General features: G+C 44.3%; 1 protein-coding gene across 1 annotated transcript; it reads left to right on the top strand.

Annotated features, from left to right (window-relative positions):
* The first annotated feature begins 56,368 nt into the window (after nucleotides 1-56,368).
* IL6ST (interleukin 6 cytokine family signal transducer) lies at nucleotides 56,369-117,192 on the top strand. The gene is made up of 16 exons (XM_027828401.3): nucleotides 56,369-56,516; nucleotides 71,602-71,682; nucleotides 80,799-81,110; nucleotides 82,508-82,640; nucleotides 84,072-84,232; nucleotides 84,968-85,119; nucleotides 90,222-90,381; nucleotides 92,396-92,478; nucleotides 93,755-93,974; nucleotides 100,748-100,924; nucleotides 101,939-102,040; nucleotides 103,746-103,892; nucleotides 105,602-105,742; nucleotides 106,540-106,636; nucleotides 108,606-108,687; nucleotides 109,541-117,192. The coding sequence occupies exons 1-16, from the start codon at nucleotides 56,513-56,515 to the stop codon at nucleotides 110,270-110,272; spliced, it is 2,784 nt and encodes a 927-aa protein (XP_027684202.2). The 5' UTR covers nucleotides 56,369-56,512; the 3' UTR covers nucleotides 110,273-117,192.
* The last annotated feature ends 26,987 nt before the right edge of the window (nucleotides 117,193-144,179 follow it).

Here is a 144,179-nt window from a genome sequence, read left to right as displayed (position 1 = left end):
ACAGACCAACAAGCTGGAGAGCCTGCAGAGGCCTGGGGGAAGGAGGTCACTGTCAGAGTCGGCAAACCCTGGTCCTTCTTGTCTAGTTTGAGGGCCCTGAGCTGGAATCCAGTGGAGTGGGCGGGCCTGGGTTCCCCTACCAACTCCCTGCTGCATAGGCGCTGACTCCATGGGTGCTCTGGGGCTAGAGCACCCATCTCAGCACCCACCGGCAGCCCCGCTGATCAGCTCCTTCCCATCTCCCCCAGCGCCTCCCGCCCGCCGTGATCAGCTGCTCAGTGGTGTGCAGGAGGTGGTAGGGGGAGAAGCAGGGGCAGGAAGAGGCGCAGAAAGGGTGGGGTGCGCTGAGGGGGCGGAACAGGGCAGGAAGAGGTGGGGTGGGGTGGGGCGTTGGGGAACGGGTGGAGTGGGGGCGGGGCCTGGGGTGAAGCGGGGGTTGAGCACTCCCAGGTAAATAAGGAAGTTGGCACCTCTGCTACCAGATACAATATTTGTGTACAAAGCATATACAAATTGAATGCACTTGAAGATTTTATGGAGAAAATGTCAAACACTTAACCTCACCTGAACCTATCATATAGCAACAACAATAGCTTATGGAGAAAATGAACAAAGGATAAAATCAATATGCAGTGACAGTTAGCCACAAGTCGAAGGCACACATTCAGGAAATGCAACAGCCATTGACCCAGCGAATAATTTTATTTCCCAGTCCTTACACATCTTCACAGCCAGACTTCCATTCTCAAAATCAAATTCAAATTCCAAACTAAAACTCTCTTTTCACACTGCCATCCTGCAGACACCAAATCTGACACGGCTCGTCATCACACTGTATATTTGCCACCTCCAACACACTCTCTTATTAAGGACATAGGCATACTGTTTTCATTGATACAGGGTGCCAGATGAACAGCACGGGACAAAGAGATCTTTTATATATAGCTCAGGCAACAGTATAGCAAATTTCCCAGCAATCTGTCTCACCTGACTTGGACTGGATGGACCACCTCTGGGGTAAGATCTTAGTTCAGTTTCCATGTTCTGTTCTTCTGACACTGCCAACAGCAAGGGCGCCAACCCTAATTATGCATACAACTGTCCTCTGAGAATTGAATTGAAATCATCAACTCGGTTCATAGAGGTCACCAAACAGCCATCACATGATGATAACTGTTAGTGACTAGTGGCCAGAGCTGGATTTCAATGCGTGACCTCGACTTAAAAGCTTGTTATCCCATTACCAATACTCGTAGCCATCCAGACCCCAGCTAAAGCACCTAATATTTCTGTAATATTGTTGTGTATTAACCAGAGTCTTAAAACATCAGTTTCAGTTGAGATGCACAAGTAGGGGTTGTTTCCATCTATAAATCAAACTGCCTTTAATAGATATATTTTCATAAAGTACTGGAGAAAGTCCTTATAGTGCTAACCTCTGTGTTGATATGCAGTTCAAGTCTTTGTTGAATTTCCAATTCGATTAAGATAAATCTTAATTTAATTAATTATCTGGGCCCCTCTTCTCAAGTCTCTAGTTCATCAGTGGCTTCTCTGTCTCAATGTTAGCAGAAGAATTTGCTCTAACTTGTAATGTGTGTGTGACAGATTCCCAATTCCATGCGACTTTTTCTGTTTTCTGCTATAGCCTATGTGTAAGTAAGTCATGTTACATTTACAGTCTCTCAAGTCAAGTTGTATTTCAAATTCTTTTTTCTTTGTTTTATTTTATTTTTTTTTAAAAAGGTCACTCTGCAGCTTAACCATATTAGATCTCTGTTCAGTTAAGAGCCTTACACAAGGCAGAGCTACAGGTGAAAACTCGTTCCTTACAAACTCAGTCACTAACAAAATCAATGCTAGATTCAAGATGAGCAACTTACACTGAAAACTCTTTCTGAAATGTCTTCTGCATAGCAGAAATCAGGCCTTGAAATGGGCTCAAGAAGTCATCTTAGGAAAAACATTACAGTGATATCTTTAGGAGAACACATAATTAGCCTAATAGCCTTATGTACTACTCAGGAAAAATTAGAGTTCAATTTTTTTGCCATACACTTGAGAAACTTGGAAGCAGTCAGCACTGATCATCCAGCTATTTGAATTTGTGTACTTGGTGGGAAGGGTGGTGTTAATTCTTTGGTGCTATGAACCAGGAATAATTCATCAGCTGTGTTAATGAAATGTATTGTGAGAACTCACAATCAACCAAACTGCAGCATCAAATAGTTCTAATAATTTAGCACTCATCAAGATTTGGAATACCACCTACAGCCAAACACATCTATTTGTTCAGGCTGTATTTGTACAAATCAAAACTGTTATGCACCAAAGATACAAAGAAAACAAACAAATGGAGACCATTTCCCAATCTTACCCTTGGAAATTTGCCAGTGATCTAAACTTGTTTGTGTGGTTAGCAAGAAACCATTGAACAAGAGCACTTGGTGCTTCTTCTTTTTTCTTTATTGGGAAAAGAACACTAGGTGAGTGTCGAAATGCCCAGAAAACAAAGCCAACTATTACAGAGATGTCAACTCAGTACAGCTTCAGAAATCTAAAATATTCCTTTATAAACTCTTTCATTTTCTTTTCACCTATTTGTATTAAGTTCCCAGTGATCTATGAAGTTTTTTTTCCTTAATGGAACTTGTTCACTAAAGGCATATGACGTTCTCAACATACAGCTAGTAGAAGGGAAACGGAAGGTCTCTAGCTCCAGAAAGGGAGGTTGTGGGTATGTGGTGGAGGGGAAGATGGCTGTGTGTTAAATTCTTCTCCACCATATAGCCATCTCTTTCCCCTCTCACCTGCTATAGAGGCACTCTGCTGAATATGGTCAAGAGGAAGCATGGTCAGGAATAAAGGAATGAGTCAGGGAATAACTGCTGTATGTACTAGCATGTTCCCAGAATGGTAGAACTGATTACACAATTTGACCTAAGTTGTTGCCAGCTTGTTTGCATTCAGGGGAGAAATTTGTAAAAGGAGTAAGGTTTTTCTTTGGTGCAACTCTGTGTTTACAAACAATGTACACAAAGTCCTGTTTCCCTGAACACAGAAAGAAACAGGAGGTAGGTTCCTTGTTCGGAAATCCAAGCCTTGTTTTCCACCCAGTCCTGTGCACTGAAGAGTTGTGTCTCTGCTCCCTCTCATGGTCATAATACCAGTGCTTCTTGGGCCTTCTCTTGGCTTTCTGGTCACTTTCTCCTTGCTTGCTGCTTCTGGCACACACAGACCCACACAGCAACCAATTAGTGCCAGGCATTTACAATCAGTCTCCAGCGAAACCTTTCTTATTCTTTGAGTTAATTCTTGCTCAGGCTTTCCCATGTAGTCTAATGCCTTGGGTGATGGTTTCTATTGTTTCAGCTATCTTAGTCCATAAAGGAGCTTAATTGCTTCTTCCATTTATCCTGAATGAAAAGAGGCAGGCACACCCAATGAGGTCTCTGATTGCCCATAGATCAAAGACTCACTTGTTAGTGACTACTAACACCCTCCAGCACAACACAACTAAGAGGGGGAAGTGAGGAGGAATGTCTCTCATGCACCATTGGAGGATTTGTGCCTACTTCAACTGTTGGAGAGTGAGTGGAAATTCATAAAATGTTACAATCTCACTGTGCTCTCATGCTCCAGATTATGATAGAAAAAGGTATTTAAAAGGGAGAAAGGAAAACTGGAATAGTCTGAACAAAAAGTCTGATGACAGAAGCCAAGGACTGGTGAGATCGTGATTAGCAAACAAGAAAAGAATTTTTTTCAGAGTAGCAGCTGTGTTAGTCTGTATCTGCAAAAAGACAGGAGTACTTGTGGCACCTTGGAGACTAACAAATTTATTCGAGCATAAGCTTTCGTGGGCTACAGCCCCCTTCATCAGATGCATAGATTGGAACATATAGTAAGAAGATATATATGTAAGGGGACTGTTGCCCCCTTACTAACATTCAGTGGGGGTGTTTCAGTTGCTAGCTCTCAGTACTAAAAGGGGGAAGGGTCAATGGGGAATCAGGACCCTGAGACGGACAGCCCCCCGGGAACAATGGGGAGAGGCCAATGCTCTAGGTCAGCCTGAATGACAGGGCGAGCAGGCTAATGAGGGAGTCAGGAGGCCAGGGAGGTCCCGTCCTCCGTGTGAGCTGGAATTGCCTGGGTCAGACAGAGTGGGGTCAAGCTAAGGAGAAAGCAGGGGCCCAAGCTAAGCTGGGGAGCAGAGCTGTGCCAGATCCTGAGGACCAGAAAAGCAGCCCACGAAGCAGGTCAGTGCTGGAAGCAGAGTCACAGAAGCAGCCTGCAGAGCTGTAGCAACCAGAGGCAGAGGAGCCAAAGAAGCAGCCCAGGGAGCTGGAGGCAGAGCAGCAGCAGCAGTGCGGAGACAGTGGTGGAGCTGGGGCTGGAGCAGTCCAGAGCTGGGTGCGGTGAGCAGCTGGGGAGAGCGAGGGGGACCCTGGGCAGTGGGCCCAGCACAGGGAGACACCTCAGCCAAGAGGCTCTGCAGGCCAGGCTTGGATCGTAACCCCGACAGGGCGGGGGCGACACTGGGAAGAAGGGTCCTACCACTTAGAGCCTGAGAGGTGTGGCCACCACCAGAGCAAGTGTCCAACCCACAGCGTCCCTACAGCACAGCCAGGGCCTGAGAAGAAGGCCTGGGACTTATAAGGAACAGACTGTGAACTGTCCTGACATTCCAGAGACACTGTTTGTGATGTTCCCTGCCACAGAGCGGGGTGATGTGTTTCCTTTAACCTTTCCCATTTTTCCTTATTCTTTTTAAAATTAATTGTTGATTAAATAACTTTCATTTGCTTTAAATAGTATGTAATGGTCAGTGGGTCAGAGAAGTGCCCAGTGCAGAGAGAGTACCCCGGAGTGGGGACACCCTAGCCCCTATCCTAGGTGACCACAGCAGGGTTGGGGGTTGAGCCCCCCAGGAATCCTGGGCCCAGCCTTGTTGGGGTTACGAGGACTCTGCCAGACAGGAGAGTGGAAGGGGAGCCCTCAAGGGCAGGGAGGCCACTGGGTAAAGGAAATGGGAGCGAGGACTCAGATCCTTTCACTAGGCCACTTCACCAGGATAGTACAGAAGCCAGGAAAGTTCCCCACAATAGCGGGACTATTCCCTGCTTACATATACACATACAGAGAAGGTGGAAGTTGCCATACAAACTGTAAGAGGCTAATTAATTAAGATGAGCTATTATCATCAGGAGAAAAAAACTTTTGTAGTGATAATCAAGATGGCCCATTTAGACAGTTGACAAGAAGGTGTGAGGATACTTAACTTAAGGAAATAGATTCAATATGTGTAATGACCCAGCCACTCCCAGTCTCTATTCAAACCCAAGTTAATGGTATCTAGTTTGCATATTAATTCAAGCTCATCAGTTTCTCGTTGGAATCTGTTTCTGAAGCTTTTCTGTTGCAAAATTGCCACCCTTAAATCTTTTACTGAGTGGCCAGAGAGGTTGAAGTGTTCTCCTACCGGTTTTTGAATGTTACGATTCCTGATGTCAGATTTGTGTCCTTTTATTCTTTTGCGTAGAGACTGTCAGGTTTGGCCAATGTACATGGCAGAGAGGCATTGCTGGCCCATGATGGCATATATCACATAAAAACCGGTAGGAGAACACTTCAACCTCTCTGGCCACTCAGTAAAAGATTTAAGGCTGGCAGTTTTGCAACAGAAAAGCTTCAGAAACAGACTCCAACAAGAAACTGATGAGCTTGAATTAATATGCAAACTAGATACCATTAACTTGGGTTTGAATAGAGACTGGGAGTGGCTGGGTCATTACACATATTGAATCTATTTCCTTAAGTATCCTCACACCTTCTTGTCAACTGTCTAAATGGGCCATCTTGATTATCACTACAAAAGTTTTTTTTCTCCTGCTGATAAGAGCTCATCTTAATTAATTAGCCTCTTACAGTTTGTATGGCAATTTCCATCTCCTCTGTATGTGTATATATATATCTTCTTACTATACGTTCCATTCTGTGCATCCGATGAAGTGGGCTGTAGCCCACGAAAGCTTATGCTCTAATAAATTTTTTAGTCTCTAAGGTGCCACAAGAAAAGAATTGATCAGGAATTAATGGACCAAAATTGGTCTGTCAAAAACTAGGCCTAACTGGTGGAAAAAATAATGAGGGGATGGGCTATTCTACCCACCAACAACAACCTTTTGGGGTCCTTAGAGAGACTTTGGGTTGGGGACTGAACTCCTGGAGGATTCCCTGGAAAAAGAACCAATCGGCCTCTACTTTGCCCCAGAGACTTTGTCCTATATTGTTGAACCTTGGCCAGTGGGATGTCTAGCCCAGCACGCTTATGAGGATGCCTGACCATCACTGTTAGACCAGCAAGAACCCTAGTCCCATATATGTGAGAGGCTTCTCTGTCTTCCCTTCCCTCGTGTGTTCCTTTCCATCACTCACTGTTCCTCCTGTCCAGCTCTCTTTTGTCTTTTCACCTCATACTGAGACCAACTGCACAACAGGTCACCAACGTAGTGGGATGAGATGGCCATCCATCTCAGTCCAGACTGAGAACGACCAGTGAAGGAGAGGGACCTAACCAGACCAGCCTGATAGTGTCCCAGCCTAGGAAGTAAGCCAGGGTCCAGAACAGCAGCTGTCATGGCCAATCTGCCAGCCTACCCCAACCATCCATGACGCACCAGCTGCCCAAGAGCAATGGCAAAACCCATCTTTCCACCATCTTTACTATCCTATCTCTTCTCCCTTTTTGCCTCTCTGGTTTGTCAAAAGCTGTGCTGGGATCTCAAAGGAAAAAAGTAGTAGAATGCAGGGCAGTGAGAGGCTCAGCAAAGGACAAGGAGCAGCAGATCTAGACTCTAGGCCTGCAGCTTCCCTAGGCCGCAACTACTACCATCTAACAAGGCCTGGTAGCAGAAACTCTTGGCAGGTTGTGAGTCTTAAGGACCCCACACACTGCAGGATGTGCCACCCCCCAGATGGCCCAAATGATAGGCCTTTCCTGATTGGCCCAGACACTATTTAAGCCCAGGGAGGCTACAGGAAGCTTGTCTGTGCACCTAGGTGGAACCTCAGCTAGCTGCTGCTACAGATCCTGCTTCCTTGCATTGCTTCTGATGCCTAGTTCCTGACCTTGTCTCTACTTCCTGGTTCCAATACCTAGTTTCTGATGCAGCTTGTCTTCTGCTTCCGATCCTTGGTTCCTGACCTTGGCTTTCTCTCCTGGCTCCAATGGCTGGTTTCTGACTTGGCTTTGTCCCCTGCTTCTGATTTCTGGCTTCTGACTCTGGTCCTTGGTTCCTGACTAGATTGACCCACGATTCCAATTCCTGACATCTGGTTCCAGCCACTAGGCTGGCCACCTACAACCCAGCCTGACACAGAGCCCATCCCATCCCTACCTCCCTATCTGTGCCTGGCTTCTGCTCCTCTAGGGCGGTTCCACTGTCCAGATGGCCTCACTACCCAGCTCCTGACATTGCCCAGCTCTGCCCCAGGCTCCCAGCAGCTCTAGCCCTCACAGCCCTCTGCTTGGTTCTAGCTGCAGTATCCCCAGGTCCTTCCACACTGACCCACCACTGAGCACTCCTAGTTCAGGGAATGCTCTGCAGCCAGGGAGGGGAAAGGAGCTGCCCGGCCTGGGACAAGCAGAAGTACCAAAAAACAGTGTTGGAATGGTATTCTGGAGTGTTCCACTGTGAGTCAAGCGAGGGTCAAAAGCAGGAAAAGTAATGACCGTTCACAGTGGTCAACTCAAAATTCAACAAAACTAACCCTTTCTACCCCACTAAGAAGGACTGTTTGACAGAATAAGAGACTCTAACTGATATCCTCCCTCTGAAAAAGGGATTTTGATAAGTTTTGATGGCTTTGCATCACCATTCAAAAGCATTTTGAAACTGAAATTGTTTTGTTTTTTATTCTTTTATCCTTGTGTATCTTAATCAATACATTTTCAAACTTTGGCATGAATTTTCTAGTGCATTTGCCATGGGACTAAGCAGGTCAAGGCCTCTGTATTTAAAACCCTGAATCATGTTGAACTGTGTAATGTTGCACAGTGACAAGGTCGTGATAACTTCTTTGACTCTCTGGGCCCACTTATTCCATCAAAATAACACCACAACTCTTATTGGCAGGAGCTCTTCCCTGTATGTAGCAAGGGTCACCAATATATATGTTTATGGGGCTGTGGAATGTACAAGAGCAACAGGACACATAGTAGTAAGTTGCACTTGAGTTTACAGAAGATAAACCATTTAGGGAACAGCTCATGTGACTGGTTTAAACAGTAAAAAGAAATATGCTATAAATTATGCACTATACTTTTCTGTATATTGGTTACTGTTTCCGGAAATAAAGCTTGTGGAAAGAGTTGGCATAGAACCAAACTGTACACATGCCTTCCCATGCTGCAGACTAATATATAGGCCTGTCTACACTTAAAAATTAGATCACCCTAGCCATGGCACTCAGGTTTGTCAAAAATTTTGTGCCGAGCACTGTAGTTAGATCAACCTGACCACTGGTGATGACGTGGCTAGGTTGGCGGAAGGATTATTCCATTGACCTCTCAAAGAGGTGAATTAACTATGTGGCTGGAAAATCACCTTCCAACAATGTAGGAAGCATCTATACTATGGGACTACAGCTGCAGCACCATAGCAGCTGTAATCTAGATATACTGGTAACATATTAGTGCTTGTTCAATTAGATGCTGATTTCAATACTGGCCATATATGTGTATATATATAATGTGAGTGTGTGATACAAAATTATCTATTTATATTACATTAGCACCTGGAAACCCATTGAGATCAAGACATCATTGAGGCAGGCTCTGTATAAGTATATAATAAGAACATAAGAATGGCCATACTGGGTCAGACCAAAGGTCCATCCAGCCCAGTATCCTGTCTACCGACAGTGGCCAATGCCAGGTGCCTCAGGGGGAGTGAACCTAACAGGTAATGATCAAGTGATCTCTCTCCTGCCATCCATCTCCACCCTCTGACAAACAGAGGCTAGGGACACCATTCCTTCGCTAATAGCCATTAATGCTATAAGAGATGCTATAATAAGAGACACTCCCTGTTCCAAAAGACTGACAATCAATAGACAAGACGGATAAGAGGTGGGAAAAGAAACCAAGGTGACGTGCCTTGTTTAAAGTCACACAGCAGATCAGTGGCAGAGCCAGGACTAGACATGACTCCTAGTTCTGTAGCGCACATTACTGATTGGCCTTATATAATTAAAAATGTACTGCCTGCTTGTAACTTGGACTGAAAACAGTGGTGTTCCTGTGTGGTAATCCTTTAATGCTGGTCACATTGTGGGGTTATTGAAATAAGTTAGCTGTTCCATTGAGATACCTGTTCTGCTTATTGCCATTACATTTCTTCATTACATCTGTGAAGTGGCTTATTTGGCCTTTTACCTCCTAACACAAATAGTAAATTGATAGGTAACATCCTACACTGGGAAGGATTTGTCATTTTTCCCTTTTATTGTAATTTGTACTAGTGTCACTCTCCCCTCTTGCCAGTGATCATATTGGTACTTTCCACTTAACATCTTTATTAGCACTTCTTCGTGATTATCCTACCTGCAGTGTGATCAGCTGGAGCAATGATTGCTGACCAGTGTCTCAGTGGGCTAGGACTAAAAATATTGGATGATGATGTTCCCAGTGATTTCTGGGTGTGTTCTAACTGGAGAAGAGATACATAAATGCACTATTTGGCAAAAGGTATGTTTGTTTTTATAACAAGAGTTCTTTGAGTGATTGTTCATGTCGATTCCAATCAGGCGTGCATGAGATGCGTGCACAGACATAGGAAAGTTTTCCCTTAGCAACTCCCGTCAGGTCGGCTGTGGAGCCCCCTGGAGTGCTGTCTTTATGGTGCTCCATATATAACTGCCGACCTGACCCCCCCCATTCAGTTCCTTCTTACCGTCAATGACGGATGTTGGAACTGCGTTCACTTGCCTTGCAAGTGCTTCCCTTAGTTTTCTTCTTTAGCTTGTAGTTTTCTAGTCTAGATTTCAGTTAGTTAGTTTAGTTTAGCATATATAGTAGTTTGGGTTAGGGTGCGGGGTCATCCCATATCCCTTACCTCCCCTCAGCTCCAGGGCATGCTTCAGGGTCAAGGGTTTAAACCGTGTGGGACCTGCGGTAAGCCCATGCCAATGGGCAACCCCACGACATGTGCCTGAAGTGTCTGGGGGAAGAGCACCAAACAGACAGGTGCAAAATCTGCAGGTCTTTCCACGAACGAAGAAAGAAGAAAGAGAGGGATTTCTGTCTGAAATAATTTGTGATGGAGTCTGCTCTCTGTCCACCGCCTGCCACGGAGCACAGGGTGAGCAACATGGTGCCGAGGAAAGACTCTGATTCAAGAGACCCTCGGCACCAGCACTCCCTGGCACCGCAAGTGGTGCAGACGATCAGGCACCGCTTGCACACACTGGTGCCGCACAAACGGCACAAGAAGACAGACAGCGGTCATTCCGTGGTGCCGAAGGCAGTGCCAAGCACAACAGCAGTGCATCCCACGAAGGAGCACTCAGTGCCCAAAGACCAGGTGTCGGCACCATTGACTTCGGTTCCCCGGAGGGGACCATTGAGTCCGGTGCCCAGCGACCCCCCCGGACAGACAGTGCCAGGTGGAGGAGTGGTAGTCCCCCTCCATCCCGGACGCTTTCAAAGCCGCCAGGGACTTGATAGCAATGATGGCCCTTCAACCTCTAGCTATCAGGGACAAGCTCCCAGTACCGCTGTGCCCGGCGCCATTTAGGGGCAAGCTGGCCATGATGTGGCAATCACCTTCCCCAGCACAGCACCATTCACCTCGGCACTGCTCGGCTTCACCATTCCCAAGACACTATACCCCAGCTCAGGACCCCGGTCTCCGGCACCAGCAGAACGGCACCTGTCTCCGGCACCAGCCTCGTGGCACTGGTCCCCGTCAGCAGCTTCGTGGCACCAGTCTCTGGCACTGGTGGAATGGCATCGGTCCCCATTATCGGCCTCTCGGCACCGATCCCCTGTGTGGAAGCATCAGCACCGGTCCCCAGCTCAGTACTGCTCTGCACTGCCATGGTCATCACGATCTAGATCAGTGTCGTCTGATTCAGACGGGGACACATTTTATTCATGCCACAGCAGGCGCAGGTCGCATCAGCACAAAGTTGAGGCACTGGCAGCATGGCCTCCACATTGGCAGCCACAGCCTCAATAGCCCTTTTGGACTCCCTGGGCTTATCACCAGGCCCAGGGCTCGTTCTCCAGGGCACACGGTCAGTAGCCTCTGAGACCCGAGCACCGCGGCCACATAAAGATCGTCCGGCGCCTTGGGGATCAGAATCAACGCCAGCACAGGGCCCTCAGCCTGTCCAGGACACCATCGACACAACCACAACTACAGCCCTGACTGTCAGCCAGACTTCTGCTGCTGCAACAACGGTCAGCGCAGAGCCCACAGGCACTGACCAGGAGAACGCTAGAGAGCTGGATGGTCAGGAGGACCCGGTACCACCTCTAGCCTCCTCATCCTCGTCCCCAGACAAGGCAGTTGCAGGGACTTCGCCCTCAGGACCTCCCCAGATAGACCACCATGCACACCAGGACCGCTTGCACAGAATCACCCGCAACATGCAGGCAGAGGAGGTTATCAAACCAGAGGACCCCATGGTTGATATCCTGACGCTGGAGTGTCCCTCCAGGGTAGCTCTGCCCCAATAAAAACTATACAGAGCAATTCAAAACCCTGTGGCAGATCCCGGCATCGATCCCGCCTACGGCGAGGGGCATGGAGCGCAAGTTCTTTGTCCCATCCAAGGGATATGAGTATTTGTTCTCACACCTGCAGCCCTGCTCCCTAGTAGTGACTGTGGTCAAAGGAGTCTAAAAGATGAGACCTTTTTGGTAGAAAGGTCTACTCAACAGGGGGCCTGCAGCTGAGGATAGCTAACCAACAAGCTGTCCCCAGCAGATACAACTTCATGGAGGCCCACGAGTTGTTGAAGTTCAAGGAGCTTATTCCACTAGACTCCAGGGCTGAATCACGGCCATTGTTGATGGAGGGAAGACGGTGGCACGATCCTCTCTTCAAGCCTCCCTTGATGCAATAGACTCTGCTGCCCGCACCCTCTCATCGGGGTTAGCCTTGAGAAGGGGTTCATGGACAAGTGACCCCTATATAGCCATATGCAAGAGTGATCCCTGTATAGCCATATGCAGGTATGGGACCTGAATGGGGATAGGCAAAGAGAATCTGGTGATGCGCAGGTCTTCCAGTGCTTCTCCACAACTGAATGGGGGGCTAAGGACACAGACTGCTCTAGTTCTTAGAGTGGTGTAGCTTACATAGCGCAATCCCATGGCTGTTCTACAGCCTGAGGATGGAATTCCTGTCAGCTTTCTCCTGCAGACCTTGCCAGCATCTGACCCAGATAATGATCTCTGGGAATGGGAATGTAGAATTGACCTTTAGCTGTCAGCCTCAAGAGTCTAGGTATAAAATGGATATTAGTGTTTCTCTGGGGCCTGACTATGCCTACTAGGCCCTGCCTGACATGGGGCAGGGAGCAGAGCTGCACTACCTGCCTCTGATTACCAGCCAATCAAAAAGTATATTCACTGAGAATCTATTGTAGTATTTGCTCATTTCTTCCTAAAACAAATGAGGAATGGAACTCATGGAGTGCAATAGCTTCTCCAGGACTTTGTTCTCTTTTCTTTGAGCCATGTTCAGAGGTGGCATAATTAGTAGTTTAAATTATATTTTGGTAAATTAGTGTGAGTGTCAGGGACTTCCTTACTCATTCTTACACTTGCCTGTTACTTGTTTTCCCTGCTCCCTTGGGAAGTCTGATCTGAGTCTTACTAACACTAAAGCTCCTTTACAGTGCTCTGTCAGTACACGGGGGGCTTAATATAAATGAAAATCAAACCCTTAGTGTTTAAGATACACACGAATGTACCCTGACTTACACCACCACTCATTTTACCTATGGATGTGGTCTTTTATCTCTGCTACCCACAGAGTCTTTGCTTCCACCCTGTTATGCATCATACACATTGCTATGGTGAACAAGGGTGATGCCCTACCCAGGGCCATCCCTAGCTATTTTGGTGCCCTGTGCAGCCCCAGGCCTTCGCGGGGGCGGGGGGAGGGGGGCTGGGCCCAGGCCTCCGTGGGGGACGAGGGCTGCCCACTTCCTGCGGGAAGTGGAGTGACTCGGCCCCAACCTGCTCTGCTCCACTGGCTCCCAGCAGCGCCGCCGGCGACTGCTGGGGGGCGGTTTCCCCTCCCCCCAAGCCTGGGAGCCAGGGGAGCAGAGCAGGGTGGGGCCGGGTCCCGCAGGAAGTGGCCAGCCCCCGTCCCCCATGGAGGCCTGGGGCCAGCCCCACTCCTGCCCGCGGAGGCCTGGGGCCCCAGGCTGCTCTGCTTCTGCGGGAAGAGGAATGACCCAGCCCCAGCCTGCTCTGCTCCGCTGGTTCCCAGCCGCGCCGCAGAGCCAGGGGAGCGGAGCAGGCTGGGGCCGAGTCGCTCCACTTACCAGGCGGTGAGTGCAGGGTCGGGCCTGGCTGGAATCTTCAGGGGAGTGGGGGCGGGGCTGGGGCAGGAAGAGGTGGGGCCTGGGGCAGAGCGGGGAGGGGGCTGGAGCAGCACGCATCTGCGCAGGGCGCCCTACGGAGCTGTGTGCTTTGCGTATGGGTAAGGACGGCCCTGATCCTACCGATCCTGAATGTAAAACTTTACTAGTATTTGCTTTCTCCCAAAGTCCAGTGGCCTGGAGAGTGAGAGTCCAGAAGCCTTCCTGAATTACACTCTCCTGCACTGAAGCATATGACGTTTGTAGTGCTGATGTGTGCTGTTACACAGCTGCTGTGTTCCGTCCCAGAGGTGGCTGAAATATAAACCTCATATACACCTGAACCTCTCAGGCTTGTTGTAAAGATTAATTATTTTTAAAGTGATGACGCTAATGGATTGAGCACCTCATAAGGAAACTATTGCAGAAGTGAGTGTACACTGGGCAATCAATGTCCCACTTTGCAGGACATGGTTTGTTGCAATGCTTGTCCTTGCAGTGGCTTAGTATGTCTACACAGCTTCACATTTTGACAAAACCATTTTAATCCACCCATGCACAGGATCCCTTGTAATCGCAATTGCACGATTCTTTCAGGAAATTTGTAAAGCTCCTAAAATTCACAGCACTATTTCTAGGAGCAGGGCATTCTGGGTAATCTGCAAAATGGAAGAGACTATATTGTGCGACAGAATAAGAAAGACTGGCTGAATTGATGCAGCTGCAACTCCTGTGGTTTTCTGTCGGCACTGGTTTGAAGCCATTATAGACTGCACTGGTTCAGCCAGACCAGAGCTGAAGACTTTGTCCCAGATGTTGTAAGCAACTTACAATCAATGTTTGTAAAACTCCTGGAAGAGCTGCTGTGTGTGGATCCAAGGCATGGTCAAGATGGTCCGCTACCAGCCTAGTGTGGAGGCAGGGGGTGGAATACTTTTTTGCTAATGTCACCAAGACCTCAAGATGCAGACTAGTATTAATTATTAGTAGTATTATTTATGTGTTCACAAGATATAGATGTTATGCACCCTGTCACTGAGCTGCAGGATATTTAAACTATTTTTTTTATATATAATCTTTCTTGCCACTCCTTTCTTCTGCATTCCTCTGGTGAATAAAAGTACAGTGTTTGCCTTTTGCCAAAGAGATGTCCCCTGCCTCAGTGACAAATTAGGATGAATGAATCACAGATTTTATGGCTGGAAGAGACCTTGCCCATTTAAGCCAGCCTTCCCCCCCACAGTTGCAGGAGCCCTTCCTCTATTCTATTTATCTTGGTGTTGTATCTGTTTCTCACTCGTGCTCTTTAAGAATGACTTCCAAACTTACTGTCCTGGGTAAATGACTCCACTCCCTGCCCGGCTTTGTAGCTAAGAATTTTCTAGAGAGTGATTCTATATCCCTTACTCAAGAAGACTCCTTCTGGCTTCAAATGGGTGCAGGACTAAGAGCGTGATTCAAAGCCCACTGAAATCACTGAGAGTCTTTCCACTGACTTCAAAGGGCTTTAGAATAGGCCCTAAATGTGTGTCTCTAATTTTCCGTCTTTCATTTTCGAGCAACTTTTCCTTGTTTTACCTCCCTCCTTAAGCTACTCTGATTAATTACTCCCTTATCAGTATTAATTCGAGATGTTACTTTAAAATAATAATAATGAATTCTGTGGCTCAGGTCTATCTCTAGCATTGTTATCTGCTATCAAGAAGATGCTTGTCTGTCTTTATATAATTTAGATTGTATCTAGTATTTCTATTGATGGTATTAAATAATCACGAGACGTGACATCAGTTAGGTTCAATTTAGACTATTATTTATACACACATTTAGCAAAGCGCTTACATACATGCTTAACTGCAAGTGTGTGACTTAATCACATATTTAATCACATACTTAAGTGCTTTGAAGAATTGGGCAATAGTAGTCATAGTTTGTTAAGCACTTTACAGACATCTAAGAAAACAAGTGCTTGCCCAAACGAGTTTACAGTAGAAGGCCCTGACTCTACAATCCATCCATACAAGCAGACTTCTGCACCAGTGCAGCGCTCCACTGACTTCCCTGAAAGAGTCTGCCCGTATGGATCAAATTGTAGAATCAAGGCATAAGTAGAGGTGAAAAATAAGGGATTGGGCATGGGATGCAAAGCAACTGAGTGGAGGCTTGGCCTGGGGCTAGTAGGGTCCATGACTTTTGTAGGGTGTTTTGTTTTAATCTCTTCTTTTGCCTTCCCGCCACACCTCTCCTTTTACCTCTCAAGGCACCCTGACCTTTTGCTGTCAAAGGGAGCAAAAAAGAAAAACCTTTCCTGTTTCTACATGTTAGATATGCCTGTGGCAACAATTCTGTGAGCTGTTTGCACTGATGAGCAGGGTTACAAGAAACAAAGAGGAAATACTATAAGCAGAACCCACAAGCTCTGACATTTTTTCACGTAGAAAACGGAGAGAAAAACACCTTGTTCATCAAATAATATTGATTTTTTTTTTCTTTTTAGGACAAACTCCAATTTGGGCCTCACCCAAATCGCCTGCGTAGTTCTAGTATCTATATAAAAGATGCTAAGATATAGATTTTATGCACCCTGATACTTCCAGAAATAAGGTTGCCTGTCAAACCATTTGAGGCTTTAAGTCCAACTAGAAAATGTGGCAGGTGTCCAGGAGCAATGTCAAGTGGACTATACACAGAGGGTACTTTCCTGCACAGAGTGAAATTCACCCCTCCCTCCTCCAAGTCAGAAAAAAAAAAACAGGTTACATGCCAGGAACTAAAGGTGTGTGAAAGAATGGCAGGCAGCCTGAGGAACCGTAACACAGTCCTTCCACACCGACTGCTCCAGAGTATGGGTTGGAATAGCAGCTGCTTTCCCCCCATGAAGGTTGGAAGCCATGAAATATTATCACAGTTCCCATGGGCTGTCCCTTGGCTCGCTCCCCCCCACCCCCCGAATTTTCATGTTGGCCTATCCCAGGGGTCTCAAACTCAAATGACCACAAGGGCTACATGAGGACTAATACATTGACCTGAGGGTTGCACCATTGACCACCTCACACCCCCGCTGCCCCGGCCCCGCCCCCACTCCACCCCTTCTCTGAGGCCCCACCCCTGCCCCACCTCTTCCCACCCCTTCCCTGCCCCCATTCCAACCCCTTCCCTGAAATCCCCACCTCAACTCTGTCCCCTCCCTGCCCCCAGGGGGTGCAGGAGGGGTGCGGGGTGCAGGAGGGGTGCAGGGTGCAGCAGGGGGTTGGGGTGCAGGAGGGGTGTGGGGTACATCAGGGGGCTGAGGGCAGGGGGTCAGGGTGCAGGGTGGGTCAGGGTGCAGCAGGCGGCTCAGGGCAGGGAGTTGGGGTGCAGGAGGGGTGCGGGGTGCATCGGGGGCTCAGGGCAGGGGGTTGGGGTGCAGGAGGGGTGTGGCAGGGCTTAGGGCACGGGGTCGGGGTGCAGGAGGGGTTTGGGGTGGAGCAGGGGGCTCAGGGCAGGGGGTTCGGCTGCAGGAGGGGCTCGGGGGGGCGGGTCTGGCCCGGCGCGCACCGGGGGCAGGGCTGGCTCCTTGCCTGCCTGCCCTGCCCCCGCGCTGCTCCAGGAAGCGGCCGGGACCTGGGGTGGGGGGGCACAGTGGTCTGTGTTTTGCCCTGGCCACTCCTCCAGGTACCTCCCCCAAAGCTCCCATTGGCCGGGAACGGGGCACCGCGGCCACGTGTTTGAGACCCCTGGCCTATCCTGTCTGTCCAGGCCTCCCTTATCTAGAGAGGGTGCAGAAGCCTAATTAGCAGCCACTCTGCCCACAGTCCCTTTTTCTTAGGCTATGTCTATACTACACAGCTTTTAGCAACATCGCTGCATTGCTACAGCCATGCTGCTAAAAGTTGTTCAGTGTAGCCACTGTTTGTCGTCTCTCCTGCTGACAAAACACTTCCACCCACAACGAGCGGCATTTGCATTGTCAGCAGGAGAGCGCTTCTGCAGACAATGTGCTGTTCACACTGCTGCTTGTCACAGCAAAACTTGTTTTTCGGGATGTGTGCAGGGGGTTAACACCTCTGAAAGACAAAAGTTTTGTCGTTCAATTGCCAGTGTAGACATAACCTTAAAATTGCTATGGGACTTAAGTGTTCCAGAGAGCCCTGTGCCAGCTTTCTAAATGCCAGTGAATTTAACCAGGATGATTAGAACTGCTGATTTGAATGAAATGGCTGATGAAGGGATCTGGGAAAGCAGATTTTTCTGCTACCACAAGAATTTAACCACAAAGATAAGACTAGTGTTACTGTTTTTCTTGCTCATATGCCTTAGGTTCAGTACAGAATTGCATTACTGTGAATGTACTAACATGGTTGCTCAGAAAACCCATATCTCTGGTCTAATCTCTCTAAGGAAGAGGTTAAATCAGTACTCAAAATGCTTATAGGAATGCTCCAATTTTTCTTTTCGGCAGCATTGCAGAATAAAGGTGATTTCCTCCCTCCTTTCTCCCCCTCCCCCCCAGTTAAAATGCAGAAGAAGAGTGTTAGATTATCTCATTGACAAATTCAAACTTAGCAAGTTTACAACCAGCCAAAATTCCTTTGCAGTTTCAATTGGATATCATACGCTTAAAATGCCTGGTCCGAACAGGTGTGTAGAATTGCTATACAAACTTAGAAAGCTGGTGCTTTCCAATCTTGTGGTGGTGGTGATAGTGGTGGTTCATACATTCGTACTGTACCAGAGTGTGTGTTGTGGGATTTTCTTAGCTAATATAGGTAAAGGACTTTGAGATGCTATAGAAGTGCAAAGCATACTATTGGTTTCTAATGTTAAATCACTAGAATCTATAGCAAATAGTCTCAGTCATAATGTGCAATTTGCCTAAGTCATGTCTACACTAGGAAAAAACTTGGTGTTTTTAAAACATTTTAACTAGCACAACGTTGAACATGAATTTGTCCTTTGTGTAGACTGGGACAGCTGTGTTTAAAAAAAAAACCCATGATTCCTGGTCGTGGTTAACATGCTTTTTGCTAATGCAGAAATGGCCATGAGAGGTGGTATAATAGGAATGGGAGTTCTTCTAAGCACCAAGTTGCTCCAGGAGTTATTGTGAGTGGCTCTACGCCATCTCCAACACGTGCCTGTGCCTTTAGAGCACATTCTGGCTCAAAAGTGAGCCATAAGAGATGGGTAAGGCAGTAGTTTCTGAACAATAGCATCAAGTCAGAGACACTCATTGGCTCATCAATACTTGGAACCATCAAAGAAAACTGTTATGAAACATTATTATTTCTGTTACTGCCAGAAATAGACATCAGCATTCTTTGGAAATGTGCTGAATGTGAGGGAAAGGAACATTGGTCCACATTTGCTGGAAATAACAGCCTTATTTATTTTGGGGGTAAGTATGGGGAAGACATACTAGAATTATTTTTTTTAAATACAACAAGAGACACTCACAGAGGGGCCCTTGCTGTCCCACTGGCATAGCAATTAAAAGAAATTATAGTTTGGGAAACTAGGTCTACTGATAGCTGCCAAATGGCTAGTCACAATTAGTAGTGAACACAAGCCCCTAGTTTGGTGCTCTGGCTTAGCAAAATAAAAAATGTCCTTAAAATTGAAAATTTAATAGGCTGTAAGAGGCCTAGAGCCAATAATTTGGCTTTATACCCTTGATTTAAAAAGAAAAATAAATCCTGTAGATTTACAAAATTAGCAAACTCAAATTTTTTATTTAAATGTATTTTGCCTCAGTTTAAAATGTCTATTCTTCCTTGCTTCTTTTACTCCTCAAGACCTTCATTATCTAAGGAGGGCAGGATAGGATATATTCTGTTACTAATAATAACACTTATAGCTTTCACTGCACAAGCTAAAATAATAAAATTATCAGATCTCATGCTCCATGGCATACTCTGATCACTGTTGTGGTCAGGAGGATTTCCCCTACCAGCATTAGGTGATAGAATATTAATACTTTCATACTTTCATCTGTAGATCTCAAAGCACTTTACAAAGGCAGATATGTATTATTATCCACTTGTTATTTTATTTGTGTTACAGTAGCACCAGTACAAGTGCCCATTGTACTAGGCACTGTACAAACTTCTTATAAAAGATCACCCTGCCTAATCTTAACCCAGGAGAGCACCAGTAGCTCCTTCTCTCCCTGTCTCTTGTGTGGAGTTGTCTATGTTATGTTAAAAACCCTATGTCACATATGTTCATGTGTGTCAGGCTGTGTTGTCCACGCTTTGCAGTTCAATGATAGGTTGTTATACTAAGGAGTAGGGATAACACCTTTATTTATCTAAGTAGGCTAAGCAGGAGTTACTCCAAGAAGGCATAGGGTCACCTAATAAAAATAACAGATTTCATTAATAACTGGATAAACAAAGTTGTTTTTCACACAAGAGTGAGTTGGGCCCCTGTGTGCAGTTACTCTATTACTGTAAATGGAAGCTGACTGAGGTCCCAGGTATTTTAAAAGAAGAAACAGAATGGGCTTCAATCTAAGAAACGTTTAGGAAAATATTCCAGAAAATGTACTAGAGTTTTAAAATAAAGTGACCAGTGATTTTTTTTCTATAGAAATGATCTAAAAGTCCTGCTTCATCCAAAGATTGTTAAGACTGCTAAAACAGAAAGCGCAACGCTAACTATTGCACACCATACAGTAATCTGGTTGTTTGGGGCTTGTTTCTTTTTTAAACATGACAACTGTGGCCCCTTGTCAGAAAATTGCCTTGCTGTTATCAACCTATTCTTTTTTTAGTACCAGCATAGGAAGTGGATCTGCTGCAAGTGTTTCCTTTCCATTCAAGCCGCAGGTAAACAAATGAGGTAGGTAGTGGCATCCTGTTGTTGGACCCCTACACTCTTGTTTTGCTTTACATTCCTTTCACAAAGGAATTGGCACTGGCTTGTCTTCATTGCTGTTCAAAACTCACACTTTTTAATAGCTGCAAAACCTTATTATATTCAACAGATTTTTGGATTTTCAAGGAACCAAAACCAAAAGTCTGTTGTTAAAGTGAAATTTCTTCATCCTACTTTTGTCAGACTGCAACTACACAGAGCCCTATGTTAAGATGGGGCCACAATTTCACCATTAGTTTTCCATTAAAGTCAATGGCAAACCAGGATTTACCCTAATTCTCCTTTTAAACACTAGGCCTTTCTGAGCTAAATTGTCATAAGGCTTCTATTTGTACATAGTCAACTCTGTGTGTACGAATACTTGGGCAAACAATTTTTGTGCACACAAATGATCTATCTACATGCAGAAAATCCTACTTATATGCAGAAATCAAGCTCAAAGTTGTTTTGTGTATATAAATTCTAACATTTATGTGTACAATTAATAATGTGCAAAAATGGCTCAGGGAAATGATGTGTGTGTGCAAACTGGACGCGGGGTTGTAGTCCCTTTGAAAAATGGGCATGCAGTATCAAAGAGTATCAAATATCATGTTTCATGGCTAAGCTGATCACTGCTGGGGTCAGGAAAGATTTCCCCTACTAGCATTAGATCCTACCTGGCAGAGATCATTTCCCATTTATTACCTTAACACTAACAACATCAAGAACCAGAAGATGCTATAGCAGGTTTGAAAGAACTGTATGTTTGAATGTAGATATTTTAAAACGTATTTAAATGGCCCAAGACAACTAGACAATGACCCCTGTAAATCTGCAGATAGCTGTAAAGCTACAATAGAGACACAAAAAAAATAAGTATTTACACCATTTAAGGTTGCAGTACTTTATAATACACCAAAGGGCAGCCTGTCTTAAGGACACAGCTGCATTCTTGTTTAGATATCTTCATGATGCTAAATTTCATCCTGTCAGTTACTTTGATTAAAGCAAATGTTTAAAGTAGCCCATTATGGCAGTGTGATATTCTCTGTTTGCTGAGTTTATAAGCCCTCGTCTCTTCCAGGAAATGCTTATATAGATTCATCAGTGCATTTTCCAGCATAGAAAAAACAATCATGTTCAAAATGGTGTGTAAATAGAGTACTTACTACATGGAAAAACACCTGCATGTTAAGCAAGTCGAGTATGAGACAGATACCAGAAAAGCTTCAGTATAAGGTACACAGTCATTTAACTGACTTTTTGTGCGGAGTTGGAAGTTGCAGCTACGGTTGTATCAGATGTCATTCTGATCTCTAACATTCACAGAGTATTTTTATACTGGTCACATGTCATTATGTGTTAAGGGCCTGATCCTGCCAAGTGCTGAGTGACTGTACAGGACTGTACATTGTTAAACAATTGCCACTTTCAGGCCAGAGATGGTGGAAATTGATGGAGTGCAAAATCATAGAATCAGGCTTAATCTTGCTGTCTTCATGTAAGCAAACCTCCCGTTGTGTAAGGCAGCATTCTCGAAGCAGGGAGAACACTTGACTGGTGCAGGAGAGGCATGGGGCACAGGAGAGAACGTGTCAGCATGAGAGGTAAACAAGCTGCAAGAACCCAGATACGTTCCCCCCTCATCTCATACAAACACTGGAAATGTGCTGATACATCTGCAGATAATAAGGGAAATGGCTTATCGAAAGCCACTTACCTTTCCTCCCTGCTCCTATTCAGGCCCCTAAGGTATCTGGCTGCAGTGACACTTATGTACAGGCCTGCAGGCTCAGGCAGCAGCTCACCCACTGATGTGCTGCTCCTTAGCATTCAGTTCAGCTTTGGATGGAAACAACTGACACCCAGAGAGTAGAAGAAAAGTCATCAAAAAATGTAAAAGAGCAGAAAGCAAAGAAGAAATATACAAAGAGGGGGAAAAAAACTAAAAATGAGAAACAAAAAGAAAAAAGGAGAGGTGGCAGCAGCTATGTAAGGACATGGAGAGGAAATGTGAGGGTAGCCATCTGCCAATCCATCCCAAGGGATAGTGAGGGCTCCAAAATAAACAGGTTGGGAACCACTGGGGTATAGACTATGGGGTGAGGGCTATACAGTAGTTTCTGAACGATTTGGAGAACTTTGCAGGAGAAAAGCATGGTTGGCTAGATTTTGAAAATGAGACAATCTTCCATTTATACAGGGCTGTTGTTCAAAATTAGAGGTGTGCAACTCTGTGCCTAATGTGTGACTCTAGTTACCACTGTTGTATGTGCTAAGTGGGTAATTCCATGAACATATGCAGAGATGAATAATTGACTATTTAGGAGCTCAACTACTCATTTTGCATGCACAATCACAGTAATTGTGTGCACAGATTGTGTGCATAATTGTGCATGCCAAATTTTGAATTCTGCCAGTATAAGGACATTATCTAATTGTAGATCTAAAAACATTGGTTCAATCTATTCCATTAACAGCAGCTCATAGATAGGATGACCCATGTAGTGATGGACCAATTTTCAGAGATGAGCATTGGTTATTAGTGAAGAAAATAGAACTGTGAGCATCCGACACCTCTGGAGACTGGAAGTAGATTAACATTTTCCAACCACAGTAGTTAAAAGAAGCCATCCAGTATGTAATAATTGTGACGGGTTCAGTCACAGAGACCCCCTTGGGACTGTCACCTGACGTGCTAGAATTACCTCTGAGCCTGTTTTCCCTGGCAACTTGGGACTTCAGTACCCTGTCTTGTTGAGCCAGACACACTAGCCTGCTGCAACACAGACTGAGGTCTGGTCAATGCCCCAAAGCTGCAAACTTTAACTAAAAACTTCTCAGCAGGTCTCCTATCTCCAGCACCCAGACACTCAGCTCCCAATGGGATCCAAACGCCAAATAAATCCATTTTACTCTGTATAAATCTTATACAGGGTAAACTCATAAATTGTCCACCTTCTATAACATTGATAGAGAGATATGCACAGCTGTTTGCTCCCCCTAGGTATTAATCTTACTCTGGGTTAATAAACAAAAGTGATTTTATGAGGTATAAAAAGTACTATTTAAGTGGTTTCAAGTAATAACAGACAGAACAAAGTAAGTTACCAAGCAAAGTAAAACAAAACACGCGAGTCTAAGCCTAATACATTAAGAAAATGTTTACAGGTAAATCTCACCCTCAGAGATGTTCCAATAAGCTTCTTTCATAGACTAGACTCCTTCCTAGTCTGGGCCCAGTCCTTTCCCCTGGTACAGTCCTTGTTAGTTCCAGCAGGCATCTTAGGTGAAAAGCAGGGGCTTTCTCATGACTGGGACCCCCTTTGTTCTCTTCCACCCCCTTTTATAGCTTTGGCACAAGGTGGGAATCTTTTGTCTCTCTGGATCCCCACCCCTCCTTCTAAATGGAAAAGTACCAGGTTTAAGATGGATTCCACCATTCTTCCTGGGCTGGCTTACACAAACACAGGAAGGCTTGCAAGTCAACAGAGCCATTTACAAGCAGTTGTCCTAGTCAATGGGAGACATCAAGATTCTAAACCACCATCAATGGCCCACACTTTGCATAATTTCAATAGGACCTCAGAGTTATACTTTATATTTCTAGATTCAGATGCAAGAATGATACATTCATACAAACAGGATGAATACACTCAGTAGATTATAAGCTTTGTAATGGTACCTTACAAGAGACTTTTTGCATAAAGCATATTCCAGTGACATCATATTTACACTCATAAGCATATTTCCGTAAAACATTATGGAGTGCAATGTCACAGTAATTTTATATTTTGAAACACATGCGATATGCAGCATCACCACTCAGTAAACAGGAACTGTATAAGAAATTTTCAGTAAATGCAACATGTTAGTCATAAGGTCTAAACTGCTAAATATTTTATGCTTCAGTCTTAGTGTATGTAATGTATCAAGCAATTAGGGAGTAACAGTAAATCTTTACATATGCCTATTACTGAAACATTTATTCATCTTGCTGAGGATAGCATATAAAAGAACAGTTTAGAGGGAAACTCATGTTTCTTGTTGTGCGGACTGGCACTGGTGAATGAATTCCCTTCTAAGTTAGCTTAAAAGTCAAATACAGTTGTATAATATAATTATGATTCAAGCAGTACTTTATTTGATCCATTTAGGGCAAATTCTGGCTGGCAGTTACACATTGGTATATGCCAGAAAATGCAAAAACCAAAGGGTGGCACAGGGCAGAATTTTCTATTCTGAGTCTCACTGCCTTCCAAAGAGCTAGAAAGGCTACTCCACAATCTCTTTCCAGTCAAAAACATGGCTAGGACTGCTCCTTGTGTTTCAGGACATATCCAGGAGAAAAAGGCAGCCTGTCTAGCTCTAGCATCACAATACTTGGGGCTACTTTCCGAGAACAGCCTTCATAAGCAGCTAAATTGGAGACTGCAGGGATAACCTGGGACATTCTGGCCCATTCCCCCTGCCCTCACCCACTAGCCCAAGAAGAAACAACCAGGCAGTAGGCCCAGCAAGCATCCATCTATCTTCCCTTGTCATCCCCATCCACATGAAGAACAGTAACAGCCAGAAGGATCTCACAGGGGATGGATTATTCAAATCTCTGAATGCTGAGGGAGTCTTACAGTTAAGGAAAGATGAGGGTCTTCCAGTCCCCTTCCACCACATCCAGAGGACCCTGCCTGATGTATGAGACCCATCAACTTCTCTCTCCCATCTCCATGAGGGGAGGTGTAGCCAGGGGGAGCTTTTGCGGCCCCTTGAAACCATGATTCATTCAACTCTGAGACTTAGACTCTGGAATTTTTTCACATCTGTCACACTGCTATTGTTTGGTGTCCATCATCCTCCCCATCTACTACCAAAACAGCCTTTCAGAGGCTCAACCTCACTCTCCCTGTACATGATGCTTCTTCCCACTCTCTTCCTCCTCTCTGGCTTCATCCTCCTCAGTTTCTCACCTCTTTTTCCCCTGCCTCAATCCTGAGTGCCCCCCAAAACAAACAAAAACAAAAGTCTCCAATACAAATAAAAAATATATACATATGAAAAAAAGAAGCGGGGCACTAATATGGAGTGTTCGTCTGTGATCACCTGGGATGGGGTGTTCACCCCACACAAGCTGTGAGCAGGTTAATGTGGGCCAGAAGGGGCCAATTAACCTTACATGGTGCAGCTGGAGGGGAGCCAGAGATTGACTAATTGCAAATGGGGAGGAGCTGGGATAGGATTATAAAACCAGGAAATGAGAGCAGGAGGAGGCCAAGTAATGATGAAAATCAAAGTGCAGTTTTCTGCTAGATTAAAAGACAAGTCTTTCAACAGCAACATGTACTCTTATGTAGGTGGGGGTAAATATGAAAATACTATGCTGAGTGAATGGTTTAGTATGCAGGAACTTGAAAAAGCTATTGATAGCAAAAAGAAGACATCCCCAGGTAAAGATAATATATGCAACATAGCCTTTAAATATCTCTCTGAAAACTGTTTGAGGGTTCTTTTAGAATTATATAATACTATATGGGGAAAAGGGAGTGATACTGGAAGTGTCAGAATATGCAGACCCAGAAAATGACCCACACAAGTGGATGCTTATAGATCTAGTGCTCTTTTGTCCTGTCTAGATAAAATTATGGGGAAAATGATGAATGAAATATTGGTTGCCTATTTGGAAAACAATGGCGGTATCGATAAGGTGAAGAGTGATTTTAGGAGAGGAAGATGAACCATTGATCGTTGTTAAAATAGACACTGAACTACAAAAAAGTATGATGCACCAAGGTTTCATGATAAGCTGTCTTACTAGATTTTGAAAAGGCATATGGAATGCTATGGAGGGAAGGCTTGTTTTACAAAGTAGGTGCATTAGGGATAAGGGGAGGAATGTATGCATTTCAGGACTCTGGCTAAAGGTAGGGGGGACTAGTGGCAGGAGCTTGGTAGGCATGAGCAACTGCCAGAGTTCAATCAGTATCAGGGTCAATAGTCAGGCCAAAGGACAGAGTCAGAGACAGGTCAGGGATCAGACCGAGATTCAATACCAGATATCAGGGTCCATGTGAGTGGTCTGGGATTCAAGCAGGGGTCATTGTCAAGTAAGATCTGAGGTTAATACCAGGAGTTCAGGGAGAGAGAATGCCAGATGGTCATGGCGACTAGCTAGCAATCCACACTGTTCCCTGGATACTTCCCAGAAAGCCCCTTGGGTTTATATAGGGTGGGGAGCCAATCAGGGGCCATGATGCTGCAGTCTGTCAAACCCCTTGAATCAGGACTACATGTGGACTTTGCCCCCAGTGGGTCACGTGTAAGGGAGCACAAGCTGCTACTGTGTGGCAGCGTGAACGTGTTTGTTTCGTGGCAATTCTGCAGGCCCAGGCTGAGAGCTGCTGAGCCTTACAATGGGTGGATTAGATACTTTTTAAGTAACAGGACCATGCATGTCAGGATTGGGAAAATTATGCTGGCTGTATGTAATATTAACACTTCCCTGTGGAGAACTGTTTTTATCAGCCTGATGTTACTTCATTAATATTATGATAAGTGATCTCCCAAAATGAATATGTGCTGGAGTAGATTTCACTCAATTCACACATGATTGTGCTCTGTGGGTTAGAAGCAGGAATACTAAAATGGCAGAAAACAGAACCAGTCAAGTATTATGAGAGGTCTGATTGGAGAAATGCATGGGGTTTCAAGTTTTCCATTGCCAGAACCAAAGAACTGATCTTGACAAAAAGGGAAGCTATAAAGGAATGTAAACTGTATCTGTAGGGAAAACAAATAGATATAGTTAAAGATTTAAATTCCTAGGGGCAATATTTGATAAATGACTTTGGAAAGATCATATAGACTATGTTAAAGAAAAATGTACAGGAAGAATTAATCTGCTTAGAAGTCTTGGTGGGACTAATTAAGGGGTGGATAAGCAAACCTTGCTGAAGGTACACAGAGCCTTAATCAGAACAGATTATGGCTGCCAAGCTTTTGGGTCATCATCAAAATCAGAATTTAAAAAGTTGTATTTAGTACAAACCCAGGCACTATGAATTGCATGCAGTGTATTTATTACAACACCTGTATGTGCAGTCATTACAACACCTGCCCCCGAACCTGCAGGCTCCACACCAGCCCCCAGGGCAGGGGCTTAGCACCCTCTTCGCTGCGGGGATGGAGCAGTCCAGTGCTAAGAGGATGCTAAGCCCCTGCCCCCGGGGACTGCTGTGGAGCCTGCAGGTTCGGGGTGTGAACAGACTGGAAATTGCTTACCCCCACCACTCCAGAGCTTAACTGTGGGGCAGAAAGGCTTCCATGTGCCGGCGTTGTGCAGAGCTTTGGCACGTGCAGGGCTTGGCTCCTCCTGGCCAGGGCCCCCAGCCAGAGCGTCTTGGGCTTTCCGGGGGTGACGGTCCAGCCAGAGGCAGTGGGGGCAGGAAGGAGCCTGCCAGCCAGGCTGTTGATGAGCTGAGCATGCTGACCAAGGGCTGGTTCTCTGCACAGCACTAGGAGTGGGACATGCCCTGCTGGGGGTAGAAGGGGGATATGGAGGAGCAGCAGGGCTGGGAGGAGGTGAAGGGGCAAAGCAGGGATAGCAAGAGGGGAAGCACGTAAAGGACTCCACCACCAGCCTTGCACATCCACCCCCATTGTCAGCCATTGGATTCCCCCCCCCCCCACTCACCTCTGGTGGGCAGGCAGCTGGTGAGCAGGGATCCGGCCAGCTGCAGGACCCACCAGTACTGATGAGGGGGAGACAGAAAATATGGGACAATTTGCCTGGTTTTAAGAAAAAGTTGGGACACCTGCAGGAGGGCTTAAATACGGGACTGTCCCTTTAAAAACAGGACATCTGGTCTCCCTACCCTTTATCCACTTCACTCATCTCGGCCTCTTGCCAGACTCCCTAGCCCAGGCAGGATCCCAAAGCTTACCCCCCACACACACACTCCCCAAAGCCAGACTTCCGCCTTGTCACTGACAACTCTCTCTCCCTCTAGAGAGTGACTGCAGGCTCCTTCCCTGCAGCCTCTTCCCTCTTTTGTTCCCTTCCTTTTTTTTTTAAGTGGTAAAGCAGACTTAACTGAATGGTCTATAGCCACCACCAAATGTCATTCTTTACTACTTAGCAGTTTATAGTGTCACTTGGTCCTGTGCCCTTCAGGTAACGTAACAGGGCCTTTCTAGCACTACCCTATTTCCCTGATACTTTTACTAAATAACATGATGTAACTTGTTCCCTTAAGATGTTTCAATTTCTCAGAAAACTTCTTTCTTTATGAAAGTCCTTAAAACCCATGGAAAGTGACCCATTGTTTCTTTCACCTTCCAGAGTGCACATAGCTGTAGCTCACGAAAGCTTATGCTCAAATAAATTTGTTAGTCTCTAAGGTGCCACAAGTCCTCCTGTTCTTTTTGCGGATACAGACTAACACGGCTGCTACTCTGAAAATAGTCCATCTTTGTGTCTATTTATTTGAAAAAGATTTTTGTTTAAGCTGCCATGGCTAGTTAGGACTCTAAACAAAAGCAATTCATTTTTACTATCCAGGTCCTGAAGTATATCATTAGCCTCCATTCTGGGGCACAATTCAAAAAAACTCTTCTTCCTCTTTTTTTCCTGAAGTCCAAATTTTTTGCCGTTCCTCTTTTAAATTTTTCTGCAGTAGACTTTTGAATTCCTGTGAACTCAAGGGTCTTTCTATGTCAATCTTTCCATTTCTTTGAGTGTTTTTTGCTGCTTTGTCCGCCATTTCATTCCCTGTTACCCTGATATGCATTGGGATCCAAGTTAATGCTGCAAGAATCCCCATCTGTACTCTCATATTAGAAATATAACTTTATTGATTAAATCACTTCTACATGCTGAGATACCCTTTTTTAAAATTTCCATATGGCCTGAGATTGAATCCAACAAAAGGACCACTGCTGGACACACATCCCAAATTTAATTTAGTGCTAGTGTAATTATTACTAATTTGGCTATCATGATAATTACAAAATTGGATATTTTTTAGATGGACTAATTCCAAATTTTGGTATACAATATGTTGTCCCTACTCTGCCTGGTTTTTCTTTTTTGGACCCGTCTGTATTATTTGACAAAACCTACTCCATTTTTCATCTATATCTTGGTACACTGCAGTTTTAATACCTACTGTCTCTTTTTACCCTTAAGTTTATAAAATAAATCTAAATCCACATTTAGACATTTGATTTTCCATCCATAACTAATTTTCCCATGACTAAAAGTTTTGACATTGTTCAGTTTTTCCTTGTCTTTTAATTTCTGCCTCTATACTTCAACTCAAATAGCATGATGAGTTCTAACATCACGTTTTATAGTTTACCTATCAAATTCCCACCAATCCTCATACTTGTTTGGTGCTTTCAGTATTACAATTCCCATTAACTTTGGCCCCAAAAGTTAGGTCCGGTAGTTTCATTCGCAGTGTAACTGATAGTTCACTAGAAGCTATCTGTAATGGACATCATCATCATCACTCCCACAACTGCATTGGTCATTGGGGCACCATCACTGATGAGCAATCAACCTATTGTCTCCACCCCTGACAATTATGTGTCAGTGTTTGAGTCTCTGCAAAGTCCATTCCTGTCCACTCTTTTATGCTGTCAATCCATCTCTTCTTCTGTCTACCTCTTCTTCTCTTCCCCGGTAATAGGACAGAAGATCTTGTTACATGGCCGTACCACTTCAGCTTGTGCTACTTCATGGTCGTCAGGACGTCTTCATATGACCCAGCGCATTGGGTGATGATGTTGCGGACCTCTTCATTAGTGATGTGGTCAAAGTAGGAGATGTCCAGGATTTTACAGAAGTATCTCATCTCTACTACCTGTATTTTCCGTTCAAGTTCTGCCATAAGGGTCCATGTCTCACACGCATATAGAAAAATGGAGCTGACCAATGCGTGCAGCAGTTTCAGTTTGGGTTCCATGCATGTGACCCTGCATGCCCCCACCGTGTTGCATCAGGAAGACATGGTGCCAGGTACCAGAAGAGCCAGGGCCATCCCAGGGGGCCAGCCATGCATGGACGGTGGAGAGAGCGCCAGGCAGGGAGGGTTGGATCAGTCGGTCACCCCCTCTGTGTGAGAGATGTACCGGAGTGTGTGTGTCACCCTTCCCTATGTGGACCATAAAACCTTAAAGATGAAAAGGTAAATAAAAAAAATCCAATTACGCAGTATTTCTTTTTAACAGGGGCTCAGTCAAATTTGAACGTTTGTACGATTGATTGCCATTCAACTTGCTTGAATACGAGTAATTTTACCAGGTGTCCTGTATTCAGCATAGGAAAATATGGTCACCCTACTACAGGGAGCAAAAGAAGCTCTGGTGATAAACCCAGAGGGGTAGGAAAGAGTCCAGGGAAACTGCAACTGAGACTGAGCAGACCTGGATTGCTAGTCCTAGGAACCTCGGACTGGAACTGGGAGTTGCGGGCAAGCCTGATTTCCCTACTAACCACTGGGAAGTTGGAATGGAAGACCATCTGAGGAAGCATCTGGACAGCTTGTCCAGTGAGACTTTGATACCCCGGAAGGGGGGACTGTATAGTGACCTGACCAGAGGGCCTAATCATGAAGAGGGAGCACTTCAAGTCATGAAGAGAGAGAGGGCCACACTGCAAGCAACCAATGACAAAGAGTGCCATATGGGGCAAAAGCAAATTCCCAGACCTAGCCACAAGGAAGTGCACCTGCTGTGAGTGGAGCCTTTACATCCCCCTAACCACCTGATTTGTATGTTGTATTCCTGTCCCATCCCCTCACCCACCCTTTGTCTTTCATCTTTTTAGACTACAAACTCTGGGACAGGGACTGTGTTCCTATATGTTTGTACAGCAGTTAGTACAATGGGACCCTGATCCTGACTGAGATAGGCATGCTACAATAAGAACACCACCACTAGGGGTAAGGTTCCCTGAAATATACCCAATAGAAAACTGAGTCCTTGGGAGATTTTCGTTTGATCACACTTATTCATCCAAGAATGAAACTTATCTGAAAGAGTCTTAAACCAACAGTGACACTTTCAGAAGTGGGTTAGTAGGCAGAAAATTGAAACCTCCTTGCACAGTATGTAATACTAGCATGTCTGAGTCATATCTGTCTACTTTACTGTCAACGTTTTCCCTACTGCTAGCACTGCAGAACCAATTCAGCCGTGAAAGAGTGGGTTGGATTTTATTCTGCCTTATGCATGATCAACACCAATGTTTGTTTGCTAAATTCTGATTGCAGAATGCTTATTACTGCAAATTATGTAAGAGGGAGAAAGAATTTAGCTTGATTCTCAGATTTCAAATTGAGCTTGCAAAACTGGCTGAAAAAACCTGTTTGGACAAATAAACTGAGTAAACAGGATCTAAAATAAAATGTTAAATATGGAACCCTATAATGTTATTCTTAAGTCACTTTTCTAACTATAACTACACTTTTTAAAAAATGCTACTAGTTAGGATTTGATCTGGTCCACCATATGAAAATATCTATATATAAAATATATTAGCATATGAAGAAAATAAAGAGGAGACATAAAAAGGCAAATAGCAATAGGAGAAGCAGACACAAGAGCCACTAAGGATGAAAGAAAGGAACCATAGAGGACCACAGAGGTTGGCTAAATGAACACTTAGTTCATGATAAGCTAGGATATGAATCTGCCCCATGCTAACTTGCCATGCACTTAGCTGAGGTGTCTTTGTGGAGCCTGTTGCCATGCACTAAAAATTCCCATGTGCCTTTTGACAAGCAGAGTATATCAAAGTGCAGTTAGGGAATTTTTAGAGTGTGCTGGCAGGGTCCTATGGACACTTTAGTGTACAATAGGCTAATGAGGGGTACAGTTAGCTCCTGGCAAGCTGGAGTGTAAGTGTTCATTTAGACAAGCCCACTGAATAAGGGAAAAGCAGTGGTGGAGCAGAGGTTAGGAATATAGAAATCAGAGACGGAAAAGACAGATCTCCAAATATGGTGAGGCTTTTGGAGCAAAGATCATGACCTTCCCTTCACCAAGGGAAGGTCATGCCTGACTAATCTAATCGCCTTTTATGATGAGATTACTGGTTCTGTGGATGAAGGGAAAGCAGTGGATGTATTGTTTCTTGACTTTAGCAAAGCTTTTGACACGGTCTCCCACAGTATTCTTGTCAGCAAGTTAAGGAAGTATGGGCTGGATGAATGCACTATAAGGTGGGTAGAAAGTTGGCTAGATTGTCGGGCTCAATGGGTAGTGATCAATGGCTCCATGTCTAGTTGGCAGCCGGTGTCAAGTGGAGTGCCCCAGGGGTCGGTCCTGGGGCCGGTTTTGTTCAATATCTTCATAAATGATCTGGAGGATGGTGTGGATTGCACTCTCAGCAAATTTGTGGATGATACTAAACTGGGAGGAGTGGTAGATACGCTGGAGGGGAGGGATAGGATACAGAAGGACCTAGACAAATTAGAGGATTGGGCCAAAAGAAATCTGATGAGGTTCAATAAGGATAAGTGCAGGGTCCTGCACTTAGGATGGAAGAATCCAATGCACCGCTACAGACTAGGGACCGAATGGCTAGGCAGCAGTTCTGCGGAAAAGGACCTAGGGGTGACAGTGGACGACAAGCTGGATATGAGTCAGCAGTGTGCCCTTGTTGCCAAAAAGGCCAATGGCATTTTGGGATGTATAAGTAGGGGCATAGCCAGCAGATCGAGGGACGTGATCGTTCCCCTCTATTCGACATTGGTGAGGCCTCATCTGGAGTACTGTGTCCAGTTTTGGGCCCCACACTACAAGAAGGATGTGGATAAATTGGAGAGAGTCCAGCGAAGGGCAACAAAAATGATTAGGGGTCTAGAACACATGACTTATGAGGAGAGGCTGAGGGAGCTGGGATTGTTTAGTCTACGGAAGAGAAGAATGAGGGGGGATTTGATAGCTGCTTTCAACTACCTGAAAGGGGGTTCCAAAGAGGATGGCTCTAGACTGTTCTCAATGGTAGCAGATGACAGAACGAGGAGTAATGGTCTCAAGTTGCAGTGGGGGAGGTTTAGATTGGATATTAGGAAAAACTTTTTCACTAAGAGGGTGGTGAAACACTGGAATGCGTTACCTAGGGAGGTGGTAGAATCTCCTTCCTTAGAGGTTTTTAAGGTCAGGCTTGACAAAGCCCTGGCTGGGATGATTTAACTGGGACTTGGTCCTGCTTCGAGCAGGGGGTTGGACTAGATGACCTTCTGAGGTCCCTTCCAACCCTGATATTCTATGATTCTATGATCATGTCTACATCTAGCTTTGTATAGCTCCTGGCACATTAAGGCACCAGTCCTGTCTGGAGCCTGTGTACTGTGACGGGGTCGGGCCAGATGGCTATAGGAGAGTAATTTTTTTTTATAGGAGAGTAATTGTTTTATTTGCATAACACACTTACAAAGTAAAAACAGCAGCATATGCAATGTGTAACACAGCAACCAATCACAATCGTTTTCTCATTAGCTTTGGGGAGGAAAGTGTTCAAACTTGCCTGGGCCCAGAGCGGGGGGCTTCCTCGACTCTCGTGGTCTTCCACCCTTCCGAGTTACCTGGTGGCCCAGAGCAAGGGGGCTTCATCGACTCTCATGGTCTTCCACTCCTTCAAGTTACCTGGCGCCATGCCTGAGTGTCACCAACAATTCCCTCCTCTGAAAACACCCAACAAGAGGGGCAGGCTGTGGGGTGGACAATCAGGGGCGGGGGCACGTGCACCCATGTGTGAAAGGACCCCTCTAAGGTGGTGGTGTCTGCAGCAGCAATGGCTGGGGCCACTTACTCTCTCCCCCAATCAAAGGGTCAGACAAAGGGACCCAGATGGGGACACCGAGCAGAGAACCTCGGACAGCGCCCACCGCTCCTCAAAAGCTTCAAGGGAGTCGGTGGATGCTGCCCAGAGGAACTCCACCCAAATACGTGAACAGACCAAGGATCGGAAAATGGCCCCACAGTCACAGGAAACTCCATCGGCCAACCTCCTCTCTCTGGTTTTATAGATGGCCGTTTTAGCCAGGGCCAGGAGGAGGTTAACTAGGAGATCCCGCGACTTTGTGAGGCCACGGATGGGGAGTGCATAAATAAAAAGGTGAGGGGAAAAATACAACCAAAAACTTAATAGGAGATTTGTGAGGAGCTGCAGCCTGGCGCACTCCAAATGTATGTGCGCCAGGGTTTCCCTCACACCACAAAAGGGACAAGTATCTGGGACGGGGGTGAACCACGCCAAGTACGTGCCCGTGCTCACAGCTCCATGAAGGAGCCGCCAACTGATGTCCCCGATGGGCCTCGGAACCAAGGTGGAATATAGGCTGGCCCACCGGGGCTGCTCACCCTCCAAAGGTGGCAGAAGGTCTCGCCACTTTGTGTCGGGGTGGGACACTAGGGTGAGGGCGTGAAGGGTGTGGAACACGAGCGTGTATAGATATTTCCTTGGCACGGTTTGGAAGCATACCGGCTGTAGTTCATGCAGCCGGCTCGCAGTGAAGGGGTCAGGGGGTCAATTGGGTCTGCGGGGTAGGGGTCCAATTAAAAGGTCCGGCGGGCCTGGGGTAGAGGGGTGGGCAGGGTGTGCCCTCGAGCAGGACCCGGTCGAGGTAAGCTTGAGCAGCGGGCGGCAAAGCGGCCTTCGTCTCCTGAAGTACGTGCCAGGGGGTGCGAGGTCTGGAGAGCCCCATGCACAGGGCGAGCGTCAGGGGATCCAGCCAGTCTCCCCAGTCGTAGTCCAGGAGGTCTCCGACTCTCGTGACTTCTGCCAGGATCAAGCTCTGGCACACCGAGCGGGACTCTGCCACCTGCACACGGAGCTGCGGGTTGTGTAGCAGGGGCTCCACGAGGAGATCTACCCCCTTGGTGGCCGCCACAGACCTGGTTGTTAAAAACAGTTTCCAAGTCCGGAGGAGGTCCTGGTAGAAGACCGGCAGCCCTGAGAGGTCTCGTGGAAGACCTCCCAGACAGAGATAAAAGAGCTGCTGGTCATATCGGAGCCCTCGGATGCGGCGCAGGATGGCATGCGCCAGTGTGCTCCACACCGAACTGTCTGCACCATAGAGGAGCCTCTGTAGGGCCTGGAGGTGGAAGACACGGACCTGAGTGTGTAGACACTTCAGGCCCTGTCCTCCTTCCTTCAGGGGTAGATGAAGGACCCCTACAGGGCCCCAGTGCGTTCCTGACCAAAAGAACCCCAGAATCGATGTCCGGAGGTTGGTCAGGAAACCCGGGGCCACTACCAGGTTGTTGAGCCGGTACCAGAGCATGGACAGGACTAGTTGATTAAGCACCAGCTCTCTCCCTCGGACGGAGAGACATCGGAGTAGTCCCGTCCATTTCCAGAGCCGCTCTATCACCCCGCCCTCTAAATTTTCCCAGTTCTCCAGCGGAGAGGGATGTGTGGCAGAAAGGTAAACGTTGAGGTAGAGCAGCGGACCCGCGCTCCACCGGATGGTCTGAAGCGCGGGTGGGAGGGAGCTCGCCTGCCGCCAGTCTCCTACCACCAAGCCAGAGCTCTTGACCCAGTTGACCCAGGCGGAGGAGGCTGCCGAATAGATGGCCTGGCAAGCCTCCACCCGCGCCAAGTTGCCGGGGTCCTGGATCACAAGGAGCACGTCATCAGCGTACGCCGACAGAACCAGCTGCAGCTCCGGCTCCCGCAGCACCAACCCTGTCAACCTCCTGTGGAGGAGACAGAGGAAGGGTTCAATCGCCAGAGCGTACAGTTGGCCCGAGAGGGGGCACCCCTGCCATATTCCTCGCCCGAAGCTGACCGGTTCGGTCAGGGTCCAGTTGAGCTTAACCAGACACTCTGCAGAAGTGTACAGCACCCGGAGAAAACCCATAAACTGCGGTCTGAAGCCAAACGCCTGCAGAGTGCTCAGGAGGTACCCATGGTCCACCCTATCTAACGCCTTCTCCTGATCTAGGGACAGGAGGGTGAACGACAGACCGTCTCTACGCCCGAGTTCCAAAAGGTCCCAAACCATAAATAGGTTATCAAAGATACTGTGGTCCGGGATGGTGTAGGTCTGGTCTGGGTGGATCACGTCTGCCAGAACAGACCCTACCCGCAGCAAGATTGCTTTCGCTACGATTTTGTAGTCTGTGCTGAGGAGGAAGAAGGGACACCAATTTCATAAATTGCGGAGGTCCCCCTTCTTCGGCAATAAGGTGAGCACAGCTCGCCTGCACAAAAGAGGGAGGACCCCACTCTGCAGAGACTCGGCCCAGACGGTGACTAGATCTGGGCCGAGGACGTCCCAAAACATGCGGTAGAACTCCACGGTCAGCCCGTCCATGCCTGGAGACTTATTAGTGGGCATACGACAGAGGGCTTCCGAGAACTCGGCCAGAGTGAGAGGCAATTCTAGCCGGTCTCGGTCGCTCACGCTGACCGTAGGGAGCTCCTCCCAAAGCACTCTGCAAGCGCTAGGGTTGGTCGGATCCGGGGAGAAAAGACTTGCGTAGAAGGCTCGGGCCCTCCCACACATCTCCGCCGGTTCCGTGAGGGGGGTGCCGTCTTCTGCCAGGAGGCAGGTGACGTGTTTCTTAGCCCCCCTCGTTTTCTCCAGGGCATAGAAGAAGCGGGAGCCGTGATCCATCTCCCGAAGGAGGCGGATGCGGGATCGAACAAAGGCGCCCTGGGCCCGATGGTCCTCGAGGGCCTGGAGCTCCTCCCGCTTCTCCTGGCATGCTCCGCAGAGGAGTGGATCTTCGGGGCTGGCAGCCAAACGCCTCTCCAGCTCTAAGACCTCCCATTCCAACTGCTCTATCGCCGCATTTCTCTGTTGGCTGATGCCCCGGGGGTAGTCGCGGCAGAAAAGCCGGGGGCGCACCTTCCCCAGGTCCCACCATCGCTGCGCCGAGGGAAAGGCAAGCCGCTGCCCTCGCCAGGCCAGCCAGAATTCCCGGAAGGACGTCACGAAGCCTTCATCCTCCAACAGGCTGTTGTTAAAATGCCAATAGGCCGGCCCCGGCCTCTCCGCACAGAGGGAGGCTGTTACGGTGGCGGTCAGAAAATGGGGCCAGCCAAATGCTGGAGGAGTGGGCTCGTGAGAGATGGAAGCGTGATAAATAAATGCGGTCCAACCGGGAGTGGCTCGACTGATGGGCTTCCACCCGGACAAAGGTGAACGTGGAAGTGTCATCTGGGTGGTGGTCACACCAGATGTCCACGAGGGAGTGATATTCAACTATCTCCCGGAGGGTGTCCGCAGCGGCCGGGCGCTGCTCGGTCCCCGAGCGGTCTCGCTCCTCGAGAGTGGTATTAAAATCCCCTCCCAGGACCAAGAACTCGTGAGAATCTAAGGAGCCGAGGAAGGCGGACGCCTGCTGATAAAATTGCAGCCGCTCCGGGCTCAATGTCGGGGCATAGACGTTAACGAGGTTAACCACGAGCCCCTCTATACGGACCTGGAGATGCAGCAGGCGACCCGGCACGGCCTCGGCGACCCCTAGCATCTCGGGCCGTAGGTCAGGAGAGAAATAGGGTCACCACTCCAGCCTGCCAAATCGTGGAATGGCTAAAGTAGACCCTGTCCCCCCACTCCAGCCGCCAACTGTCTTTGGCGGTCGGATCCGTATGGCTCTCCTGCAGGAAAATCACAGAGTACCCTCCCTCCCAAAGGAAGGAGAGCACCTGGGACCTGCGGAGAGTCCAGGGGCTCCTCGGAGGTGGTGGCAGAAGCAGCAGTTAGGGGGAGGGAGCATGGGGAAAAGAGAGGTGGAGTGAGGTCGCCCAAATCCAGATTTGCTGGCAAAAGGTCGTCCTCCCCCTGGGCGACCAGGGTCAGATCTCCTCGAACATGGAGGAGATGACACTTTCCGCCACGACGGTTGCCTCGGGGTTCACGGGGGCTTCGGGTAGTGTCAGGACAGAAGGGGCTTCCTCGAGGGTCTCGGAGGGGAGGGGAGACACTACCTTCCGGTGCTACCACGTCTTTGCCGGCTGACACCGGTGGATAGGACGCACTCGTGGGCAAAGCAGAAGGTTTGGCATCGGTGCCCCACTTTCCTGGTCTTCCGGGGGGCCTCTGCCTCGGGTAGATGAGGCAGAGCTCGAGCCTTCCGCTTGCCTTGCTTCCCCTGGACTAGGGCCCAGCCCTCCATGGCATCATCTGGGGGCTGGTTAGCAGGGGTTGTGTCAGGGGGTAAAGGCGATGGCTCGGGGACTTGGGGGGGAATGGTGGGGCGGCATAAGGGAAGGAGGATTCTCCCTGGGGCAGGCTCTCTCCCATGCCTGGTGGTATCTCTGCCACACCCTCCTCCATAGGCCCCGCCAGATTGTCAGCAGCAAGGGCGGGGCTCTCCCCCTTCGGCCTGAGCGGGAGAGGTGGTGGTCCAAAGAGGAGGGGGGCAGGTTCGGGTATCGGGCGGCCAGGGGTGTCGGCAATGTCCTGCCAGGTCTCGGGGATCCCAGATGCGCCTCCTTGCCTGGCTAAGGGGCAGTCCCTACGGACATGCCCTGATGCCTGGCAGAGGTAGCACCAGGCTTCCCCCATGGAGAAATACACCCGGTAACGGGCCCCCTGGTGGGGGACTAGGAAGGACCCCTCGAGCGCCTCTCCATCACGCGCCGCCGACGGCAGTAGAAGCTGCACTTGCCGGCAGAAGGAAAAGATGTGATGGAGGGTGGGGTCCTTCAGCCCAACGGGAGATGGCTGATGACAGAAACAGGTTTCCCAGGGTGGAAAGGGCAGGTAACATTGGGGAGAAAAGGAGGAACAGAGGTCAGGACCAGGTGGACGCCCAGGTCCTCTAGTGGCTCTAGGGAGACAAACACCCCGACCGCCAGGCCCCTTTCCACCGCCTCCTGGGCGGCAGCCTCCGATGCTAAGAAGAAATCGACCTTCCCATACATTTTGGAGGCCGCCACAATGGCCAAGGGCCCTACCCCCCTCGCCAACGCCCGCACATAGGTCTCCATATGGGGCGAGGCGGGCACCAGGAGGCATCAAACACCGTACTCCGTGTCACACCCCCTGTGTCCCTACAAACACAGTCACGACACAGTCAAGGCCTCCCCCCACACGAGAGCACAGTTCGAAAGTTACTCAGTCTTGGGCCCCCTCCACGGTGATTTGTAAGTTCCCCGGGTGGTGTTCCTCTGGTAGACAGCTGTTTCTCTGTCTGTTCCGGGTTTTCTTTTTTGCACTCCAGAAATGCCGGAGCAAGTGATAAGATTCCTCTCAACCAGAGACGGGTCAGCAGACAAACAGCAAGCAGCTGGGCCTGGGGGCTGCGTCCTTCCACTCCCCCCCTCCGGGGAAGCGGGCTGGCAGGCCCCCCCTCTCTTGGGGGGGGGGGGTTTCAGCTGGAGCAGCAGCAGCGTCCGAGGGCGGGCAGGTGCTAACAGCCGGTCGGCAGCCGGCCAGCACTCTAGCAACAGCGGAGAAAGAAAAAAAACAACAAAAGGAAAAGAAAGAGGGGAGAGTGTCTGGCCCGGTCAGGGGGGAAGCTGAAAGCAGGGGCAAAAAGCAAGGAAAGCCCAGGCCAGAGGGCAGCAGCAGGAGAGCAGGCTAAGTAGTTCCCTTTTCCCTGGGTAAGAACAATCAGGAACCTTCTGGAGACAATTAAGACAGGCTGATTAGAACACCTGCAGCCAATCAAGAAGCAGCTAGAATCAATTAAGGAAGGCTAATCAGGGCACCTGGGTTTTACAAAGAAGCTCACTTCAGTTTGTGGTGTGCATGTGAGGAGCTGGGAGCAAGAGGCACTCGGAGCTGAGAGTGAGAATGCGGACCGTTGGAGGACTGAGGTGTACAAGCATTATCAGACACCAGGAGGAAGGTCCTATGGTGAGGATAAAGAAGGTGTTGGGAGGAGGCCATGGGGAAGTAGCCCAGGGAGTTGTAGCTGTTGCACAGCTGTTCCAGGAGGCACTCTAGACAGCTGCATTCCACAGGGCCCTGGGCTGGAACCCAGAGTAGAGGGCGGGCCCGGGTTCCCCCCAAATCCTCCCAACTCCTGGTCAGACACAGGAGGAGTCGACCTGGACTGTGGGTTCAGAAAAATGGCCAAGCTGAGGGCTGCCGTGAAGCTCCAAGGCGAGAAAATCTGCCAATAAGCGCAAGACCCACCAAGGTAGAGCAGGAACTTTGTCACAATACGTACATACAATAATGTAAATATTAAAAAAATCTTCATCAGCTTTGCCAACTCCCAGACAGTACAGAATAATTTCCTGTGTTCATGAGAATTTTGTCCCTCTAGATGTCAATGACTCAAGCCCTGAAGTTTCCACCACTTTCAGGAAATTCCTCCCAATATACAGCCTAATTTCTCCTTTGCTCAGTTTCATCTGATTTAGTTATGCCACTGTCTATACAATTGCTGTTTGCCATCTCAGCAAGTTCTCTCTTGTGTCCTTCAGACACTTGTATACTGTTGTCAGACCAATTTTGGTCATCATGTTGCCAAAGTATACATATTTAATTATCTTAATCTTTCCTCCTAAGTTATTCTCGCCATCCCCTGTCAAATAATGTTGCTTTTTCTGAATTTACTCTCCTTTGTCAATATCTTTCTGGTACACAGAACTGAACACAGAATTTTAAAGTCTTACCTGCTCTGAACAGCATGGATCAATGTAACCAAAAGTTAAGAAGGAAAGGGCAATAATGGGCTATGTCTGCTTCTCTCCTCCTGCCTTTCTGTTGATGGTAATTAACCAGCTGTGTAGATGCAAGCAACTTGGTTTCAGTTTTAGGGATGAAGATTCCTCCCCCTTGCTCCCTTGTAAATCCCACAGTCTTTGTAGTGTCAAGAGTGGACCTTCATTTTTTTTTTTTTTTAATGGCTCAGATGCAGCAATCTTATGCAGGCGAAACTTCTATTTTAACCTCTCTCATTATGAAGTAGGTAATTATATAACAATAGGTACATTGTATAGCGTCTCTCTTCCTGGAAATCATCTGTTGGTTTACATACACCTACAGTTATTACAAAGAAACATATCATTGGAAGGGTTTGTTGGAAATTTGACGGTAGCAGTTTTTCTCCCCAATATATTTTTAAACCTGTGAACTATGGGCTTCATATACAGTGCTTTTTAAGAAGTCGTGACCACACAGTAGGGAGAAATCACAAGTTGTGTTATCTGGCAGCCCATGTTTCCTAGTGGAACAAGTTTCTGCTTAATGCAGCCTTGTACAACATAACATGCTGCAGTACAACAAATAAGAGATGTCAAAACCATGTGTGAATTCAGAGGAAGTGCTATGTGGTGGTGTGACAGAGTGGACTAGGTCCTTGCTGGAGGCTTCAGTATCCTGCCATACCTGTCACAGGAAAGAAGCAGTAGAGGATTCCTCCAAGCAGCCTACAGTGGCTGCAGGGAGCGGCCAGTCAGGGCCCAGGGGGGTCATATAAAAGGAACCAGAGATAGTCAATTCCTTGCTGGAGCCAGAGGAATGCAGTTGGTGCTCTTGGCTGGCCAAAGGGATAGCTTAGTGCTGGCAGGGACTGAGGTGGTGAGGCAGAGTTCCTGGTTGGCTGCTGGGCCTGAACTTAGATGAGCCATGAGGTAAGAGTGAAACTTTGGCGAAGACTGGGCCCATGGGGAAACTGAACTACTTAGTGGCCCAGCTGGGGACAGAAGGAACCAAGAGGGCAAAACCATTGCCTGCAGGAAGGAAGCCCTGGGGGTACAGCCCAATACCAGGGTGCGGACTATTTAGACTGCAGACACACCTAACCAGAAGGGGTGCTTGTGAGAGGTGGGTGCCATGCTGTTACAGGTTATGAGCAAGTCAAGACTAACTAACATATAATTACAGAAATTGGGGGGGGGGGGGGACTTTGAGTCCATCCTCTCCCCAACCCAGAAACACCAAAAGTTCCTTACAATATGTTTTAAAAAACCCAAGCAATGGGGCTTCCATTATTTCCCTTCAGAGACTATTCCACGGTGAACAAGATATCATAGGACTGGATCTTCTGCTCGAGTGGAAAACACTCTCTGAGGGAACTCTGTAGGAGGAAAACTCCTCAAGAATCCTATTGTGGAGTTCCTCCTCTGTCATTCCATTGGGGGCTGGGTTTGCACAACCTGTGCAATAGGCTATGAAGTTCTGGGATCTGCAAGAGGCCAGAGCCATCTTCATGTATGCCCTATGCCTCCAATTGGCTCTGATCTCTCACAGCACCAGCCCTTGCTCTATTTCCTGCCCCACCTCTGAAGGGCTGGGTAGATGGGCATCTCAGCATATTTGATGTTTGTCTTAATGCCCCAGCTCTTGCATTAATTTGATAAGGTGAGGCTCTCCTTTCTTCTTTTAAAAAAAAAAAAAAAAAAGAGATTTCTGAGCTTCCTGGTCGTAGAGAAGACCCTTAAAATGTGAGCCAAGTACTTCCTAAAGCAGAGGTGGGCAAACTACGGTCTGCAGGCCACATCCTGCACTGGGGAGGCTAGCCCCCGACCCCTCCTCTACTGTTCCCCCTCAGGCTCAGCTCACTGTGCTGTCAGCGCTCTGGGCAGCAGCGTGGCTGGCTCCAGTTGGGCAGCACCGGTGCCAGTCCTGCTGCTATGAGCAGCATGGTAAGGGGGTGGGGAGTGGGGGTTGGATAAGGGGCAGGAGGTTGCAGGGGGCAGTCAGGGAACAGGGAGCAGTTGGATGGGGCGGTCAGGGGACGGGGAACAGGAAAGGTTTGTTAGGTGTGGGAGTCCCGGGGGGCTTGTCAGGGGTGGGGGTGTGGATAGGGTCAGGGCAGTCGGGGACAGGGAGCGGCGGGTTGGATAGGGGGTGGGGTCCTGGGGGGCTGGTTAGGGAGCAGTTAGGGGACGAGGAGAAGGGGGGTTGGATGGGTCAGGGGTTCTGAGGGGGGTAGTTGGGGGTGGGAAGTGGGAGGGGGCAGTAAAGGGGCAAGGGCCAGGCTGTTTGGGGAGGCACAGACTTCCCTACCCGGCTCTCCATACAGTTTCCGAACCCTGATGTGGCCCTTAGGCCAAAAAGTTTGCCCACCCCAACCCTAAAGGCTCAGAAACCAGAAGACAAATAAAATGAGCCCAACATCTATTTTAAAAAGCTCATGGGGTTTTTTTTGTTTAATGCTTGTGGTTGGCAGCACTCCTCCCACACAGAGAGGTCACGGGCAGAGTGGGAAAGACAATCCCATCCATTCTTAGCAAATTTTTCCCAAGAGTCCGCTCAACCTAAATGTTTCCTTTCTTCACCCCCTCCAGTTACTCCAAGTTAGATCTGAAAGTTTATATTGGCTTATATGTTCAATTAATGTGAGCTCAGTGTTGGAATTATTACAAATTAATATGAGAGACCAGACATTAATCATGAATTGCCTTTATTAAGTTCAAAGGCCAATGGTATTTTATACAGTTGCTCTAAACATGTCTAACAGCTTCAACATAAGCAGTCACTACTCCCAATATAGCAACAAACTATTCATAAGCATATGATCAATATAATTACATATAGGCCACACCTAGGGAACACTGGCTCATCCCCATGTGCTCCAACATTATTGCGCAGGATCTGACAAATGAGTCTAAAATTCCTAACTCTTTTTATACCCTTCAACAAACAAATGATGTCATAGCTAATTACCTCTTTAGCTAACAACTCATTTGAGACAGTTTACCCTAATTTTTAACTTTAATCCAGGTAAGGTTTACAACCTCCTTTCTTCCAAGGTCTGTTCTCCCTGTCTCATCCTCTCCTGGCTGCTGACCCACAGCTTTTTCATTGCACCTGAGTTTACATAGGCTTTACTTTTAAAATAACACTGGTAGGTGGGGTGAGAATAGTCCATATTTGCATCTTTTCAGACAGATTCTTTTTGTCTTCTTTAAAACCATCTGCATTCACCCCCATCAGTCAGAGGCCTTCTTTTCAGAAACTTTCCCTTATCTTATTACCGTAGTTATTTTTGAACCAGACATCCTCCCTATTCCATTCCTTCTGGCCTTATAACTTATTTTCAAAGCCTTCCTTCTACTTGCTAGTCAGGGTCTTTATTGACAACATATATATTTTCTTAATCAAACGGAAACTAACTCTAATTCTCTAATTTCATATTTATTCTACACTAAGGTATTACATATGGCATAACACCTACTAGACAGTAGATTAAAGTACAGATTACAAGAACATTATTGATGGAAATGGTAAGGGAGATGGCCACGTCTGGGCCCTTTCCTTTGAGTAAATCTGAGAATTTAAAAAATGTTGAATTCTTAGTTACATCCTGTCAGCACATCAATATTTATGGAGACTATAACAAACAATATGGAAAGAAACTGTGTAAAGCAATAATTCAGGAAAGTATCGCTGTTTCAGAAAGGTGTTTTACAACATGCTTAAATATTTTTTCTAAATTGGGGCCCTATGGGTCCTGACTCTTATGAAATGGAAATCTCAAAATATTTCACCTTGTTTAACCTGTTTGCTTCAGTAAATGGGTTTTGTACTCTTACAAGGACAGACAACTGCTTTGTGTTACAGAAAGTACAGTCTGTATTTTTAAAAGGCCACAATCCAGATAAGTTACTTTTATATTCCAATTTGAGACTGTGGTCCAAGATGTTAGTTGAGGCAACTCTACTGAATTGCACCATTTATACCAACAGAGAACTTGGCCCAGAATCTATAACCATAAGTGTAAGTTTCATTTTCACTAATAAGATTCAAAATGAAGCAATTAAAACTAGGGAAGATCTGGTATAGGACTGGAACTTATACTAACATTTGCAACTGTCCTGACCTACTAAAAAAACATGTTTCATATGAATGAAAACAAAACTTACTCACATTGTAGGATGCATCATTATTGCACAAAAGTTATTCAATTTACCTGTAAAAGAATGAATCTCTACCACATTATTGGGTTGATGTTACTCATTTGAGACAAGTAGTCACATCTTATTTCTTTTACTTTCATTTGCAACATGAATTTCAAATTATGTGTTTCTCCTGAGTATTCAGTATATGTAAAATAAAATAGCAGCCCTCACTCAATATTACTGTCTTGATGGTCACACAGCAGGATTGTACCCCGGCCCTGAGTAGTGAATCATGAAGACCCTCCATGTACTGATATCCCTGTTTCCGTATGGAAGTGGGTTCAGCCACTTTCACACCACCACTGCCCACACAGACCCTACAGGTACCTTTCCACATATCCAAGCCCCGCACAAGGGTGGGGGATGAGATTGTGTGAACTGGAAGGGACACATCATCCCTACTGCAGACCCATGGAAAATCTTCAGAAAAGATAGTACAGCCAGTAAGCAGTGCACAGTGATAGGGCAGCTCCGTTACAACCACATTAATAAAAATTCATGTGAAGACAGAAAAATTAGTCTTAATCATGAAGAAATTGTTCTATTCTTCTGAGTAACTAATACAAGTACATGGTGTGATAGGATGTTCACCCCCAGACTTGCCCTGAAGGGGTTAATGTAAACTAAGAAGGGGGCCAATTAACCAGACAGGAAGTCAGGGCACTGTAGTGAAGTAGTCTGCAGTCACTCCTTGGAAGAAAGGACGGGGGAGTCTGCTTGGGGGCTACAGAGCCAAAGTAGCCTATAGTTACTCTCTGGGAGGAAGATGTTTTGGGCAGGGTGGATTTGATTTAAATCAAAATCGATTTAAATCCTGATTTAAATCTCTAGTCAGGAAGACTCGATTTAATCATGGATTTCTACATAAAAAGTGCATTCTTGTTGGTTGGTATAACCTTAATACGTATTCTTCACAACTCAGAGATAGACGTAGGTTTCATTTTTAGAAGGTACACACTATACATTTTTAAAGTGATTTATTTTGAAAACTTTTCAGATTAGTTTTACAGCTATATCAGAAAAGGAATGATTGTTTGGTTATTTCATTTACCAAAGGTAACTGAAGAAGATATTTATGAAGTCACTGGGAGGTGAACTATCTCCAAATCAACAGGTTAATCGTTAATAGTTGAAGGATTTTCTTGCCATGCTGTATTAGGAGGAGAACATCACCAGACAAACATTTACATTGTTTTATTTAACTAAAACAACAACATTATGTATTCTGGATTTTTTTCTTCAACAGCAAACATATAATATTTTAACAAAACAAGCATTTGAATTTAGTTAAACATTCAAGTTTTTTAAAATCAGGTTAGGTTTTGTTCAACAATTTTAACTGAAATAGTTAAATGAAATATTTTTTTTAAAAAAAAATTAAATTGACTGTCAGCCAGGTCAACATGAGAAACTTAAAATATTGGCTTCTGCAGCTAACTCATCATCTTCACCTTCATTTTCCTGTTTGTTCATAATCTGGAAAAGAAAAGCCAGCTTTCCTGCTTTTTCAGGTCCCAAATGATTTCTCAATTTGGAATGAATTAATCCAAAGGAAGAAAATATTCTTTCTACACTGGCAGAAGAAGCTACTGCTGTTAAAAGTGAGATTGTCACTTCAACAGTCTGAATCCAAGTGCTTAAGTGACTTCCACCAGTTCAAAACATCATCAGCAAACATATATTTCTTGAATGGTTCTTATTTCCAAACTGGGTCTCTTTTACTGCCTGCTGCCATTATAGGTTTTCCCTTCTAGTGAGAGAATGGTATGGTAGATCTCAATTCAATGAAGGCTACACTGAGAAAGACCTCAAGACTACTGGAATATGCTGCTCAAACAGTTTCACTTTTGTTTCTACTGCCTGTCCCTCCCTTCTCACATTTTATCTCCAGACTTCTTCTCTTTATCCAGATCTATTCTGCCCCCAACAATCTTCTATTCATAGGTGCCAACTTTCCCCGGTGCCGGTGGGTGCTCACGCCCCCCTGCCACTGGCCCTGCCCCGACTCCACCCTTTCCCCGCCCCCATTCCAACCCCTTCCCCAAAGTCTCTGCCCCATCCCTGCCCCTATTGGACCCCTTCCCCAAATCCCTGCCCAGGCCCCGCCTCTTCCCTGAGCGCGCCGCGTTCCCCCGCCTCCCCAGCGCTTGCCGTGTGAAACAGCTGTTTTGCGTCACAAGCGCAGGGAGCTAGGGGGGAAAAGCGGGCATGCAGCGCACTCAGGGGAGGAGGCGGAGGTGAGCTGGGGCGGGGAGCTGCCGGTGGGTGCCAATTTTTACCTGTGGGTGCTCCGGCCCTGGAACACCCACAGAGTCAGCATCTATGCTTCTATTCATTGAACTTTTTGAAACTTTGCACTTTTAGAGAGAGGTACAAAGGGATTGACACTCTGTACACAAATAGGGTTGAGGTCTGTTATTTGTCACCTCTATAGATTTTCATTATTTATTTAAAAACACTTTTGCTGTTAACCATCATGTTATCTCTGGAGACACAAATCCACAGTTTGAGAACTGCAAAACTCAGCATCTCTGATGGTATCTTCCAGACTGAGCACTGAATCCCATAGGGTAGATAGAAAGATTAACCTAAATAATCTATACAGAAGCCCCTGATACCCCATAAGATTGGGTCTCTAATCCATGAACTACTGGAACTCATTTACAAAGCTTTTCTTAAACATTACATGAATATATTGTCTCATACTATAGAATTTATAATTCCTATTCCATGATGAGATATCTTTGAGCTATAATGTATCTTTATCTTTGGACAGGTTTTTCCCAAAAAGCATTTTATCAAAAAAATCAGATTTAAATTTAAAAAAATCCATTTATTTATTTAAATCATTGATTTTATCCACCATGGTTTTGGGGCTGGCAAATGCAGAGAAGCAGGGGCCAGGAGATTAGGAAAGGCTCAGGGAGGAAGCAGTAAGGTCCAGAATGGAACAGGCTTTGGCTGCTGATTAGAAGGTCCTTGAACTGGAAGCCAGAGTAGAGGGCAAGCCTGGGTTCCCCTACCAGCCACTGGGCAAGTGGCACCATCTGGGCAGTGAATGGGAAGACTGCCTGAGCCTGTTTGTAAGAAGGGATTTTGGTGCCCCAGAAGGGGAGGGCACATGTAACTTGGTCATAGGGCTAAACCATGAACACAGAGTATCTTGCCAGGCTAAGAGCCAGCAAGAGAAGGCAGGGTGTATAGCAAGAGGCAGAAAGAAGGTGTCAGACCTGCAATCAGCTAATCCCCAGAGCGATCAGGTGAGGCACACTTACGGTGAGCAAACCCAGTGACATGGAAATAATTTACTGTAGAGTCCTTAAACTGCCTGTGAAGTATAACAATTCTTTATCAGGGGAGCCAGGAGCCACTCATGCAACATGTGACTGCAGTCTGATAGAGTGCTAGGGTGGAGGAGGACTTTTTGTTCCACCCCACTCTGGAAACATATCAGAAATGGCTTCATAGATTCCAAAGCCATAAGGGACCATTGTGATCACCTAGTCTGACCTCCTGTATGACACAGGCCAGAGTTTCCCCAACATAATTTCTAAAGAATGAATGTTTTTCTAAAAAATCATCTTGATTTTAAAAATTGCCTCTGAGGCAGCTAGGGGCTGTCAGGTTACTGAATGAGAGAGTAAGCAGAGGAGGTTCTCTCTTGCTTCTAAGTAGAAAGAGAGTTGAGTATGTGCTATTTAGGATGTCTTCAGCAGCACATCTAACATTCTTTGTTAGCAGGAAGCAAAAAACATGCTAAAGTGGGACATAAACTACGCAAATTGTTTTTGCTATACCTCCGCTGGAATCTTGCCAAGGTTGGATGACTTTTATGCAGGATCAAGCAGAGTGTAGAAGAGAAGGCAACACTGTAGGAATAGATGGATGCTGTGAGGGACACATAAGGACAATTCCCATAGCGAGCCCAAGCACTATAAGAGGTATAGAACAGGAAAGCAAGGGGAAGGAGAGAAGGAAGAAAGGAACAGGGTAGAATAAAGGGAACCAGCAACAATGGAACTCTTAGCATTGAACAAGGGGGGAGTGACAGTTGTGGGAAGGAAGGGAGCACAGAGGACCTGATCCAAAGCCCACTGACATCAATGAGTCTTGTCATTGACTTCAGTGGGCTTTTGATCAAACCCAGAGTTAAGAGATAAGAGGAACAAAGAGGGAAGGGAGACAGAAGGTGCAAAGGAAATTAGGGCACCAGCCTAGAACTCAGAAGACCAGCCTTCAATACCATGTTCCACCACAATTTCCTGTGTGACCTTGGGCAACTCACTCAGCCTTTCTTGGCCTCATTTCCCCATCTGTAGAATGGGGATAATAGTACTTTCCTACATTGGAGATACTATATTGTTGGGCTAACTGCATTAAAGATTGTGAGATGCTCAGATTCAACAGGAATTTGGGGGGGGAGGGGGGGGAGACACATAATTATATAAGATAGATAGCACATAGACCCACTAGAACAGGGGTCGGCAACCTATGGCACGCATGCCAAAGACGGCACGTAAGCCAATTTTTAATGGCACACTGCTGTCTGCCGGGGACCATGGCAGACAGCAGCGTGCCATTAAAAATCCTGCCCGACCCGGTCCACTCTTCTCCACGCCCCGGCCACCGCTCTCTCCTTGCAGGGCAGGCAAGCTTCCCCCTCCCCCCGCCTCTTCCCCCAGCGTGCTGGGTTCCTGCTCCTCCTCCTCTCCCTCCCTGAGGGCGATCAGCTTATGGCCCTTGCTACAGAGAGGGAGAGGGAAAAGTGGAGCTGCAGCGGGCTCTCTGCTCCGGGGACCTTGGGGAAGGGGGTGGAATCAGCATATCCCCTCCAGCCCCCTGTCGTGAGCTGCTCAGGGCAGGGAGCTGGGAGCACCCCCACGACCCCAGCCCACACCTCCAGCCCTCTCCCCTGACCCCTGCTCCCCCCTGCCCCCCCCACCCCCCTGCCCTGACCCCTGAGCCCTCCCACACACACCCAGCCCTCTGCCCTCATCCCTGCACCCCCACACACCCCAGCCCCGTGCCCTGACCTCTCCCCCCCACGACCCCAGCCTTGACTCCAGCACCCCCCACACATACACAGCCCCCCCACACCCCATGCCCTGACTCTTGCACCCCCCCCATCCCCACCCTGAGCACCAAATGGGAGCTTTTGCACCCCCACACACATTCCCACCTGCACCACTCACACCAAATGGGAGCTGCCCAGGTAAGCACTCTACACCCAAACCTCCTGCCCCAACCCTGAGCCCGCTCCCTCATTCTAGCTCCTGGCCAGACCCTGCACCTCAACCCCCAGCCTGCTCCTTCACCCCCAGCCCTGTTCTCAGCACACTCCCACCCCTCATCTCAGTGCAGAGAGAGGAAGAGAATGGCTAGAACCAGGGAGAAGGTAGGTACCTACTCTATGTGGGCAGGGCTGGGATCCCAGACCGGCAGTGGGCTGAGCGGGGCCGGCAGCCGGGACCCTGGCTGGCAGGAGCTGGCGGATGGAACCCCAGACCGGCAGTGGGCTGAGCCGCTCAGCCCACTGCCGGTCTGGGGTCCCAGCTGCCAGCCCCGCTCAGCCCACTGTTGGTCTGGGGTTCTGGCTGCTGGCCCCTTGCCAGCCAGGGTCCCAGCCACAGGCCCCACTCAGCCCACTGCTGGCCTAGGTGAACAGAACCCCAGGCCGGGAGCGGGCCGGCGGTGTAAGATCAGCATTTTAATTTAACTTTAAATGAAGCTTCTTAAACATTTTGAAAACCTTGTTTACATATGACAATAGTTTAGTTATATAATATATAGATTTATAGAGAGAGACCTTCTAAAAAATGTTAAAGTGTATTATTGGCACGCGAAACCTTAAAGTGAATAAACGAAGACTCAGCACACCACTTCTAAAAGGCTGCCGACCCCTGCACTAGAAGAAGTGAGAAACTGGAGAGAGAAGAAGAAAAAAAGATATATTAGAAGAAACACAAAGGAGAACTAGAGAATACAAGAGAAGTATATACCAGATCCTTGGTCACCTAGATACTCACAGTTGTCACAATAGTTTGCTCTTTCCATCTCACACATCAGTAGTATTAGAGGGCCTACAGGCCAAGTTATAGCCTTAGCTACACTTGTGCATACTCCCTGCCTCAGATTATGCTTTAAGTGTCACCTGTGTAAACAAACCGATGGCTAATGGGGTAACACAAGCTATCTCTCAGGGCATAATCCTAAAACAATGTGGTTGCATAGCTATCACTGAAAGCATAATCTGAACACCAATTAAAAGGTGGCAAATTCAAGACTGATGAAATACTTTTTCGTACAATCCATAGATTGTGGCACTCAGGGCTGCATGAAATAATTGAAGCTAAGAATTTAAATTTGCAAGATTCAAAAAGGGTGTGAAGATAGATAGATAAGATGAATATCCAGAGTTATTAGTTGATACTAACACATTTTGGAAGGGATGTTAAACCTCATGCTTCAGGGTTTAAGCCCATCTTTAACTGTTAGAGATCAGGATGAGACCTAACGTGGAATAATCTGCCCTTCATATCTACCCACTGCAGGATTCTTATACTTTCCGCTGGTGCTGGCCACTGTTGGAGACTGTGATGAAGTATATACCCTATCCTGGTTCTGAAAGGATTAATGTCAACCTGAGAAGCCAGTTAATCCATGTGGCTGCACATGGAGGTGGACCAGCCCCACTAAAGATGAGTCCCAGCGGGTAAAGCTTGGTGATGACAATAAAGAAAGGACATCAGTAACAGAAAGTTAGTGAGGGTGGGGCTGGAGGTAGCGAAGCCTGGGACCAGACTGATTGTTCTAAGTCAGGAGGAAGCGAAGCCCAGTGATGGTAAAGCCTAAGAGGCATTTGGATTGAAGTTTGAGGCCGCAGGGAGAGAAAAGAACTCCGATGCTCTGGGACTAGAGAGTGGAGAGACTGAGAGAGTTAAGGAGGAAGTCCAGAGGAAGAGCTGGCCCTGGGATCCTCTCCTAGGTAGAGAAGTCAAGCAGGAGGCTAGGAGAGACCCAGAGTAGTCACTAGGGGTGTAGCAGACGCTGGTGGTGAGGAGCCCTGATAAAAAGGCAGGATTTGGACTTCCAGGAAGAGAGCCCTGGGAGGCATTCAGTGGAGGAAGAGAGCAAGGCAAACCTAAAAGGAAAGACAGCTCAAATCTGAGGAGGCTGGAAGTTGGTTTAAGTTTATACCTTCAGTTGGGGATTTGTTGGGGGATTCCAGAGGATAACCTGCCCCTGAAACAGGGGTGAATTTAGAGAAACTATGGAAGAAGCCTACTGACCAGCTATGGTAGAAAGGAGTCTTGGAGACAGAAGCAAGGAGTCTTAAGGAGCAGACCTGGGGTGCTGGCTATAGGGTCCCTAGACTGGAGCCCAGTGCAATAGGCAGGCCTGGATTCCCTTACCAGCCACAGATAAGATGGCGTGAAGCCACTGAGAAAGGGATATGGACGACTGGCAGCCCTGAGAAAAAGGTGTATGGACCACTGGGCCCAGAATTGTGGGTGGCAGACCAGACAGAGGGATGAGTCATTTGTTTTTGTTGGACTTTCTGTTACCACAAAAAGAGCAGTCTAAACATGCCCTGTCAAAGAGCTGAGTCCTGAGAAGCAGCAGACCACCACAGGACTGAAGTAGCCATCAGCAGGAGACACTAGAAGAAGAAAGCTGAATATGTCACACCAAGCTGTGAGGAGACATGCCACAGAGTCAACTCTTCCACAGAGATATATTGGAGTAGATAGACCTTAAGTCTGATCCAGTATGTCAATTCTGATGTGGATGCAGAAGTGTAACCACTATAATAATTTGGCCTGCACACCCTCTGTCACAGTTCAGGGCAACTGCACATGTATTTCCCCTTCCATGGTCCACCGAGGGCAACCACTCGAGCCTCTCAGCTGTCACCTCTTGGGTAGAGAACTGTGCCTCTCTCCCTCCTGACCAGGGTTTTTCCAGGCTGCAGTTTTCTGTGATATTCCCAGCAAGCCAGACGGCCTCAGAAAGGGTTGTATGGTAACTTGTAACTGCTGGCAATTAAAGTTGTTCATGGCCTCTGGAGAAAAAGCAAAGCATCTTAGGCAATGTCTATACTACAGTGGTAAGTTGACCTATGCTACACAACTCTAGTTATGTACCTTAGGTCGAGTTATCGCAGGGTCTACACCGTAGGGGGTCGACGGGAGAATTTCTCCCGTCGATTTACCTTACTCTTCTCTTTGGGGGTAGAGTACAGGGGTCGACTGGAGAGTGATCTGCTGTCAAGTTGGCGGGTCTTCACTAGACCTGCTAAATCGACCACCGGTAGATTGATCTCAGAGCATCGATCCTCGCTGTAATGTAGATATAGCCTAAGCAAACACATTTATTCTTAAGGTGAAAGCTTTACCGAAAAAACATACACCCAAACTCCAACAAGGGCTCTGGTAGGACTCAATCCTTTACACCCCACAAACGGGTTTTTTTGTGGTTACACATAGGTGACAGTCTTAGCTCAGAACTGGCACACCCATGAATCTTTCCTTTATACAGCTTTGGGCCTTTGAGCTTGAGACTGCACAAGAGGTAATCAGAAGACAATGGTCCTCTCCTCAGGATGTAGTTTCAAAAAGCTGGGTTTTTGCATAACCAATGCAAGAAGGGCTGGATCCAATGGGTCCATCTAGCCCACTATTCTGTCTGACAGTGGCTACTGCCAGATGCTTCAAAGAGAATGAAGAAAATAAGACAATTTCAAGTGATCCATCCCCTGTCATCCAGTCCCAGCTTCTGGCAGTTAGAGGTTTAGAAACATCTGGAGCATAGGGTTGCATCCCTGACCATCCTGGCTGATAGCTATGGCCCTACCAAATTCACGGGCCATGTCACAGACCATGAAATCAGACCTTCGCCATAAAATCTAGCTATTGGAGGGATAGGGCTAGGGGTGCTCCAGCCGGGGGCTCCTACCATTCACTGGGCTCCAGCTGCTATCCGCCAGGCTGGGGAGGGACAGGACTTCTGTTAGGGGGCTTATTCCTTCTCCCACTTACATCCCTGGTTCTTCTCGCATGAACAGTGAGCAACAATACCCGAAGTCCAAAGGTGCAAACAATTTGATGTTTATTGGGGTGAACTTCCAGCAAGCATGATTCCAGTTTCCTTCCTTAGTGTCCCCCTTCCCAGCTCTGACACCACAGAGCCTTACACCTGTGTCCCTGTTCCCATTCCTGCCCTTCGCCAAACATGATTCCAATTTCCCCACTCCCATTCCCTGTTCCCATCTCACACACCCACCCCCTCACTTCCTGATTGACTGCAGACTATATAGTAAAACTTGAATTCTGCTTAGCTATACCTTAACCAATCATTTTCCTGAAATTTAACTAACGAATCCTAACATATTGTAACATGATTATGTAACCAATTATATCCCACCACCTTAATTAGTTTACACCCAGCAAAATTAATTATACAGCAGACAGGAACAACCACAGAACCAGACAGAGATTATACAGACAAACAATAGCAAAGTGGGAACTATAATGACAAAACAATACAGAAGTGAGGATTTCACATCCCAGCTATTGATAAGTGAGTTCTTGCCAGACAGGATGCTATCAAACTAAATTTCCTTTTACATTTTCTAGGCACTTCCCTTTCTCTGGAGGTGATAGGCACTATCAGGACAGGATTGTATTCCTAACAGCCTAATAGCACCTTATTTCAATATGACTGGTCTGGAATGTGAGGATGTGACCGTACACTTCCCATCTTATGGCTGCCTCTGCTGCTTAGCCAAAGGCCTTAGCCTAAGAACAGGGCCTCAGACTGTCACAGTAAGAGAAGGCCCTTACACCAGCAGACAGTGATTTTGATTTTTTTATATCTCTATAACTAGCCAAGTGATAAGAATACACCTAAATACTTAAAGTACAGGCCTTTGCAGACAAGCCTGAATATCTATATCCTAACAACTTCCTCTTCCCCTGCACAGCTGCTCTTGCGGGGAGAAACTGCAAAGCTTACCATTCATTTGCAAACTTAACACCATTAATTTGGGCTTGAATAGGGACTGGGAGTGGCTGGCTCACAACAAAAAGCAGTTTTCCCTCTCTTGGTGTTGACACCTCCTCATCAATTATTGGGAGTGGACCACATCCACCCTGACTGAATTGGCCTTGTCAGCGCTGGTTCTCCACTTGTAAGGTTTCAGAGTAACAGCCGTGTTAGTCTGTATTCGCAAAAAGAAAAGGAGTACTTGTGGCACCTTAGAGACTAACCAATTTATTTGAGCATAAGCTTTCACGAGCTACAGCTCACTTCATCGGATGCATAAAGTGGAAAATACAGTGAGGAGATTTATATACACACAGACCATGAAAAAAATGGGTGTTTATCATACACATTGTAAGGATGTGTATGATAAACTTTATGCATCCGAGGAAGTGAGCTGTAGCTCACGAAAGCTTATACTCAAATAAATTGGTTAGTCTCTAAGGTGCCATAAGTACTCCTTTTCTTCTTGTGTGACAAGACATCCCTGATTTCAAGTGGAATGCTCCAAAGACCCTTTTTCCCACCCCCTCCAGTTGAAAGTGGATTACAAATCTATGAACCCCCCTCCTTGGCTACAGGAGAGTTAGCACAGTCCAACAGCTGTCCCTCCCCCTCACACAGAGGTCTGCTGGCAGACTCAGAATAATCCAACCCCCACCCCCGTTAGAACCCGCCACAAACGCCTCTGACCCCGCGGCTACAGGTCCGACAGCACGGTCTGACCCGCACGGACAAGGCCGAGGTAGACTCCTAGAACTGCAGGAAGAACAGAACATTCCATACCCATCCCCGTGGATTAGAACGTTCTAAACCCCTCCACCACCCCTCAGGTGCAAGAAAGAATAGAACCTTCCGCTGCCCCCATCATACGGGGGGGTAAACTCCTACCATTCCCCTCCACCCGCTTAAGGGCCAGGCAGAATATTCCAAACACCCGCGGGGGGGGGGGAGCGCCCTGCAGGCACAATGAAACCGCCGGGGTTCCCTCCTCTCCCGCTAGCAGTGACCCCGCAACCCTAGAATTCTGGCATCCCGGAAGCTCGTTACGGGAAGCCCCGCCTCCTTCTTGACGTCAGGCCCCTGGGGGGCTTGGGCCAATGGGTATCCGAGTTGGGTCTGGGAGGACGACAGTGACCTGTGCTGCCTGTAGTGGACGGGATCGGGAATATGGTCCAGGCCTGGGGTGACGCCGCTACTTAGCGAATGGGTGAGCGGGACCCGTACCGTGGCTGGGCTGTGAGGGAGGCGGCGGGTAGGGTGGGGGCTACCCAGGAGTGTCAAGGAACTGGGTGGGGGGGTTGGACTGGGGCTGTTTGCGGCTCCTTTCGCCCCGGGGCCCCTCCTCGTACGCTCTTCACGCCCTTCCCCCGCCGTCCGATAACATGTTGGGGCTGCAGGCCCCACAGACTCCCCTCTGGCCGCCCCGGGTGTTTCTGTGCGGGTCCCCGAGCCGGTTCTGCTGGGCCCGCTCGGGGCGGCGCGCGCGTTGGGTGGGGCGAGCGTGCTGGTGAGGAGCCAGTCGAGCAGACCCTCCTCGGTGGCCGTTGAGACGGTCCGTTAACTGGCCCCGTGACCCCGGCGGAGCCGGGAGCAGAGCGGCAGCCCCGGGCCTGGGGGGGAAGGATAGGGGGTGTCTGGCAAGCGCCCGCTCGGCCGCCGCGCTGTCCCGCCCGCTGATCGTGCCCGGAGCTGGGGAGCGCTGCCCCGGCGGGCGGGTGCCTGGTGAACTGAGCTAACGGCGTTTTTACTAGTGCTCCCGCTTGCTCTGCCGATGTCCTGACTTCCCCAGCGCGCCTGCACGGGGAGCCGGAGCCTGCAGCGCCGTGGCGTGGGTTTAAAAGGCGACATGACTGCACGCTTGCGAGCCCTTTTTTCCTGTCCCCTTAAACTACTTCTTAATTATTCTGGTCTTTCCATCACATTCAGAAAGGCAGACGTGTAATGCCTGGAAAGAGGCGGCCTGTGACGTCCTCTTCTACTCCTATTTATAACCCAATCCCTGACATAAATGAAATGGCAGCCTAGTTTGGCACCAAAATACCCTCTAAGATAACTTAATGCCAGCATTCATACTGCTTTCATAACAGCCAATAATAAAATGCTACAAGCGACTCGGACACATTGTATGCAAGGTGTAATTAGGCTAGAGGATTTTTTAGTGCTCTGAAAGGGTGATCCTGTAGAGTGGGAAGCTGACCTGGGAGTTGTAAGGCATTGGTTCTGTTCCCAGTTCTGCTGCTGGCCTGCTGTGTGGCCTTGGGTAAATCAGTTTGCTTCTTTGTACCTGTTTTCCCATATATGAAATGGGATTAGCTGTGCTTTGACTTCCTTTATAAAGCTCTCTGACCTTTTCAGAGGAAAAGTGCAAGGATAAGAGACAAGTATGATACTTTTTAATATAGGTAACTTCTGAACTGAAATACACTATGATGTGGTTGGGGGGAGAGAATGGAAATTTAAATGTTTTAAATCTCTAACCAGATCAAGAGAGCACAGAATTGAAAATGGAGATAGATTCCTGGAAGTAAAGTATTAATAAAAAACAAAGCTTCATTATTTAACTACAAATCTGAAAATAAGAGCTTTTTCTCTAAGGTGGTGTACAGTTTTTTGTTCTATATGCTGTATCTACTTAAAGATAACAAATTTGTATGATTCTACTCTGGGTGAAATTGGTACTATTGTAATCAACTAGCTTTCTGCCTACATCTATTAAGTCATATGTTTACTTGAATAAATTAAGATTATACCACTACCTACTCTTTTTAACATTGGAGAGCTAGTACCACCATATGAGAGGTAACTGATTTTTTTTTCTGCCCCCCTTCTTATAAATAAAACTGTTGTTTGCTGATGGATGAGCCCAAAAGAACAAACTCGATTTTCAAATACAAGATTGAATATCTAGGGCTGGTAGTTAGAAAACATTTTTTTATTTGTAAACCGAATAGATTAATCCCTATTGGTGACTTCAAGTTCAAAACGTGTGCTGTTTTTTACATAGTTTAAAGTCTGAAAAGTGACTGCAGTTTACAGAAAGTTATCTGTATAGTACATATGTTATCTCATAAAAAGTGTTGAGATCTGCAGTATAGGGATATAATAGTAGTTGAATTATGTTCCTTAATTTATTGCAAACAAAAATTTAGTGTAATTGACTTCAGTTTGACCAATTTTTAAGGTATTGGTAATCACTGACTTTTTTCATTATGTCACTACGGAGATACTATAGGAAAACGTTAGATGACTACAGCATGTTCCCTTTAAAGGAGCTGAAAGAGACAAACTAAAGAACAGTCTTGTGGTAGAAAAGGCAAAAACACTGCTTGATACACATTTGCCACATGTTGATTTGATACTTACAATGTGAAATGGATTTAAGATTCCACCATGAGGTGTAAGGCAAGTGTGTGTGTTGCGGGCGGGGGATGTATGTCTGTATTTATCTATTTGAATATATATTCTTTATAGTAATACCAAGAAAATTTATAGAAAAAACAACTTTGCGGTAGCATGTAGGAGATTGTCCAGAAAAGTTGAAACGACACTTATATTCTTATTTGAATTCATGAAAAGTTGTCAGAACGTTTACATTCTTATTTGAGCAAACAAGGAAAATAGACCAGTTGGCTAGTAATGGTAACATAACAGCCTTGATCCCTTGCTTGTTAGGCAGACAGAGCTGTGAAAGCAATTTGTGAGGCCCTTGGAATCATCACTTCTTTGATATCTTTTTCCTTTTCCTTCCTTGTCATTTTGTGGCTGACTGAAATAAGTTAGGAAATCTCTTTTTGTGCAGCAGTTTGGGACAATCTAGTATGTACTGTGGACAAGCAAAATGTAATTGCTTCCTGTCACGCACTGCTGATCCGCACTTAAGACGCCTGTGTTTCTCTGCTGACCAATCAGTTCTGCTCAACACTGAAAATGAAAACTGGCCTTCCCTAGGTTTTGTTCACTGGGCCCTCTACTTGCTAAATTCTCCCTCGAGTTTTCTAGTATCACATTATTTATAGAGTGCACATGTTGGACTTTTGTATGTCCTTGACTTGTGAAGTGCACATTAGGGAGCAACTGCTGTTCAGTGCCATTTATTGTACATGGGGAAACTAAGGTGGAAGGTCAGTCTTTTTCAGATGTACCAGTCAGTCTAGACACCCAAAATTGTAAGTAGAAGTCAGATCAGAAGCTTGTTTCTGGGATTGGTGACGAAAAGCAACCACACAACATAGACCAGTGTTTCTTTTTGTCCCAATTGAGTTTGTGGATAAGAGGCAGCAACAGCAATGTCTCTGTTCTCCTCATCCCCAGCATAAAGCCTTAAAGCCACAGAGCAGGATGGATTGATTTTAATCAGAGCAAATTAAATCACTGATTTTAATCATGATTTCAATCAGCAAGCAGGAAACCTTGATTTAAATTATTTAAACTTTAATCTTGTTTTGCATTTCTACTTTTTGATTATTCTCTTAAAGAGAGGTTGACTCTCTGTTGTTAACCGTTAAAACACATTGAACTAATTATAGTCTTTACACTAAATACTTTTTTGTTAACCAGGAGGATACACTCTATCTATATAGTTATATATCTTAACATACATCTATTCAGATTCTTGTCTTACTTTTTTATGTTCGATAATGCTGAATGATGCATTTCCTATTTATTAGATTAATTTTTTTATTCAAGCTCTATTTGTATGGAAATTGGAATTCAATTAAAAATGCACAAACTTTTTTTATTAAATAAAACTTAAATGCGCTGGATACATATTTTTTCTTATTAAAACATGATTTGCATTTACAATTGATTTATTAAACGAAAAGTATTATGCATATTGAATTGAGCTGAAGACCATGTCCTCCATGAGTTTAGAGCTAATAGATTTTATCTTATACCTAGTTTTTATTCATAGAATGGAAAAAAGAAAACAATCTTTCCTACGTTTTCAACTCACAGTTGGTTTTATTTGAGCAAACTAGTCGTTGAGCTGTACTAGTGGAATAAGCAGAAATGAAGAAAATAATCTTTTTGTACAGGCAGAAGAGGCTATTGCTGTCAAAAGCTGGTTTAGCTCTTCAACAAACTCTTGTTCCATGTGCTTAGCCAGTGACTTCCACCAGTTCAGTGCTTTGACTTTCTTTAAAACTTGGCAGCAAACATGTACTACTTAATCTTTTGAAATTATTTTAGTAGTTATAGTTAGGTGAAGCTTTGACATAGATTGTCATAATTTCGAATTTAATATAAAATAGTTTTATTTTAAATTTTTAACAGAAAAAATCTGATGATTTTATTTTTTACCCATCCTGGAGTAGAGGCTCTATCACAAACCCATATTCACTTAAGCATCTTCTCCCTTTCCACCCCAGTCTTTTAACAAGAAAGCATGGTCTCTGAATCTAGAGTGGTGTTTGGTTTTTGAAGTGATGAGAAAAGTACGTAACAAGTAATAAGTGAACTGAATGACAAAACATAAGTCCAACCATGGAAGATACATACAAGTATGTCTAGTAATTCAACACAACTTTATTTTTAAAGACTTAATTTTTAATTTAAAAAAAAAAGGCAGCCAAATTGCTTTTTGGGCATGTAACTTTAACATTCAGAGGACCATTAATAAATCATTTTAAAAAAATGAAATTAAAAAATTCTAACATGGACTACAATAACAGGTTTGCTGATGCAGAAGCTAGTAATTTCAGCCATTCTCATGAGAGAAGATAGCCTTGACATCTAAGATTGTGGGTAATGAATGGGAGGGAGAATCTTTTTGGGGACATGGAGAAATCCTTGCCAGTTGCCTGGATTCAGGTAAGCACTGAGTCGTTATAATTATGAAGCAGTAATCCAGTGGAATCACAAACTGCTTGTTTCACTACTGATTTGAAACTACTAACTTCTGTCTCCATGTTCCTCAAAAATAGTTTGTCACTATTTACGACTTTCCTTGAGGTTAAATGTACCTGAAAATTTGTGTACTAGATATACTTGAAAAAAATAGGTTGTAACTGTAGCAATGTTACTTATTAATTTTGTTAGCTTTGAGGCCTCATCGTACCCCTTTTGAAATCAATGAGGAGTTTGCTGCTCGCTTTAGTGAGAGCAGCACTGATCATGATAGACCTGTTTCTCTACTGCCTTTTTACACTTATGCAAAACAAGTGGGGGGGGGGGGGTGAGGGGGAGAGACAATACTGTTCTGATTTGGTAGTGTTTTATAGCCCCTTCCAGGGTGGATTTGATTTAAATCACTAGTCAGGAAGACTCAGTTTAATCATGGATTTCTACATAAGAAGTGCATTCTTGTTGGTTGGTATAACCTTAATACGTATTCTTCACAACTCAGAGATAGATGTAGGTTTCATTTTTAGAAGGTACACACTATTTTAGAAGTGATTTATTTTGAAAACTTTTCAGATTAGTTTTACAGCTGTATCAGAAAAGGAATGATTGTTTGGTTATTTCATTTATCAAAGGTAACTGAAGAAGATATTTATGAAGTCACTGGGAGGTGAACTATCTCCAAATCAACAGGTTAATCGTTAATAGTTGAAGGATTTTCTTGCTATGCTGTATTAGGAGGAGAACATCACCAGACAAACATTTACATTGATTTATTTAACTAAAACAACAACATTATGTATTCTGGATTTTTTTCTTCAACAGCAAACATATAATATTTTAACAAAACAAGCATATGAATTTTTGAATTTAGTTAAATATTCAAGTTTTTTAAAATCAGGTTAGGTTTTGTTAAAATTGTTTTTAACTAAAATAGTTAAATGAAATATTTTAAAAAAAAACACAAAAATTAAATAGACTGTGTCAGCCAGGTCAACATGAGAAACTTAACATATTGTCTTCTGTAGCTAACTCAGTCATCTTCACCTTCATTTTCCTGTTTGTTCATAATCTGGAAAAGAAAAACAAGCTTTCCTGCTTTTTCAGGTCCCAAACAATTTCTCAATTTGGAATGAATTAGTTCAAAGGAAGAAAATATTCTTTCTACACTGGCCGAAGAAGCTACTGCTGACTTTCTTTAAAACTTCATCAGCAAACATATTTCTTGAATGGTTCTTATTCCCAAACTGGGTCTTTCTTACCACCTGGTGCCATTATAGGTTTTCCCTTCTAGTGAGAGAATGGTATGGTAGATCTCAATTCAACAAAGGCTACACTGAGAAAGACCTCAAGACTTCTGGAATATGCTGCTCAAACAGTTTAACTTTTGTTTCTACTGCCTGTCCCTCCCTTCTCACATTTATCTCCAGACTTCTTCTCCTTATCCAGATCTATTCCGCCCCCAACAATCTTCTATTCGTTGAATTTTTTGAAACTTTGCACTTCTAGAGAGAGGTAAGGGATTGACTCTGTGTACACAAATTTGCAGAGGGACAATACAATTGAGGTCTGTTATTTCTCACCTCTATGTATTTTATAATTTATTTATTTAAAAACATTTTTGCTATTAACCATCATGTTATCTCTGGAAACACAAATCCACAGTTTGAGAACTGCAAAACTTAGCATCTCTGATGGTATCTTCTAGATTGAGCACTGAATCCCATAGGGTAGATAGAAAGATTAACCTAAATAATCTATACAGAAGCCCCTGGAACCCTACAAAATTGGGTCCCTAATCCATGAACTATTGGAATTCATTTACAAAACTTTTCTTAAACATAACATGAATATATTGTCTCATACTATAGAATTAGAATTTATAATCCCTATTCCATGATGAGATATCTTTGAGCTATAATGTATCTTAATTAAAACTATCTTTAGGTTTTTTCCTCAAAAAGCATTTTATCAAAAAAAATCCAGTTTTAAATTTAAATCTGTTTTTTTAATTTTTTTTAAAAAAAAATCATTGATATTTATCCACCCTGGCCACTTCACACTCTGTACAGATAAATGCTCCATTTTGTGCAAATGTGGGCCCACTTCTCCACTATATGTCTACTGGATGGCTATTTGCTCCTTACATTGTAAAGATATGTCTGTTGCCTGTGATCAGCAGAGAGTTTTAGTAGAGTTCTTTGTTCTTCTCATCTGTAAGACCAGGGTTCAAGTCCCAGCCAGCCTGCTGTCTATTCTGGAGAAGTAGTAGGGTCTCCATAGTTTAAGGCTGTTTTTGAACCCCTTTGTAATTGAAAAAAAGAAGAGAGAAATTCTTATGCTTTCAAATCTTTAGGATTAGATCCCACTTTCAACTAGAATACCTTCTGAAATTTTTGAATAGTTATTAAAAATTAAGACTTTAAAAGTAGCTTTTTCTAATAATGTTTTCAGTCTAATCTTTGTGTCCCTCTATCTGTCCAGCAAAATCAAATTATCTGTTTTAGAGTTTTGTACAGGCCCTCACCACTGTAGCATCTGAGTGCCACTTCTCAAGTGCAAAAAAATGCATATTTCAGAACACCACAGAATTAACTCTGGTCCAGAATAAATACAGTTCTTTCATCGTTAGTCTGAAAATACAAATATGGCTCCAAATCCTTCTAAAAATAAATATAGAAACTGTGGGGACCCCTTAATCTCTGCAGATCAAATTGCAGGACTGGGGTCTACCTAAGTTAACATACTGGTCAATGTCAAATGCAGGTGCACATACTTAACTTTATCATAAATTGATAACATTCTGTACTTTCCCACCAATTTACATATACAATATTAATCTCAAGAAACAGCAATTAGTAGTATTTTCTCCCAAAAAATTCTACCTGTGTGGTGCCATTGTGCTAGGTGCTGTACAGACAAATGACAAAGAAGATAGTCCGTACTCTAGCGCCCTCACAATCTACATGACAACGGGTAGCCAAACAGAGTTTGAGCAGGTTGGGATGATGAGAGAACCATATACTGAAGAGAATGTAGCAAAAATGGCAGCTCCACTTAGCAGTTGCCTATCCAGTGTCAGATGAGAGCAATCTGCAGGCATTATGACAGAAGCAGGTTTTATGGAGAGGATGTAAACGAAGACAAGGTGACCAGCTATATGAAGTTTGAGATTTTGCTATGTGTAATTTCTAGGTGACACTTCCTTTCTGATTTATGAAGAATGTGACTATGTATTGTTCTGATGAGTGTGTATAAGAGGTGATATTTTACTAGCTATTGGAAAACAGTGGCCAAAGTAAAAAGCATGTGAGTGATCAAAACTGAAAATTTAGGAAAAGGAACCAACTTATTCTTTGAACATGTGTTTAATATGTATGTGGTAGTAAGATTTTTTTAATTGATTTTTTTTTTTTCCTGGAACATTCTCTATAACTTGTGTAGTTTTTTGTTTCTGCATTGAAAAGATTGCTAACAATACTCAGCAGTTATCTAGTGCTTCGTCCTCATGGGGTTGTACAAATATTAAGTAAGCGTTCCAAATATTTTACCTTGTGAAGTAGCTAAATAAATCCCATTTTTTCCAGGTAGGGAAATTTAGACAGATGTCCAGATTTCCAAGTGCACCCAGCATAGGAGTGCTGCTTTAAATTATTCTGAACATTAAAGACCCACAAGAAGCTATACACCAACTGCGGATTGTTAATATGTAGTTTTGACTATGATGGGGGACTCTAGAGAGTCCTGTAGAACTTGCCTAACATTAGTTCTGTTCCATCTGCCTACTTCTCACACTGGGAAAATCTCCATTGAGGGTGTTTTGCACTGCTTAAGTAGGGCACTGCAGTTGAATCAGCTCATTATCTGGCTCTAGGGTTAAGGGATTTGCTGTGGGCCATGTAGCAAGCCGGTGGCAGAGCCAGACTAGAACTTGTGATGTCTGACTTTTAAAGCCACCCATTATTTTCTCACCCAGAATTCTTTGTGCAATTTTGCCCAATAAAATGTGGGAAATGAAGTTGGATGAGGCCTTCCCTGAGTAAAGGGAGTGCACTGGGAAATCCAGAAGAGAGAATGTGAGTGGGTTTTTTGTTTTAATAATTATCGTGGAATTTTCTCTCTGAGTGTGAAATGTGGAGAGGGTGATAGTGATGTGGTAGTGAAAGTTTACCTATTGCATTGCCAGTCTCCTGAGCTATTCCTTCCATACCATTTTCTAATTTTGAGTTTACTTTTTTAAGGCTAACATTTCCACTTATTCCAGAAAACACTGAACATGAGGGGAAAAAATAACTGTAAACAGAGGCTCTGTATGCAGTTCATTGGTCCCTTGCAGAAATAAAATGCACTTTTATAGAATAGCTTGTATTTTCAGTCACTGTAACAATCCTAGTTTGTGGTAAACACTACAGTAAATTAATTGCTGTACACTCCCATACTATGATTGTTTGAATATGCTATTTATAGATTGCAAAGATGAGTGGCCATTGAGTTTAAGCTGCATGGAATTTAAGTACAGCCTGGTTTATAACCAAACAGGACTAAATTCTTCCCTACATTGGTTACTTTCCCATAGGAGAGTAGTTCCCCTTCCTACCCCTCTCCCCCTTCCAAGTGAAATAGTCTAGATCCTATCAGCAGAAGCTTTGTGGCCAAATGTCCCCTGACTGCAGCTGACACTGGAACCGCCCTCAGTAGTGCGCCTCTAACTATCGGGGGAGAAGACTCTCTGTAGTAATTAGGCTGCTTTGCCATTTGCATTACGGAGTGAGAAATCCAGAATAGGCCTGCTAGCTCCACCCCTTAAGAAGGAGAAGGGTCTGCAACCCATCTATATGAAGGGGAAAGCGTATGATGGAATGCTTCCAGGTCTCCAAATCTAGATCTGGAGCTGCAGGTTGGAAGCAGGGAAGAGCATGAGAGGTTAAACTTTCAGACTTGGAGGAATGTAAAACAAGTCTACTCAAAGGCTATAAAATGATTGTTATATTTTGAAATTATTAAGCAATTTGTAGTGTGTTTCTCTTTTGTGAACACTTAGCAGTGAAAATTAGCAGACTGTTAGTCACTAAATATGAAGTTTGCCCCCAAACATGAAAAGGTAAATTTAAATCATGAATGGGAGGTGTTTGGTTTTGCAGTGGAGTCTTCACCTCTGAAAAACAGGTTTTAAATGTCAATTACTTTAAAAGTGAAGTAACTCTGGTAACCTTAGGCCTGGTCTACAATACGAGTTAAATCCGAATTAACTCTGTACCCGTCCACACAACGAAGCCATTTTTTCGACATAAAGGGCTCTTAAAACCGATTTCTGTACTCCTCCCCAACAAGGGGATTAGCGCTGAAATCGACATCGCCGTTTCGAATTAGGGTTAGTGTGAACGCAATTCGAAGGTATTGGCCTCCGGGAGCTATCCCACAGTGCACCATTGTGACCGCTCTGGACAGCACTCTGAACTCAAATGCACTGGTCAGGTGTACAGGAAAAGCCCTGGGAACTTTTGAATCTCATTTCCTGTTTGGCCAGGTGAGCTCATCAGCACAGGTGACCATGCAGAGTTCATCAGCAGAGATAACCATGCAGTCCCAGAATCGCAAAAGGGCTCCAGCATGGACCGAACGGGAGGTACAGGATCTGATCGCTGTGTGGGGAGAGGAATCCGTGCTATCAGAACTACATTCCAAAAGACGAAATGCCAAAACATTTCAAAAAATCTGAGGCCATGAGGGACAGAGGCTACATCAGGGATGCAACACAGTGCCACATGAAACTTAAGGATCTCAGACAAGCGTACTAGAAAACCAAAGAATCGAATGGATGCTCCAGGACAGAGCCCCAGACATGCCGCTTCTACGCTGAGCTGCATGCAATTCTAGGGGGGGCCGCCACTACTACCCCACCCCTGTCCATGGACTCCGATGATGGGGTACTCTCCGCCATACCTGAGGATTTTGCAGATGGGGAAGATGAGGAGGTCAATGAGTTTGGGGAGAGCACACAGCACACCGTTCTCCCCGACAGCCAGGATCTTTTTATCACCCTGACTGAAATACCCTCCCAACCCAACGAAGCCGGAGAAGGGACCTCTGGTGAGTGTACCTTCTTAAATATAATATATGTTATAAAAGCAAACGTTTTTTAATGATTAAGTAGCCCTGAGGACTTGGGATGCATTTGTGGCCAGTACTGCTACTGGAAAACTCTGTTAACGTGTCTGGGGAAGAAGCAGAAATCCTGAGCAGAAATCCTCCAGTGACATCTCCAGGAGAGCTTCATGGAAGTACTCTAAAAGCCTTTGCAGAAGGTTTCTGGGGAGAGCAGCCTTATTCTGTCCTCCATGGTAGGACACTTTACCATGCCATTCTAGTAGCAAGTAATCTGGTATCATTGCATGACAAAGCCTGGCAGCGTATGGTCCCGGTGTTTGCTGGCATTCAAGCAACATCCGTTCTTTATCTCTCTGCGTTATCCTCAGGAGAGTGATATCGTTCATGGTAACCTGGTTGAAATAGGGGAATTTAATTAAGAGCACATTCAGAAGTAACCGTTCCTACTGGGCTGTTTGCCTGTGGCTGAAAAGAAATCCTCCCCGCAGTTAGCCACGCGGTGGGGGGGTGGGGGGCATGGCATTGGCGCTGAGCTGTTCGCATTTGGCTAGCAGGGATCTTCCCTGATATCAGCCAGGTGGTGGGGGGAGGGGAAAAGCGATCATCCTAAAGAATTGGATGGGGGGAGGGGGTTAGTTTGGTTTCTGCTGCTGCACATTAACAGGAAAACCGCAGCACTAAATGGCCAACTCAATGGGCTTTGCTTGGTATGGGAAAGGAGGGCGCTGCTGTTATGAAGGTTGCAGAAGCCAAAAGACTGTGGCTTACCATGGCCGCCTGCAAGCCGAATTCTGTTGCCTGGCACTGTGTGTGTGATCTCTAACACCAAAGCCGCAGGCACTCAATATAAGATGCAAAATGCGACCTTGTACCAAAATCACATGTGCTATGTGTTGTTCACCGTGAAAGAGTATAGCCATTGTTCTGTAATGTATCTTTTTAAATACTTCACCTCCTGTTTTTCCTCCAGCAGCTGAAAATGTTTCAAGCCTTTGGGACGGAGGAAGGAGACTATCTCGGATAAGGCGGCGAAAAAAACGCACATGCAATGAAATGTTCTCTGAGCTCATGCAGTCTTCCGGCACTGACAGAGCTGCGTGGAGGGACACAATAGCAGAGTACAGGACAGTGGCCAATGAACGTGAGGAGAGGTGGCGGCAAGATCAGAGGAGGCATGAGGCAACGCTGGGCTACTGCGGGATCAAACGGACATGCTCCGGCGTCTGGTGGAGGTTCATGAATGGCAGCAGGATCACAGACTGCCGCTGCAGCCCCTGCTTAACCGCCCTCCCTCCCTCCTCCCCAAGTTCCATAGCCTCCTCACCCAGATGCTGAAGAACGTGATGGGGGATGGGGGGGAGGGGAGGCTCCGGGCACCCAACCACTCCACGCCAGTGGACAGCCCAAGCAACAGAAGGCTGGCATTCAACAAGTTTTAAAGTGGCCTTTTCCTTCCCTCCTACCCTCCTCCCACACCCCCACCTGGGCTACCTTGTGAGTTATCTCCCAATTAATAAAGAATATATGTTTTTGAAATGATAGTGACTTTATTTCCTTTGCAAGCAAGCTGTGATCGAAGGGGGGAAAGCAGGTGGCTTACAGGGAATTTAGAGGCATCCAAGGGGGTGGGATTTCATCTAGGAGAAACAAACAGAAGTGTCACACAGTACCCTGGCCAGTCATGAGACTGTTTTTCAAAGCTTCTCTGATGCGCAGCGCTTCCTGCTGTGCTCTTCTAACCGCCCTGGTGTCTGGCTGCGTGTATTCAGCAGCCAGGCGATTTGCATCAACCTCCCACCCCGCCATAAATGTCTCCCCCTTACTCTCACAGAGAGTGTGGAGCACACAGCAAGCAGAAATAACAATGGGAATATTGGTTTTGCTGCGGTCTGAGCGAATCAGTAAACTGCGCCAGCAACCCTTTAAACGTCCAAATGCATACTCTACCACCATTCTGCACTTGCTCAGCCTATAGTTGAACAGCTCCTTACTACTGTCCAGACTACCTGTGTACGGCTTCATGAGCCAGGGCATTAAGGGGTAGGCTGGGTTCCCAAGGATAACTATAGGCATTTCAACATCCCCAACAGTTATTTTCTGGTTTGGGAAGTAAATCCCTTCCTGCAGCCGTTTAAACAGACGAGAGTTCCTGAAGACACGAGTGTCATGCACCTTTCCCGACCATCCCACGTTGATATTGGTGAAACGTCCCTTATGATCCACCAGTGCTTGCAGCACTATTGAAAAGTACCCCTTGCGGTTTATGTACTGGTTGCCCTGATGGTCCGGTCCCAAGATAGGGATATGTGTTCCGTCTATAGCCCCACCACAGTTAGGGAATCCCATTGCAGCAAAGCCATCTAGTATGACATGCACATTTCCCAGAGTCACTACCTTTGATAGAAGCAGCTCAATGATTGCGTTGACTGCTTGCATCACAGCAACCCCCACAGTAGATTTGCCTACTCCAAATTGATTACCGACTGACTGGTAGCTGTCTGGCGTTGCAAGCTTCCACAGGGCTATTGCCACTCGCTTGTGAACTGTGAGGGCTGCTCTCATCTTGGTATTCTTGCACTTCAGGGCAGGGGAAAGCAAGTCACAAAGTTCCATGAAAGTGCCCTTACGCATACGAAAGTTTCAAAGCCACTGGGAATCATCCCAGACCCGCAACACTATGTGGTCCCACCAGTCTGTGCTTGTTTCCTGAGCCCAGAATCAGCATTCCATGGCATGAGCCTGCCCCATTAACACCATGATCTCCAAATTGCAGGGGAACACAGTTTTAGAGAAATCTGTGTTCATGTCCTCATCGCTGCGCTTCCGTCGCCTCCTCGCCTGGTTTTTCAGGTGCTGGTTCTGCGTAAAAGGCACAATAATGCGCGAGGTGTTTACAATAGTCATAACTGCTGCGGTGAGCTGAACAGGCTCCATGCTTGCTGTGCTATGGCGTCTGCTCCTGCTCGGGCAATCCAGGGAAAAGGGCACGAAAGGAGTGTTTGCCGTTGCTCTGATGGGGGGGGGGGGGGGGGCAACCGACAACATGGCTTACAGGGTTGGCTTACAGGGAATTAAAATCAACGAAAGGGGTGGCTTTGTGAGAAACAGAATGGCCCCCTCAAGGATAGAACTCAAAACCTCAAGGATAGAACTCAAAACTGGGTTTAGCAGGCCATTGATTCACAGAGGGAGGGAGGAGAAAATGAATACAAAACAAATCTGGTCTATTTCTTATTTTGATCCACTTAATCTATCTTTATCCATCTTGCTGGCAGCAGACTGTGCAGTATGGCTGCTGGCCATCGTCATCTCCTGGCTTCTCATTAAAAGACAGTGCAGTAGGACTGAATCGCCATGAGACGAAACTTAAAAGGGTAATGACCTGGCTGAGTCACTCCCATGTTTGCCCAGGCGCCCCGACCTCATCGAGGTCGGTTAAAAGAGCACCCAGGAATATGTCGACGATGGCTACCAGTCATGCTGCACTGTCTGCTGCCAAAAGGCAATAAGCTGCTGCTGTGTAGCAATGCAATACCGTGTCTGCCAGCACCCAGGAGGCATACGGTGATGGTTAGCTGAGCGGGCTCCATGCTTGCCATGGTATGGCGTCTGCACAGGTAACCCAGGAAAAAAGGCGCGAAACGATTGTCTGCCGTTGCTTTCACGGAGGAAGGGAGGGAGGCAAGTATGGGGGACCTGACGGTATGTACCCAGAACCACCCGCGACAATGTTTTAGCCCCATCAGGCATTGGGATTTCTACCCAGAATTCAAATGGGTGGCGGAGATTGCGGGAAATGTGGAACAGCTATCCACAGTGCAACGCTCCGGAAGTCGACGGTTGCCTCGGTACTTAGAGCATTTGTGTGGGGACACACACAATCAACTGTATAAAAATGCTTTCTACAAAACCGACTTCTATAAATTCGACCTAATTTCGTAGTGTGGACAAGGCCTTAGTCTAATCCTTAGGGTTTTGTTTTAATGATCCCAGAATTCCAAGCTCAAAAAAGAAAGACTTGGAGACAGACAGAAGTCTAGAAACCCAGCAGCTTTCCTAAAGAATGAAATACTTTGCTTCCATACTTTGCCGCATATGAAATAGAAGTTTGAGTGTACAGACTTGAGTTCAGTGCGTAGACGCACAGTTTTAATTCCATGCCCGTCTATTTATATCACGTAGGCTTGCTGGTTTTCTTGCAGTGATTGGGGAAAAAAGGGATATTCTTTTCCTTCTCCCATCCTGACTTTCTGCAGGGTATCAAGGGTTGCAGCAATAAAGGGAAGCTGGTGGTCACACAAATGCAGTAAATGGAAACTACATAAAATCTTTGTTTTTTACAGGAACTGTAAGCAAAATGTCTTCTCGATGGAGCTGGGTGATGAATGCTGTATATATTTTCGTGAGCATTTGCTCTCTTGGAGGTAAGACTAAATGAAAATGTTGGACAAGTCATGGACTTATTAGAGCAGCAAGCTGTTGCTACTGATGTTTATGTTGCAGTAGTGCCTAGTGGTCCCAATGAGGAATTAGGGCACCATTGTGCTAGCTATTTGTAGAAACAAATAATCCAAAGAGACAGAGTTCTCGCTCAATTATGGCAGCTGGCATTGATGTCCTTTTAGCCAGCTCATCTCAAAAAAAAAACAAATTAAAATTAGTTCCAGGTGCTGCACCTGAAGCTCTGTGATCACATTTTCCTATGGTCCCTCCCTTGTTGCTGTGGGAAGAGCAAAGCAAAAGGCAGAAATTGACTATACAGGGGTAGCACTGGAACAAATTGGGCACAATGCTGTCAAATGCAGAGTTAACCTGGAAAAATAGATGTTTCTTAAAATTGTCAGTTATAGCAGTCTTCTTTAATATGTAACATTCTAGGTAAAACATTCATACATACAGAATTCCTCACCTTAAATTACACATCTAAGAATGAAATAAAGGAGAGATTGAGAATTAGTTTTTGGAGGCACTTCCGTCTTTGAATTATACCTCTTAAAAGGTGCCGCCGGAAAGCACTTTAATCCCAAAAGATATGGCTTTCTTCCCCTTTTATAATTTTTGTCTTTTTTTTTTTTTTTTTGCTCCACCATCTTCTATCTGATCGATAGCAGATGCTGTTATTGATTAGATTAATTCTTTTATTTTTTTGTCTCGTACTGTAATTTTCTGTTTCCCTCTCTGCTTGGTTTTTCACCTCTTTTTTTTCTTTCTTTCCTTTGTCCTTCTGTTTTCTCTCTGTCCCTTTCCTACCTTGCAGACACACATGTTGTGTTTTCTTTATCTCCCTAGAATACAGCCTCTAATGCGGGAATGCTGTCCTGCTTAGTTGGCTGCATTACTGCAGCACTTCTGTGTGCTTTGCTCCCTACTTTGCCCATATACTTCCAGCAAAGGAAGGGAAGCTGCAGACTGGGTCACTAGATGTGACATAGTGGTTCTCATGCAGGCTGGCTCACTCATAACCATTGCTTCCTCTTCAGGAAAATTGAGAGCAATATCCTAGTACGTCTCTTCAGTGGGATAATTTATCTGGTGTCATTCATGGATACTAAGGGCTAAGTAGCAACTTTAAATCTGTAATTCTTAGACTAGTGATCTATTAATTTATGCTTAATTTGCATACTGAATAACTGAACAGATTTTTAAAAAGTGGGTTTGTAACTCATTCCCTTTAGTACCTGAGGCCTACAATAGTATATGTAATCAATAAATCCTGTGCCGGTTGTGGTAATTCTTACATTGGTTCTGCATTTCAGTACACAGACTGTTTGTACTTTTCTCTCTTCAGTAGAGATTTTAGTTATTTTAGGCTCACAATTGTGAGAGTCATGAAGCGTTCCCTTCAAAAGAAAGGAATTAATGTGAGTCAACCGAAAATGCCACACTGAGCGATTGCGCATGTCAATTCCACTGTCGTTGTGCGCGTTCCAGTGCAGGGTTGTCAGTTTTTCCCTTTAGCAGTACCCACCGGGGTGGCATGAGCGTCGTCTGGTGCCTCACGCACTGCATGCAGGCGTTAAGGGCAGAGCCACCCACAACCTCCCATGATGGTTGTTGGAGCTCCCTTTCCTTGAATCTGCAAGTCGTCAGTTGAACTTATAAATAGTACACATTGTATAGTTAGTGTAGTTTTAGTTGTTAGTTGATTAGTGTGTTAAAAAAAAATGTTGTTTTGGGTACCAGCCCTGTTACCAGAGAGATGCCTCACTCTTTGGGTATCAAGCCCTGCCAGTCTTGTGGTAAGGTAATGCCTAATAGCGACCTTCACCCCAGCTGCTTTAAGTGCTTGGGGGAGTCTCACATGAGTGACCAGTGTGGCATTTGTAAGGACTTTAAGCCCCATTACAAAAAAAACCAGGGCAGGGCAGTTAGATTGAAATATATGCTTCTAGAATTGACACTACATCCTCTTATCTGAGACATCTACTTAGGGCCGAGTACCAAGCACCTTGGCTTCGGTCTGTAGCGCACCTCTGGTGTTACTAGTACCACGGGGCAGATTGGCATTGCTGATACCAAAGAAGAGGCATAAGAAACTGGACTCTGTACTGGGATCGTTGAAAGAGGTGAAGAGGTCAAGCTGTTCTAAGGAATCATGAGGGGATTCAAAGCGGACACATTTCCCAGAGTACACCTCTAAGCGCTGGAGCCTAGTGCAGGTCTGCAAGACTGGCTCCCAAAACACCCTCACGCCCTGGTATCACAGACTGTTTTCCCAGTACCGTCTGCTTCTGAAGCATTTGAGGTGTCAAGAGAGTTGTTAAAGCTCGCGGTGCCACTTTCACCAGCAGTTCAAAAGACTTGCCTGGCATCCAAGATACTGACGTCAGTGGCTTTACCTCTGCACTGCACAGTTCCAGCTGATTCACCTATCAGGGTATCGATTAAAGTGGTACCGTCTAGGGGAAAGCCACAGATGATCTCCCCAGTTCCCCTTCATAGTCTGAACCTTCTTCACCAGTATTGACAGGTACGGCACCACCTTGGTTGCAGGAAGTCATTATCTTCACTGGACTCTGCAGAAGTCTGCGTCCCAACCTAGCTGGCTCCACTGTTGGGGTATACCACCTGCCCGTCCTGATTTCAGCATCAGTACGAGTAAGGGGGTTATTGAAAGGACCTTCGGACCAGGCACCTTTGGGAACCAAGGCCATAACAGTGGCCCTTTTGGAACTGGTGGGAGTTCCCCCGTCAATCAAGAGCATCCCTACAGCTACCTCAGCTGGGTCTATCTACTGGCTGTCTAGCATCGATGCTGCAAGCACCCTAGCGTCAGTGCCAAGCCTGGCACCGAACAGATTTGGGATCCCTCTCGTGAGCAGCCACAAGAGGAGCAGAAACTGGACCTGCCCTCGGTAACATAGGCATTCTCTTCATCATCCCCTGATGAAGCAGTTATAGTGGAACCTATTTCTCCGTCTCCTGATTTATTTTAAGACTCATCAGGAGTTGTAGAGGAGGATGGCTATGGCCCTAGACATCCACCCAAAGGAGGTCTGGGAAAAATCCCACAGGCTGGTGGACATCTTGGCATCTGTGGCCCCAGCTAAAATAGTTCTTCCTGTTTATGACATTTTAAAACTACCAAGGTCCTCAAGCAGACCCCAGCTTTCCTGCCCTGACTGCAAAAAGAGTGGAGAGGAGGTTTGAGCACCTATATAATCATTCTCCTCTGGGCTCCCTTGTGTTGGCGGCAACCAGTGAGAAAGAAGGACAGGAGCACCAGGCATCAGCCCCCTAAAAACAGAGGGCAAGAAGCTAGACTTATTTGAGAGGAAGTCCTGAGAGCAGCCCCAGTCTGTGTCCCTGCCCACTAGGGCATGCAGCCCAGGGCAGGTCGAGGGTCCAGGGTTCCCCACAGCAGCCCAGCTTCCGGCCAGGTCAGTAGGTGGGGCTTGTCACGAAGGGAGAAGAAGGGGACGGGGTGCTGTGGCAGGGGGTGGGCAGCTCAAATGTTCTCTGTGCCCACAGCCCCAATAAATCTTAATCCACCTTTGCATGGGGAGAAGAATTTATAGAAGCTCATCCTTGGAAATGTGCAGTACAGACCCGCAGACTGCTGTTGAAATATGATTCCGTGTATTGGGAGTCTGTAGCAAAATTCAAGGACAAGTTACTGCATCCTCTAGGCCCCTGGGGGACCATGAGCAGGTTTCAGGGGGTTTGCCAAGCATAGCTGGCGTTAGACTTGCTAAGGCCCAGAGCAGAATGCCAAAGCCCCGCCACGCAGGACTACAGCCCAGGGCCCCATCACCCAGGACTGAAGCCAAAGCCTGAGGAACATAGCTTTGCGGTGCTCCCTGGGGCATGGGGCCCTGGACAGTTGGCCTGCTTGCTACCCCTTAATGCTGGGCCTGGCTTTTATATTCAGCAAAACAGTTGTGGCACAGCTGGGCCATGGTTCAGAAAGAAAAAAAGTTGAGAATCACTGCTCTAGAGAAGAGTTCAAGGCATTCATTGCAGAAGGCTGTCTGGTTGCCAAGATGGCTTTCCAGTAGGTGCTCGAGATAACGGACGCTGCTTCCAGAGTTAAGGCATCAGTGTTTGATGATCAGGGCCTTGTGGTTACAGAACTGCAGCTTAGTTCTGGAGATCCAGCAGAGCACAGAAGACCTACCTTTTGATGGTCCATTTTTGTTCTCTGACAAAATGGATGAGACTTTACTTTTGTTTTAGAGACTTATGAGCGTCTCCATTTATTAGGGTTTTATACCCCTGCCGCAGCAGCAGCAGCAATATCAGCCCCAGCAGTATTTCTGGCAGGAGCCATATTAGGCAAGACAGTGAGACTACTCCAAGAAGCAGAATAAATAACACAGGAGAAGACCATCTGGGTCTCTAACTTTAATCATTCAGCCCATCCTCCCTCAGCTTCAGACAAGCAGCAGTTTTGATTGTCAGAGTAGCATTCCAGTTGTAAACCTTCTGCCATTTGCAGACAGGTTTTCTCACTTCCACAGTGCTTGGGAAGCTATAACCTTAAACAAATGGGTCCTAAGCACTGTGGGATTAGGTTATGTCATTCAGTCCTCTCCATTCTCCCACCCCATCCCTTTTGAGGGGCCCCTCTGATGAGTCACTGCTCCTTCAGCAGGTTTGAACTATGGGAGCCATAGAGGAAATCCCTCTGTAGCACTGCGGGAAAGGATTCTACTCACAGTATTTCCTGATTGCCAGATGCAAGGTAGAAGTGAGACCTATCTTCATTCTTGGGGGTCTTAACAGGTGCATGAGGTACATGAGATTCTGCATGGTTACCCTAGCTATTGCTTTGAATCACAACTGGTTTGCTGCCCTCAGTGTTCATGATGCCTGTTTCCAAGTGGCGATTTACCTGAGCCACAGGAAGTTGCTGAAGTTTTGTGGTCGTAGGTCAGCATTATTAATATACAGTGCTCCCCTTTGGCTTCTCTGCTCCTCGAGCTCTTACCAAATGCATAGCAGTAATAGCTGCACTTCTCGGGGAAGAGGAATACAATGTATTTCCCTGCCTGGATGATTGACTGGTGAAGATCAAGTCCAGAGACCAACTCCTCCACCATGTCCTGTTCTCTCTGTATCTTTCCAGTCATTTAGATCTGATCATAAACAAAGCAAAATCAACTTTAGTACCAACACAAAAAAATGAGTTAATTTGGGCCCTACTACTTCTTGAGTGTGAGGGCATTTCTGCCAAGGAAGCAATTTCAGACAAGTCATCATCTGTGTCTGTCCCTCCAAGCTCACCCTTCCACCACAATTGGAGTATGCCTGAAATTGCTAGGTCATATGGCTGTATGTACTTATGCAGTCCAGAATGCGAGACTGCATCTTTGTCCTCTTCAGGCCTGGCTCAAGCTGTATCATCCGAACTGGGTCTGTTGCCCAAATTGTCAGACATTGGACTCCCTAGTGCAAGTTGGTCACCCATTCTGCAGTTCCTTGAGTGGTAGACAGACCATATCAATCTTTGCAGGGGTGTTCCCTTCAGCCATTCTCCACCAGTCGTAACAAGAGTGATTGGTGCCCCCACAATAGGTTAGGAAGTACATCTGGGGACTTCGAAAGTTCAGGGACTGTGGCCAGATCTGGAAGCTTCCCTTCATATCAGCGTCCTGCAGCTATGAACCATTTACAGTGCGTGCTGGCCCTTTCAGTTACACGTAGAAGACACAGCAGTTCTCACCAAAAATACTACCGTGGTATACTGTGTGAACGAACAGTAGAGAGCTCACGCCAGCCAGCTTTGTCAGGAGGCAGTGACGTTTTGGCAGTTCTGTGTCAAGGAAAACATCATTCTACAGCAGCTTATCTACCAAAGGTGTGGAATTGCTTAGCTGATCACCTTGGCAGTGTCTTTTCTCAGAATCACAAGTGGTCTCTGAACAGTGTGTTAAGATCCATCTTTGGGAAAGGGGCATTCTGGCTATCGACCTGTTTGCGACAAAAGATAGGGGCCATCTGTTTTGCTCCCAAGCAGACTTGAGTCCAGGCTCCTTGACAGACGCCTTCCACCTGAACTGGGGATCAGTGCTCATGTATGCCTTCCCTCCCCCCCCCCCCCAAACCTCCCAGATTCCAGTCATCCCAAAGGTCATTCTCAGACTGAAGTTTGAGACTGATTCTCAGTGCACCAGCTTGGCCGAGGCCATGTTGGTTCTCAGTCTATTGATTTGTCTGCCCATATGTCTACCTCTTTATCCTGACCTGCTGACCCACCACCACAGTCAGATTTTGCTTCCAGCACTGAACAGTCTTCATCTCATGGCGTGGATGTGGCATGGCTAGATGAAGAGAAGGAACGACATTCAGAAGCTGTTTGATAAGTGTTGCTTAATAGTAGGAGGGCCTCTACTAGGGCTATGCATTTGGCCAAGTGGAAGTGAATTTCAGTTTGGTCGCTAGCTCAGGGGTATTCAGCCAATACTGGCCTGTATTCAGGACATTTTGGAATATCTGTTACGTCTTCAATCTTCTGGTCTCTTGATCAGTTCATTGAGGGTTCACTTGCAGTGATCTCAGTGTTTCATCTGCCCATCCAAGGGAAGTCAATTTTCTCAATCTCCATAGTAGTGAGATTTTTGAAAGGAGTCATTCATCTCCACATTCCTGGGAAAGACGGGTTCAGTTTGTGAGACCTTAATCCAGTCTTATTTGCCCTGATGGGACCTCCGTTCAAGCCTCTGGCAACATATTTTCTGTCACTCTGTGCTAGAAGACACCCTTTCTTATTGCAATAATATCTACAAGGAGAGTAAGCGAGCTTCAGGCTTTTATGTTGGAGCCCCTTGTACTCAGTTTTTCAAACACAAAGTGGCCCTATGGTGACATCCAAAATTTTTCTCAAAAATTGTTTTGCAGTTTCCCTTTAACCAAGTGATTTACTTGCCAGCATTCTTTCCTAAACTGTATTCGAATTCACATGAACAACAACTTCAGATGTTGGAGGTGAGATGATGTCTGGGATTTTTCTTAGAGGGGACTAATCCTTTTTCAGGCCTCTCCTCAACTTTTCGTCTCCTATGAAGGGTCAGGCAGTCTCTTTGCTGACTACTTTCAAGTGGGTATTACCGTGACATATGAAGTATCTTGTTATTTGCCCCCACAAACATTACGGTGTCATTTGAGATCCCAAGCAACATTGAATGCATTACTTACCAATATTTCAGTACTGGACATTTGCAGGTCTGCAATATGGTCTTCAGTACATGCGTTTACCAAACATTATGCTGTTTCAGCAGTATCACTGTCAGATGCAAACTTTAGCAAGACAGTTCTAAAGTCATTGTTGAAATGGACTCTGAGCCCCACCTTCTACAAGTACTGTCTGTGAGTCCCTTGAATGGAATACACATCTGCAACCACTCAGAGAAGGCAAGACCGTTCTGTAACTGTTGTTCTTCAAGATGTGGGTGCAGACATGTATTCCCCAACCCATCTCTTCCCCCTCCCCCCCCCCCCCCCCCCCCCCCGCATCAGAGTCTTTGCCCTTGATGTTCAGTGCAAAGGAACCAAGAAGAGTGCTGCTCTTAAATAGCCTGGGGAGGGGCTAATGTCCACAGGACACAAGCACTGACCCTATGGATATGGCTAGGCAAAGTTCTTTGGCTTCAGTGTACTGGGCATGCTCATTCCTGAGTGGAATACATGTCTGCATCCACATCTCAAAGACCAACAGTTAAAAAATAGGCAAGGTAACTGGCTTTTTTTTGTGATTAGTTGTATGAAATCCACTGCCTTCCTAGTGAGAAGTATGATGACCTGCATATTCCCCATGATTGGGCTTTGCTAGCTGGTCACCAGTTGACTGACTCAGAAAAACAAAAGTTCTTTTGTTTGGTTCATTACATGTCCAGGGGAATTTAGTAGGGAAAATAACTGCTGAGTGGAAATCTAAACAGATATGGATTGTATTCATTATTTTGATGAATATATATTCCATTCATTTCAATATACTAGATCGTGGTGGGCAATAATTTTCACAGGGGGGCCACGCCGTGAATTTTGGCAAGCTGTCACGGGCAACACATTTCTACTATATTAATGGAGAGGGTCCGGGGTCTGGGAGAGAGTTTGGGTGCAGGAGGGTGCTCCAGGCTGGGGCAGGGGATTGGAGATCAGGAGCGGGTGCAGGATCTGGGAGGGAGTTTGGGTGCAGGAGGGGGTTCTGACCTGAGGCAGAGGGTTGGGGTGCAGGAGGGGTGTGAGGTGCAGACTCTGGCTGGGAGGCGCTTTCCACAGGTGGATCCCGGCTGGCAGCGCAGCAGGGGTCAGGCAGGCTGCTTGCCTGCCATAGCCCCATGCTGCTCCCAGAAGTGGCTGTGACCGGCTGCTGCTGGCATGTCTCTGCACGTCTCCTGGGGGAGAGAGGGGCAGCAGGTCTCCGTGTGCTGCCCACGCCCTCAAGCACCGCCCCACAAGGAAACCGGCGAATGGGAGCTGTGAGGATGGTGCTGGGGGTGGGGTTTATTTATTATTTTTATTTTATTTGTATCTTTATTTCCTAAAGATACAATTGTTGTGATAATTGCTACTCAAGCAACTTTTTGGGGGGACGGGACTGAATAATTTCAGAAGTCTCGTTTTTGATAGAGCACCTTTTAAAATAGCATGTACAGAATTTTTATAATGGGTATTTTTGTTGTTGTTTACAAAGGTCTTTCCAGCAGTGGGGAGAGGATGAGTGTAGGAGAAAAAACAAAGATACTTAAGCTTCCCATCTTTAACCTCATTTTTTCTGTCTCTGTCATTTCAATTCCAGTTCTTCTGTTGTTGCTGGTAACATTCTTTTGCAATACCTGAGGAAGAGTATGCACATGGACTTCCCCTAAATCTGTGCAGGAGTGATTTGCTCATGCTAGTGCATTAGACAAGAAATACACTGTATTGTGCAGGTCAAGTGTAACTGTCTATACACACATACAGCCAGATGCACAAAATAGTCTTCAAAAATATTTTTCCTAATCTTTCAATAGCAGGAGTGTTAGATTATTTGTAGCAATAGTAATACAAAGATTTCATATGGAAATGTGATATTTCAAATTGATTTTATCCTTTTTAGTTTCAGGTGGACTTGTGCAGTCATGTGGTTACATCATCCCAGAGTCTCCACTGTTGACCCTTGGCTCCAATTTTACAGCACTGTGCATTCTCAATGAAAGTTGTCTTGACTTTGGCAATATACATGCCAATCAGATTATTTGGAAAATCAAAAGTTCTGTAGTGCCTAAAGAACAATACCGTGTAATAAACAGAACTGTTTCCAGCGTCACATTTAGAGACACCTCTACTTTAGCTACTCCTCTGACATGCAATGTTTTAGCAGATGGACAGATTGAACAGAATATCTATGGAATTGCAGTTACACTGGGCTGTAAGTAGCTTTTTATTCCTCTCTCTTTCTTCTTTGAATATTGTAAATTTTCCATTAAATGTTTACGTACACCGAGATACTGTATAAGGTTGTCAAGAATGTTCCATTTTCTTCTCTGCCTTGTAGAAAATGTTTATCAAGGACATTTTGGCATATTCTCTTAACCCTTCTTCCTCTCGAACAATTGTACAAAAAAAAATCCCCCAAATCTAAACACACAGAACAAATGAAAGTACTTTGAAAAAGATGATCCACAAAGCAGAAAATACATTTTTAAGTATTTCATATACATGAAAGGGTACCAAGAGAACTACACATGCATGAAGCTCTGTGAAGAAAATGCGAACATGTCACAATTAAAATGGTACCTCTTAGAAATCATTGAGCTAATGAAGGGCTTGATAGAAAGAATATGGTTCTTGAACAGTCTGATTTTTCTTAAGCATATTTTTAATGATTGTCCCTCATGCTCACAATATCTGTTTGGTTTTTAACTTAGTTTGTTTTTCCTTTTTAATAAAGTTCATAAAACTTCATGTTCAGTTTCTGATGGGGTTATCAACTGACCTGCTCTTCATCAGGTTCACGGCTGTCAAAATCGCACATTACCATTGGAATGCAGTAGTTGAAGAAAGGAAGTATTCTTGGGACATTATATTGCAACACCACAAAAATCGCAATCCTCTGGAAGTTAGTGGTAGGAGACTAGAATATTTCTAACATATAGAAATGAGAAATCCAACTCCAAGGTTAATTAGCTCAGCCATGCCTGGAGTATCGTGTTGTCTGTCTTAGTACTTGCAAAACGGTGAAGAACAAAATGTAGTGCAGAAAACCCATGCTTAGGCTCCAGACAATAAAAATATCTGGGGATTAGGTGTGGGCTCTCTATATTGGGATGAATTTTACCCATTCTGTACACATGGTATCTTGTGTATGTGAGAGAACCTATCTATAGTAATAAGCCATTGTGATCTGTTAACATCTTCATAGCTAAAACTCCTGAAATATTATCAATACTACAGCAATGTGTGGTCTCTTATTTCTTCCTTTTCCTTCACAAACAGATCTGCTGCCATCACTGCTGCCTTCCTTTCCAGTGCATTCTGTGCTAGCCTTCTAGGCCTTACGCTGTCCCAAATTTCATTCCATCCCCAGATCACGTTTTCTGTACAGTGATGACTCCTACCACTACACACTTTTTTTCTCAAGGCATCTATGCATTACACTTCACTAGATGTTCTCTATCTCATAATATTTAGCATTTACTAAATGCAACAGTAAATAAATTTTCCCATTTTAACTAAATTACTCTTGCAACAGTATATTCATCGCTGCTTTCATTGGAATCAAATGTATGTGCACATAAATTACAGACAGTAACTTTTTTCATACAGTGCCCCCAGAGAAGCCTGAAAATTTGAGTTGCGTTGTGCGTCAAATGTCAAAAAATAAATTTATTATGATTTGTACCTGGAATCCTGGAAGGGATACATTCCTAGCCACTGATTTCTGTTTAAAATCTCAATGGTAAGTATCTTGTTTAAACTTTATAAAAGGCAGATATATCACGTCTTTATCGTTTTTAGGGTTTTGCATGTAGGCTAAATAAAATTTTCCAATATTTTAAGATCGTTAAAAAAATTTTGAAATAATATATTTTGAGTTAGACTGTAAATTTAGACTTCTGAAGCTGCTGTAGCCTGTTTGTCAGGGTAAAACATTTGACAACTCAAGTTTGTCCTACAGTTTAAGATTTTAAACTTAAGCAAATAAAATGATTTTTTCCAAGACAGAGAAAGTGTAGGGAAGAGAGTCCTGTACAGATCTCATTGGTATTAAGCTATTGTACAGCTTGGACCAGATTTTGTATCAGTTATGGGTATTTCTGTGGCAAGCATCACTGTAACTGATGCTGAACAGATAAATAAATCTGAATGGTGATAGTCCAGTGGGTTATGTTCTTTACCCTTGAAGACAGCTTTTTTGGTTGGGTGTCTGTCTTTTTTGTTTGTTTGTTTTTAACCTTGATTCTGGTTATGGTGAGAAAGCTATGAGCTGCTCAGATTACTTGTACTCTCCCACTGGTGTCACTTCAGTCTTGCTTAGGTTCAGTTTGAACCAGCCAACCACTTTGCATCCAAAAGTTGATGTCTCTTTTAATCGTAACTAAACTTCACAAGAAAGGCACTGGTAATATCTGTTCAAAATGAGGTGAAAGCTTGGTGGTATGGGTGTCGTCAATGAATTGTTCGCTACAGGGTCCATTACATGTCTCAACCTCTTCAGGAGATTTCATGTAGATTACTGGGGTGGAGATGGGCAGGATGCAAGACTCCCCAGCTGATCAGTTTTAGGGAAGAGGAATAGATTCCCATCCCAGTTCTGGGTAGCTTTTGAAAAGAATTGAAGCCATTGTGGTGATGTGTTGTCTATTGCAGCTGTAAGCAAGTCAGCAGCACCTTGTTGCTGTGTTGAAAGCTGCAGAGAAGTAAAGCAGTGTCATAAAACTTCAGTGCTTTTAATGAATATACACAATAGATCATCCATTAGAGCTGTTAATATTGTCTCCATATCATGTCCCACTCTGAAGCCTGGGTCCCTTTCATGTTATACCTATCACTTCACCTGAAGGACGAGGTCTCTGTAGCTCAAAAGTTTTTCTTTTACCTACAGAAATTGGTTCAATAAAAGATATTATCTCACCCACCTTATCACTTTACAAAAAAGTTATGTATTTTAATTCCATAACTAAGGATGGTTGGGCTTCTTGTTAAGGCATGGGACTTGGATTTGAGAGACCAGGGTTCTAGTACCAGCTTTGCTGCAGATTTACTGTATGACTAGGGCTAGATTCATTCCTTTTTAAAGTACTTTGAGATCTTTGGATAGAAAGTGCTTTGTATAAATGCAAATTACTGCTTTATTTTAACCTTGCTTTTTCTTTAACTCTCAATTTAGGCCACTAGAAACCTTGCCTGACTGCAAACCAAAAGGTGTAAATAACTCTTGTGAGATTTCCAATGTTCAGTTTTTTGTCAACCTGGAGGTCTGGGTGGAAGCTAAGAATGCCCTTGGGAAGGCTGAATCTGAGCACATTAATTTTGATCCTGTGGACATTGGTAACTATATGCTTTAATTAAGATCCTGAAGTACTGGAGAATTGCAGTAGAACTAATTGCTACCTCTCTGAATATTGTTGAACTAGCGTGTAGATACTGTTTCTATATTGTAAAACATTTTAAGCTGTTGGCAACAGTAGTTCTGTGCTCCGAAAAGTAGTATACTATGGACTAGATCCTGAGCAGTGCTGGGCAGAAGTCTTGATATGAAAGGTGATGCTGATTTTTCTCTCTCCACCTCACTCCAGATCTTGGGGGGAAGCAGCCTGCTACCCAGCCAATTTCTAATGTAAAGTGTAGCAATCTATTGGACCTACCAATTCTCACCCCAAAAAAGCCTTTCTGGCAGCCAGTTATCACCAGAGTAGAGTCACATCTACACTGGGACTGGAGGGGTGCCATAGGAACCACTATAGTATAGTCACCTAGTCAGGGATAGTACGACTCCAGCCAGGTTTATGCAGCTGTAAGCAGGACTAGAATCTGGCCTTTCATTTCTGAAAGGTGGAAAATTACAGACCTCATTGTTCAGCTTTTCTACAGTATATCATCTCCTCCAAAGAAAGTGTACTCTTCAGGCATCTGGTACTGTCAGTGAGTAGTCTAGAGAATATAAAAGAGAAATGAACTTGTAAACCAATAAAAATATGCCAGGTGCATTAAATATTCATGCTATACATATGAATTAAACAGTACAGCACTTGGAAAATTCAGTACTTTCTCATTCTCTTCTAGTGAAACCTCTACCTCCACGCAACTTAACAGTCAGTTCAGGAGAACTACCCACTGTCTTGAAACTGTCATGGGAGAACCAAATCATAGTGGTTGAGATGGAGCTGAAATTTAATATTCGATACAGGATCAGTGACAGTACAGACTGGATGGAGGTAACCTTATTTTAAATGTTTTATTGATTTCTTGTGCACTCTGCCACACTAATCCAGAGTCCCCATTCATCATCATGAGCAACAGAAGCTCATCTGTTGCTTCAATGCCCTTCCTTGGTACTATATAAGCCATACTTTCCTCACTGTATTGCCACCTCCAGAAGTACTGCTTTACTGCACTACATAACTTATTTCTTTTCAATGACGGTTTCTTTGGGAGTGTGGGGGGTGTTCCATCCCATTATGTATTGATACCTGTGACTGCTGGTACCCTTTCTCTCATTTAGTTCGCTGCTTTACTGCTCTTGGGAAGAGTGTCTCAGCTCTGAGCCTGAGTAGACATTTGAGGAGCAAGAGGCAAGGGTAGACAAGGAGGTGACCCCCTTTTACAAACATTTCATTGTCGCCTGACAAGGCAGTAATGCCACCACTGCTATCATTGGCTGATGACTTTAGGCTATTCCAGTAACTGATGAAGCAGGTCACTGGCACCTTGCAAATTTCCCTGGAAAAAGTCCAGGATTCACCTCGCAAGCTCCTCGACATATTGCACACCTCTGCCTCAGCATGGTGGTACTGCCAATTAATAAAGCCTTCCTAGAGTCAGCCAAGAACAGCTGGCAAACTCCAGCAGCAGCCTACCACTACTACCCCCACTACATGAAAGCAGGTTAATAGAAGCCCTGGCTGGGACATAGTATTTTTTGAGTTTTTATTCTCTCACACAGCACCAAATTCTCTAGTTATGGATGCAATCGATGAAAGGGGCAAGCAACATATTCAGAAACCTCCCCTTGTAAGAAGGACCAGAAACGTCTGGACCTTTTTGGTCGTAGGTGCTACTTGTCAGCAACATTACAGTTTACAGTTCAGGATAGCTAATCACCAAGCGCTGATGTCAGAATATGACTACCTGAACTATGAGTAGTTCAATGCTTTTATTGACCATTTGCCAAAGGAACATCGAGAACAGTACATCGCCATAATAATGGAGGGTCAGTTCTCGGCAAAAACACTGCAGTTTTCACTCAATGCAGCAGACACTGAAGCCTGGTCTGTTTCCACCACAGTAGCGATGAGGTGAACTTCCTGGCTTCAGTTGTCTGGGTTTCCACAAGAGGCACAATCCCTAGTGGAATATTTACCTTTCGATGGCAGAAGCTTTTTGCAGATTCCACAGACTACTCGCTTCATACCTTGAAGGACTCTGTGACAACACTTCAGTCTTTAGGGTTATACACACCCTACAAAAAAGAGGACGTTTAGCAGGTCTCAGTCGGCACAAAGATTCTGCTCTGCTCAATTATCTACCTACCATACGCCACCAGAAAAACCAGCTAAGAGGTCAAGATTTTCAAAGAAAAAACCTGAAGCTGAGACTTCATCCTAGTCTCCAGCATTGTTCAAACACGAGTTTTGTTGTTTGGACAGCAAGAATCCAAGCCACCCAATGACCAGATTTTCACAGCTGCGTGACACAACTCCCCTTCCTCATTTTGGGCACCTCCTCTCTCTCTCTCTTTCATCAAGCATGGGAGGCTTGATGGACAAATAGATATTGGAGGCCATTACTTTGGGTTATGTTATCCAATTTACCTTCTTCCTGCCCTTCCAACCTCCTTCCCTGTCCCTCTTCAGGAACCCTTTATATATTTTCTCCTTTATTGTAAATGGTTTTTTTTCCTCACAACAATAGGGAATGAACAACATTTTTAAAGAACAAAATAAAAACTGGCTGGGAGATTTGGCAACTGATCTAGCATCTGAAACTATTTAACTCACTTTTTAAAAATTGACTAGAGTTCAGGTTGTGCAATCCCTTAGGCTATATCTACACTACCACTTCTGTCAATATAACTTATGTTGCTCAGGAGTGTGAAAAAAAACGCACCCCTCACGACATAAGTTACACTGACAGATGCATCAGTGTGGTCAGTGCTGTGTCAGTGGGAGACCTTCTTCCCAGTCTCTTCAATATGCTTTTCTCATTAAATGGACAAAAGGTTTTTTTCTTATCCTCCAACTCCATTACTCTTAAAGGTCTTTATGAATATCAGACAGGTCTTTATCAATGTCAGACCACGCCAAGGTCATTTTGATTGCGCCAACATGGCCAAGACAAGTTTGGTTTCCTTACCTCATCAAACTTGACTCTTGTCCATGGCAGCTCCTGATCAAACCTTGACTGCTGTATCAGGATGCAGGTCATGTGCTTCACACCAGTCTGAACATTCTGCAACGGCAAGCATGGTTCATCAGTGGCTCTTGGGACTAAAAGCTGCCTGTTTGTTGGAAGTACAAAATGTACAAAATAGCAGAAAAGAATCTACAAGACATACTTCAGAAATGATGAAGATATAATCTTTGGTGTAACCAGCACCATCTTTCTCATATCCAGTTGTCTCTTTCCACAATCTTGGATTACCCATTGGAATTGAAAACTTCAGGCCTTTGTATGAGTTCCATCAAGGTTCATTTAGCAGCAGTAACAGCATTCCACGTGCCAGAAGAAGGTTTCTCGATTTTCACTCCTCTGACCACAATGCAATTCCTAACAAGCCTTATGAATCTTTCTCTACAGATTAGGGCCCCTACATTGCTTTGGGATTTCAACCTGGTTCTTAACAATCTCATGAAACAGCCCTTTGAGCCACTTGCTACGTGCTAGCTGCTACATCTGACTATGAACAAAGCCTTTTTGGTGGCCATCACTTCTGCTCGAAGGGTTGGAAAGGATGAGGGCTCCTGTGTTCTCAAAGGAGAAGGTATCATTACAATCCCACCCAAAGATTTTACCTAAGGTTTCTTCTGAATTTCACATTAACCAAACTGTTCACTTTCCAGGTTTTTTTTTTTTTTTTCTTTCCTTCAGCCACATCAATTTATGTAGGAGTCTCTTTCATACACTAGATGTTAAGGGGGCATTAGTCTTTTACTTGGACAGAACTAGGCCATTCAGGAAGACCCATAGACTTTGTCTGTTGCAGAGAGGTTTAAGGGAGCATCTGTTTCCACTCAGAAATTTCTAAATGGATCTCTCATTATTGCCTGTTTATGGTTTCATTGAGGCGTCACCTCCTCATAGATTTGATTGTGCATTCTTCTAGATCAATCTGTCTGCAGCCCTATTCCAGTTGCTGAAACGTACAGGGCTGCAACGTAGCCCTCAGTGCACACGTTTTCCGACCATTGTGCCTTAGGTCATGCTGCAAGATCAGATGCTGCAGCAGGCAACACAGTTCTTTCTTCAGTGATAGACTGATCCAAAACTCCCACCTCCTTAAGGGGTTACTTCTAGGGAGTCACCTAAAGTGGAGCATCCACAGGGACACTTTACTCAAAGAAGGAGAGGTTATATGCCTTCTGCACAACTGGAATTCTTTGGGATGTATGTCCATGTGGGTGCTCCACAGCCAACCCTCCTCCCTTCTTCTCTGGAGCTGCCTCTGTGGGGCTTTGCAGTAGAGAAAGTGCTGAGGATGGTTCACCCGCGCAGCCTTATGTAGCCTCGGTATGGGGCACAAAGATGGGTAGAGCACATGCAGAAGCTGAATGGGCACTGCTACCAAAAATCTCCAATCAAAGGTGCAGGAGGTCATGCGCACCTAAAGTGGAACACACATCTCAAAGAACTACAGTTACTGCACAGGGTGATTTATTTCATTGTACTCAGGCGGAGGGGTTAATTTCTTTTCCTCTGAGGAATTTCAGCCAGAAGACTAAACCACTGATGAGCACTTTGAGAGGTCTTCTGTCAGGTGTTCTAATGGTCTTATTCTGAACTCTCAGGGTGTTAATTCTGTGCATGATAAACTGTTAGCCACTTTTGTTGCCATGTGAGGGATTTGCTATGACAATGTGACTGAAAGTTATAATAGTAGGATATTATAGTCATAGGGTAGATGTGACTTTTATTTATCTGGAGGTTCTGGGCCTGTTATCTGATAATTCTGAGGATTGTATTTCCAGGATGAAATACAAACTTGTTTAATTTTGTTTGCCACTGCTACAGTATGAATATTAAAATGTGTGTGTGACAATTCTGAGGCACTTTTATAGAAAGGTCTTTACATACTACAACATTTCTAAATCTTAACTAAAACACGTACACAATATGTAGTGTAAAGTTTGGATTAGTGTGAGTTTTTAGAATGGCCACATTAATCACAGTGGCAAAGCTTATGAGTGAGTTATGAAGAGCCATCTTAAACAAGCATGAATAAAACCTTTATAGCTCTTCACGTTGATCTTTCTGTGCATGTATATGACATAAATCTTGTTTTCTGGTAATTTTTTAATATCTCTGCTTGTAAAAACTTGTATACTACCATGAGTCTATTGTGCAGACTTTAGAGGGAGAAAATGTTTAGATTTTTTGTTTGCCAATTTCTGTGTAAAATTCTAAAAATAGCTTTTATGGAAAACTGTGGTGTCATGATTTAAGGTCAAATGTATCCTAAATCAACATGACTAAACCCTAAATACTTTACATCATTGGGAACAGGGTGATTCCTAGCTCTTAAACTGGATGAATTAGGGGTTCATAACATGGATGGCTTGCAGTATATTGGACAGTAAGGTTGTGAATGGGTCAGAACAAATATTCCTAACTCTGAACCTGGGACCAGAATAATCTTAACCAGTGGGAGGGGGGAACTGCATGTATGAGAAGGCAGGGGTGGGATTTCTGCAGTAGGTGTTTTTTGAATATTACAATGAAAAATGTGAATTACTTAAAAACTACTCAGAAATTTTGGAATAATAAAAATAATCCTGCATGAGATGGATTATAATACAAGTGAAGTGCAAAATACATACACCTGTTCATATGGACATCATGACCCTGTATGTATATATTCTGCACCAAAAAAAATATATTAATTCCACTCTGATTGAGAAATGAAGCTCCTGGAAGTCAAAGAATGCAGAGTTGACTGAAGTTTCAGGGCTTGATTCAGTGCTGTGCTAAATCAATAATTCAAGGCACAGGGCTCCTAGTGTTAGAAAGTCTACTCAAAAGAGGATTGTAGTGGTACAAGGGTTTAACTGATCTTGCTGGATGGCTGGTAACATTTTTAAAGACCTCTTTTTTACCTTTGCAGGTTCCTCCTGAAGATACAGCTTCACACAGAACTTCATTCACTGTTCAGTCCCTTAAGCCTTATACAAAGTATGTGTTTTCACTTCGTTGTATGAAGAAAGATGGGTTGGGCTATTGGAGTGACTGGAGTAAAGAAAAGAGTGGGGTCACATCTGAAGCCAGTAAGTAGTATTTGATATTAATGTTTATTTTTCTAAGGAGTTAACTATTGTGATACTCCAAAATACATGCAGATGTCTGGCTGTGGTTGCCTGAAATGTTACCCCTTTTAGCAGGTGTTGATCTTGTTGGGAAAGATTTAAGTGTGTTCTGCTGACTTGGGTCACATGACTAATTACCCCTTGTGGCCAGTGACTCTCAAGAATGGAGGGAATAGCTTTATTGAAGGTTCTAGGATGTGGGCTGAGTAGTAGGCATAAGGTGGTAACCCTAGAGGGAGCCAAGCCAGGGGAAAAGGCTTGAGTTGAACTCTATCTTCGTTTGCTTGTTAATAAAGCCAAACCCTAAGAAGGGGTCAGGTTGGGTTTTTTTTAACAATACAGTATTAAATGCAATGCAGTGCAATACAGTGCAGTATAAAGGTGCAGTTAAAGAAGCACTTTGGTGCTATCCTTTTTGTGTTAATAGTCTGGAAGTACCTTAGTTTTGGTAGATGTTACAGCTTGACTTGCGTGGAATTTTTAGCAGAGGGTAATTATCCATGAGCAATCTTCTCTTTGAGAGGGAGTGTAGTGGATGTAAGTTTATAATGCTTAAAGTGCATTTCACCTTCAAGCTAGTTACACTTACCTGATTTTTAAGGGTTAAAAGAAAGCAAATGTGTATAATTTGACATACTATTGTCCAGGAATACTGGCAGCAGTCTTGCTAGTTGATGGGAAATGATAGGCTCCTTTTCCACATTCGCTGCCTTAATGGTACAGTGGGGATTGAAAAACTCTCTCTTGCTCACCTCATTCACTTGTCGCTCCTCTGTGCTAATTGGTCTGATACTAGCAGTGACATGAATGCAATATGTGTTGGTGGTTCCCAATGGAACCAAATCTCTGCTTCTCCCATAAGAAGGTTGAATGATCATGGTGGTCCCTTCTGACCTTGAAGTCTATGAATGGCAATATTTGTGTGGTATTTTTTAATGATCAAAGGTCTATACTCCATTTTTTCCAGAAACTTTCCAAATTACTAACAGTTGCCCAAATGTTCACTTACCACATAATGTAAGGCACAGCAGGGGAAAAATCTCCTCCTGCCACCCACAAATTGTTTCCTCTTGGGTGGTTCCACTCCACAAGAGAGGCGGAAAGTGGCCATTGTTGAGCCTCTACCTTGATGTCCTTGGAACCTTGGATAATACCATAAAATGCAGCAAAGCTGCCAAAAGTTGTAAATCATGACTGGTCTGTGGGTATTTTTATTAATCACTTTGATTTTTATTTTAAAACATTCGTAGGTGAGATTTCAGATTCCAAGGAATACAACTGCCAGGAGAAATAGTAAACAAAGATAATAGTCATATTTCTGTAGTGATAGTAACCCCTGTGTGGAAGGTCTTCTAAAAGATTGAGCGCATTCTCCTGGCTTACACACCAGGAGGATACTGGCTCTACTCTAAGAAAGCTCATGGTTTTATTCCAGTTAACAATCTTTTTTTTTTCTTTTGAGGGGAGGGGTAAGGTGAGTGAGCTAATATCTTTTATTAAACCAACTTTTTTTTGCCAGAACTTGGGAATGGGCGACGAGGGGAATCATTTGATGATTACCTGTTCTGTTCATTCCCTCTGAAACACCTGGCATTGGCCACTGTCAGAAGATACTGAGCTACATGGACCATTGGTCTGACCCAGTATGGCCGTTGTTATGTTCTGTGGGTGAGAGAGACAAGCTTTCAAGTTTACACAGAACTCTTCTTCAGGTCACCCACCTTGTGTGTGTCTCGTATCCTGGGACCAACATGGCTATAACAACACTACATACAATCTTTTATTTTTTAAAGTATTTTTTTGTATCTGTATGGAAGGGTTCCCAAGGAAATACTGAAACACAGCATCATCTAGCTTGGATACGCTTTTTTTAAAGAGATGCAGGAGACTAATGATATGCTAAAGTATTATTATTTAAAACCAATGAAAAAAATATCTGCATCCCTCTTAAATTTTTTTTTTTTTCCCATATCAGAACCATCTAAGGGACCACCTCTTTGGAGGAAGATTGACATATCTCACTCTCCAAACTCCTGGACTGTGCATCTGATATGGAAGGTAAGTAGTAATACAAATGATGACCTTATTGCACAAGTCTTTAAGGCACAATAGAAAAAGTTTATAAGCACGCTTTAAAATCACATTTATTTTTTTGTGTGTGGAAGTGAAACAGTTTCTTCATCTCTAACAAAACTTGAATATGTAATCAAAATAGTCCATGTTTTATGATGATCTATCGCATTCTCTGCACTTACATTGTGTAACGAAAATAGTTTTTTCATTAATATTTACATGTGCATTGGAGTGTGGATAGAAAAAATAGCTATCATCTGTCTTACTGTATTGGAACTAAGTTAAATGATGTAAATATTAGGTATAACCAGTGAACAGAGTATTCTTTCTAGTTAGGCATATTCTGACTCCCCACCCACAGACCATAATTTGCCTGCTTACTGGAGTCAGTTTCTGTAAAATACAAGCTTTCATTAAAAAAGAAAAGTATCACCTTCCCAGTGTTACCCATGTCATAGCCTGAAACAACTGTGAGAGGTGTTATTTGACCTTCTGAATGTAACTGGTACATAAACTAAAGACCATGGTGTTACCTACACTACTCTCATCTGCAAGAGATTATCTTTCTTATTTGGACTAATCAGTCCAAATTTGAGAAACCGGGGACAAGGTAGACCCAGAGTTCTTCTTTTTAACACTCATCTAGCTAGCTAGTTGCTAGCTCTGTCTGGAAAAAGAAGGTGGGAAAAGCTCTTTGGTTGCTTCATTATCTTCTCTATGGCACAACTACCTAACATCTGCAAAGGGGGTGTGTTCACTAGTCTCAACAAGAGGATTTAGAACTGAAATTTGCTGATTCCTTATCTCTATTTAGAGAACATATGTGGTGATGAAGGAGAAGTGTGAGGATTGCTTAGGATGCTCAGATAGCTGAGAAGAGGGAATATTACAAATAATGTAGAGACAGAAGTGTCTTTTTTCCTTCTTTCTGACTAATAATAATACCCAGCTCATATATAGTGCATTTAATGAAAACCTATTTAATGTCATTTTGCATTCCAGTTAAAGCCTGAGGCCCAGTCATGCAAGCCTTTTTCACATGTATAAGGATTTTTGGTAAGAGAGTGCTTTATGGGATTGGACTCTTGGTTTCTGTTGTCACACTTTTTTCATAATTGAGTAGAAATATCACATGCACAGAGCAGAAGAAATCAAACTTTTTAAGACTAAGTAAAGAAATTAATCTTTATTTTTGAAAGGCACGGGTGATAGAGGTCAACATCAATAAAACATGAAATAAAACTAAACCACTTTTTAACAGGAATTGGATCGTTCTGAAGCCAATGGAGTAATCTTGAGATACGAAGTGACTGTCAGAGCAAGACCATCTCTGTCACGTCCACCTGAAAAATACAGTGTTAATAGCACAAACCTTACTTTAAATTTAACAAATGGAACATATGATGTGACAGTGACTGCTCATAACAGGATTGGTGGATCTCCCCCATCGGTTTTGCTTATTCCAGCAAGTAACTCCAAAGGTTAGTTTATTTCTTGATTTTTAAGAAATCAAATGTATTTGTAATTATACAATCAGGAAAGTCTGCCAAATAAGAATGCTCAAAAAAAAAAAAAAAAAACTTAACTCTCTTGAGATATTATCTTTAATGAGTTAACTTAAGTCTCATAATTGCAGTATAATACTGGAAGACCCTCAGTTTTCTTTCTTTGTATTTAAACTACCACTGTATTTATAAACTGTGAGAATAAATGTGAACGCTCCTTGTTATAGGTCTCTTCCAATTGAAGATTCTCTGTCTCTTTCACAGTGTGGCCACATCTTGATTGACCACAAATCAGTCTCCCTTCCCCATAGTGATTGTGCAGACTACTTCCTACATAACATCCCCTGTGCTAACTGTCATAATATTAAATTATTTGTGTATTTTTAGCCATATGTAATGTGATAAGCTTTTTGTTTTTAGTGGAAAAGTTTAACTCAAGGGTCGGCAACCTTTCAGAAGTAGTGTGCTGAGTTTTCATTTATTCACTCTAATTTAGGGTTTCATGTGCCAGTAATACATTTTAACGTTTTTAGAAGGTCTCTATAAGTCTATAATATATAACTAAACTATTGTTGAACGTAAAGTAAATAAGGTTTTTAAAATGTTTAAGAAACTTCATTTAAAATTAAGTTAAAATGCTTAGCCCCCCGGACCGGTGGCCAGGACCCGGGCAGTGTGAATGCCACTGAAAATCAGCTCACGTGCCGCAGGTTGCCTATCCCTGGTTTAACCCTTCCATTTCATCCTCCATTCCCATCCATGCTGTTACTCTTTCTCTGATCGCCTTTCCACATCATTCTGTGCTACTTGATCACCTTTTCTCTGTGTATGCTGCCCAGGCATTTTGTAATCTAATCTCTCTGTGCTTCCCTTACTTCCTTCCATTTACTGGTCACGCCAGTACCTGTTCCCTCTCCTCTTAATGTATCGGAATGCCCCCTAATAAAGGTAGCATGGCTGGTTCCTCCTTGTTTCCAACCGCTGAGATCTCCAGACTCTTCTTTCTATAGAAGAGCCTGGATGTCACCTGTACAAGCAGCTAGAAATGTGGAGCCAGCACCATGTTACCTGCCAGTTCTCTCCACACCATCAGTAAGGTAAGGTGCAGTCTCTAGACCACTGTTTGAAAACCACTTCTTTAAATGAAAGGTAATGGTTTGAGCAAACTGAAAGGTAATGGTTGGAGCAAAACATCTGCTTTTTTTATTCTTCTGCTGCTGTTGTACAGCATTAGGGAAAAGATCTGATTCTCTTCCTCTGAAAGTCACAAGAATATTAGCTCAGATTCTTAGTGGAGGAGGGGCATAAGGAAGAAAAATAATTTTCCCAACCTTGTGATCCTAGCTTTTTAGGAAAAAGGCACTGCTGTCTCTACATTATTTGTAATATTCCCACTTCTCAACTACCTTATAACATGGGGTTACTTACTAGTTGATATTTGAAAAGTGCTTGTGAATATGGGGAAGTGCAGAATGCTAAATTGTGTTCTTATTCTACCAAGAAATTGCAGATTAATTTTGGTCTCTAATGATTGTTCAGAAAAACATTGATTTCTCAATGTCTTCTCTCATACGTCCATAGAATCGTCGAAATGTAGGACTGGAAGGGACCTCGATAGGTCATCTAGTCCAGTCCCCTGCACTGATGCAGGACTAAGTATTATCTAGATGAGTGGTTCTCAAATTTACTTGATCGGTTCGTTCTTTGTGTCTGTAGTTGTTTAACCCCCCCTCCCACTTATACTGCCACCCAGCTCTGAAGGCAGAATGCAGAGCAGCGGCTGCTGGCCAGGTGCCCAGCTCAGAAGGCAGCGCTGAACCAGCAACAGCACAGAAGTAAGGGTGGCAGTGTGAAAAGTGATATCACTTTTCACAGCAGACTTAGCACCGCGTTGTCACCTTTACTTCTATGCTGCTGCGGCTGCCCTGGGGCTGACAGCCAGAGCCCCGCCACCTCCAGCTTGAGGAATTGGGCGGGAGAAGGAAGGAGAGCCCTCCGGAGCCTGGGTTGCCTCCTTTGAGGGAGTGTGGGGGGGGGAGAAGGAGAGCCCAGCAGGGCTCCAGGTGTGCACAGCCCTTCTGCAGGAGCCCCAGCCACTCAGGCCTATTGGCCAGAGCTCTTTTGAAAAAAAAAAAAAAAAAAAAAAAAGCCACACACACCTTACACCTCGACACATTCCCACACCTCTCTTTGGAGGCCTGCCCCATTGTTTGAGAACCTCTGATCTTGATCATCTCAGGCAGCTATTTGTCTAACCTGTTCTTTAAAACCTCCAATGACAGAGATTCCACAACCTCAGTAGGGAATTTGTTCCAGTGCTTAACTACCCTTGTAGATAGGAAGTTTTTCTTAATGTTTAATCTAAATCTCCCTTGCTGCAATTTAAGCCCATTACTGCTTGTTCTGGCCTCATTGGATAAGGAAAACAATTTACCACCCTCCTCTTTTCAAATATGTAAAAGGTCATTATAGACTGTTATCATGTCCCCCTCACTCTTCCCTTTCTGACTAAAGAAACACAGTTTTTTCAATCTTTCCTCAAAGCTCATGTTTTCTAGACCTTTAATCACTTTAATCACTCTCCTCTGGACTTTCTCCAATTAGTCTACATTTTTCCCAGAGTGTGGTGTCCAGAATTGGACACAGTACCCCAGTTGAGGGTGTATCTGTGCTGAGCTGAGTGGAAGAACTACTTCTCAAGTCTTGCTTACAACACCCCAGCTAATACATCCCAGAATGATGTTTGCTTTTATTGCAACAGTATTACATTGTTGACTCATATTTAGTTTGTGATCCACTATAACCCTCAGATCCTTTTCCGCAGTACTGATTCCATATGCAGTCGTTTCCCATTTTCTATCTGTACAGTTGATTATGCCTTCCTAAATGTAGTACTTTGCCTTTGTCCTTATTGAATTTCATCTTATTTATTTAGACCATTTATCCAGTTTGTCAAGATCATTTTGAATTCTAATCTTCTCCAGAGCTCTTGCTACCCCATCTTGGTATCATCTGCAAACTTTATAACTGTACTCTCTATGCCATTATCCAAATCATTTATGAAGATATTGAACAGAACTAGACCTAGGAAGATCCCTGTGGGGCCCCATTTGATATGCCCTTCCAGCTTGACTGTGAACCACTGATACCATTCTGAGTATGCTTTTCTAACCAGTTTTGCATTCACCCTATAGAAGGTTCATCTAGGCTATATTTCCCTAGTTTGCTCATGAGAAGGTCTTGTGAGGCGGTACCAAAAGCCTTATCCAAAGTCAAGATATATCACACCTATTGCTTCCCCATATCCACAAGGCTTGTTACCCTGTCAAAGAAAGCTATTTGCTTGATTTGACACAATTTGTTCTTGACCAATCCATGTTGACTGATACTTATCACGTTATTATCTTCTAGGTGCTTACAAATTGTTTGATTATTTGCTCCATTATCTTTCTGAGTACTAAAGTTAAGCGGATAGGTCCATAATTTCCTGGGTTGTCCTTATTCCCCTTTTTATAGATAGGTACTGTATTTGTCCTTTTCCAGTCCTTTGGGATCTCTCCACTCCATGAGTTGTCAAAGATAATTACTAGTGGCTCAGACATCTCTTCAGCCAGTTCCTTAAGTATTCTAAGATGTATTTAGTCCAGACCTGCCAACTGGGACATGTAACTTGTCTAAGTAATTCTTAACTTGTTCTTTCCCTGTTTTTTAAGCCTCCGTTCCTACCCTATTTACCCTAATGTTCACTGTGTTAGTCATCTGATCAATTTGGTGAAAACTGAAGCAAAAAAGGCATGTAACACTTTGACCATTGCTGCGTTTTCTGTTGTCTTCTCCTCCTCATTGAGTAATTTACCTGGTGTCCTGCATCTTCCTCCTGCTTCTAGTGTATTTGTAAAATGTTTTCTTGTTATCATTTTTGTCCCTAGCTAATTTAATCTCTTTTTTTTTTTGCCTTGGCCTTTCTAATTTTGTTCGTATATGCTTGTTTTTTAATATATTCATCCTTTGTGATTTGATCTAGTTTCCACTTTTTGTACAACTTCTTTGAGTTTCAGGTCATTGAAGATATCCTGGTTAAACAAGGGTGGTCTCTTACCATACTTCCTAAGCATCAGGATAGTTTGCTCTTGTGCCCTTAATAAAGTCTCTCTAAAAAAACTGCCCACTCTCCTGAGCCTTTTTTTTCCCCCCTTTAGACTTGCTTCCCACGGGATCTTATCTCTCAGTTCTGAGTTCTGCTAAAGTCTGCGTTCTTGAAGTACCATTATCTTTATTTCTGCTGTTTTCCCTCCTATCATTCCTTAGAATAACAAATTCTTTCATTTCATGATCATTTTCACTCAAGCTGCCTTCTGCCTTCAAATTCTCAACCAGTTCCTCCCTATTTATCAGAATCAAATCTAGAATAGTCTCTCCTCTAGTTGCTTTCTCCACCTTCTGTAATAAAAAGTTGTCTCCAAAAAGTGTATTCCAAGAACTTGATAATCTGTGCCCTACTGTATTATTTTCCCAACAGATGTCTGGGTAGTTGAAGTCCCCCATCACCACCAAGTCCTGTGCTTAGTTTAAAAACCACCTCCTCTTCCTGCTTAAGTGGTCTATAGTAGACCTCTACTATGACATCAGCCTTGTTTTTTACCCCTTTATCCTTAGGTGGAGACTTTCAACAGGTCTGACTCCCACTTCTATCTCAATCTTAGTGCAAGTGTATACATCTGTGATATACAAGGCAACACCTCCTCCCTTCATTCCCTGCCTGTCCTTCCTGAACAAGCTATACCTTTTTATACCAATATTCCAGTCACGTAAATTGACCCACCAAGTCTCTGTGATGCCACTTATGTCATAATTGTGATTATTCACTAGTATTTCTAGTTCTTCCTGCTGATTCCCCATACTACTTGCATTAGTATACAGACGTCTAAGATGTTAATTAGATTTCCTCTCTCTATTCCCTCTTGTGTCTCCCTTGTCCCTGCTGTGATTGCCCATGTTCCCGCCAGATTCTGACCCTACCTCCCAAGTGTCCATGTTCTGGACTTACCTGTTGGCTTTTGTCTCCTGCCCCCGTCAAACCTAGTTTAAAGCCCACCTTATTAGGTTAGCCAGTCTGTATCCGAAGATACTCTTCCTTTTCCTTAGCAGGTAGAACCCCATCTCTGCTCAGCAGTCCTTCTCAGAACAGCATCCCACGGCCAACGAAGCTGAAGCCCTCCTGGCAACACCATCCTCACAGCCATGCATTCAACTCCAGGATGTCTTTGCCTGGGTCCCTACCTTTGGCTGGAAGGATCAATGAGAACACCACCTGCACCCCCCAGCTCCCTCACCCTCATTCCCAGAACCCTGTAGTCGTTTCTGATCTGCTCAGGATCATACCTTGCAGTATCATTAGTGCCCACTTGGATGAGCTGGACAGGGTAATGTAGGGCCACATGATCCTCTGCAGTCCTTCTGTAATGTTTCAGATATGGGCCCCTGACAGAACATCTCCTGGGATGCCAGGTCAGATGGCTGATGAATGCCTCCATCCCCCTTAGAAAGGGAATCACAGACCCACCACCCTTCATTTCCTCTGGGGAGTGATGGCCACGATCCTTCCAGCCTTGTTTGTACATAGCTTCTCCTCCTTCACCTTTTGGGGGAGACTTTGTTGCCAGGGCACCATACCAATTTTTCATTCTATGGATGGTGGGCTGGGAGCAGAAGTGGAGCGCTGCCTGCTGTTAGAAGTAGCCAATAGCCAGGTACCTCCCTGTGAAGGAGCTGTTTCCTCCTCCCTTGGTGGTGATACTGCAGTCCTCTCCAGCTGAATTGCTTTCTCAACCATGGAGGTCTCCATATGCATATTTTCAATGAATTCCTCATGTGCACAGATGCTCCTCAGCCTAGCCACCATTTCCTGTATCTCTCCTATCTGCCTCCTAAGAGAGTCTACCAGTAGGCACGTCTCTCACTAGATGGTCTCCTCAGCCTGTGAGGAGACCAGGAAATGCAAGCCACAGTCTCTGCAAATCCATACCAGGACCTGGGTAGAGGAATCCATTGTTGGATTCTCTGTCTGGACAGAGGTGCAGGTGGAGGAGCCAGGCGCAGTGTTGGTATTAGCAATGTGTGCCTTTTCAAACCATGGTTATTTTATTTTTTCTTCCTCTCAAACTCCCCTGTCTGCACCCCCCTGTTCACTAGCTCCCCTTGGTCGCTTAGCATCTGGCTTTTAAGCCCATCTCTCCTAGGTCAACCCACCCCTCCCATTAACACACAAGAGAAGGGTGATCAGGGTAACACACAAGGATCAAAGGACAGGAGGCTAGAGCCTTAATAGTGAACAGTCAGCTAGCAGCTTAGTAGGCTCTCGCTCCTACTCCCACATAGTCTTCCCAAATACAAAATCACCAACAGACTACACTGTAAGCTTTAAGCAAGCCAAAAGGAAAACCAAACAGACAAACAAGCTCACTCACCCCCAAGAGTTAGTGCTTGCTCCTTCTTCAGGCGGGGATTTCCCTTTCTCCCTCTCCCCTGTTTGCTGCTCCCTGTTCATATGTTACAGAATTGCATCAAAATGGCTTTCTATACCCACTAAACTTTACTCATGTTGAAATTTTGATGGTTTAATTTACTTTAGAGCAAGAGTAACTATGATTCCACAGAATAGCAAGTTCAGGTGCCTTTGTGCTAGGAGAGAGCTATCTAATGAAGATGTTCTATATTAATGGAATCTCATTCCTTTTTTCTCATTCTAGCTTCTGTGAAAGATATTAAAGCATATCCTAAAGATGGCAAGCTTTGGGTAGAGTGGACGGCTCCTGACAATAGTGTTGTTAAATATGTGATTGAATGGTGCATGGTGTCTGACAGCTTGGACTGCACCACAGAATGGCAGCAGGAACTTGGTACTTCTCAAGGCACATTTTTAAAAGGTATATTTAGCAAACAATATCATATTTAAAAATATTGTACCTATTATTATATTATTATATATTATACCTTAAGAATAGTCAAGACCTTTCAAACCCAATAAGGTTTCTAGAATTGTCAAAACCTTTCATCCTTCATACATTTTGGAAGTTTTCAGTGGCTCTTTTGCAACAGACTCACTTTGTGAATAAAGAGGATCTGGAAGAAATGCATACTCTTATAAAACAGAGACGTAACCAGTAAGAAATAGAAAATGTGCTGAATTGTAAACAGCATGCTGCCGCTGGTGGCTAATGCTCAGTGGGTATCTGCTGCAGGACATAAGTGCCAGGTGGATCTTTTGCAGGCATTTAAAACTGCTGAAAAACCTCAATTTTTTTTTTAAACAAGTTAAAAATTACCACATGATAATATGAATGTTGGTATAATCTTGTGTACTGGCAACTGAGAATAAAACTGCGTATAAATCCTAGGGTTTGAAACAATCAAGAAGGGAACTGTAGCTTTGAAAGGCACACCATCAGATTAAGACTTCACAAAAAAAACCATGTTATATTATCTAGCATTATTAAATAATGAAAGAACTTTAAAATCTAATTTGTCCACTGTTCTCGTTGTTTTACTCTGGCAATTCAGTTGGCTTGGACAGTGAAACTAGACTTGGTATCCAGTTTCACCTCCAGGTTCTCAGTGGTAGCACAATCCTTGTACAGCAGCACAATCCTGTACACAACAATTGCAGGGAAATAGCTTGTGCTTCTTTTTATAAATTCATTGAAATACATTTTGTTTCATTAACTTTAAAATTTTGGACCTGAACTATCTAATTGATTCTCTAACTAGTCTCTTTTTGAATGATTGATTGGCAATACTTCAGAAAAAGAAATTCAACTGTGTTTCCAGGTGTAAGGTACATTGATAAACTGTTTACCAAAACTGAAGTAAAAGAACTAAATATTTCATTTTAACTGAAATCTTTACTAAAACAATGTTTTTTCTTACAATTCTTGTATTAGGAGATATAAAGCCATTCAAGTGTTATTTGATAACTGTTTATCCATTGTATACTAATGGTCAAGGAAATGGACAATCTACAAAGGCATATCTTCAGCAAAGCGGTAAGTACAAAATACACATCTTATTTCAATTGACCTTTCTTGCTAACATAATATAGTCATAGAAGTGGGAGAGAGACCTACTAGGTCATGTCGCCCATCTCCATGCACATGCAGGAGTTTCCCCTATTGTACACTTCTTATATTAATGGCTTTATCCCATCTATAGTTTTCAAATGACTTTGCTGCTTTCCTTGGGGAAACAGTTCCCCGTCTTAATATCAGGAGGTATTTCCTGATATTCAGCTTAAACTTTCCCTTTCTTAACTTCATTCCAGTGTTTCTTGTAATACCCACACATTGCCGTAAAAGGTTTTCCTCAGCATTTCCACTCTTCATGTTGTACTCCCATTATTCCTTAGGCAAGTTACATTGTCTCATTCATTATACATCATTCTCTCCAGGTTCCTAATAATTTATGGTGATCTGAATCTGAGCTCCCTTCAATTTATCGATATCTTTCTAGTAATAAGGTGTCCAGAACGAAAAGCAGTATTCCCACTAGAGCTGTATAGAGGGGGGCTTTCACGTGCTTGCTGCATGACATACCTTTGCATATACAACTCTCAATTGCATTGATCTTCTTCGTTGGCACATCAGTGGTAAATTCATGTCCAAACTTGTCTATTATTGGTCCTAAACCTATCAGCTTCCCATATTTTTCTCTCCCCCGTTAATCCCTGTATGGATTTTTGGATCACTCTTTCACAGATATTAGTTTGCACTTGTCCACAGTGAATGCTTTCTACCCACGTTTCTGTTCTTATCTCTAGATCCTTTTGATTTCTTTCACCATTTCTCTTTACTTGCAACTAATAGCAATAGTCTTCAAATTTCATTAAAGCATTTACCACCTCCTAGATCTTTAAAGATGATAAATAAAATCTCCCCTAGCAGATCCTTTTGATGCTTCACACATCCGTGCATCAAATGAACTCAGATTTGTCTGAAGTGTGGTTAAACAGAAGACATTATACTTTTTCCATGCTTATTTGAATTGAGTGTAAAACTTCATGAGACATTATCAACAAATGTTTTATTACTGAAGTACAAATATCAGCCATTTTCCTTTTACCCATTCCATAACAAAAAAGGTACTAAGTTTCTTTGGCAAGATCTACTTGTGTTTAAATTGTCTCAGAAGTTAAGTGAGACAATTCCCATTCTCCCCTCTTCCCCCCCCATATTTTTAGTGTGTTATTTTTTGCAAAGGATAGAAGTTAAAATTATTATGCTGCTATTGCCAAGATCTTTCCTCTTCAATTTTGTTTTAAGATTAGTATTATCCTTGCATCTATCAAACATCTGGTACTTCCCCAATCTTCTAAAGTTCATCAGTTGAACAAAGTTTCTATACCAATCCACTTTGTTTGGATCCACTGATTTGTTTGTGTTTTACATTTTCCAAGTAATCCCTTACTTGCTTTTTATAAGAATTATGTTAAGGTATTACTCATGTCCTAATTGTTCAAAATGTGTTGCTTTATTTTTCATGTAGAAGTCAGATTTTTAGAGGAATTTGCTGTACAAATATTTTTGTATTTTCTGGAAGTGAAATAACTGACTTTGCAGATAACATCTTCAAGATATTATTCCACTAAAATGTTTGTAGCATGGTTTTATGTAGAGTTAAAATGTGTTGTCTATTAACATACTGCTTTTCCTAACAGGACTATAATGTACTCTTAATTGTGGTCTTCTTTTATAGTGCCTGAAAAAGGACCCACTGTTCAGACAAAGAAAGTAGGAAAAACTGAAGCCGTTTTAGTATGGAAACCTCTTGCAGTGGATGAGCAAAATGGGTTTATCAGATATTACACTATATTATACAGAACTATCAGTGGCAATGAAACAGGTAACGAAGGCCAGATAATACCAGTTTTTAGTATTAAAATGTATTTCTTTGAATATTAACTTTCTGAAATATTGAGTTACTGACTACTGCACAAAGCAAGATAGAGAATTTTTTTTTTTTAAGCGAGAAACCTTTTACAGAGAGAAAGTATACTTGGTTCTGCATTAGATCCCCTGTAGCTTAGTTACATTTGAGACCAGAAGTGTCCCTGATAAGAGTACCAAGTGTCTGGTTCAGAACATGTCATACAATGAGATTTAAGGAGCTCAATTTATTTAGTTTATCGAAGAAGATTGAGAGGTGACTTGATCCGAGTCTTTATTGTCTACATGTGGAAAAGACCTTTGGTACTAGAGAGCTATTTTATCCAGCAGACAAAGGTACAACAAGATGAAACTAAACACATTCAACGTGAAAATAAGGTGCACACTTAACAGTAAGGATAATTAACCCGTGGAACAAAAGTGGTTTCTCCATTGCCTTGAAGTCTTTAAATCATAATTGTATGTATTTCTAAAAGAAATGCTCTTGTTCAATCACAGATTATTGGGCTTTATACAGGAATTGCTAGGTAAGATTCAGTGGCATGTGTTAAGCAGGAGGTCCCACTAAATGATCAGATAGCCTTAAAATCTATTAAATGGAGAGGGGTCAGTCACTATAGACCTACACTTGTTTAAATGTCTATTGAACCTTATGGCATATAGGTAATTAGAAGACTTGTTATCCACAACATCACTACTAACCTCTAAAATTCTGTCTCATGATCTCTTTTATAGCTACTTATTATTAAGGCTGTGATTTAGTCATAGCAGTCACGGATTCCGTGACTTCTTCCGCTTCAGCTGTCAGCAGCTGAAGTCGGGGCTAGTGGCGGGACTGTGCACCCCTGCCCTGCAACTGGGGCTGGATGGCTGGAACCAAGACCCTGCAGGGTTGTGTGCCCCTGTCCAGCAGCTGCAGTCAGCTGCGGAGAGGGAGCTGTGCACTCCCTGTGGCTGCACCCGCGGCTTCTACCAGGAGCTGCAGCTGGGACCGTGTGCCCCTGTCCTGCAGCTGAAACAGGGGCCGTGTATCCCCCTCGCAGCTTCCAAGGGCCATGCGCTCCGCCCACCCCTGTCCTGCAGCTGCGGCCAGCTCTGGAGCGGGGGCTGTGCACCCCCTGTGGCTGTGCCCCCTGCTGCGACTGCTGTATCTGGGACTGTCAGTTCCCCCTCCCCCACATGAAACCCCATTCCTCCCCCCTACTTAGCCCTGCGTCTGGTTATTTTTAGTAAAGTCACGGACAGGTCACGGGCTCCGTGAATTTTTGTTTATTGCCCGTGACTTGTCCGTGACTTTTACTAAAAATAACTGTGACAAAATCTTAGCCTTACTTATTACATATTTTAATTTCTTTTCAGTGCCTTTACGGAAGATAAGATTTAATGATGGGAGTTAGGCATTTAGGCATACACACTTTTGCATGTGGAATATAGAAACAAATTTCAGTAATTTTTGTCTTACAAAATCTAGCCTTTGAGTCCATTTTCAATACTATGGAAGAGTGTAACTTCCCATTAAATTATGTCTTGAGTACTTTGTTCCCGTATATATATATATATATAGATAGATATAGATATAGATATATATAGTAGTGTTTTAGTCTAACATGTTTGTTGATATTAAACAGGTTGTACCAGATAATTGTATAAACCTTTCTCTTCTAGCTGTGAATGTGGACCCTTCCAAAACAGAATATACCCTCTCCTCCTTATCCAGTGACACTTTATACATGGTGAAGATGGAGGCACATACAGACGAAGGAGGCACAAGTGGTCCTGTATTTACATTTACTACACAAAAGTTTGGTAAGAAGTGATCAGATAAAATGTATAGGGACTCATTTTAAAACAGATTAGTCATGCAGTTGCTCTCTTATTTTATACAAACAATTTTTGTTTCTTCTAGTAATGCCTAAGGCCCCAAACTTATACAGCTCCTTTGTACAATGAGTTCTACGGACATATAGTAAAGGGCATTCTTCCCTAAATGTTCTGTGTTCGTAATTTAAAATAATATGTAACAAATGGGGTGCTGAGAAGGGGAGAGGATCACATAAGAGTAATGCAGGTATTTTTTTTTTCATAGACTAGCTGTGTGCACAGTTTTGTAGGTATAGTGTCCTTTTCTATTGCAGGCAGATGGTTGGATCTGTGACTTAAAAGTCAAGTACTGCTTTCTTAGGTGCTTTAAATATGTTATGAACTCTTCTAAACTGCAACTGAAGATTCTCCCCAAATATCACAGACTCACTTCACTGCTATATTGCTCTATGTTCCTATAATGAGAAGGTGCTGAAAGTGGGATTTCTTTGTTACCCCTACTCATGTAAGTTCATAGTTCTTGTAATGTATGCAGGGCTGATACAATAAGCAAAATTAGCTAAGAATGTTGGCTATAAAAAGACTCACTGAGACTTTAAAGATAACAAAATAGATCATATTTCAGTTCAATTCTACTAGGGTATAATCTTGTAAGCTTTATGGCTCATGACAAGACAACACTGTATGTACTAGTCTGTTTTTTCCTTTTGGAATGATTGTCAGAGAAAATGCTGCTGAGCACCTTTTCCAAAAACTAAAGTTGCTTTTTTTCCCTTTTTTAGGAAAAGGAGAAATAGAAGCCATAGTTGTACCTGTGTGTCTGGCATTCCTGTTGTCCATCCTTCTGGGAGTATTGTTCTGCTTTAACAAACGGGACTTGTAAGTACATATAGCATGAATTTCTATCACATTTTTACTATATGTGAGCATGACAGTAATATTTCACTGTAATTTACGTATCATGGGCCTGAGTCTCATCTCTCACTGATTTGTATCTGTGAGAAACTCCTTTGAAGTAAGTAAAGCTGCACCATATTAAAACAGGTTTGGGAGGAGGGCAGGAATTGGTTCCGTGTTCCTCTTCGAGATATGGAGACTTTTGCTATAACAGTGCTGTAACAATACTTCAAAGAGCTCTTTTTAAAACGATTGTTCAAGCCTATTAACTGAGTGTGATAGGAAATTCTTGCTTTTCCTTGCTAGTTCTTGATTTTCAGTATAAACTGAAATTTTTGATCGCCTGAGTTTCATACAGTTAATACACCATTAAGGAATTCTTTACATCCCACCAAAAAAACCTATTTTTCACAATCTGTGTAATAAAATGAGTTAAATAACGTAAGCCAGCTTTTTTTGAATGGGGAGGCAAAGGCACCACACCACTGGAAGATGTCTCCCTCTCTCTTCCTTGTAGCTTTTTCTGTCCTGTCTTTTATCTTTTTCAAAAACTCTGCTCCAAGTAGTAGCTGCTGGGATAGACACTGATTTTCTGAGTTCCCTGGGGGTGCTTGACTCCCCGTTCGATTCCAGGCCCCGCCCCGCCCCCACTCCACCCCTTCCCCAAAGGTCCCACCCCACCTCTTCATGCCCTGTTCTGCCCCCTCTCCCAAGCACACCCCGCCCTCGTTTCGCCTCTTTCTGCCCCCATTCCTCCCTCTCCCCCTCAGCGCCTGCTGCTGAACAGCTGATCCTTGGTGGGCGGGAGGTGCTGCAGGTAAGGGAGAGAAGCTGATCGGCAGAGCCTGCCAGTGGGTGCTGAGCACCCACTTTTTTTTTTTTTTTCCTGTGGGTGCTCCAGCCCCAGAGCACCCGCAGAGTCAGCGCCTATGGCTGCTGGCACGTTGCCTTTGGCTCGGGAAATATATAAACTGTCTTTATGCCTGGTCACTTGGCTAAAGAGTACCCTTCAGATATCCCCAACAAAATTAATTTTTTTCATAATGGGGCTCTACCAATCTACCTTTACTTGTCCCTCCTACAGCTGCCTCTCAATGGGCCTTAGCTGAAAGACTATCTGGCAATGCCTGTTAACTAAAACTATTTACTTGTCTTCCCTTTCTTTAGCAAAGAGGTTTAAACAGCTAGGAGCAGCCATCACATTGTATTCTATAACTGTTTTAATATTTGATGGTCTTTACAAATTACTGGGTTTTGATAGCTGGTTATGTTTAAGGAGCTTGTCGCTATTTCATCAGGAAAAATGTCATGAACCAGTTTCAGCTGGATTGTCTTTAAATGTGTGTGCATTTTTTCTATATTTTTTTCTATTTATTTATATTTTTAATTGCAAAGTCTGTCTAGACATTTGTGACACTCCTCACCATGGCATCAGAGCATCTCTGTCAGCATGGTCCATATATGTGTTTTAAAAAAAAGAAAAGAAAAAAAAACAGAGCCAAAGATATTTACTTTTTCCAGTATATTGAGTAATGCTCATCCAGTGAGTTTTAACTGTCACTTTGTGCCTTCAAAAGTGCTATAGGTTTATTTTATGACCTCTCCCAAACCCCCTACTATTCTGTTTTGCTTTTGTTCATCTTATTTTATGTGGGTTGGGGAGCCCCAAATAGAAATGTCACAAAACTAGGCTATAAAGCCAGTCTTCTCAACTTGCCGTGAAATGAAGTGGCAGTGAGCATGAAGCGTTCTAGGTATGACTTTGCAAATGAGCACACCAGACGTCAAATGTGACAGGACAAAATCGGCATCTGTAACACTTCTGTCAAATATTTTAAAAGACCAGTAATTGTACATTAAGAATATAAAGCACAATTGTAACCATGTTTGCAAGTTTTGAGGGTTCAAGAAATGTATTTTCCTTTCTTTTTTTTTTTTCATCCTCTTGTAGAATTAAAAAGCATATCTGGCCTAATGTTCCTGATCCTTCCAAAAGTAACATTGCTCAGTGGTCCCCTCAAACTCCAACTAAGGTAAGAGTGAATCTTTATGATAGTACATAAAATACCTTAAGAATAAACTGACCAGTAGGAGCCCTCTAAATGGGTATTCAAAGAGAACTTGGATTTTCAACCTGTTAATCCTGAGATATAGGAGGAAAATTTTATTTGAGTACCATCAATGTGTTCAGCATTAGGCAGATACAGTCCCTATCACAAGGAGCTCACAACCTATATTGGATTCTGTTAATATGGGGCTAATTTTAAGTTTCGTAGGTTTAAGGTTCAGGGCTTGATTCTTTTCTCACTTCCCCAAATGTGTAAATCATGAGCAACTACATGGAAATCAGTAGAATTGTTAGAGAGTTGAGAATTGGAAATATAATGAAATATAAATACAAAGAGAGGGGTACAGCAGATATTCCCATCTGTGTGTGGAGTGGCAACAAGCTGGCATGCTACACAGTAGTGGAGATGGGGAAATTCTGATCAAGAAATCAGGACAAACTCTAATGAAAATTCCTATGAGATATTTAATATGCAGGTAGAGGAGATAGCATTTCTGTTGTAAGGCCTTAATCTGAAATAATTCTGCAGGATATAATGCATGGTGCTCAATTTATTCTCAGTATCACAGAAAAGTAAGGGTTTGGGTAGACCCTTCATGAAACTCTGGCTCCAGGGAGTCTGTGTACTTAAGACTTTGATACTTGGAAATGTAAACCACATTTTCCATCTTATGGCAAATACTCAAGAGGAACTGCCAAATTCTGCAGTGAGCAGAGCCTGTGGGAGTCTCAAAATGCATAAAGAATAGAAAGTGAGACACCGTGACTCTTTTTCCCTCATAGGCAACACCTAACTTCTTTTTTTTCTTTTCTTTCAGCATAATTTTAGTTCCAAAGATCAGATGTATCCAGAAGGCAGCTTTACTGATGTAAGCGTGGTTGAAATAGAAGCAGATGACAAGAAGTCTTTTTCAGAGCAAGATCTAAAACCCTTCAACTTGCTTAAAAAGGAAAAAAATACTTCAGAGGGGCATAGCAGTGGTATTGGAGGATCCTCATGCATGTCTTCTCCTAGGCAAAGTGTTTCTGACAGTGATGAGAGTGAATCTGCTCAAAACACTTCAAGCACTGTACAGTATTCAACTGTAGTACTCAATGGCTACAGAGACCAAATTCCTTCTGTTCAAGTCTTTTCAAGGTCTGAATCCACCCAGCCGCTGCTAGATTCAGAAGAGAAGCCAGAAGATAACCCAGGAGGAGGTGAAAGTGCAACTCCAAGGCAGCAGTATTTCAAACAAAATAGTAGTCAGGATGAAACCAATACAGATGGGTCACATTTTGAAAGAGCAAAGCAAGTTACTTCTCCAATAAACGAGGAGGATCTTGTTGGACTTACAGAATTACAGATATCAGATCACAGTTCACAACCATGTGGCTCTGGGCAAGAGAAAAATAAACCTGAATCTGCTTTGGCAGATGTGTTAAGCCCAAGTACTGAGGGACAGATTCTGAGACTGGAAACGATGGGGATAAACACAGCAACAGTTGATGAGATACCAAAAAGTTACATGCCACAAACTGTAAGGCAAGGGGGCTATATGCCCCAGTGAAAGGAGAGAGACTGGCTCTGTTAGGCCTTCACTAGTGCCTGATCCATTTCTTTTTCCCCTGTGTTTCTGATGAGTTAAGCTAAGTATTTTTATCTGATTTCAGATAAAAATATTCAGATTCATTTAGTGAAGAGAATTTGATGGAGGGTACATGAGTACTATATTTCATTGGGATATTTCCAGTCCAGAATTACTGGAGGTCCTCCTATAAGCACTACATAGATTCTCTTATTTGTCTGAATAATTGAACAGGCCTTTGTGCTGCCTTGCAGTTTTGTTTGTCTTTGTAATGTCACATTTAAACTCAATGGATTGAAAGTAGCAAGTTTTATTCTGTTACATAGGCCAAGGGGCATCTAAGAGAAAAATTCGAGGAGCCTTCTGGCTGTGCATGATATTAAGATGCCTACTTTGGATAAGCTTGATTTAGACCAGAGTTTGTTCCTCCAAAGGGAAAAAATGAAAGTACAGTATTCTATATTTTTAAAAAGTTATCCAGTGACTAAACAATTTCGGCCCACCTTCATCCCTGACTAACTCTGTTGACTTCAGCGGAGATACAGAAGGGATGAATTTGGCCAATATTTGTAATGCAATAGCATCAGACTAATGTCTCAAAGTATTTTAGGCCTCATATAAAGAACTGTAAAACAAAGGACTGAAGTACTTGTCACAAATTGCAATCAAAATGCCATCACTGTTTAACTCCCTATGAATGCTAGTGTAGTCATCAGTATTCTGCCCCTCTCTCTCTCTCTCTCTGTCTATATATATATATATATATATACACACACACACGTTTATATACAGTCACCCGTATATAGAAACTAGACATAAAAACTACCGATCTTGTAATCTGAGCCAAATGCCTGGCAATTAAAGTTTCATATTTAGCATTAAAAACTTTGAAGGAAAATGTAGGTAAGAAAACCTGCCCTGTAGGCAAATTGAAGTGTTTATTTAAAAATGAATATCTGTTTATCTCAAATCACTGACTAACCATACCATATATCTTTGTTTTAGAATTTGCCCATTTACCATACAAGGTTTGGGCAGGGAAAGGCAAGAAGTAATAAAATGTAATATTCTAAAATGAATTAGCATGTGTAGGTTTAGCTGTTACAAATGGTTTAGAAAAAAAGTACTACTTCCTTTTTGCTGTGCTGCCAATACTGGGATTCTACACTGTCCTTGCTACAGTGTAATGAGCTCACTGAAACCAAAAGTGGCATAAGGAAAACCATACCATGCTGTAGTAAGGCACTGATATTGCTGATACTTCGAGAAAAATCTAGAACCCTGAACTTGGAAGTTGACAGGTAAAAACATCCTTCCATTTTTCATTATGAGCCTGTAAGCAAAATATCTAGATCCTGCTGCTACAATTCTTGACACCTACCTCTTTTCTATTCTTCTCCTTTCCAATTCTCTCATCCTAGAGAGGATACAGTTCCTGAAGACAACAATCCTTGATATCCTTTCTTATAGATCTTGTTACTCTGATAAAGATTTTTTTTTAAAGTTTTCCCAGATGCCATCCGATCAGCTTTACAATGTTATCTTCTTGTAACTATATCTGAACCTAGTCCATTTAGTTTTTCAGTCTGGTATTAATAAGTCATGCTCATCTCTAAATCTTTGATTCTCAGGTAATTCAGAAACACTACAGGCTGTGTTTGGAAAAATAAAACCTCATTTCATATTTAACAAAATAATTATTTTTTCACAAGATCTCTGTACATAAAGATTCATCTTCCTGTAGGTCCTCAAATGCAGTGGTTCCCAACTGTGGCCCATATACCACTGGTCTGCAGAGTACTTGCTGGTGGGATGTGGAGAGCTATAGTTTTAACTTTGCTCATCTCCATCTGCTAACTCCCGTTGAAGGGCAAGTTTAAATTTACCGAACTCTCCATGTAAGTAGTTGCTATCATTGCCACAGGGAAGTTACACAGTAATGTTAATGAGAGTGTTGACATGGTCCATGAGACTCTCTTTAAGATGCATTCCACATTGTGGAAACTTTAAGATCATCTGTACTAGGATATCTGGAAAACCTTTTGTTTTATTCATTTAGTGCTGCAAAATTCCTTATCCTACTGACATGTTTCTCTCAGTAATAACGTATCCTGTCTTTGGTACCCAGAAATGTAAGGGTTGCAGTATTGCTGTTGCAGCACACTCTGGTTTTGTTTTTCAGAAACTCCTCCATAGCATTCAGTTGGGTGGTCTGCCCATCTGGAATTTTTTTTCTGGGGACAAGGACCCAACAGCATCCAACAAGCCTTTAGATCTCCCCAGATGATGTAAATCTGCAATATGAATCATAGTACTCCAAAGGCCAAACTGTACCCCTTTACTAGAATACATCTTTGTAGCACATAAATTAGAATTTAGGAACTAATTTCTTCTTCATCTGGTATGTGTAGAAGAATTGCCCATTTCAAAGGGTCCTGTGAAGCTTGCAATTGAAGCTGTATATTCTGTTTTGAGGGTTTCCCTAGGTAAAGTACATGCTGGCCAAAAAGATGGATCGGACGAACCCTGAAAGTATGTGTGTTAAGAGCCTCAGCATCCACATTCTTAATGCTGCAGCCTTTGTGCTCTTATCCCATTAACTTCTACTGAGACTTAACCAATTAGGTTGCTGGTTTCTGACTTTCACAAACACTAGTGTTTAGGTTTCAGAGTAGCAGCCATGTTAGTCTGTATTCGCAAAAGAAAAGGAGGACTTGTGGCACCTTAGAGACTAACAAGCTTTAAGCTTATGCTCAAATAAATTTGTTAGTCTCTAAGGTGCCACAAGTCCTCCTTTTCTTTTTAGTAGCGTTTAGAGACCTGAGTGTCTTCAGATACAGTTTTAGGAGCTCTTTCCTCAAGCCAGTGATACAGGCTCTTTATTTCATAGCACATAAAGTATTTTTGAAGGATGAGAGTGGATGAGCATTTACTCTTAACATTGCAATCATGCTCTGATTTGTGTAAATGGAAGCCATTTCAGACTCATTGTTTTAAATCCCAGATCACCTCCTGCCAAAATTAAATGTAATCTCAGAAGAAAAGAGAATCCCATTTTTAAGAGGAGCGCCCAGCAATGATAGTTCTGAGCTAGTACTAGTGGTATCTTATATTCAGCATTACTACAGATTAATAGTAGTTGTCTTGCTATTGTGTGAAAGACACACACACCCCCCGCCTCCAGGAACAAAGCTCTGTGTTTCTCATTACTATTTAAATTTCAGTATTTAGACTGATGCAGAAGATAGAAATAAAAGGAAAAGGTAGTAAATCCACATCTATGTAGATGAACTCATAAAATTCACAACAGGTAAAAGCAATGAGCAGTTACAGCCTGTTCATGACATTTTTGTCTGTGCCAAAATTATACACTGTGCAGTGTTCAGCTTTTGACCTGAAATAGTTAACTTTAGTTTTGTACTTTTAAGTCTGGAAAATACTCTTACACTTAATTTTATATTGGACACTGTATCTTGCAAGCAGTTTTTAAAATGTGGATGTGCATTAACAGTCTACCTAGTCTTCTGACTATTACTATACACACAAAGGCAGACTTTTTTTTTATTATGGTGCACTTCAAGAAAAAATAAAGGCATTATTAAAATAAAACTACACTTAACACTGACATTGCTGTGTGCCCATTTTGATTAATTGCCTAGACTGGCATGCCTCAGATGGGAAAGTAGAAATCTTGTAAAGTATGTTATTTGTTCAACAGCAGGGAACATGGAGAGTTAAGAATAAGCATCTTTTGTGCACCAGCACACTTTGAATGTCTGCGTGATGCAAATTAGCTAGTTGCTTGTCTCTTTATTCCTATAACTATAAATGTTTTTTTAATACCATACCATAATTAACCATGGCTTGGTAATATTCTGTCCGGCTGCAGCTGGGATCTGTTGGAGATCCTTTGTCTAAATAGTCAACCCAGACAAAGCCCCAATCCTTGGCAGTAGCCAAGGATTGCAAGGCATAGCCTGGGGGCAGCAGAGCAGAAGTGACTTTAAGCCACCTTTGTGTTCCTCAGAATTGGGCTGGCTGTGCACCATGCTAGGTGCCTGGCTTAAGTTACAGCAGCCTGAGGATCACACTAAGGTTGATTGTCAGGGGTGGCTGGGACATTGGAGTGTGTGGCTGGGGATTCCTTATTTTGGCATTTGGGAGAGTGTTGGCACGGGTGATTATATGAGTTATTCAGCACCAGGGAACCCCACTGCAGTTTGCGTGGAAGTGAGTCTCCTATGGCTGGGTTTAGAATCCTTCTGCACCAGCAGCGCAGCTGAGGATTGAAACCTAAATCAGCCTTTTGGTGTGTGAATATGATGTGCCTGCTGCTGCAAGCCCTCTTGTTGACTTCAGTAATAGCTGTCATGCAGCTCTTTGGGGTACAGAGCCCTAATCATTGTCTGTGTTCTTATATCATTCACATCATTGCAGTGCTTGAACCCTGTTGACTCAACCGAAAATAGTTTCCCAAGCTGTTTATGGTCCATGGAGACCTGAATGAACATGGGATGCTCTTCCTTGTTTCTAGTTATTTAATTGCATTAAAAAAGGCTAAAGTAAATTTCCTGATATTATTTTTCCATATAATCAGTTGCTACCATTGGGACTGTCTGTCATGTGAACCCCATTCCTCCCAGTCTCTTTGCTAAAATGTGCTCCCTTCTAACGGGCAAACATTTTGACAGCCTTGTCTTAACCATTTACGTCTAACTTTACTACTGCACTAAAAGTAAATTTGACACTAAAAATGCTGCTATTTCAGTTTTCTTTGGCTGTCACAGGGATCGGCAGCCTTTGGCCCGCACCCGTGCCGCTTCCTGCAGCCCCCATCGGCCTGGAGCGGCGAACCACAGCCAGTGGGAGCCATGATCAGCCGAACCTGCGGGCGCTGCAGGTAAACAAACCGTCCCAGCCAGCCAGCAGATTTCCCTGACGGGCCGCATACCAAAGGTTGCCGATCCCTGGGCTATCATAGGCTTGCAATTCATTTTAAATATAACAAAATGCATTGCTGAAGTCTCTATTTTAGGCATCATCCCATTTCAATTAAGGGCCAAGCAGAAACTTAACATTTTCTCATAAACTTGGTTCATGAAACAGAAAACTGCACTTTGTGGAGTGTGGGGGCGGGGTGAGAAGAGTTTTTGAAGCCAGGGACTCATGAAACTCTTGATTCATAAATCTTGGCTGTGCGCTCAAAAAAATAAAGTAAGTAGAAAAGGTGAAGCTATTGTTCTACCAGCCTATTCTCAATATTTGCTTCCTCATTTATCATTGATTTTGCACACTAAACCATTCTTTAAGGGAAAGCAAGGATTCTCCATTTTCATTGTATTGAATCTAATCTAAAAGTAATTTCAACATGTCTGTTCTTGAGAAGCTGATACTTTGTGAGGGCCCAATCCCAAAGGGTGCTGAGCCTCATCTCCTGTTGACCTTAGTGTCCGCGGTTGCCAACACAGCAGAGAGCTCCTCAGCATGGAGCCCTTAGCAATTTCACATTTGCTTTAAAGAGATCTTTGCAAATAAGGAATGCAATAAAAGCGTCAATACTTTAGAAACACATTTCTTCTGCAATGGATTTAATATAAGTAGATAACACTAGAGCTGTGATAACGATAATGAGTAGAACAGTTTGACTTCCATCTTGTTTTATGGACTTAGATGTCTTGCAGGCAGTGCATTACCTGTAATGGTTACATTTCTTTGTTGACAATTACAAACTTACTGGCTTTTAAAGCAGTAAATGAGCAGCCTTTGCTATTTCGTTTCAGATCACACCTCTTTTTTGTCTTTTCCGTGTCAAAACTTATTCCTTAAGGGGACACTATCAAAGTGCAATTTAGTGGGGGGGTTTTCTTTTTTGTTTTAAGTTAAGTAGTAGCAGGTACTACACCTACCCATTAAAACTTTGCAGTCACATTTTCCTAATTATAAAATATTTTCCTGAATGTGTGAAAAAATGCAATAAAAGGGGAAACTGTGAACCTGAGGATGCAAAGTATTTTTTTTCCCACTCTAGTGCTCTTCATTGTTCCAAATCAAATGATTTTTTAAAGGTTGTTCCTTTTAGCATGTTGTCTGCCCTCTGACAGGTAGACAGGAAGGGAGTGCATTTCAAATCTAGGTGTGAAAGCACATGCACAATACTTGTGCTTCTCTATACTCAGTGCAGTAAAAATTTAGCCTAAAATATTGATATGGCAATGAGTTACTAAGTAACAAACTGGCTGTCATATTTTCTTACTGGGTTCCAAAGGCAAGACTACTAAATATTAAATACTGGTGGGTGATTATATGGGCATCTAGACAACCTCAGGCATAGGCCACAGACGCTTTCTTGTTAATGAAAATGTCCAACACAATTTCAAGACCTCTGTAACATTTGACAGTGAATGTAAATACCAAATGGAGTTTAATACTGTTTATATATTCAGAGTAATTATGGCTTGCAAAACTAATATTGATTTTGTATGCCAGCTCTCAGTAATTCATTTAACCAGAATTTAAACTCATAAGTGCTGCTTAAGCCTCCTCTGTATAGCAACATGCTGAAATCACATTCCAGTATTAATCCCTTTGCAAGCTACTGCATGTTTATTGTTATGTAAGTGTTGTGAATTGTGCTGTCAACAATTTTTATTGTAACTTTGAATGTCTGTCTCCTCTTTACTGTATTGTACCTGAACGTTGCTTTTCTATAACTATATTTTATAAAGTAAAAAAAAAAAAAAAATCCCAAACCTGCCATTACTCTATGTTTGCATTTGTCAGTGTTGTCCTAAGATTAACTGTGTGTATTGACATTGAAGACGAAGAAGTTTGAACTTTTTTTTGGCTTTCTACAGTTGTTATGCAACTATTGCATCTTGGCCACTGTACCCATAGGCTAAAATCAAAAAAACTTTCCAGAGGTGGAGATGTCTTTTTAACATGAGATTGAGCAAAAGCATGTGAGTATATATTGGAGCACCGGCTATACTGGTGGGCACTGAACTCTTTTCTAGTTGCTTATGTCCTGCCTTTTACCACTCTGGTACCACGTGACAATGGCAACTGGTCTGTGAGACAGTGTAGCCTAGTGAAAAGAGTCATGGGCTGGGAGTCAGAAAACCTGTGTTGTGTTCGTGGGTTTGCTTGACTAGATGTGACACTGGGGGGGCAAGTCAGATAATAAACTAGGTATTGTCAGGAAAGAATATGCCATTGTCTGATAGTTAGCAGAGAACTTGTTGAAAGTTTGAGGATAGAGCTCCAGGCAGTGTCGTCTGTGACTAAGTTTAGTGGGAGTAAAGATGTCAAAATCAGGCCTTTACTGGAAGGCTACAACCCTAATTGAGTCATACAGACAGATATGCTTGTTTTCCAGCATGTTGGGCTTCTCCCATGGAGGAATTATAATAGTCCATGTAAAATCTAACTTGTTCTGATCTACATGCGATGCATCCTCAGCCAAATTGTGTTCTGACACTTGACTTCGTGTATGACCAACGATGTGGTGGGGGTGCAAATGGCTGTCATTTAGGACAGAGTGTGGCCTATTGAGAGTTTTTCCGGCGGGGCAGGGAGTTGCGTAGCAGCACCGGGGCCGGGCGGGCTGTGGCCGCCTCTGAGCCCTGCAGGGTCCCGGAGCAGCCTGAGGAGCCGGGGCTCGGCGCGGTACGTGGGGGGGGGGGGGGGGGGTTTGGGATGGGGAAGGGGCGGGGGATCGGGAGGGGGGGAAGGGTCTGGGAGGGGGGTCGGTCAGGGGAAGGAGGATCGGTTGGGGGAAGGGGCAGGGGGGCTGGGGGAGGTGGCCAAGGACGAATGGTCTGGTGGGGGGCTGTGGAGAGAGGCAGAGGGGGGCCCTTAGGGCGCTGTCCGGTTATACAGGGCCCCCCCAGGTGTGTGGGGTGGCCACAGGGACCTGGCTCGTTCAGGGCAGTGACTGGGACTCTTGCTGCCAAAACTGTTTTTTTACAAGTTTGGTGATTAAGCAAATAACCCGATTTAAAAACCCCAAGATCCTTCCCCTGCCCTGTGCGTCGGCCCCAGGAAACGAGCTCTAATTCGTCCTGACGAGTGCCCTCTGACTTTAATGTCTGGTAATATTTCATATCCTCCGCATCAACCTGGCCCAGGCTGGTGGAGTCTGAGCTGCTTGGGCTGCTGCTAAATTGTTCCTGAGAAAATGGGGTGAAATCACTGTGGTTTGGGGAATAGGGAGGTTCTGCCTCCTTGTGTTGCATCATAAATGCCTGGTGCCGCTCACAATAAATGCTCTCCCAATAGGTTCCCACGGTTACTTTTTAATTGGGCAGGGAATTGTCGCTGTTATGGTGAATTATTGAAATGTGTAGCCTCTAGGTGCTACTTTAATTCAGGCAGGATTGTGGCCCTTTTTTTTCTATACCCCCCAGGCAAGCACAGTCTAGAACACAGTGGCATACAGAGACAAGAGGTGAGGGAACTGATCAAATATATACAGTGTCTATATATGAATTATATAGACACTCTACACTGATAAAAGGGACTGTGGAGAACATTTAGCACAGGGGTCGGCAACCTTTCAGAAGTGGTGTGCCGAGTCTTCATTTATTAACTCTAATTTAAGGTTTCGTGTGCCCATCGTACATTTTAACATTTTTAGAAGGTCTCTTTCTATAAGTCTATACTATATAACTAAACTATTGTGGTATGTAAAGTAAATAAGGTTTTTAAAATGTTTAAGAAGCTTCATTTAAAATTAAATGAAAATGCAGAGGCGCCTCCCCTCCCACCTCCCCCGCCGGTGGCCAGGACCTGGGCAGTGTGAGTGCCACTGAAAATCAGCTCGCGTGCCGCAGGTGGCCTACCCCTGATTTAGCACGTTGTGGTTTTCTAAGTGCTGTATGAATCTGTTGTCTTTCAGAGCTCAGTTGTTTGCTCAGGCCTTTGAGGAAGGGTCTGGGGCGCTGTTCCCTCTAAGCTGTGCGCGCACACACAGATCCTAAACCCCGCGCGCACAGCAAAACACCACGCGCACAAAAATTGGCACAGAAGAAATTTTTTTGCGCACACGGCCTGTCAAAAATTAGAGGGAACGTTGGTCTGGGATGTGGGGAAGAGGGGACTGAAGTGGAATAGAGTTTATGGAAGGGATGATATGATGGCATAGCCTAATTTTGGCAATTAATTGATCTTTGACTATTAGCGGTAAATATGCCCAATGGACTGTGATGGGACACTAGATGTGGTGGGATCTGAGTTACTACAGAGAATTTTTTCCTGGGTGTCTGGCTAGTGAGTCTTGCCCACATGCTCAGGGTTTAGCTGATCGCCATATTTGGGGTCGGGAAGGACTTTTCCTCCAGGGCAGATTGGCAGAGGCCCTGGGGGGTTTTCGCCTTCCTCTGCAGCGTGGGGCACGGGTCACTTGCTGGAGGATTCTCTGCACCTTGAAGTCTTTAAACCATGATTTGAGGACTTCAGTAGCTCAGACATGGGTCAGGGGTTTTACAGGAGTGGGTGGGTGAGATTCTGTGGCCTGCGTTGTGCAGGAGGTCAGACTAGAGGATCATAATGGTCCCTTCTGACCTTAAAGTCTATGATTCTATGAGTGCAATAAAGTGGAGCAGGAAAAAAAATGAAAAGCTGAAATAGTACTTCTAACAGCGTTGAGGACGTTCGTAAAATACTGGAATGGGAGTGAGTATAAAGAGCTGAGGAGTGTAGCTCTTTATACAGAGGAGAATACATTGAACACACTAATAACGAGGAAATAACTTATTCATAAAATTCTGCTCTTAAAAAGTTAGACCCAGTGTTCATGTGCTAAAACTTTTACCCACTTGTTCTGCATTTACTGGACTCTCCCTGCAAATGAAGTGATGGAGACACACAAGCAGACTAAATAGCCATTTGCTGTGCAATCACAGTTACAGCACTTGCAACTGTAAAATTTATATCTATGCATGGAAGACCACAGGCTTCCCTTCCTTAAATTACCTGCCCACTAAGAATTTGGGACTAAATAGATAATTCTTTGTGGCTGCAATTCTGTTGACTTCTCAAGACTGATCAAATCCCAGCATACCAGGGCTTGCCTTTCTTAGACATCTTTTTCTGCTTCTTGGGGGGTGAACCCTCTTACGTTAAGATAAAACCTTAAATAATGTATTTTACTATGGTAGTGTCTGTTGCCATGGCAGGTAGACATTTTGCTTTATATATCATGAGAATGGAAACTAGGGGCAGAACAAAAAGCAATGGATCATATTAGAGGCAAAATAAATGTATCTTAAGACTTAGTTAACATGGGGAATGTAATCTAAAAAGTCTATTTGAAGAGAGATGGTAGCTAACGTACGTGACTGGGACAAAGGGAGTCTGGGTGCTCCTAGCTATGCCATCAACTTGATGTGTGACTTTCTGTAAATCACTTAAACTTTCTACATCTCAGTTCCTTCATCTGTAAAAGGGGATGTCCCTTACCTTCTATGTTGAGATTAAAATCATTGTTTGCAAAGCATTTTGTGATCCTCAGACAAAAGGTGCTGTCAGTGGCTTTCATTTTCAAGAGTGGCAACTGAGGACAAATATGGAGTGGGAGAAAGTGGCAGTTTTCTCTCTAGCAAGGTATTTTCTGACTTCAGTGGGGTCGTGTAACTTTTTACCGAGAGCTGAATTTGACTCATCTTTAACACTTGACTTACATGTAGGCCAATCATGAAAACCACTCTTCCCCCACAGTTTGTATTATTTCTATCTCCCAAATGTCTTATACCACCAAGTAAAATAAAATGGAACAGTAAATAAAGTTCACCATAAATTGAGGTGCAGTCTATACTTCAGTGTTAATTAGCATATAATTCAAATAGACTCTGACCCTTTTCCCTTTATAGATAATTCCTGAGAAAGTCTTCAGGTTTAAAATGCTGCTGTATTTTTAGTATGTTGTCTTGATAACCCCTTCGTTCCAGCTGGGACTCCTTAAGTAGCTGCACTGGCATCTTTTTATTCTGTATATCGGCATCGTCCACTCTCAAGAAGCAATGCAGCTCCTAGGAAGGGTGTGAAACCAGTTAGTCTTCATCTGGACATACGCTGAACACAGCTGCACTCTGACTGCGTAGGCACAAGATCAGCAGTTAGTTTAATGAACAGGGTAATAGCTAGTGAGTGCTGGAAACTTGAACCTACTTATTTAAACAGTTACTGGAACCCACAGAACTGAAAGTGAACAGGGAGTGACGGGAAGGGTTTGCTTTCTACAGGAAATACATACTGATGTAGAATACTCATCAAAACAATATAACCGTGCCAGCTTTCAGGGAGTACAGATTTGGCTCCATTAACATAATTGTGGAAGAAAGGAAGCAGGCAAGCAAAGTACAAGTAGGTAACCCTTAGCTCCTCTAAGGGACAAAGTTGGTATAGCAGGCCAGTACTGAAATAGCTGTATTCACAAAGAATGTTTTTATCTTAAACCATCAGTAACATTATCTACTTATTTTTCTAAATAGATGCACTGTTTATAATTTTTTAAGGTAGTCACCATGATACGCGAAATGACTCCCTGGCCCTTCATGTTCACAAAACAAGAACTAGCTTGGGCCAGCAGCCCCATAGCGTATAGAAAATTAACTCGAAGGTTGAGATTTTTTTCAAAGGAGATGATGGCATTACAGGCCTAGCTCCCTTTGAAAGTCAGTGGGAGCTGGGTTCCTAAGAGTGGTCGGCACATTTAGCAAATCCCAGGCCAACCTGGCTCTGTTGTTCTTCAGCGTGACGGGATGAGCCAGTTACTGCCAGCTGAGCAGGAAAGAGAGCAGTTGCCTTGGAATAGCTCCAGGGTCTACTCCATGTTCCTGAGCCTGCCTACGGCCAGCCGCTCCCCGCGACTGTGATGTTGTTCAGCACTCTACAGCCTCAGGCTACCGGGGGAAGCACTGTTTGGACTTTGCAGCACATCAAATGGATACAGCACCTGTCCCTACAAACGCTACACAACACTTGGTTTTATGTGTGGTGCTGAGTATTAAACAGCCTAGACACCACAATTACCCGGAGTGGGGGCTGTTCTCTCTTTTCCTGTCAGCACAAAGCAACCTAAAAGCTGTAGGTTGCAACGAAGATCCTGTGCCTAGCTCTAGAGAGACATTTCTATGCACCCTTTTGTCAGAGACAAGATGGCAACTTAACCCTCACCAAGACGAAGGATCAGACCCCTCCTCTCCCCCACTGCTGTGCTCCCAGGCTCCAGTGAAAACACTTAACTAGATGATGGCAAATAGTCTGGCTGAAGTTCAATGCTCAAGTAATTTGAGTCCAGGCCCATTGTTTGCAAAATTGGACTGTGCTGAGTTCTAACTCCAGGGGCATATTGCAGCTTCTCACGTATGGCTCCATGTAAGTCATGATGAGAGGCACCACACAGGGCCAGCGTCAGGATCTTAGAATGTGGGTCACATTTCAATAAAATAAATGGAGAGGCTAGGGAATGGGGTGGTGATGATGTCTTTATCCTGTAATCTTTGCAGAGGAGGGAATCTTGTCTTCTATTTATTACTAAAGTGATTAGACAGCTTGGCCTCTAAATCAAATACTATGGCCCATTCCCCTGGCGATGGGAGTGTCCTATAACAGCGAGAAATTGAAGCGAGGCAAATTCAGCGTGGAAATAAGTCATACCTTTTTAACAGTGAGAGGGATTAACCGCTGGAACACTTTACCAAGGGGCGTGGTCTTTTGCTAAAAGATTATGCTCTAGGAATTATTTTGGGGAAGTGCTACAGCTGGTATCATGTAGGAGGCCAGTTTCAACGAGGACAATTGTCCCCTCTGGTATTGGCATCTATGCAAAAGTCTCTGGTCCAAATCAGGCAGTGCAGAGCTTTGACTGTGGGGCTCCTGGCCATTGGGATTCTCATTTGTCATAAGAAAGGGCTGCTCTGGCTCAGAGCCCTACCATCAGGCAAGGGTTCACGGCTGAGCATACCAAGCCTCTATCTGACCTGTCCTTCAGCCACCTAAATAAGTGTGAGGCTCAGGGCCTAAGCCCTGCTCCATTCCTCTTCACGTCACTGCTGCCTAGGTGGGGGTAATGTCCAGCTCAGCTTGCTGCCTTGTGGGATGCCCTGAACATGCCCCATACAAAGCACAGAGCATCTGGGCACCTAACTCCTGGCTAGGAATTCCCCTCTGTGACTGGGCGTTAGGTGCTACGATGCCTTCGTATATTGTAGAGTTAGCCCTCAATCTTTAATACCAGAGCACGCAGGGGCGCTGACTGGGTTGCATATGCACACACACACCCCCCCCCCCCAAGGGACCATAAAATGAGACGGGAGCAAAAATACACCGTGACTGCCAGCTATAAACCCACACGTGTGCGTGCCCTGGCCTGCTCACTTTGTCAAAGAGCAGCTTTTCAATTTGTTCCCCAAGCCTTCACTTGCACTGGCTCACAATGATGATGCTGGTCATGCCAGACTCGGGGGGCAGGCCCTACGGATTATTGCACTGACGTCAGAGCAGGTTCAGGGGAGGGGGGAACAAGTGGCCCATCCCAACTACGTTTTGAACCCGAAGATTAGGGAACCAGAAATTTTCATGTCAGTTCTGTACTGGTAACACCAGCCACAGTAGGTGGCACCATGGACCTACTGTGGTCGTGCCCGTGGTCAATGAGTTGTTGTGCCTATTGCCTCCATTGTCAGTAGGGGGCAGCAGTACACTCAGCATAGCACCTGCCTAGCCCAGCTGCTACATTTAACAATGATCCATTTTACCCTTAGTATTTTGTTCCCTTTGTTTTAATTAATTGCTCTCGTTGTCAGTCAGAGCTTTCACACAAACCCCACCCACCCGCCCGAATGCATAAGTCAGTCCAGGGCCCTGTGTGTGGGTCTGGGTGGCACCAGTAGTGGCTGGCCTGGTTCAAGGAGGCTGGATCATGCCTGGCCCTGGGGGGGGGAGGAGGAAAGGGGGGGGTCGGGGGGGGGGGAGGGGCTGACGCACATACTGGGAGGCTGCGAGCATGGAGCTCTGGCTGAGACATTGCTAATGAGCCAGCATGATCTGGCAGCGGTAGCTAGCTGTAAATATTGTTATGCATGTAAGGAGCAAGGTCCCTGCTGTGGAGGCTCCATTTTTTTGGCTCCGGCCTGTGGCAGCAGGACTCAGACGCTTCCTGCAAAAGTGTCTGCAGCTTTTTCCCTGGTGGTCACACATTTCCCACTAGGCATGACCTGCAGATACGTGGAGGAGGGGGAGGTGACATACAAACCCCCCACTACCGTCTCTGACCAGGGCCCCGCCCACCATGCCTGGGTAGGGCTGGGGCAAGGTGCTGCTTTGCAACAGGCTGGGGAGAAAAGTAGGGGATTATGCAGCTAGGCACAGATTTTTTTTTGCAAGTACAGTGGTCATCCTCTAACAGGTATCCTTGGCTGCCAGGTAACACAGTGGGGCTTGGGCTATGACCCACCCAGCCCCAGTAAGGGTGAGTTGTTTAGCATGTAAAAGCCGACACTGGCTATGATTCACTGTGCAAAGGAGCAGGCGTAGGGCTTGCACTGGGGAGGGGCGGGGGACAGGGCTAGGTGCCAGGCGATAGGGTGCACCCACACATCATAGTCAACATGGCGTTGTCAGGAACAAATTATGCAAACCAACCTCATGTCCTTCTTTGCCAGGGTTACTGAGGGAAAGCTGTATAAGTGTTATAGCGTCTGACACACCTACATGCAAACTAGAGCCCTATGGTCTCCATGAAATTACTATAAGGTGAATGCATAATTGCTTGAAAGACCATACTCAGAGTGGCTATCAATGGTTTGCTGTCAACTGGGTGGGTGTGGCTAGTGGGTCTTGCAGCGGGGGTCTGGTACTGGCCAACATTTTCATTAATGGCATGGCCTGGCTTGTAGACATATAAAATTTGCATCTGACAACAAGCTGGGAGGGGTTGCAAGCACTTTGGGGACCAGGACTTGCAGTCAAAATGACCTTGATAAACTGGAGAATGGGGCTGTAACAAGCTGCCAAGTCAATAAGGACAAGTGCAAAGTACTTCCCTTAGGAAGAAAAAAATACAAATACAAACTGGGGACTAACTGTAGTACTGCTGAAAACAATCTGGAGGTTATAGTGGATCACAAATTAAACATGCACCAACAAAATGATGCAGTTGTGAAAAAGACTAGCAAGGTAATTGTTCCCTGCACTTGGCACTGGTGCGGCCTCAGCTGCAGTGTTGTGGCCAATTCTGAGTGCCACAGGGTAGGAAAGATGTGGCCAAATTAGGGAGAGTCCAGGGGAGAGTACCAAAAACAACACAAAGTTTAGAAAAAACCTGACCTATGAGGAAAAGTTAAAAAAAACCTCTGGTCATGTTTAGTCATGCAACAAGAAGATTGATGGGGGGACCTGATAACAGTCAAACATGTTAAGGACTGAAACAAAGATGACAATGATCAGTTGTTCTTCATGTCGGCTGAAGTTAGGACAAGACATAGTTTAAGCTGCAGTGATGGAGATTTAAATTACATATTAGGGAAAGCTTTTAACTATAAGGGTAGTTAATATCCGGAACAGGCTCCCAAGGGAGCTTGTGGAAGCCCCGTCCTTGGAAGTTTTTAAGAACAGGGTCGGACAAACACCTGTCAGGGCTGGTCTAGGTTTACTTGGTCCTGCCACTGTGCAGGGGGCTGGACTAGACAACCACCAGAGGTCCCTTCCATTCCTGAGATAACAGGAAGAGGCTCCTGCCCAACCAGCTGTTAGGGGATGGGAGTCCCATGCAGAACCTGACCGTGCCTCCTGGAGTCTGGGGCACTCTCAGAGTTTAGGGCTGGTGCTGCAATCCCAGCTAGGTTGGCTAAATGAATTCAGCCCACAGCACAGCTTGGCCATGGTGGGTTTTTTTAAATAGAAGCCTGGCTTTAGGCGGAAATAGTCATAGTTAGGCAGCTAATTGAGTGGCGTGTTGGCTAACAAGTGCTGAGCAGCTGCTACTGACACTACACCCATCTGTTAAGATCCTGGCCCTACTCACTGCAGCTGCTGTGCCGGGAGAGCGAGCTGGGGTGGGCAGGAGCCTCCTGCCACTCACAGTGCCAGCAACTCCTTCCAATTCACCCTGTTCTCCCTAGTGACGGAGCCTCCAACCTGCACCAGACTTTGGATCAGGCCCAAAGTCACAGGCCCGACCACACACCAGAACCCCTCCCTTCCTCCTTCCCACACAGAAGACCCCCCCTTTCTACCCGCCAACGCAGAGCCCTCTGACTTCCCCCCAACCCAGTGACCTTCTCTTGTTTCCTTTCCAACACCACCATCTCCCAAGCTGCAGCCCTTCCCCGTACCCACCAACCCGCTACCATTGAGACCCCACCAGGCTCATCACAGAACTGATCAGCTGCCATTCAGGCTCTTATCCACCCACTCCTCCTGCTACCCACCAAGCCTGCCTAACACTCACTCAGCTGGGCTCCCTCTCAGCCTCTCATCCACTCAACCCCAACTTGGCACCTGTCCATCCTTCCTACCTCCCGCCCTCCTTCTCAACAATGACATCCCTGGAAAGTTTTCCAAATCCTTGTCCAGGCAGCTGCTGGCCCCGTGAAGTCCTCCAGAGAGCGCACGCACACACACACACACTCTCTCTCTCTCTCTCTCTCTCTCTGAATGGGACACCGCTCACCCACCCCCATCCCAGCCAGCACAACAGGGCCCAGGTTTACCATGTTGAGAATCAGGTTAGAACCATAGAATCCCAGAATATCAGGGTTGGAAGGGACCTCAGGAGGTCATCTAGTCCAACCCCCTGCTCAAAGCAGGACGAATCCCCAACTAAATCATCCCAGCCAGGGTTTTCTCAAGCCTGACCGTAAAAACCTCTAAGGAAGGAGATTCCACCAACTCCCTAGGTAACACATTCCAGTGTTTCACCACCCTCCTAGTGAAAAAGTTCTTCCTAATATCCAACCTCAACCTCCCCCACTGCAACTTGAGACCATTACTCCTCATTCTGTCATCTGCTACCACTGAGAACGGTAGAAGAGAGATCCATCCTCTTTGGAACCCCCTTTCAGATAGCTGAAAGCAGCTATCAAATCCCCCCTCATTCTTCTCTTCTGCAGACTAAACAATCCCAGTTCCCTCAGCCCCTCCTCATAAGTCATGTGTTCCAGTCCCCTAATCATTTTTGTTGCCCTGCGCTGGACGTTTTCCAATTTTTCCACATCCTTCTTGTAGTGTGGGGCCCAAAACTGGACACAGTACTCCAGATGAGGCCTCACCAGTGTCGAATAGAGGGGAACGATCACATCCCTCGATCTGCTGGCAATGCCCCTACTTATACAGCCCAAAATGCCATTGGCCTTCTTGGCAACAAGGGCACACTGTTGACTCATATCCAGCTTCTCGTCCACTGTAACCCCTAGGTCCTTTTCTGCAGAACTGCTGCCTAGCCATTCGGTCCCTAGTCTATAGCGGTGCATGGGATTCTTCCGTCCTAAGTGCAGGACTCTGCACTTGTCCTTGTTGAACCTCATCAGATTTCTTTTGGCCCAATCCTCTAATTTGTCTAGGTCCCTTTGTATCCTATCCTGACCCTCCAGCATATCTACCACTCCTCCCAGTTTAGTGTCATCTGCAAACTTGCTGAGGGTGCAATCCACACCATCCTCCAGATCGTTTATGAAGATATTGAACAAAACCGGCCGGAGGACCGACCCTTGGGGCACTCCACTTGATACCGGCTGCCAACTAGACGTGGAGCCATTGATCAATACCCTTTGAGCCCGACAATCTAGCCAACTTTCTAGCCACCTTATAGTCCATTCATCCAGCCCATACTTCTTTAACTTGCTGACAAGAATACTGTGGGAGACCGTGTCAAAAGCTTTGCTAAAGTCAAGGAACAACACGTCCACTGCATTCCCCTCATCCACAGAGCCAGTTATCTTGTCATAGAAGGCAATTAGATTAGTAAGGCATGACTTGCCCTTGGTGAATCCATGCTGACTGTTCCTGATCACTTTCCTTTCCTCTAAGTGCTTCAGAATTGATTCCTTGAGGACCTGCTCCATGATTTTTCCAGGGACTGAGGTAAGGCTGACTGGCCTGTAGTTCCCAGGATCCTCCTTCTTCCCTTTTTTAAAGATGGGCACTACATTAGCCTTTTTCCAGTTGTCCGGAACTTCCCCGGATCGCCATGAGTTTTCAAAGATAATGGCCAATGGCTCTGCAATCACATCCACCAACTCCTTTAGCACTCGGCTGCAGCGCATCTGGCCCCATGGACTTGTGCTCGTCCAGCTTTTCTAAATAGTCCCGAACCACTTCTTTCTCCACAGACGGCTGGTCACCTCCTCCCCATGCTGTGCTGCCCAGTGCCGTAGTCTGGGAGCTGACCTTGTTTGTGAAGATAGAGGCAAAAAAAGCATTGAGTACATTAGCTTTTTCCACATCCTCTGTCACTAGGTTGCCTCCCTCATTCAGTAAGGGGCCCACACTTTCCTTGACTTTCTTCTTGTTGCTAACATACCTGAAGAAACCCTTCTTGTTACTCTTAACATCTCTTGCTAGCTACACGTCCAGGTGTGATTTGGCCTTCCTGATTTCACTCCTGCATGCGTGAGCAATATTTTTATACTTTTCCCTGGTCATTTGTCCAATCTTCCACTTCTTGTAAGCTTCTTTTTTGTGTTTAAGATCAGCAAGGATTTCATTATTAAGCCAAGCTGGTCGCCTGCCATATTTACTATTTCTACACATCGGGGTGGTTTGTCCCTTTAACCTCAATAAGGATTCTTTAAAATACAGCCAGCTGTCCTGGACTCCTTTCCCCCTCATGTTATTCTCCCAGAGGATCCTGTCCATCAGTTCCCTGAGGGAGTCAAAGTCTGCTTTTCTGAAGTCCAGGGTCTGTATTCTGCTGCTCTCCTTTCTTCCCTGTGTCAGGATCCTGAACTCGACCATCTCATGGTCACTGCCTCCCAGGTTCCCATCCACTTAGTTGGGATGCATTTAAAAGATGAGTGCACTCACTGGAGTGTGAGACATAGGTGCTGACTTTTGGTTTTGCCTGTGGGTGCCCCATCCCTTCCCCAAGGCCCCGCTCCCAATCTGCCCCACGCCACCTCTTTCTGCCCCTGCTCTGCCCCCTCTCCTTAGGTCTTCTCCCCTGAGCATCTCCTGCCCCCTGCTCACTCCTTTCTGCCCCCCCCCCCGCACCTTGAAGGCGAGGTATGTGTCTGGGGGGGGGGCTCATCCTCTCCCCAAAACTGGCAATTTTCAGCATATTTATAGACTTTTTATATTCTGTTATTTAATGTGTTTATCATTGGCATCTTAACAATGTATCATTATTAAAATAGTAATGAAATATATCATTACATTATCATGAATTACAGTATATTAAAAACATTACACTCAGCTACAAGCTGTCTTCACTAACATCCCTGTTTAAAGACATTATGTTCACTCTGGGCTTCACACCTGCTTAGGGCCTGTTTGGGAGCTGAGGCCACTGATGGCTGTGGGAAGAAGGTGGATGGGAGGGCCAAGCAATGGAAAGTCTTTCCCCTCTCACTGCCCCTTTCTCCTCTCCCTTCCTTTCGCTCTCCCTACCCCTTTCCCTTGTTTCTTCTCTAAGTTCTTGCTCCCCTTCCTGATGTTTCCCCCTTCTTGCTTCCCACTCATGTCCCTTTTCCCATCTCTCTCTGCTCCCCACCTCCTGGTGGCTCTCTCAAGTGCCTGCTCCCACCCACCCACTCAAAGTGGCAGAGGAGGTTCCCGCTCCTTGGGTGGGAAGGTTGCCTAGTAGTTAATGCACAGGCCTCGGCTTTGATTCTCTGCTCTGCCACAGACTCCCTGCTTAGCCTTGGGAAAGTCACCTCTTAGATCCCACCTGCCAGATGGGACTAATGCTGACCCTGCCTCCTATGCTACATCCATTCATGGCTGTGATGATGGGGGAAATGGAGATACCGAGGTGGGTAGATTTGGGCTGAATTTCTCCACAGCCAGAGAATGAGAGCCAGCTCCGCAGGGGGAATAGGAGAGAGAGGGGTTCAGGCCAGCTCCTCACAGAGTGGGGTCAGGGCTTCAGCTCTACACTTCTGCCACTAGGGTGGCTGGGGCTCCGAGCTGGGGACTTCAGCCCCACATGTTCTGCCAGGGTCCAGGGCTTCTCCTCCCCCAGCCCTGCACGGCTCCTGCTGGGGTCTGGGGCTTCTCTCCCCCGCAAGCACGTCTCCTGCCAGAGCTTCTCCCCCTCAGCATGGCTGCTGCTGGTGTCTAGGGCTTCTCCTCCCTCCCTTCCCCCTCAGGGAGGCTCCTACTGGGGTCCAAGGCTTTTCCTCCCCCTAATCCACTACTGTACCCAGCCCTAGCCTAGCTGGGGTCCCTTGGGTCACCTGGTGCCTGCTGTGGTCAGAGTGGAGCCTGGCTGGCAGGGAGCAACCAGACACGTGGAGGACATGGCCATCAGCCCAAGAGATATGGGGCAGCAGAGGGTGAGTAGGGGCTGGCAGTGCTGCTGCTGATAGCCCAGCACTCCCGCCCACACCTAACGCTAAGGCTTTTTTTTTTTTTTTTTTTGATGAGACTCACTCAGCCCTTGCTGGAGCAGGGAGGTGGGAAACAGCTGATCGCAGCTGTGCACAGGCTGCCCCTAGGAAACAGCTCAGCTGCTGAGGCACCCACAAAACAGTTGATCCCTGGCTGCCAACAGCTGGTCATCCCAGTGGGTGCAGAGCACCCCCTATTTTTTTTCCATGGGTGCTCCAGCCCCAGAGCACCCACGGAGTCGGGGCCTATGGTGTGGGTGGGAGGGAGGAAGGAAGGGCGGGAGGGTTGATGGAGAAGTGGTGGAAGGAATGGGGTGGAGGAAGGGCATGCTGAGTTTCCAAGCCACCTCCCTTGGTTTATTTAACCAGGGGAGTGATGAGAAGTTGCACCCATTAGAATCCCCATCCTCCTGGGATGGTGCAGTTGTCACCAAGAGGCAGTCAGGTTGAGTTTGGATTGACTTGGTAAGCCTGCCTCTCTTCCTTGCCCTTTGCCCAGCCTCGGCCCTTCTCTCTGACATGCTCTCCTCTCTCCCCAGGCTGAGAAAATCCAGACCCTTTCTCCAGGATCAGGGGCTCTCAACCTTGTTCTTTCTGAGGCTCCCTCAAAAGCTCCAGGGCCCACCTGTGTCACAACTGGTTTTCTACATATAAAAGCCAGGGCCTGCGTGAGGGGGTAGCAAGCAGGACACAACACAGGAGCCCCTGCAAAGCTACAGTGCTCAGGCTTCAGCCTCAACTCCGGCTAGTGGAATTCAGGGCCCCAGGCTTCCATGCAGTGGGGCTTCGGCTGGGCCCGCTTGGCAGAGCCCCTGAAACCAGCTCACGGCCCCCAGGGGGCCCAGGACCCCTGCTGGAGAACCACTGTCCAAGACCACAAAGCAACACAAAGATGAGAGGGAGCTATGCTTGCATCATTTGTGAGAAAGGTAGCTGGTAACAGGAACACATGTATCTGCAAACATGCTAGTATTTCAAATAGGACCTTGGCTTTCAGACACTGGCAGCTGAGTTCAAAACTTTGACCAGACAGGTCACAGCTGAAGGGACAGGTGCATTGTGGGATTGTTGTTGGAGGAATGTTTGTTGCAGTAGGACACACAATTAAGTATGGATGCATGCCGGGTTGTACCAAACCCAAGGCAAATTTTGCCAGTCAAACTTTCTAGCATAGACTCTGCCTCTCTCTTGGACAGCAGGCTAGGGCTCTAACTCCCTCTTTCTGAATACACAGCTACTCTGGGTTCACTTGTGTTGTGGATATATTCTGAGTGATCATTTTAGATTTTGACCCTTGATTTAAATCTTATAATCAATGCCATGAACACTCTCACATGTTTTCAATCTTTTTTCCTATGGGGCCTGAGGTCACATTAATAGTACTGTTATTTACATTCTTTACCATGGTCCCAGGCTCCATTAGACACACACTTTCACACAGAGTCATGTTTCTCCTATAGATGTTTCTCTAACATAAATGCCACATTCCCAGGCTACTTGTGGCACCTTAGAGACTAACAAATTTATTTGAGCATAAGCTTTCGTGAGCTACAGCTCACTTCATCGGCTGTAGCTCACAAAAGCTTATGCTCAAATAAATTTGTTGGTCTCTAAGGTGCCACAAGTACTCCTTTTCTTTTTGCAAATACAGACTAACACGGCTGCTACTCTGAAATCTGATTCCTAGGCTACTCACTGAAGGCACCTACAGTATAAATAATGTGTTCTCACAAATAGGAACTCAGGCTAAAATTTTCCAACTTGGGTTCCTAAAGTCAGGCACCCAAAGCCACATCAGCACCTAAATAAAGATTGGCCTGATGTTCAGAGGTGCTGAGCAGTTGCAACTCTCATTGATTGCAGTGTGTCGGGTCAAAGGATCTTGATTTGGGGGCCTGGTTAAGGGTGGAAGTATGTGTTTAGCTGGCAGACTTCAAACACCCAAGTCTGAAAGTTTTGACCTCTTTGTGCTATTTGATTGGTTAATGTTTGAACAGCACTATGAAAATGTGGTTATGGCTTTCTTAAGGAAACACACAGGTCACTCAGGTATTAGTGTTTAAACCAAGTTTAACTCAGTTCACCTTAGTATTCACATTAATCAAACCTTGCTTTAATTTGCGGGTATTTTCCACAGATACACTCTTTGTAAAGAATTCATGAAGGAAGGGGAGACAAGAAAAGGACCATGGGTTTTTTTAGATACACCAGGAAAGAGTTGTACCATATTCAGCTTGTATTCTTTATACAATTTGGAGAGTAACGCTTTGGGAACTGTCTACACCATGTGTTTACACATATGTTTTAGCCAATATGTTGAGATTAAACAGATTCCAAAACAGTCTCTTTACAGAAGAGGATCAGCCAAGAGGAAACTCCTCCTCCCACCCCTCCTATTGGAGAGCCTTTAAAGTCTGTTTCCAGAGCTCATTTTCATGGTTTGATTCAAGGGAGATTTACATAACACAGTGGTTTTAATTAAATAGCAAAATGTCAATGCACTGGCTTTTCAACCTTGTAAACAAACGGAAAATAAAATAATCAAACAAGCATGGGAAAAGTTCATATAAGTTTTAAAATTTTAAATACAGAAGTTTAAGACACACAAGCTCCGTATACTTTGGCTACATGATAGAAATTCTGTAATCAAATTGTAAAGATATCAAGTAACTTAAAGGAATTAAATGGGCAATATTTACTTTATAAGTTGAACCAAGACAAAAAACTAATCAGTTGGAAGCACAAGGAATATCTGAAAAAGGTACAGAATTAGAATTCTGATAACAACTCGGAGTTCTGACTGAGAATAGTCTGTGTGACAGTTCTCTTTAGGATTGCCACCCATCTGGTTTTTACCCGGACAGTGGAGTTTTTGGCTTGTGTGTCTGGGTGCCATTTAGCATTGCCAGGTGCCCGGTTTTCAGGGATCTGGCAACCCTAAATGGCACCCGAACCAAAAACCTGGTTACCGTGAGGCCGGGGGAGGTGCTGGATCATTAACTCACGCCAGCCCCTGCTCAGCCAGGGTTGCCTCCCACCAGCAGGGCAGGTTCCTTGACATGATCCTGCGAGGAATTGGGGGAGGAGATGGGGGAGAGAAGTGCATGACAGGGGCAGGGCCTTGGGGGGAAAAGGAAGAGAAGGGGTAGGCCTGGGGGAAGAGGCAGAGAAGGAGGCAGGACCTCAGGGGTCCAGTTACCAGGAATTAGAAAGGTACACTGGCAACTCTAATTTTCTTGGGAAATGGAAGATTATACAGGAGTGTTAGAACCTGCAAAGCCCCATTGAGAATAAGGAACTTTTATCTTGAAATGTTAACAAAGAAGTGAAGAAGAGGAAGAACCAATCAAAATGGCAGCAAGCAGGAGACACTAAGGAAACCAGGAAATCCAGCATTAATGTTACAAGAAACGTGAAAGAACACTAGTCTTGCAAACATTAAAACGATAGGAGATAAGTTACGATTATCATTCCAAATGTCCCAAACATTTGAAAGTAAGGAAGTCCACAGCTCAGCTCAAACAGCCTGAAATCTGCTCCCAGGGTGATGCTAGCCTCCCTATCTTCCCTTCATACTGGCTTGGTAAGGGTGTTATTTTTGGATCCAGGGCATTTCCCTTGAAGGCTTAGAGAAGTCTATATCCTATGGCCAAGATGTGCAAAAGTTAGTATTGGTTTTGGCTGCCTCTAATTTTGGATGTCCAACTTGAGACTTCGTAAAGGGGCCTGATTTTCAGAAAGTGCGGAGTACCAGTGCCCACCCTCTGATAATCAGGTGTCAATCTGGGCAACCAAAAATGGGAAATACCTATTCACTGTTGAAAATCCTGGCCACAGGCTACAGTCATCTTACATCTGGAGAATCACTGGACTGTATAATTTGTGGGTCACGCTTTTCAAATATTAACCAGTTCATCACTTTTAAAATTGGCTTCATACATAAATGTGTCTGATAAGAAGTAATATTTTAGCATGTAAAGATGAGGAAAGTAAATTCTGTAGTTTCCTCGTCCAGACTATGGTTCCATTGATACACTAGCCCCATGTCTGAGGACACTTGTGTAATTGGTGGCACAGGCTGTTTGGATGAAATCCTACCCCCAGTGTTTTGCCATGGACTTCAATGGGCTAGGATTTCACCCTTTGTGAAAATTTATAACAATCTAAATTATAAATGATATTTTTAAAATGTCTCACGTCAGAGTCAGAGCTGGTAGAGTAACTTATTTGAATTTTACAATTTTACTAAAAGTGCTGTTGACAAAGAACAAAATATGGAATGTAATAAAATTGTATTTTTATTCATGAGTTCTCTTCTATATCCAAAGTGACAAACACTCTGTCATTACCAAAAATTACTTCAGTGTTAACACTGAAAAGTTTAGCACTCCAAAACATTAATATAGTTCACATTTCATATACACAATTTCACAAACATTGTGCTATTAACGTATCATTATTAATTTTGTAATGCAACATTTTAAAACATAAGAATTATAATCCATGATCCAAAAATCACATGGCAATTATCACTGAGTCCCATTATTCAAACTCTTTGAGGATGCTTTCGAAATTACAATGTTGGGGAAAGGGCGTCAGAGTTAGTTCTTTGAATGTAATAATAATAGGTGAATTCAACTATCATCATACTGATTGGGTAAATGTCACCGCAGGGCAAGATGCAGAGATAAAATTTCTACCCACCAGTACTGACGGCTTCTTGGAGCAGCTACTCTTGGAATCCACAAGGGGAGAGGCAATTCTTGATTTAGTCCTAACTAGAGCAGAGGATCTGGTCCAACCAGTAACTATAGATGATCTGATCGATAATAGAGACCATAAAGTAATTAAATTTAGCATCCTTGTGGGGAGAGGAGGGAGTCAAAAAAAAAAAAAAACACAAACCCATCACAGTAACATTTTAAAAGGGGAACTACACAAGAATGAAGATGCTAGTTAGATAGAAATAATAAAGAGCAGTCACAAGGGTTAAATGCCTGCAAGCAGCATGGAAACTATTTAAAAGCACCATAATAGAGGCTTGGACTAAATGCATACCCCAAATCAAAAAGAAATGAGAGGACCAAAAGAATAACACCATCGCTAAACAGCAAAGTAATGGAGGCCATTAGAGGCAAAATGGCATCCTTTAAAATTTGGAAGTCTAATCCTAATGAGGAAAATAGGAAGGAGCACAAAGTCTTGCAAGTAAAATATAAAAGTATAAGGCAGCAGACCAAGAAAGAATTTGAAAAGCAACTTGCTAAAGATGCAAAAATGAACAGTAATTTTTTAAAGTACATCAGAAACAGGAAGCCTGCCAAAAAGGCAGTGGGGCCACTACACATTAAAGGAGCACTCAAAGATGACCAGACCATTTCAGGGAAGTCTAATGAATCCTTTGCAACAATCTTCACTGCAGAGGATGTGGGGGAAGACACCCACATCAGAGGTATTCTCTTTGTGTGACAAATCTGAAGTACTGTCCCAAATTGATGTATCAATAGAAGAGGTGTTAAAACAAATTGATCATCTAAACAGTTATAAGTCACCAGGACCAGATGGTGTTCCCCCAAGTATACTGAGGAACTCAAATATGAAATTTCCAGAAACACTAACTATAGTGTGTAAGTGTGGCATGTAGTATGAAAACACCAGATGACTGGACAGTAGCAAATGTAAGGCTGATTTTTAAAAGGGGCTCCAGAGGCGATCCTCGCAATTACAGGCCAGAAAGCCTAACTTCAGTACTTCAAATTGGTTAGAAACTAAGGTAAAGAACAGAATGATCAGACATGTAGACAAAGATTATTTGTTGGGAAAGAATCAATACGGCTTTTGTAAAGGGAAATCATACCTCACCAATCTATTAGAATTCTTTGAGGATGTCAACAAGCATATGGACAAGGGTGATCTGATCAATATAGTGTACTTGGATTTACAGAAAGCCTTTGATACTGTCCCTCACCAAAGGTTGTTAAGGAAACTAAATAGATATGGGGTAAGAAGGTCGGTCTTGTGGATCAGTAACTGCTTGAAAGATAGGAAACAAAGGTCAGTTTTTTCAATGGAGAGAGGTAAACAGTGGGGTCCCCCAAGGATCTGTACTGGGTGGGACCTGTGCTGTACAGCATATTCATTAATGATGTGGAAAAAGGGGTGAACAGTGAAGTTGCAAAGTGTGTCGATGATACAAAATTATTCAAGATAGTTATGTCCAAAGCCAACAGTGAGGAGTTAGAGGGATCTCACAAAACTGGCTGACTGGGCAACAAAATGAGAGATGAAATTCAACATTGATAAATGAAAAGTAATGCACAGCAGAAAAAATAATCCCAACTATGCATATATAATGAGGGATTCTAAATTAGCTATTACAACCAAATAAGGAGATCTTGGAGTCACCATGCATGGTTCCTTGAAAACTTCCGCTCAGTGAATAGCAGCGATCAGAAAGACTAACAGTATGTTAGGAACTATTAAGAAAGGGATAGAAAATAACAGAAAATTTCATAATGCCACTATATAAATTCATGATGCAACCACAACTTGAGTACTATGTTCAGTTCTGATCACCCCATCTCAAAAGGGATATAATGGAATTGGAAGAGGATCAGAGAAGGGCAACAAATGTGATCCAGGGTATGGAACAACTTCCACAGGAGGAGACGCTAAGGAGGGAAATAATAGAGATCTATAAAATCATGAATGATATGGAAAAAGTGAATAAGGAAGTGTTATTTATCCTTTCACACAATATAAAAACTAGAAGTCACCCAATGAAGTTAATAGGCAGCAGGTTTAACACAAATCAGAGGAAGTACTTTTTCCACTTGCGCATCTAACCTGTGGAACTCACTGCCATGGGATGTTGTGATGACCAAAAGTATAGCTGTGTTGAAAAAAGAACTGGAGAAGTTTATGGAGGACAGATCCATCAATGGCTATTAGCCAAGATGGTCAGTGACAAAAAACAATCCCATGCTCGGGGCGACCCTAAACCTCTGGCTGCCAGAAGCTCCATCACTCCATAATTTCTCCCGAAGCTCTGGTACCAGCCACTGTCGGGGACAGGATGCTGGGCAAGATGGACCATGGTCTGACCCAGTATGGCAGCTTTTACATTCTTATCTGTTCCTGCGAGGTTTCTTTTAGTACGCCAAACCAAATGATTAAAATACTTAATCAACTCCAGCAGAAGCAGTTAACACTACTTTCATGGAACACATTGGGTACACTGCATCACAGGATTTGGGCCATAGATAACATAATCGCTGATGTTCTTTCCTTTCCTGTATTTTGACAGTAATAAAATATGTGCAGAACAGCCCTACATTATTACATTCATATAATCTTTTGGCTTGCCAAGCTCTCCTCAGCTTAGCTATACTGGCTGCATTGTTCAGCAAAAAACTAGTCACGTGGCATTTACTAAAGATGTGAGAAATAATATATTGCTACTGATTTTATTATTGTTAGTACTGTTATTATTTATTGTTTGCATTGAGGTAGCTCCTAGGAGCACCTGTCATAGACCAGGACCTCATGGACCACTGTGCTAGGTGTTATACAAACACAGAACAAAAAGATGGACCCGGCTCCCAAGAGCTTACACACTAAGTAGTTTACAATCTCAAATGAATGAAGATGACCAGGGGTGTAACTGCTTGTTGCACAAACAGCTCCTCCCTCTGCAGTTACTGTAGCAGACATAACAGGTTCATTGTGAATGTGACCCCACCCAGCTATGCTCCGACGCACGCATTCACCTCACTGGACAGTGTCTCACACGACTCCGGGTCAGGTTCTCAGCTGTTGTGGAGCAACACCAGTTTACAGCCGTTGAGGCTCTGGCCATTAGATTTCTCCTCTTGAAACATTTAATCCAAATGACATCCTGCCAGTGCACATTCTGAAGGCGTGTGGCTAGGTCAAAGCATTTCACCTGTCTTGACTTATGGATGTTCAGTATATTGGAAGGTGGTATTGCTTACAAGGATAGCACGAGCTGGTTGCTTATCAGTTTCACATATGCATTTGTGTTGGTCTCACCCCAGAGGATTCCTTGAGGCCTTGATACTGGTCTTTTCAGTACAGATGGGCATTAAGTGTGAGGCTTTCTAGCAGAGAAAAGGCTCTATGTAAAATCTGAAATTCTACTAACAATTAGGGGAGTAATTAAAGCAGCAAATACAGAATATCCATATTATTAATTTAAGACTAGAATATAAGTAGTAAAGAACAAGCAAAATGTGAATAAATCTATTGATTAAAACCAATTCTTTTAAATCTTTATTTTATCCAGGCTGCTTGAAATCAAGGTAAGATCCACAGTGCAAACAGCAGCTTTACCTGTCTACAGCAGAGGTGATAATGGTGCAGCTACAAGCTGGCTGTAATTGAGGTGGATCCCCAGTCTAAGTTTCCCTTGGGGGAGAATTAAACTCTGTAATAAACCCTTATGAGTTAGTGCTTACCAGAGTCAATAAAAGCTGAGGAATCTAGTCATAAACAGTTACCAGTTATTTCATAGGGATAAGATCTGCTCATCTTGAGACCATTTTGCAGGCATAATAAAATATAGCATCTTATTTACAATAAAATACATACTGTGGCAAAATGATAACAGCTAACTTATTAATTAGCACCAGTGTATTTTTTTTCTATCTGGATGATTTTAGGGGCAGGAGGAGAATGGGAATATTCCAGGGTTTGCATTTGCACCTACCTGTAACAAGATTATTATATTACAGAGAGCTCTTTGTGGGATTCCTGCTGAAATATTTGGAAATCTGGAGGACAGAAGAGGATTAAGAGCTGTATATGTATAATCTCATAGATGGCGGGCATAAGAATCTATTAATATGTGAAGAGTGTAAACCCCAAGGAGGGAGAGGAATCATTTAGTGTGGTACCCATAGATATAAAAGTACAATTATCAAGAAAACTAGGAAGTAGCATTTTTCAGGATGATATGAAAGTGTGTTATGGGAGTAATGAGATGAAATTATGAAAGGAAAAATTGAGAAACAATCTCAGGGAAAACTTCCTAGAAGTGAAAGTATCCAGCTGTGACAATCTTCCAAAGGTTAGTCACCTGGGATGTTTACATCTAGATTAGATAAAAGACACTAGAAATGTTACTCTGGGGAACAATGTAGGTTAGAGAAACATCTGGACTGAATGACTTAATTGTTTTCTCCATTTCTAACATCTGAGATTTTCAAAGGGAAAACTGTGGTATTCAGGAACAATGGCATCCAGGGTACATCTAGAGTAGTGTGTGTGGAGTAAACAAGTAAGGGAGCAATGTGTCGTATGTAGAAAATGCTAGTGCACTTCTGGCAACCTGCCAACATTTTGTCCTATGATTGAACTGGAACAATCACACATTCACAAGACTTATTCTGGTGGACAAAGAAATCTGGCTTTGGATGAAAGGCAGACTCCAAAGGAAACCAGCAATTCTAAAAAATGCCTGATATTTGCTAAACAGATGTTTTTCTCAGAATTAGAAGAGAAGTGTCTTGTACTTGAGTCTCAATTTTCTTTCCTAATTTCATGCATATTAACTTACACTGCAGGCAACAAAACTTTTCATTTGACCTCATTTCCATTTAACTATTCTGGTTCACCATACTTGTTTGAAAGATAGAACTTTAAAATTATTTTTAAAAGATAGAAAGGACACTCTACTGGCTGCAAGCAACCCAAACTCTCCTCAACTCAGCAAAAGAAACCACTGCCCACGTGCCTGGAGCACATCAGACAACAGACTTGGCATTCCAAAATGTACATGAAAGAGAACAAGAGAAATGGCAGGATGTACTGAGTCACCTCACAGCAGTGCTCTCGGCTCTGGTAGATTGTGAGCTTTGGGTGGCTGAAGAGCATTTGTCAATGCACAAAAGGAAAAGATCTGAGGGAAAGGTCATCTGAAAAAAAGAAACCCAAGCCAGGTCTACATTGCAGAGCTATATTGGTATAACTGTGTTGCTCAGGAGTGTGAAAAATCCACACCCCTGGGCAACCTACTTATACCAACCTAAACCCCCACTTAGAGAGTGCTATGTCAGTGAGAGAGCTTCTCCTGCCAACATAGCTACCACTTCTCGAGGAGGTGAATTAACTACGCTCTCCCATCAGCATAGGAGCATCTTCACTACAGAGCTACAGTGGCTCAGTAGTGGTGCTGTAGTGCTGAAGGTGAAGGCAACCCCCCAGGATGCCATCTGGAAACAAGTCAGCTTAAAGAAATATGAGGATCTTTATATACAGGAGTTAATCTAGGATCACTTCCTTTGGAATCACATCTGTGCCAGAGAGTGGGCTAGTGGGAACAAGGAACTAAACCATTAGAGCATGAGACATTTTAGGCATTTCAGATCTTGCTGGAGGGCCATGGGAGAACCCAAAGCCTGCTATAGAAAAGGAATGGTACGCTATATTGCCATTCAAATACCTTGAGTCAGGCTTCAAAAATCACGAGATTGTCTTAGAAGTCATAAGATTTTTTTAAAAATAGTGTTAGATTCTTTTTCTTTGACTTCTGGTTTCTGAATCTGTAGGATCATGTTTTCAAGCTTTTCATTACAGCCAGGGGGGCTAGAAACATACAATTTTTAAATGAAAAAACTTCTCATATAATCACTTGACTCCAGGAGCTGGGGCATTAAGGAAAGACTCTATATTGTGAGAGCTCGCAATGCTGGTAGAACTTGCTGGTACTAGATTATAAAGATAATTCAGAAAATTGGACACAGACACAAAGAATGGGGTAGATGAGCTTGATTTTGCCAAACAAAATCCATTAACTATATACATAAAACTTTACACTAGAACAGAAGAGTTGGAAAAAGCTTTCTGGGAAAACAGACAAATGGACCATCCTCTGAGGGATGGACGCACCATACAGAGCCTGCAGCTGCCATGCAGCTTCTCAGCCATCATTGAAAGAAACCTACAGTTAAGCAATTAGTGGTGATCAGTCTCTCCAGCAAATGCAAAGTCGTTAACTCCTGCAATTATATTAAAAGTCTTATGATATTTGGTGGTGGGTGTTGTCATGCTTCTGTACCAGGTATTGAGTGGCTACAGAGCTTCCTGATACACACCAGATGTGTTCGTCATAAGATCCTTCAACGCTCTGCCAGGCTGCAGATGAGGTAAGCTGAAATGAGGTGTTTTACACACCGCACCACCGAATGGCTGAACAGTAATACAATTTAGCATTTCGTTACATCTCCCTTGTTAAGTTCTACATTCCTGCCGTTTCCAATATTTACGCTATCACACTGTCTTTGAAGTTCAGTATGTATCAGTCTGTTAAGTGTCTCTCATTTCAAATTACTTGACTTGAACATGAAACAACTTGGTCATCTGGTCATCCATTAGCTGCAATGATTGGCTGCAGAGCTGTCCCTAGACATTGTGGTGCCTTATGCACCACCCCCATGGGAGGGGGGGCTGGCATTTCCAAGCCTCCGTGGGGCAGGGACTGTGCCTAAGGTCTGTGGAGGGCAAGAGCAGGCTTGAGGGGGCAGGGGGAAAACCACCCCCCCAGCACGAGCCGGCAGAGTGGAGCGGAGCGGGTTGGGGCTGGGTCGATCCACTTCCCGCCGCCCGGTGAGTGCAGGGCCCGCCCGACCCCTGCTGCAGTCCCCCGGGACGTAGCTCAGGAGAAGGGGTGGAGTGGGGCAGGGCTGGGGCAGAGCAGGGGTGGGAAGAGGCAGGATGAGGGTGGAGCAGGGGTGGGGGCTATGGGTAAGGGGTGGAGTGGGTTTGGGTGGGAGCATGGGCAGCTTTCCTGGCTGGCTCAGCCGGCCGGGGGATCAGGCTGGCCGCTGGAGCAGCACGCAGCTGCGTAGGGCACCAGGAAATTTGGGGCAGTTTGGTGCCCCAAATTTCCTGGTGCCCTACACAGCTGCATAGTTTGCGTATGGGTAAGGACAGCCCTGACTGGCTGTGATCAGTCTGGAATCCCTGAGTCACCTTGTTCTGCACCTGCCAGCTGTAGAGTTTGCTCTGTTGATTGTTCTTTCTGAGGAACAAGCTGTAGATGCCAACAGCTCCTGTTGAACTCTCCACTGTCGGTCTTGATCACAGATGGTGCGGGCGCGGAACTCTTTTTCTTCATAACAATGGGAACTGTCTATCCCTTTTCTCCATTCAGTTTGACAAACACACTCACCAGGTTCCAGACCCAACAGTTCTCTAACTGAGTGATGTCTGTTGTAAAAGCTCTTTCAGCCTTTTTATCCAATTTGGCTACTCTCTTCATATCTGGCCAATTGGGAGAGAAAACTAGCGTTCCAACTTTGGAAAAGAGCCTAAGTCATCTTTCTATCAGGAAATCTGCTGGACTAAATCCAAGAGCGGCTGTTGGTGTTGATCCATAACTCAGAAGATCAGGTAATAGATACTCCTGCTGTAGGACTTTCTTGGCTATCTGCACAGCTCCCTCAGCCTCGCCATTCACTTATGGGTAATGTGGGCTGCGAGTAATGTGATCAAAACCCTATTTCATTTGGAATGACTTAAATACTGCTGCAGCGAATTGTGGTCCGTTCTCCATCATTAGCCGTTCGGGAGGTACCAAAGGAGGGAAAACGTGCTTCAGTTTCTCAACAACGTGCAATATGGCTGTCAGACACGTCACTGCTATACAGCTGGGAAAACAGCCCCCAACGACCAGGTAATGTCGCCCTCTGAATCCATATAAATCTGCAGCTAGTGTCTTTCAAGATCTCTCTGATAGGTGTGTTTGTACCCCCATAGTTTTCAACATTGGCTCTTCAGTTGATTTGCACTGGATCTCCTTTCAAAAAGTTCAGTGTCACCAAATCCCTTCTCGCATTCTTCCCCCTTTCTCACTAGGCCCATCATGACTGCCACGCTACGCCCAAGGAGGCTGTTGATCACATGCTCGCTGAACGCCTAGCTTTTGTCTTCGTACGTCATTTCTGTGGTGAACTGGCCCATGCAGTTCAGAGTACCTCCAGGGCAAGTCAGAGCTGTGTCAGGTGACTTCAGCTCTTGGAGGGATTGAAGGCAATTGTAAGTCACTTCAGAGCTTGCTTATCCACAGCAGATGTGATCTTCATAAGGTAAGATCCTTTCATTAGGGTGACCAGACATCCTGTTTTTAAAGGGACAGTCCTGTATTTAAGCCCTCCTGCAGGTGTCCCGACTTTTTCTTAAAAATGGGCAAATTGTCCTGTATTTTCTGTCTCCGTGCCATCAGTACTGGTGGGTCCTGCTGCTGGCTGGATCCCTGTTCGCCAGTTGTCTGCCCACCAGCAGTGAGTGGGTGGGTCCACTGGCCAACAATGGGGGTGGGTGTG

This window comes from Chelonia mydas, chromosome 5, assembly GCF_015237465.2.
Source record: "Chelonia mydas isolate rCheMyd1 chromosome 5, rCheMyd1.pri.v2, whole genome shotgun sequence".
Taxonomy (NCBI): Eukaryota; Metazoa; Chordata; order Testudines; family Cheloniidae; genus Chelonia; species Chelonia mydas.
The sequence above is the reverse complement of the archived record's forward strand: the minus strand, read 5'-3'. Positions and strand labels throughout refer to the sequence as shown.

Coding starts and splice junctions, on each gene's coding strand:
- IL6ST (XM_027828401.3), top strand. Junction 84,233..84,967: donor TTTTGATCCTGTGGACATTG/GTAACTATATGC, acceptor ATTCTCTTCTAG/TGAAACCTCTACCTCCACGC. Junction 90,382..92,395: donor TGGGGTCACATCTGAAGCCA/GTAAGTAGTATT, acceptor TTCCCATATCAG/AACCATCTAAGGGACCACCT.